Source organism: Rhinoderma darwinii, chromosome 1 (assembly GCF_050947455.1).
Source record: "Rhinoderma darwinii isolate aRhiDar2 chromosome 1, aRhiDar2.hap1, whole genome shotgun sequence".
NCBI classification, from domain to species: domain Eukaryota; kingdom Metazoa; phylum Chordata; class Amphibia; order Anura; family Rhinodermatidae; genus Rhinoderma; species Rhinoderma darwinii.
The window spans coordinates 234,719,135-234,863,313 of NC_134687.1; the positions used below are offsets into that span (position 1 = coordinate 234,719,135).

The 144,179-nt window shown below is 42.4% G+C and overlaps 3 protein-coding genes across 6 annotated transcripts; 1 reads left to right on the top strand and 2 right to left on the bottom strand.

Annotated features, from left to right (window-relative positions):
• Positions 1–22,512: 22,512 nt before the first annotated feature.
• Positions 22,513–29,159, bottom strand: LOC142741375 (uncharacterized). The gene is made up of 4 exons (XM_075850783.1): positions 28,837–29,159; positions 28,479–28,632; positions 27,877–28,363; positions 22,513–22,611 (listed from the first exon to the last, which is right to left on the bottom strand). The coding sequence occupies exons 1-4, from the start codon at positions 29,018–29,020 to the stop codon at positions 22,513–22,515; spliced, it is 924 nt and encodes a 307-aa protein (XP_075706898.1). The 5' UTR covers positions 29,021–29,159.
• A 15,191-nt stretch (positions 29,160–44,350) lies between these two features.
• On the bottom strand, positions 44,351–71,680 carry LOC142759917 (perilipin-3-like). Of its 4 annotated transcripts, none has more exons than XM_075862706.1 (8): positions 71,586–71,680; positions 54,487–54,574; positions 53,387–53,585; positions 50,131–50,213; positions 47,122–47,407; positions 45,601–45,800; positions 45,393–45,512; positions 44,351–44,880 (listed from the first exon to the last, which is right to left on the bottom strand). In XM_075862706.1, the coding sequence occupies exons 2-8, from the start codon at positions 54,541–54,543 to the stop codon at positions 44,521–44,523; spliced, it is 1,305 nt and encodes a 434-aa protein (XP_075718821.1). In that variant the 5' UTR covers positions 54,544–54,574; positions 71,586–71,680; the 3' UTR covers positions 44,351–44,520. The 4 variants fall into 4 exon arrangements, with proteins under 4 accessions (XP_075718821.1, XP_075718813.1, XP_075718830.1 ...); XM_075862698.1 differs by lacking the exon at positions 71,586–71,680 and adding an exon at positions 54,770–54,884; XM_075862715.1 differs by lacking the exon at positions 71,586–71,680 and adding an exon at positions 54,770–54,883 and having other exon boundaries at positions 53,387–53,582.
• A 64-nt stretch (positions 71,681–71,744) lies between these two features.
• Positions 71,745–116,206, top strand: POLR2B (RNA polymerase II subunit B). Its single transcript, XM_075862684.1, has 25 exons — positions 71,745–71,924; positions 72,035–72,107; positions 74,152–74,302; positions 75,265–75,377; positions 75,843–76,062; positions 76,405–76,563; positions 80,878–81,042; positions 82,412–82,608; positions 84,903–85,022; positions 85,114–85,300; positions 85,583–85,726; positions 87,167–87,306; positions 87,807–87,918; positions 89,642–89,796; positions 90,468–90,666; positions 104,713–104,881; positions 106,850–106,946; positions 110,380–110,474; positions 110,776–111,026; positions 111,291–111,380; positions 111,740–111,847; positions 111,930–112,043; positions 114,088–114,248; positions 114,500–114,695; positions 115,815–116,206. The coding sequence occupies exons 1-25, from the start codon at positions 71,906–71,908 to the stop codon at positions 115,902–115,904; spliced, it is 3,525 nt and encodes a 1,174-aa protein (XP_075718799.1). The 5' UTR covers positions 71,745–71,905; the 3' UTR covers positions 115,905–116,206.
• Positions 116,207–144,179: the final 27,973 nt, after the last annotated feature.

Here is a 144,179-nt window from a genome sequence, read left to right on the forward strand (position 1 = left end):
TTTTTTACAGCGTTCACGAAGCGGGTTAAATAACATAATAGCTTTATAGTTGGGGTCGTTACGGACGCGGCGATGCCAAGTATGTATAACTTTTTTACTTTTTTTTTACTTTACTATACGATCGTTTTATCACTTTTATAATACACTGCAATACTTCTGTATTGCAGTGTGTGAAAGTGATTAAAAAAATGTTTAAATTATTTCATTTTGTGCAGCAGGCCATCTTGTCTGGAGTCCTCATCTTGTTTCTTTTGTAATGAATAAAAAAGTCTTTACTCATTTAAGGCAGGTCTTTATGTTTCTAAGTTGAGCTATCTTTGACCTTGGTTCCCATACGAGGCTTGGAAGGAAAGAACAGGGAGTGAGATGAGAGGAGGGCAAATAAGAATGTGAGTATTTCCCCCCCATCTTAATAGAACAATTTATGGTATGTTTACCAGGAAAGATAAGGCACCTGCAAACCCTGATGTGTGACAAATTATAATAATGCATTTGGAATGTATCGTGTGTCTGTAATTGGCTGAATTTGAAATATTGTCACATTGCCTCTGATTGGTTAACTTCAAGCCTACACCCCTTTTGAATTATATTATTGTAATTGAGTTTGGCAATAAACCGCAGAGGAGTATTTTGAGCATGCCAGCAGCGTCTGTGGGTTATTCCTCCCTCGATATATCGATAAAACATGATTGGAAACTGGATAAATCACTGTAGGGCGCGGGTATCGGTTGACATACCCAATACAAACTTCAGTCTAATATATTTTGGCCCATGATTGTGTTAACACAGTGTATTATACCTCTCAGTGTAAGGGTATGTTAACACGCACTGTTTTCAGACGAAATTCAGGCATTTTACGCCTCGAATTACGCCTGAAAAAACGTCTCCATTACGCCTACAAACATCTGCCCATTGCTTTCAATGCATTTTACGGTGTTCTGTTCCCACGAGGTGTTATTTTACATGTCGCTATCAAAATACGGCGCGTAAAAATACGCCCGCGAAAAAGAAGTGCATGTCACTTCTTGGGACGTTTTTGGAGCCGTTTTTCATTGACTCCATTGAAAAACAGCTGAAATAACGTCCGTAAAATACGCCGCAAAAAACGTGAGTTGCTACAAAAACGTCTGAAAATCAGGAGCTGTTTTCGCCTGTCGTCAACTGGACCTCGTAGTCTCTTATCTGGTTTCAAATATGTGGGAGAGCTTGACGATGCATCGGAGAGAAACTACACACTTCACACATATTGTAAGTGCAATCAGATTCTCTAGTTTATTAGCAAATAATACGTAGATTATATATCATTAAAAGGGGTGTTGGCCATGTCTCCCTCTCCAATCACATAAGAGGGGCCATGGCCTTCAGTCTATCCAATCAATATTGACGATGTCTCCTCCTCCTCTAAATCACGAGGGAGTTTATCATAAAGGAACACGTATACATTATATTACATTGTATCAATTTATATCACATGTTTTGTAATATTGGTAATCAGCATATTTTTTAGCTACGTGCTCAGACATTATATATTTTAGCTATGCCAGCAGATTCATAGTCTGTCTAAGAAAGAGGAAGTATCATTTTAGCTCGCGGTGGGACATCTAAAAGGAAGAACAAAGGTTAAAGTATTACATTACTGTATTAGTAGTTTTAAAACTTGAGAATAATATACAAAATGGAGGATAGAAAGTCCAGGCTTCCATATCACCTGAAAACAGCTCCGTATTTTCAGATGTATTTTCCTAAGCTGTGTGAACATACCCTTAGGCCTCATTTACACGAGCGTGTGCGTTTTGCGCACGCAAAAAACGCTGCGTTTTTCGCGCGTTTGTATTGCGTATGGTCTGCGTATACGCAGGCTTGTTGCGTTTTTTACGCGCGCAGGACTAGCGTTTGCATCGCGCATAAAAAACGCAGAGGGGATTATTGGGACGCCTGCCTACAAATAGGCCAGCTGGCCCAACCCCTGCTTGCTGGTAGAACCCAGTTTTGAACCTTCTTTCCGCCTCTGCAGAAACAAGCGTGTGTTTTTCCCTTTACGTTGCAATTGCCTTGACATCCAACTATTATGGCTTCGCCATCGCTGGCACGTGTGCTTCTTCTCTGGATGATCTCACGTCGGTTTGGCGAGCGGCAACACATGCTGCAGCACCGGACGTCTGTAAGAACTCGCATTTGGGTTCATCCACTTGTGGCGCAACGTACTATAAAAGGCTTAGAAGGAAAGGAAGGTTGGATCCAGCATTCGTGGAAATAAAAGGAATCTTTTTCCAAGTTTTAATTATTCTTGTTAAAAAATAAGAGGTTCGATAGCATGTATAATATCTTGCAATGATAGGAGTAATGGTAGGTAGCCTACGCGTTTCAGACGGTATCTCCGTCCTTATTCATGGCTAAGATGAGAACTCTGACTGTGCATGCTGGGTTTAAATGTGTTTGACCACAGGTGTGTGTTTAATTAATTGCGTTTCAGGGGTGCCTGATGTTGGAACGCAGTCTTTGACCCGCCTCCCACATTGACCGGCTCCTGGGCTAATGAGCTGAATAATCCGAGAATGGTAAGTATCTTTTAAATTGTTTGTATATCTATCAAAACATTTGTGACATGTGTGTATCCACGTAGTATGTTGACATTCTTGGATAAGCAGATGTATAAGAAAGCCATGGTCTAAAAACGCATTGTTAGAATTTATAATGCATTGAGTCAGGTTGTGTGTGAATAGTGGTTGAGTGAGAAATGTAGAAAAAGAAGAACTAGGTTTTTTCTTCACAAATGTCGTGAAGATGAATTAATAAAGATTCATGGTTAGGCTGTTAAAAAGCTTATGTGTCCTGAGAGATACATATAGCTGGTTAAAATCGTATTAAATTGGGAATTTGAGGGTAGTGATGTATTTATGCTTGATAAATACAGTTTATCTTCTGCTTATATTTTTTTCTTTTCATTATAGAACGTTTTTTGTGAAAAAAAGGCAAATGAATATGGCATACTATCATAGAAATTGTAATGATATATTGTGATAGACATGGAATTGTCCATATAAAATGGACAGTATTTTTTGTCTGAATTTATTTCTTTTTTTCGTTCAGACCGGTTATTCTGTGGTTAATAATAATGCATGATCTCTCTTTTTAAATTAAGACCTTCTGGTACTCTGGTTTTTAAACGAAAAATCCAAAATGCTTCTCTTTGTAGCATTTTTTCTTTTCTATTTCCACCTCTTTTGGATTTATGAATTTTTTCGATTGCATAACATCGGAATGAGTTTATTGTTCTTTTATGATGGAGTATAAAGTGTCTTGCTGCATTTGATATATTTTGGATGTTAGAATTTCTTATGTAGCTTAAATGTTCAAGAATGCGGATTTTTAGTTTGCGGCTTGTGCAGCCTATGTACTTTAGGTTGCATTCTGTACATTCGATGATGTATACTACTAGTTCTGAATTACAATTAATGTAACTTTGTATAGAAAAAGTTTCAGAATTGTTGGAATTTGAGAAAATTTTTGTAACATGAGTGTGTGAACATATTTTGCACGGATGTTGGCCACACTTGTATGATCCTTTATTTTCCAACCATGTGGACATTGGTTTTGTGGGTTGAAAGGCTGATGGTGATAAAACACTACCTATTGATGGAGCTTTACGGGCTACTATTCTGCAACCGTCTTTTAATATTGATCTTAAAGTGTCATCTTCCATTAATATGGGTAGATAGTTATTGACAATTTTTTTAATTTGATGAAATTGGTTGCTTTGCTGTAGCACTAGAGTAGGTTTGTTTGGTTCCATTTCAACGTGTTTTTTGGTTTGATTAAGTAACTGGTTCCTGTCGATTTTTGATGTGATATTGTCTGCCCGTTCAAGAGACCATTTTGGATATCCTCTTTCTTGTAGCCTACTTTTGATTTGTTTTTTCTCCTCAGTATATTGGGTATGAGAGGTGCAGTTTCTTTTTGCACGGATCATTTCTCCTACCGGAATAGATTTTATCGTTTGTTTTAGATGATTACTATCAGCATGTAGTATTGTATTGCCACTGGTTGTTTTGCGGTGGGTTTGTGTTTGTATAATGTTGCCTGACTCTCCTGTCAGGTCTAAATCCAGGAAGGTAATTTTGTTTTGATTCTGTTGATAGGTAAAACGGAGATTGTAGTTATTGTTGTTTATGAATTCGATGAATAATGGAATTGTTTTTACATCATTTTTCCATATTAGTAGAAGGTCGTCGATATATCTACCGTACCATTCTATTTGTTTTTCATATGGATTATTTGAAAATATATATGATTCTTCCCACCAGGACATTGTTAAATTTGCGATGGATGGAGAAAATTTTGCCCCCATTGACACGCCTGATAATTGTAAGTAAAATTTATCATCGAATTGGAAGTAGTTATTTGTCATGAGGAATATGAGTATCTCTAAAATGTAGTTTTGAAAATCTTCAGTGTGGGTACTGTGTGTATTTAAGTGATATTTCAGTGCATCATGTGCGACTTGGTGAGGAATGGCAGTATATAGAGAGACTACATCACATGTTAACCATGTTAGATTTTTATTCCACTTTTTTTGTTGGAAAGCTGAGAGTACATCTCTAGTATCTTTTAAGAAACCTGGTGCTTGTTGTGCAAGTGGTTGCAATAGGCAATCTAGCCATTCTGATAATCTTTCGAGGACTGATCCTATTCCAGATACAATCGGTCTCATGGGAGGAGGGAGGGTGTTTTTATGGATTTTGGGTAAAGCATGTATTATTGGTATAGTAGGATATTCTAGGTATATATAATCCATTTGTTTTTGTGTAAGAAAACCGTTATTTACACCTTCTTTGAGTAGGTTTTTCATTTTAAGTTGTATTTTTTCGGTTGGATTTTTTTCCAATAATTTATATGTTTTTTGGTCTGCTAATAAATCTAATATTGATTTTTTGTAATTGTTTTTATCCATTATTACTATGCCTCCTCCTTTGTCAGAGTTTTTTATAATAATTTCTTTGTTGTCTTTTAAAGATTTTATTGCTTTTTTGAGACGTGTTGGAAGATTGGATTCATGCTTATTTTCTTGAATGCTTTCTGAAAGTTTTTGTAGTTCTTTTTCTATTGTCAATTGAAAATGGTCCATTGATTCGGTTCTGGACGCAATAGGATAAAATTTAGCATTACTTGTTGTGAAGTTGGTTGCCATATTTGTATGTGTTTCCGTTGTTTCTGTGTTCAAGCTTTCCAAGCACATCATAGTTTGCAGTTCTTGAAAGGAAAATTCTTTTCTATTTTCTCGTTCTATCAAATTGATATGTTCCAATTGTTGTACTTCAATATTTGTAAAAATTTCTGTTGTTATTGATTCAATAATTGATGTTTCCTTTGGAAGGAAGTGTTTCTTGACGGTAAGGTTTCTTATAAATTTATTGATATCGATAATGGTGTGGAAAAGATCGAAGTTATTGCTGGGAGCAAAATTGAGACCTAAAGTTAAAACTTCAGTTTGTGCTTCCGAAAGTGGGATAGAAGATAGGTTAATGACATTCAGGTTTGGTGCAGAGGTTTTCGTGAGCGGAGGCGACGGCTTAGATCCTGGTCCATATTTTCGGTGTTTTCTGCCGCCCCTCCTTCTGCGTTTTTTGAAAACCTATGAGTATTTTCGTGTCTGTAATTATTGTGATGTTGGTGTCTGGGATTTTCCTCTTCTGAAAAACCATCTGTAGAATCTTGTTCGGTTGAGCTGAAGCTGACTTTATTTTGTGAGTCATTTCTTCTTTTATATCGGTTTTGGTGTTTCAGTATGGGTCTAATGTTTCTGATATGTTCGTTGCGGTTCCAGTTGTAGACTGTGTTCTCATTGTAGTCTCTTGTGTCTCTTTGAAATTTCTTTTTCTTGGTCTCAGCTATCGATTTATTGAGTTTGTCAATAAATGAAGAGATCCGTGTCTCAAAAGTGTCAAATTCTGAGGAACTTGGAAAGGCATCTAATTTGATTTTGATTTCAGTTATGCTTAATTCTAGTTCTGTTAATTTGTTTTTTTCTTCCTTTGTAATTAGCTGCATCAATTTGATTGAACAATCGGTTAGTATTTGGTTCCAGGTGTCATTGAACTCTGTTGAATAGTTGAATGTCGGTGTTTTTTTTATTCTTAGACCTCTGGGTATCATCTTTTTTGATATATAGTTACTCAACGTTGTCATGTCCCACCATATTTTTGCTTCTTTTGTCATGAGTTTTTCGTATTCTTGAAATGTATCCTTCAATGTATGGTTATAGTTTGTTGACGTATAAGTATTATCAAACACTTTTGCTGCCATTTCACTCCTTGAAACTGAAAGATTTTGTTCCATGATTTGTCAGTGTGAATGGTTACGTTCAAGAATGCGACTTTTTTCTTTGAAATGGAAAACATTCAATAGTGCGATATTCTTTTTGGAAGTAATAGATAGATAGAGTTCTGTGGAGAACAATGATCACTAACAAGAATAATTGTAGAAAAGATCCGTGCACCGGAATGCGACTTTTTTTCTTGGAAATGAAAAAAACGTTCAATAGTGCAATGTTCCTTTTAGGAGTAATGAATAGATAAAGTTCTATGGAGAACAGTGATCACTAACCTCAGTGTAAAAACAATGCACCGTTCCTTAGAATGGTGAACAAACTGTGCCAGAAAAAACCTTGATAGTGGTTGTATTTAGTTGTTCTTTCATTAGAATATTATTTGTTCATAAACATTGCATATCATTGTTGGTTATATAGTAATGCTTAATACGTTCCAAAATTGACTTAGTATGGTGAGCACGTGAGAACAAATGCCAGCATGTAGAAACAAGTAATGTAGGGAGAATTTCTCCAGCTCACCTTGTAAAAGTTGATTTGGTTATTTGTGATGGGTAATCCTGGTGCTCGGATCCTCGTGGTGGCTCACGAAAAAAGGTATGCTTAGAAGGAAAGGAAGGTTGGATCCAGCATTCGTGGAAATAAAAGGAATCTTTTTCCAAGTTTTAATTATTCTTGTTAAAAAATAAGAGGTTCGATAGCATGTATAATATCTTGCAATGATAGGAGTAATGGTAGGTAGCCTACGCGTTTCAGACGGTATCTCCGTCCTTATTCATGGCTAAGATGAGAACTCTGACTGTGCATGCTGGGTTTAAATGTGTTTGACCACAGGTGTGTGTTTAATTAATTGCGTTTCAGGGGTGCCTGATGTTGGAACGCAGTCTTTGACCCGCCTCCCACATTGACCGGCTCCTGGGCTAATGAGCTGAATAATCCGAGAATGGTAAGTATCTTTTAAATTGTTTGTATATCTATCAAAACATTTGTGACATGTGTGTATCCACGTAGTATGTTGACATTCTTGGATAAGCAGATGTATAAGAAAGCCATGGTCTAAAAACGCATTGTTAGAATTTATAATGCATTGAGTCAGGTTGTGTGTGAATAGTGGTTGAGTGAGAAATGTAGAAAAAGAAGAACTAGGTTTTTTCTTCACAAATGTCGTGAAGATGAATTAATAAAGATTCATGGTTAGGCTGTTAAAAAGCTTATGTGTCCTGAGAGATACATATAGCTGGTTAAAATCGTATTAAATTGGGAATTTGAGGGTAGTGATGTATTTATGCTTGATAAATACAGTTTATCTTCTGCTTATATTTTTTTCTTTTCATTATAGAACGTTTTTTGTGAAAAAAAGGCAAATGAATATGGCATACTATCATAGAAATTGTAATGATATATTGTGATAGACATGGAATTGTCCATATAAAATGGACAGTATTTTTTGTCTGAATTTATTTCTTTTTTTCGTTCAGACCGGTTATTCTGTGGTTAATAATAATGCATGATCTCTCTTTTTAAATTAAGACCTTCTGGTACTCTGGTTTTTAAACGAAAAATCCAAAATGCTTCTCTTTGTAGCATTTTTTCTTTTCTATTTCCACCTCTTTTGGATTTATGAATTTTTTCGATTGCATAACATCGGAATGAGTTTATTGTTCTTTTATGATGGAGTATAAAGTGTCTTGCTGCATTTGATATATTTTGGATGTTAGAATTTCTTATGTAGCTTAAATGTTCAAGAATGCGGATTTTTAGTTTGCGGCTTGTGCAGCCTATGTACTTTAGGTTGCATTCTGTACATTCGATGATGTATACTACTAGTTCTGAATTACAATTAATGTAACTTTGTATAGAAAAAGTTTCAGAATTGTTGGAATTTGAGAAAATTTTTGTAACATGAGTGTGTGAACATATTTTGCACGGATGTTGGCCACACTTGTATGATCCTTTATTTTCCAACCATGTGGACATTGGTTTTGTGGGTTGAAAGGCTGAACCTATCTTCTATCCCACTTTCGGAAGCACAAACTGAAGTTTTAACTTTAGGTCTCAATTTTGCTCCCAGCAATAACTTCGATCTTTTCCACACCATTATCGATATCAATAAATTTATAAGAAACCTTACCGTCAAGAAACACTTCCTTCCAAAGGAAACATCAATTATTGAATCAATAACAACAGAAATTTTTACAAATATTGAAGTACAACAATTGGAACATATCAATTTGATAGAACGAGAAAATAGAAAAGAATTTTCCTTTCAAGAACTGCAAACTATGATGTGCTTGGAAAGCTTGAACACAGAAACAACGGAAACACATACAAATATGGCAACCAACTTCACAACAAGTAATGCTAAATTTTATCCTATTGCGTCCAGAACCGAATCAATGGACCATTTTCAATTGACAATAGAAAAAGAACTACAAAAACTTTCAGAAAGCATTCAAGAAAATAAGCATGAATCCAATCTTCCAACACGTCTCAAAAAAGCAATAAAATCTTTAAAAGACAACAAAGAAATTATTATAAAAAACTCTGACAAAGGAGGAGGCATAGTAATAATGGATAAAAACAATTACAAAAAATCAATATTAGATTTATTAGCAGACCAAAAAACATATAAATTATTGGAAAAAAATCCAACCGAAAAAATACAACTTAAAATGAAAAACCTACTCAAAGAAGGTGTAAATAACGGTTTTCTTACACAAAAACAAATGGATTATATATACCTAGAATATCCTACTATACCAATAATACATGCTTTACCCAAAATCCATAAAAACACCCTCCCTCCTCCCATGAGACCGATTGTATCTGGAATAGGATCAGTCCTCGAAAGATTATCAGAATGGCTAGATTGCCTATTGCAACCACTTGCACAACAAGCACCAGGTTTCTTAAAAGATACTAGAGATGTACTCTCAGCTTTCCAACAAAAAAAGTGGAATAAAAATCTAACATGGTTAACATGTGATGTAGTCTCTCTATATACTGCCATTCCTCACCAAGTCGCACATGATGCACTGAAATATCACTTAAATACACACAGTACCCACACTGAAGATTTTCAAAACTACATTTTAGAGATACTCATATTCCTCATGACAAATAACTACTTCCAATTCGATGATAAATTTTACTTACAATTATCAGGCGTGTCAATGGGGGCAAAATTTTCTCCATCCATCGCAAATTTAACAATGTCCTGGTGGGAAGAATCATATATATTTTCAAATAATCCATATGAAAAACAAATAGAATGGTACGGTAGATATATCGACGACCTTCTACTAATATGGAAAAATGATGTAAAAACAATTCCATTATTCATCGAATTCATAAACAACAATAACTACAATCTCCGTTTTACCTATCAACAGAATCAAAACAAAATTACCTTCCTGGATTTAGACCTGACAGGAGAGTCAGGCAACATTATACAAACACAAACCCACCGCAAAACAACCAGTGGCAATACAATACTACATGCTGATAGTAATCATCTAAAACAAACGATAAAATCTATTCCGGTAGGAGAAATGATCCGTGCAAAAAGAAACTGCACCTCTCATACCCAATATACTGAGGAGAAAAAACAAATCAAAAGTAGGCTACAAGAAAGAGGATATCCAAAATGGTCTCTTGAACGGGCAGACAATATCACATCAAAAATCGACAGGAACCAGTTACTTAATCAAACCAAAAAACACGTTGAAATGGAACCAAACAAACCTACTCTAGTGCTACAGCAAAGCAACCAATTTCATCAAATTAAAAAAATTGTCAATAACTATCTACCCATATTAATGGAAGATGACACTTTAAGATCAATATTAAAAGACGGTTGCAGAATAGTAGCCCGTAAAGCTCCATCAATAGGTAGTGTTTTATCACCATCAGCCTTTCAACCCACAAAACCAATGTCCACATGGTTGGAAAATAAAGGATCATACAAGTGTGGCCAACATCCGTGCAAAATATGTTCACACACTCATGTTACAAAAATTTTCTCAAATTCCAACAATTCTGAAACTTTTTCTATACAAAGTTACATTAATTGTAATTCAGAACTAGTAGTATACATCATCGAATGTACAGAATGCAACCTAAAGTACATAGGCTGCACAAGCCGCAAACTAAAAATCCGCATTCTTGAACATTTAAGCTACATAAGAAATTCTAACATCCAAAATATATCAAATGCAGCAAGACACTTTATACTCCATCATAAAAGAACAATAAACTCATTCCGATGTTATGCAATCGAAAAAATTCATAAATCCAAAAGAGGTGGAAATAGAAAAGAAAAAATGCTACAAAGAGAAGCATTTTGGATTTTTCGTTTAAAAACCAGAGTACCAGAAGGTCTTAATTTAAAAAGAGAGATCATGCATTATTATTAACCACAGAATAACCGGTCTGAACGAAAAAAAGAAATAAATTCAGACAAAAAATACTGTCCATTTTATATGGACAATTCCATGTCTATCACAATATATCATTACAATTTCTATGATAGTATGCCATATTCATTTGCCTTTTTTTCACAAAAAACGTTCTATAATGAAAAGAAAAAAATATAAGCAGAAGATAAACTGTATTTATCAAGCATAAATACATCACTACCCTCAAATTCCCAATTTAATACGATTTTAACCAGCTATATGTATCTCTCAGGACACATAAGCTTTTTAACAGCCTAACCATGAATCTTTATTAATTCATCTTCACGACATTTGTGAAGAAAAAACCTAGTTCTTCTTTTTCTACATTTCTCACTCAACCACTATTCACACACAACCTGACTCAATGCATTATAAATTCTAACAATGCGTTTTTAGACCATGGCTTTCTTATACATCTGCTTATCCAAGAATGTCAACATACTACGTGGATACACACATGTCACAAATGTTTTGATAGATATACAAACAATTTAAAAGATACTTACCATTCTCGGATTATTCAGCTCATTAGCCCAGGAGCCGGTCAATGTGGGAGGCGGGTCAAAGACTGCGTTCCAACATCAGGCACCCCTGAAACGCAATTAATTAAACACACACCTGTGGTCAAACACATTTAAACCCAGCATGCACAGTCAGAGTTCTCATCTTAGCCATGAATAAGGACGGAGATACCGTCTGAAACGCGTAGGCTACCTACCATTACTCCTATCATTGCAAGATATTATACATGCTATCGAACCTCTTATTTTTTAACAAGAATAATTAAAACTTGGAAAAAGATTCCTTTTATTTCCACGAATGCTGGATCCAACCTTCCTTTCCTTCTAAGCATACCTTTTTTCGTGAGCCACCACGAGGATCCGAGCACCAGGATTACCCATCACAAATAACCAAATCAACTTTTACAAGGTGAGCTGGAGAAATTCTCCCTACATTACTTGTTTCTACATGCTGGCATTTGTTCTCACGTGCTCACCATACTAAGTCAATTTTGGAACGTATTAAGCATTACTATATAACCAACAATGATATGCAATGTTTATGAACAAATAATATTCTAATGAAAGAACAACTAAATACAACCACTATCAAGGTTTTTTCTGGCACAGTTTGTTCACCATTCTAAGGAACGGTGCATTGTTTTTACACTGAGGTTAGTGATCACTGTTCTCCATAGAACTTTATCTATTCATTACTCCTAAAAGGAACATTGCACTATTGAACGTTTTTTTCATTTCCAAGAAAAAAAGTCGCATTCCGGTGCACGGATCTTTTCTACAATTATTCTTGTTAGTGATCATTGTTCTCCACAGAACTCTATCTATCTATTACTTCCAAAAAGAATATCGCACTATTGAATGTTTTCCATTTCAAAGAAAAAAGTCGCATTCTTGAACGTAACCATTCACACTGACAAATCATGGAACAAAATCTTTCAGTTTCAAGGAGTGAAATGGCAGCAAAAGTGTTTGATAATACTTATACGTCAACAAACTATAACCATACATTGAAGGATACATTTCAAGAATACGAAAAACTCATGACAAAAGAAGCAAAAATATGGTGGGACATGACAACGTTGAGTAACTATATATCAAAAAAGATGATACCCAGAGGTCTAAGAATAAAAAAAACACCGACATTCAACTATTCAACAGAGTTCAATGACACCTGGAACCAAATACTAACCGATTGTTCAATCAAATTGATGCAGCTAATTACAAAGGAAGAAAAAAACAAATTAACAGAACTAGAATTAAGCATAACTGAAATCAAAATCAAATTAGATGCCTTTCCAAGTTCCTCAGAATTTGACACTTTTGAGACACGGATCTCTTCATTTATTGACAAACTCAATAAATCGATAGCTGAGACCAAGAAAAAGAAATTTCAAAGAGACACAAGAGACTACAATGAGAACACAGTCTACAACTGGAACCGCAACGAACATATCAGAAACATTAGACCCATACTGAAACACCAAAACCGATATAAAAGAAGAAATGACTCACAAAATAAAGTCAGCTTCAGCTCAACCGAACAAGATTCTACAGATGGTTTTTCAGAAGAGGAAAATCCCAGACACCAACATCACAATAATTACAGACACGAAAATACTCATAGGTTTTCAAAAAACGCAGAAGGAGGGGCGGCAGAAAACACCGAAAATATGGACCAGGATCTAAGCCGTCGCCTCCGCTCACGAAAACCTCTGCACCAAACCTGAATGTCATTAACCTATCTTCTATCCCACTTTCGGAAGCACAAACTGAAGTTTTAACTTTAGGTCTCAATTTTGCTCCCAGCAATAACTTCGATCTTTTCCACACCATTATCGATATCAATAAATTTATAAGAAACCTTACCGTCAAGAAACACTTCCTTCCAAAGGAAACATCAATTATTGAATCAATAACAACAGAAATTTTTACAAATATTGAAGTACAACAATTGGAACATATCAATTTGATAGAACGAGAAAATAGAAAAGAATTTTCCTTTCAAGAACTGCAAACTATGATGTGCTTGGAAAGCTTGAACACAGAAACAACGGAAACACATACAAATATGGCAACCAACTTCACAACAAGTAATGCTAAATTTTATCCTATTGCGTCCAGAACCGAATCAATGGACCATTTTCAATTGACAATAGAAAAAGAACTACAAAAACTTTCAGAAAGCATTCAAGAAAATAAGCATGAATCCAATCTTCCAACACGTCTCAAAAAAGCAATAAAATCTTTAAAAGACAACAAAGAAATTATTATAAAAAACTCTGACAAAGGAGGAGGCATAGTAATAATGGATAAAAACAATTACAAAAAATCAATATTAGATTTATTAGCAGACCAAAAAACATATAAATTATTGGAAAAAAATCCAACCGAAAAAATACAACTTAAAATGAAAAACCTACTCAAAGAAGGTGTAAATAACGGTTTTCTTACACAAAAACAAATGGATTATATATACCTAGAATATCCTACTATACCAATAATACATGCTTTACCCAAAATCCATAAAAACACCCTCCCTCCTCCCATGAGACCGATTGTATCTGGAATAGGATCAGTCCTCGAAAGATTATCAGAATGGCTAGATTGCCTATTGCAACCACTTGCACAACAAGCACCAGGTTTCTTAAAAGATACTAGAGATGTACTCTCAGCTTTCCAACAAAAAAAGTGGAATAAAAATCTAACATGGTTAACATGTGATGTAGTCTCTCTATATACTGCCATTCCTCACCAAGTCGCACATGATGCACTGAAATATCACTTAAATACACACAGTACCCACACTGAAGATTTTCAAAACTACATTTTAGAGATACTCATATTCCTCATGACAAATAACTACTTCCAATTCGATGATAAATTTTACTTACAATTATCAGGCGTGTCAATGGGGGCAAAATTTTCTCCATCCATCGCAAATTTAACAATGTCCTGGTGGGAAGAATCATATATATTTTCAAATAATCCATATGAAAAACAAATAGAATGGTACGGTAGATATATCGACGACCTTCTACTAATATGGAAAAATGATGTAAAAACAATTCCATTATTCATCGAATTCATAAACAACAATAACTACAATCTCCGTTTTACCTATCAACAGAATCAAAACAAAATTACCTTCCTGGATTTAGACCTGACAGGAGAGTCAGGCAACATTATACAAACACAAACCCACCGCAAAACAACCAGTGGCAATACAATACTACATGCTGATAGTAATCATCTAAAACAAACGATAAAATCTATTCCGGTAGGAGAAATGATCCGTGCAAAAAGAAACTGCACCTCTCATACCCAATATACTGAGGAGAAAAAACAAATCAAAAGTAGGCTACAAGAAAGAGGATATCCAAAATGGTCTCTTGAACGGGCAGACAATATCACATCAAAAATCGACAGGAACCAGTTACTTAATCAAACCAAAAAACACGTTGAAATGGAACCAAACAAACCTACTCTAGTGCTACAGCAAAGCAACCAATTTCATCAAATTAAAAAAATTGTCAATAACTATCTACCCATATTAATGGAAGATGACACTTTAAGATCAATATTAAAAGACGGTTGCAGAATAGTAGCCCGTAAAGCTCCATCAATAGGTAGTGTTTTATCACCATCAGCCTTTCAACCCACAAAACCAATGTCCACATGGTTGGAAAATAAAGGATCATACAAGTGTGGCCAACATCCGTGCAAAATATGTTCACACACTCATGTTACAAAAATTTTCTCAAATTCCAACAATTCTGAAACTTTTTCTATACAAAGTTACATTAATTGTAATTCAGAACTAGTAGTATACATCATCGAATGTACAGAATGCAACCTAAAGTACATAGGCTGCACAAGCCGCAAACTAAAAATCCGCATTCTTGAACATTTAAGCTACATAAGAAATTCTAACATCCAAAATATATCAAATGCAGCAAGACACTTTATACTCCATCATAAAAGAACAATAAACTCATTCCGATGTTATGCAATCGAAAAAATTCATAAATCCAAAAGAGGTGGAAATAGAAAAGAAAAAATGCTACAAAGAGAAGCATTTTGGATTTTTCGTTTAAAAACCAGAGTACCAGAAGGTCTTAATTTAAAAAGAGAGATCATGCATTATTATTAACCACAGAATAACCGGTCTGAACGAAAAAAAGAAATAAATTCAGACAAAAAATACTGTCCATTTTATATGGACAATTCCATGTCTATCACAATATATCATTACAATTTCTATGATAGTATGCCATATTCATTTGCCTTTTTTTCACAAAAAACGTTCTATAATGAAAAGAAAAAAATATAAGCAGAAGATAAACTGTATTTATCAAGCATAAATACATCACTACCCTCAAATTCCCAATTTAATACGATTTTAACCAGCTATATGTATCTCTCAGGACACATAAGCTTTTTAACAGCCTAACCATGAATCTTTATTAATTCATCTTCACGACATTTGTGAAGAAAAAACCTAGTTCTTCTTTTTCTACATTTCTCACTCAACCACTATTCACACACAACCTGACTCAATGCATTATAAATTCTAACAATGCGTTTTTAGACCATGGCTTTCTTATACATCTGCTTATCCAAGAATGTCAACATACTACGTGGATACACACATGTCACAAATGTTTTGATAGATATACAAACAATTTAAAAGATACTTACCATTCTCGGATTATTCAGCTCATTAGCCCAGGAGCCGGTCAATGTGGGAGGCGGGTCAAAGACTGCGTTCCAACATCAGGCACCCCTGAAACGCAATTAATTAAACACACACCTGTGGTCAAACACATTTAAACCCAGCATGCACAGTCAGAGTTCTCATCTTAGCCATGAATAAGGACGGAGATACCGTCTGAAACGCGTAGGCTACCTACCATTACTCCTATCATTGCAAGATATTATACATGCTATCGAACCTCTTATTTTTTAACAAGAATAATTAAAACTTGGAAAAAGATTCCTTTTATTTCCACGAATGCTGGATCCAACCTTCCTTTCCTTCTAAGCATACCTTTTTTCGTGAGCCACCACGAGGATCCGAGCACCAGGATTACCCATCACAAATAACCAAATCAACTTTTACAAGGTGAGCTGGAGAAATTCTCCCTACATTACTTGTTTCTACATGCTGGCATTTGTTCTCACGTGCTCACCATACTAAGTCAATTTTGGAACGTATTAAGCATTACTATATAACCAACAATGATATGCAATGTTTATGAACAAATAATATTCTAATGAAAGAACAACTAAATACAACCACTATCAAGGTTTTTTCTGGCACAGTTTGTTCACCATTCTAAGGAACGGTGCATTGTTTTTACACTGAGGTTAGTGATCACTGTTCTCCATAGAACTTTATCTATTCATTACTCCTAAAAGGAACATTGCACTATTGAACGTTTTTTTCATTTCCAAGAAAAAAAGTCGCATTCCGGTGCACGGATCTTTTCTACAATTATTCTTGTTAGTGATCATTGTTCTCCACAGAACTCTATCTATCTATTACTTCCAAAAAGAATATCGCACTATTGAATGTTTTCCATTTCAAAGAAAAAAGTCGCATTCTTGAACGTAACCATTCACACTGACAAATCATGGAACAAAATCTTTCAGTTTCAAGGAGTGAAATGGCAGCAAAAGTGTTTGATAATACTTATACGTCAACAAACTATAACCATACATTGAAGGATACATTTCAAGAATACGAAAAACTCATGACAAAAGAAGCAAAAATATGGTGGGACATGACAACGTTGAGTAACTATATATCAAAAAAGATGATACCCAGAGGTCTAAGAATAAAAAAAACACCGACATTCAACTATTCAACAGAGTTCAATGACACCTGGAACCAAATACTAACCGATTGTTCAATCAAATTGATGCAGCTAATTACAAAGGAAGAAAAAAACAAATTAACAGAACTAGAATTAAGCATAACTGAAATCAAAATCAAATTAGATGCCTTTCCAAGTTCCTCAGAATTTGACACTTTTGAGACACGGATCTCTTCATTTATTGACAAACTCAATAAATCGATAGCTGAGACCAAGAAAAAGAAATTTCAAAGAGACACAAGAGACTACAATGAGAACACAGTCTACAACTGGAACCGCAACGAACATATCAGAAACATTAGACCCATACTGAAACACCAAAACCGATATAAAAGAAGAAATGACTCACAAAATAAAGTCAGCTTCAGCTCAACCGAACAAGATTCTACAGATGGTTTTTCAGAAGAGGAAAATCCCAGACACCAACATCACAATAATTACAGACACGAAAATACTCATAGGTTTTCAAAAAACGCAGAAGGAGGGGCGGCAGAAAACACCGAAAATATGGACCAGGATCTAAGCCGTCGCCTCCGCTCACGAAAACCTCTGCACCAAACCTGAATGTCATTAACCTATCTTCTATCCCACTTTCGGAAGCAGAAACTGAAGTTTTAACTTTAGGTCTCAATTTTGCTCCCAGCAATAACTTCGATCTTTTCCACACCATTATCGATATCAATAAATTTATAAGAAACCTTACCGTCAAGAAACACTTCCTTCCAAAGGAAACATCAATTATTGAATCAATAACAACAGAAATTTTTACAAATATTGAAGTACAACAATTGGAACATATCAATTTGATAGAACGAGAAAATAGAAAAGAATTTTCCTTTCAAGAACTGCAAACTATGATGTGCTTGGAAAGCTTGAACACAGAAACAACGGAAACACATACAAATATGGCAACCAACTTCACAACAAGTAATGCTAAATTTTATCCTATTGCGTCCAGAACCGAATCAATGGACCATTTTCAATTGACAATAGAAAAAGAACTACAAAAACTTTCAGAAAGCATTCAAGAAAATAAGCATGAATCCAATCTTCCAACACGTCTCAAAAAAGCAATAAAATCTTTAAAAGACAACAAAGAAATTATTATAAAAAACTCTGACAAAGGAGGAGGCATAGTAATAATGGATAAAAACAATTACAAAAAATCAATATTAGATTTATTAGCAGACCAAAAAACATATAAATTATTGGAAAAAAATCCAACCGAAAAAATACAACTTAAAATGAAAAACCTACTCAAAGAAGGTGTAAATAACGGTTTTCTTACACAAAAACAAATGGATTATATATACCTAGAATATCCTACTATACCAATAATACATGCTTTACCCAAAATCCATAAAAACACCCTCCCTCCTCCCATAAGACCGATTGTATCTGGAATAGGATCAGTCCTCGAAAGATTATCAGAATGGCTAGATTGCCTATTGCAACCACTTGCACAACAAGCACCAGGTTTCTTAAAAGATACTAGAGATGTACTCTCAGCTTTCCAACAAAAAAAGTGGAATAAAAATCTAACATGGTTAACATGTGATGTAGTCTCTCTATATACTGCCATTCCTCACCAAGTCGCACATGATGCACTGAAATATCACTTAAATACACACAGTACCCACACTGAAGATTTTCAAAACTACATTTTAGAGATACTCATATTCCTCATGACAAATAACTACTTCCAATTCGATGATAAATTTTACTTACAATTATCAGGCGTGTCAATGGGGGCAAAATTTTCTCCATCCATCGCAAATTTAACAATGTCCTGGTGGGAAGAATCATATATATTTTCAAATAATCCATATGAAAAACAAATAGAATGGTACGGTAGATATATCGACGACCTTCTACTAATATGGAAAAATGATGTAAAAACAATTCCATTATTCATCGAATTCATAAACAACAATAACTACAATCTCCGTTTTACCTATCAACAGAATCAAAACAAAATTACCTTCCTGGATTTAGACCTGACAGGAGAGTCAGGCAACATTATACAAACACAAACCCACCGCAAAACAACCAGTGGCAATACAATACTACATGCTGATAGTAATCATCTAAAACAAACGATAAAATCTATTCCGGTAGGAGAAATGATCCGTGCAAAAAGAAACTGCACCTCTCATACCCAATATACTGAGGAGAAAAAACAAATCAAAAGTAGGCTACAAGAAAGAGGATATCCAAAATGGTCTCTTGAACGGGCAGACAATATCACATCAAAAATCGACAGGAACCAGTTACTTAATCAAACCAAAAAACACGTTGAAATGGAACCAAACAAACCTACTCTAGTGCTACAGCAAAGCAACCAATTTCATCAAATTAAAAAAATTGTCAATAACTATCTACCCATATTAATGGAAGATGACACTTTAAGATCAACATTAAAAGACGGTTGCAGAATAGTAGCCCGTAAAGCTCCATCAATAGGTAGTGTTTTATCACCATCAGCCTTTCAACCCACAAAACCAATGTCCACATGGTTGGAAAATAAAGGATCATACAAGTGTGGCCAACATCCGTGCAAAATATGTTCACACACTCATGTTACAAAAATTTTCTCAAATTCCAACAATTCTGAAACTTTTTCTATACAAAGTTACATTAATTGTAATTCAGAACTAGTAGTATACATCATCGAATGTACAGAATGCAACCTAAAGTACATAGGCTGCACAAGCCGCAAACTAAAAATCCGCATTCTTGAACATTTAAGCTACATAAGAAATTCTAACATCCAAAATATATCAAATGCAGCAAGACACTTTATACTCCATCATAAAAGAACAATAAACTCATTCCGATGTTATGCAATCGAAAAAATTCATAAATCCAAAAGAGGTGGAAATAGAAAAGAAAAAATGCTACAAAGAGAAGCATTTTGGATTTTTCGTTTAAAAACCAGAGTACCAGAAGGTCTTAATTTAAAAAGAGAGATCATGCATTATTATTAACCACAGAATAACCGGTCTGAACGAAAAAAAGAAATAAATTCAGACAAAAAATACTGTCCATTTTATATGGACAATTCCATGTCTATCACAATATATCATTACAATTTCTATGATAGTATGCCATATTCATTTGCCTTTTTTTCACAAAAAACGTTCTATAATGAAAAGAAAAAAATATAAGCAGAAGATAAACTGTATTTATCAAGCATAAATACATCACTACCCTCAAATTCCCAATTTAATACGATTTTAACCAGCTATATGTATCTCTCAGGACACATAAGCTTTTTAACAGCCTAACCATGAATCTTTATTAATTCATCTTCACGACATTTGTGAAGAAAAAACCTAGTTCTTCTTTTTCTACATTTCTCACTCAACCACTATTCACACACAACCTGACTCAATGCATTATAAATTCTAACAATGCGTTTTTAGACCATGGCTTTCTTATACATCTGCTTATCCAAGAATGTCAACATACTACGTGGATACACACATGTCACAAATGTTTTGATAGATATACAAACAATTTAAAAGATACTTACCATTCTCGGATTATTCAGCTCATTAGCCCAGGAGCCGGTCAATGTGGGAGGCGGGTCAAAGACTGCGTTCCAACATCAGGCACCCCTGAAACGCAATTAATTAAACACACACCTGTGGTCAAACACATTTAAACCCAGCATGCACAGTCAGAGTTCTCATCTTAGCCATGAATAAGGACGGAGATACCGTCTGAAACGCGTAGGCTACCTACCATTACTCCTATCATTGCAAGATATTATACATGCTATCGAACCTCTTATTTTTTAACAAGAATAATTAAAACTTGGAAAAAGATTCCTTTTATTTCCACGAATGCTGGATCCAACCTTCCTTTCCTTCTAAGCATACCTTTTTTCGTGAGCCACCACGAGGATCCGAGCACCAGGATTACCCATCACAAATAACCAAATCAACTTTTACAAGGTGAGCTGGAGAAATTCTCCCTACATTACTTGTTTCTACATGCTGGCATTTGTTCTCACGTGCTCACCATACTAAGTCAATTTTGGAACGTATTAAGCATTACTATATAACCAACAATGATATGCAATGTTTATGAACAAATAATATTCTAATGAAAGAACAACTAAATACAACCACTATCAAGGTTTTTTCTGGCACAGTTTGTTCACCATTCTAAGGAACGGTGCATTGTTTTTACACTGAGGTTAGTGATCACTGTTCTCCATAGAACTTTATCTATTCATTACTCCTAAAAGGAACATTGCACTATTGAACGTTTTTTTCATTTCCAAGAAAAAAAGTCGCATTCCGGTGCACGGATCTTTTCTACAATTATTCTTGTTAGTGATCATTGTTCTCCACAGAACTCTATCTATCTATTACTTCCAAAAAGAATATCGCACTATTGAATGTTTTCCATTTCAAAGAAAAAAGTCGCATTCTTGAACGTAACCATTCACACTGACAAATCATGGAACAAAATCTTTCAGTTTCAAGGAGTGAAATGGCAGCAAAAGTGTTTGATAATACTTATACGTCAACAAACTATAACCATACATTGAAGGATACATTTCAAGAATACGAAAAACTCATGACAAAAGAAGCAAAAATATGGTGGGACATGACAACGTTGAGTAACTATATATCAAAAAAGATGATACCCAGAGGTCTAAGAATAAAAAAAACACCGACATTCAACTATTCAACAGAGTTCAATGACACCTGGAACCAAATACTAACCGATTGTTCAATCAAATTGATGCAGCTAATTACAAAGGAAGAAAAAAACAAATTAACAGAACTAGAATTAAGCATAACTGAAATCAAAATCAAATTAGATGCCTTTCCAAGTTCCTCAGAATTTGACACTTTTGAGACACGGATCTCTTCATTTATTGACAAACTCAATAAATCGATAGCTGAGACCAAGAAAAAGAAATTTCAAAGAGACACAAGAGACTACAATGAGAACACAGTCTACAACTGGAACCGCAACGAACATATCAGAAACATTAGACCCATACTGAAACACCAAAACCGATATAAAAGAAGAAATGACTCACAAAATAAAGTCAGCTTCAGCTCAACCGAACAAGATTCTACAGATGGTTTTTCAGAAGAGGAAAATCCCAGACACCAACATCACAATAATTACAGACACGAAAATACTCATAGGTTTTCAAAAAACGCAGAAGGAGGGGCGGCAGAAAACACCGAAAATATGGACCAGGATCTAAGCCGTCGCCTCCGCTCACGAAAACCTCTGCACCAAACCTGAATGTCATTAACCTATCTTCTATCCCACTTTCGGAAGCACAAACTGAAGTTTTAACTTTAGGTCTCAATTTTGCTCCCAGCAATAACTTCGATCTTTTCCACACCATTATCGATATCAATAAATTTATAAGAAACCTTACCGTCAAGAAACACTTCCTTCCAAAGGAAACATCAATTATTGAATCAATAACAACAGAAATTTTTACAAATATTGAAGTACAACAATTGGAACATATCAATTTGATAGAACGAGAAAATAGAAAAGAATTTTCCTTTCAAGAACTGCAAACTATGATGTGCTTGGAAAGCTTGAACACAGAAACAACGGAAACACATACAAATATGGCAACCAACTTCACAACAAGTAATGCTAAATTTTATCCTATTGCGTCCAGAACCGAATCAATGGACCATTTTCAATTGACAATAGAAAAAGAACTACAAAAACTTTCAGAAAGCATTCAAGAAAATAAGCATGAATCCAATCTTCCAACACGTCTCAAAAAAGCAATAAAATCTTTAAAAGACAACAAAGAAATTATTATAAAAAACTCTGACAAAGGAGGAGGCATAGTAATAATGGATAAAAACAATTACAAAAAATCAATATTAGATTTATTAGCAGACCAAAAAACATATAAATTATTGGAAAAAAATCCAACCGAAAAAATACAACTTAAAATGAAAAACCTACTCAAAGAAGGTGTAAATAACGGTTTTCTTACACAAAAACAAATGGATTATATATACCTAGAATATCCTACTATACCAATAATACATGCTTTACCCAAAATCCATAAAAACACCCTCCCTCCTCCCATGAGACCGATTGTATCTGGAATAGGATCAGTCCTCGAAAGATTATCAGAATGGCTAGATTGCCTATTGCAACCACTTGCACAACAAGCACCAGGTTTCTTAAAAGATACTAGAGATGTACTCTCAGCTTTCCAACAAAAAAAGTGGAATAAAAATCTAACATGGTTAACATGTGATGTAGTCTCTCTATATACTGCCATTCCTCACCAAGTCGCACATGATGCACTGAAATATCACTTAAATACACACAGTACCCACACTGAAGATTTTCAAAACTACATTTTAGAGATACTCATATTCCTCATGACAAATAACTACTTCCAATTCGATGATAAATTTTACTTACAATTATCAGGCGTGTCAATGGGGGCAAAATTTTCTCCATCCATCGCAAATTTAACAATGTCCTGGTGGGAAGAATCATATATATTTTCAAATAATCCATATGAAAAACAAATAGAATGGTACGGTAGATATATCGACGACCTTCTACTAATATGGAAAAATGATGTAAAAACAATTCCATTATTCATCGAATTCATAAACAACAATAACTACAATCTCCGTTTTACCTATCAACAGAATCAAAACAAAATTACCTTCCTGGATTTAGACCTGACAGGAGAGTCAGGCAACATTATACAAACACAAACCCACCGCAAAACAACCAGTGGCAATACAATACTACATGCTGATAGTAATCATCTAAAACAAACGATAAAATCTATTCCGGTAGGAGAAATGATCCGTGCAAAAAGAAACTGCACCTCTCATACCCAATATACTGAGGAGAAAAAACAAATCAAAAGTAGGCTACAAGAAAGAGGATATCCAAAATGGTCTCTTGAACGGGCAGACAATATCACATCAAAAATCGACAGGAACCAGTTACTTAATCAAACCAAAAAACACGTTGAAATGGAACCAAACAAACCTACTCTAGTGCTACAGCAAAGCAACCAATTTCATCAAATTAAAAAAATTGTCAATAACTATCTACCCATATTAATGGAAGATGACACTTTAAGATCAATATTAAAAGACGGTTGCAGAATAGTAGCCCGTAAAGCTCCATCAATAGGTAGTGTTTTATCACCATCAGCCTTTCAACCCACAAAACCAATGTCCACATGGTTGGAAAATAAAGGATCATACAAGTGTGGCCAACATCCGTGCAAAATATGTTCACACACTCATGTTACAAAAATTTTCTCAAATTCCAACAATTCTGAAACTTTTTCTATACAAAGTTACATTAATTGTAATTCAGAACTAGTAGTATACATCATCGAATGTACAGAATGCAACCTAAAGTACATAGGCTGCACAAGCCGCAAACTAAAAATCCGCATTCTTGAACATTTAAGCTACATAAGAAATTCTAACATCCAAAATATATCAAATGCAGCAAGACACTTTATACTCCATCATAAAAGAACAATAAACTCATTCCGATGTTATGCAATCGAAAAAATTCATAAATCCAAAAGAGGTGGAAATAGAAAAGAAAAAATGCTACAAAGAGAAGCATTTTGGATTTTTCGTTTAAAAACCAGAGTACCAGAAGGTCTTAATTTAAAAAGAGAGATCATGCATTATTATTAACCACAGAATAACCGGTCTGAACGAAAAAAAGAAATAAATTCAGACAAAAAATACTGTCCATTTTATATGGACAATTCCATGTCTATCACAATATATCATTACAATTTCTATGATAGTATGCCATATTCATTTGCCTTTTTTTCACAAAAAACGTTCTATAATGAAAAGAAAAAAATATAAGCAGAAGATAAACTGTATTTATCAAGCATAAATACATCACTACCCTCAAATTCCCAATTTAATACGATTTTAACCAGCTATATGTATCTCTCAGGACACATAAGCTTTTTAACAGCCTAACCATGAATCTTTATTAATTCATCTTCACGACATTTGTGAAGAAAAAACCTAGTTCTTCTTTTTCTACATTTCTCACTCAACCACTATTCACACACAACCTGACTCAATGCATTATAAATTCTAACAATGCGTTTTTAGACCATGGCTTTCTTATACATCTGCTTATCCAAGAATGTCAACATACTACGTGGATACACACATGTCACAAATGTTTTGATAGATATACAAACAATTTAAAAGATACTTACCATTCTCGGATTATTCAGCTCATTAGCCCAGGAGCCGGTCAATGTGGGAGGCGGGTCAAAGACTGCGTTCCAACATCAGGCACCCCTGAAACGCAATTAATTAAACACACACCTGTGGTCAAACACATTTAAACCCAGCATGCACAGTCAGAGTTCTCATCTTAGCCATGAATAAGGACGGAGATACCGTCTGAAACGCGTAGGCTACCTACCATTACTCCTATCATTGCAAGATATTATACATGCTATCGAACCTCTTATTTTTTAACAAGAATAATTAAAACTTGGAAAAAGATTCCTTTTATTTCCACGAATGCTGGATCCAACCTTCCTTTCCTTCTAAGCATACCTTTTTTCGTGAGCCACCACGAGGATCCGAGCACCAGGATTACCCATCACAAATAACCAAATCAACTTTTACAAGGTGAGCTGGAGAAATTCTCCCTACATTACTTGGTACTATAAAAGGCCATTTCCATACCCTGTATGAGGAGTTAAGACGGCATCCCGAAAAATTTCGTGCCTTCTGCCGCATGTCTGTGGCCGCGTTTGACCTTCTTCTTGCGCAAACTCGCTCTGGTCTCACCTACCAGAATACCAACATGAGACGCTGCATTTCGGCCGAAGAACGGCTGCTTGTGACCTTGAGGTATGTGTGAAACGGATTGCACTTAGACCATGCCGCTGTCTGCTTATCCAGCCCTCCACTAACATATGTTCTGCCTTTGTATTTCTTTCTCGTTTTTTCTTAGATTTCTGGCCACAGGCAATAGCTATCATTCGTTGCAATTTGAATTTTTTTTGGGAGTGACCACCATTTCGTTCATTATCACATCTACCTGTGTCGTGTTGTGGCAGAGGTTAAAGAGCACGGTCATGCCGCAGCCCATGACAGAACAGTGGCTAAGTATTTCGGAGGGATTTCTTAGAGCGACAGAATTTCCGAATTGCATTGGTGCCGTAGACGGCAAACACATTCGTGTGAGAAAGCCCCCACGCAGTGGCTCCCAATACTTTAACTACAAGCAGTTTTTTTCTATGGTCTTGTTAGCCTTGGCGGACACCAATTATAGTTTCACTATTGTTGACATTGGCTCGTATGGAAGCTCCGCTGATGCACGCATATTCCGTTCTTCAAGAATGGGAAAACGACTCCTCAATAGGCGACTGGCGGTGCCGGAACCTTCCATCCTCCCGGGCTCCAGTGGCCCCCCTATCCCGTATGTTATCGTTGCGGATGAGGGCTTTGCACTCACTAGGCAAGTCATGCGTCCCTTTGCAAGAAGGGGCTTGGATGACCGTCGGCGCATGTTCAATCTCCGCCTGGGACGAGCTTGGCGCTGTGTGGAATGTGCCTTTGGCATTATGTCAAACAGGTGGCGTGTATTTCTCTCAACCATGCAATTGTCCATGCCGAATGTCACACGTGTTATACAAGCGGGTGTAGTTCTGCATAACTTCTGCCGCATTAATGATGCTAACTTTGATGCAGAATATATCCTGACACATGCAGGCACCACTGACAATGTCCCGGTGAATCCTCAAGGGCGTTCTGTCTCTTCTGGCCTTCGCGTGCGTGATACGTTGGCAGCATATTTTGCGTGCCCATCTGGACCAGCACCGTGGGGGCCAGAAGACCTTTGAAGGGGTGTATGTTCTTTGGCGGCTTCACTACCCACGTGTCATGTGACCATGTAACTATTGTGTGTATTTGTGGGTTTGGGGTTGGGTTAGGGACGCGCAAAACCAGAGGACCCTTGACGCGCGTTGCGAGCTTACATCTCTCAGGGGTTCAGCAGGACTTTATACAGTTGCTGAGTTACTTTCCCCATATATCCTGTTGTGCCGACTACACTTTAGGACCGTCCAAGTGCAAGTGTAGTTCGTTTGCCTCGGGGCCCATGGCAGGACCTAAACTTTGCAATCGCTTTCAAGCTATGTCAAACCCCGACAGATGAACTAAAACCTTATATCACATGGCCATGCATTGGTCCAAAAGGCCAGAGGTGTGTGAGAGTGTAGGCAAAGGAACATTGTGGCAAACCTTGTGTTGTGTGGTGTGGTCTAAATGAATAATAACATGAAAGCAAACCATTAACCATGATTATTTTTCTTGATGGCTTTGGAGCCAACTAAAACGTTTTGCACCTGAACATACACACGAAGAACATGGTGTAACGAACAAAAAAACAACAGCGTGCGCACACAACAAACGTGGGCAGCCTTGCACCACACACAACATTGCCGTCCAAAGATATTCCCACCAACACACTCACAGGTGTTGGTATCTTTGTCCTGGGGAGGCATATTCCTGCATATCAGCACCACTATGCTGGACCTGGAGCTGGGTAGGTTGTCCCTCGCCAGCATAGTGGTGCTGATGTGGTGGGTGGAATGTGTGCCCTGGCAGCTGGTGAGCCATAGGGCGCATGTAGGGATACGGCCGTACCATCTGGGGAACAGGGTGGAATTGCCCAGGCACCTGGGCCGTGGTTGGCGGCATGTAATTATTTCGCCACTGCTCTATTGCCGTGAAACACATATGGGGATTGTGTGGCGGTCTGCAAGCGTCGATCAATGTGACGATCGACGCCTGCAGACGGCCCATAAGGTCCATCGGCACCAGGCGTAGGAGGGGGACAATGCTGCGGCCGAAGGCATCATTCCCATCCTCCTCTGCGGCTCGCCTGAGATAGTCCAGTACCCGCGTATCCACCTGGGCAGCTGTGGAGGGCTGTGGGGCACGAACACGCCGACTGCGGGCTCGCACGGGCCGCTCCTGGGCTGGAGAGGCAACCGGCCGTTCTGACTGGCCTGGTGCGGGCTCCTGGGGTGTCGGCTCGGGGCTGGGTGGCAGGATATTGGGAGCAGGGGGTTCGGCCACAGACTCCCCCACGTCAGTCTCCTCTGCTGTGTCCTCCAAATTGTCGGTGGTTCTACAAGGAGCAAAAAAAGTATGACTACAATATCTAACATTGCCCACAACAACACGTTGGCAGACAGGACCTTGGCAAACACACATTACACTCATGCAACGGCATAAACGCTTACGTGCGCATATCCATGATGTCCTTCAGGAACATCAGCTGCTTAGTATATATGTAGGGCCGTTTGCGAGATGCCCCATCTCCGCTGCGTCCCTTGTCACCCATCTCTCGCCTGAATTGATCACGGCAGCTCCGCCACCGTGTCTTGATATCTTGGACTGTTGGATGTAACAAAAACATAACACGCCATCAGAACTATCACCTCTCACTTCAAAATGAAGGGCCCTGCAATGGCAATGCGGTGGGACGTGGGGAAGCACCTGCTCCACCAAAGTTTCTCGTGCTAATGAGCGCAATACACATACAGGGCCCAGGTTTTCGATAGGCATGACAGGCATTGACAGAAAATGCCAGGTACTCACCCAACCGAGTGCGGTCCCGGGTTCGGCCAGTCTCCCACTCTTGCCCAAAGAGGTTTTTGGCCACCAACTCCCATGCGTCCTCCTTCACCGTCCTGTTATGATACTCCTCACATCTGGTATCCCATATCGCTGGATGCTCCTGGACAAAAAGGATGAGGCGCTCCACATCCATCCCGCGCGGCATGGCTGTAGTATGGCTGTGAAACGCTCAAAACTATCCGCACACAACTCTCCTGGCACTGGCTAGACTTGCCCCCTCGCACTTGAAAGGCAGGCACTTCCTGGTTTGGAGTAGCTTTGTGTAGCTTTATAGACTAATTAGAATGGACATAACAGCTCTTGCGTGTTTTTCGCGCATGCAACGCAGGACCGTCCGTGTCGCATGCGTTGTTTTCACGCACCCATTGAAGTCAATGGGTGCGTGTTGCGTGAAAAACGCAAGAATATAGAACATGTCGTGAGTTTTACGCAACGCACTCACGCAGCGCAAAATTCACGCATCGTCTAAACAGCCCCATAGACTATTATAGGTGCGTACGACACGCGTGAAAAGCACGCGCGTCGCACGCGCGTATAATACGCTCGTGTAAATGAGCCCTTAAACTGACAGGCATCTACTAGGTTTGTTAGGCCCCCAGCTGCCATAGAAAGCACCGACACCCTGAGATCGCATGCAGGGTGCCGGTGGGGTGAAAGAGGGGAAACCCCTCCCTCCAAAACGACTTAGATGGTGCACTCGCTATTGAGCGCCAGATCTAAGGGGTTAAACGGGTGGATTTCGATCCGCCCGCTCGAGCAGCGTTGCTCCAAGTCCTCAGCTACCAGACGCCCGGAAAGACTGTGGGTGCCAGGGTTGGTAATTGCGGAAATGTGTTCATTAATTTGTTTTTTAAGAGTGCGTGTGGTGCAACTCACATATTATAATTTACATGACTGGCATTCCATAATATACACCACATAAGTGGAATCATAGTTGACAAAAGCCCTTTTTAATCACTTTAAGGCTGGATTCCACATGAGCATGTTCGGTCCGTAAAGGACGGAACGTATTTCGGCCGCAAGTCCCGGACCGAACACACTGCAGGGAGCCGGGCTCCTAGCATAGTTATGTACAACATATTTATGTTGTTCTCTACGGCAGAAAATGGTGCGTAAATTTCTGCGTTTTTCCCAATGTTAGGAGATGGAGACATCTCCTCTGAAAAACGCAGCAATTCTGCACACTTTCCGTAACAGGAATAGACATACTGCGGTCTGAAAAATACGCACCGCAGGTCAATTTCGGCTCGGAAATTTTACGCAGCAGGTGAGTGAGATTTGTTAAATCTCATCCACTATGCTGCTACTGTAGTCTGCTACATTTTTTCAGGCTGAAATTCCATCCAGAAAAAATGCGGCAATTCCGCAGCGTGTGGTTGAGCACAAAAGAAAAAAAAAAGCACAGAATGGTGCAACATAGGGCACCATCTCATGATAAATACGAGAGGCAGGAAAGTGAGAGGTGAACACTCATCTGGAGGCACCTGCTAGTCAAAAAGATGTGTATATATATATAGTCCAAGTGCTGGTTTGGGAGACTGTTAGCCATGGGTCTTTCTGGATGAAGAGATTGTCACAGACAGAGTATAAACGATATGGAATGCTAAAATGCACTAGGATATTTTTAGTGCAAGATGGCGAAAAATTACCCTTTATGAAGGCGCTGTTCCGTTTGCGGTATTAAGCTCTTGGAGACACAGACAATTTTGGACTTGTAGACACAGCTAATTTTTTCAAATCTGACATGTCACTTTATGTGCTAACTTTGCAAATGGTTTTACTTATCCAAGCGATTCTAAGATTGTTTTCTCATGACATATTGTACTTTATGTTAGTGAAAAAATTTGGTCGATAGTTCAGTATTTATTTGTAAAAAGCAACCAAAATTTAGAGAGAATTGGCAAAAAAATTGCATTTGTATAAATTTAAAGAGGCTCTGTCACCAGATTATAAGCGCCCTATCTCCTACATAATGTGATCGGCGCTGTAATTTAGATAACAACAGTGGTTATTATTTTGAAAAACTATCATTTTTGAGCAAGTTATGAACAATTTTATATTTATGCTAATTCGTTTCTTAATGCCCAGCTGGTCGTTTTTTTTAGCTTTTGACCAAGTGGGCGTTGTAAAGAGAAGTGTATGACGCTGACCAATCAGCGTCATACACTTCTCTCCATTCATGTCCATCTGTACTCACAGCATAGCGTGATCTATTCAGTAAAGTTAATGTGGGTGTATGTGACAGCACAGCGTGATTTACAGGTGTAAATGAAAAGAGGAATAGTTCCTGATAGCTCCAACTCCAACAAATCTACTGCTTTTCCACGAGAATAATTGCTCATTATTCTAGAGGATTTTTTTTTGTAGAGCAGGAAACACTTCAAGAAGACTTATTCCCGCTGCATGTGAATGGGGTATAAAATAGCCCATTCACTTGTAATGGATGCAGAATGTTAGTGGATTTGGAAGGGATTTAGGTGTGGAATCAGGGACTTAGTCCTAATCAAATCCTGATTGTGTGATCATGGCCTAATACTGACGTATAAAGAATGCAAACTATACCAGTATACAATGCTAAAATACCACCATACTGTAACTAAATAGTATGATTTCAATTTTATATTCAGCCATATACACACACTCTCATGCTGGACATATGACACACAGATGGACACATGCTGCATTCGTGCCACTCGCACCTAGGACACATGTGCACGCACACCACTCACACCTAAGGACACATGTGCATGCACACCACTAGAACACATCCCCCACTCACACCTAGGACATATGTCGCACATGCACCACTCACACCTAGGACACATGCGCGCGCACGCACACCACTCCCACCTAGGATATATCCTCCACTCTTCCACTCACACCTAAGACATATGCCGCACAATGTCTACCCACACCAAGAACACATGTTGAACACGCATTACTCACACCTGGCACAGATGCTGCACACACCACTCACATACTAGACACATACCACTCACACACTAGACACTTACCACAAACTAGACACATACCGCACACACTACTTACACTAGACACATACTGCACACACCACACAAATGCTAAACACATAACTCACATAACACTTACACACTAGAGCTATACCACACATACCACTCACACTGAAAACAACACACACACAAATGCCACTAATACATTAGAAGACACAAAACTCACACAACTGTCATACACTGTTAACACTACATCAAATAGTCACACTACAAAAATCAATCCAACTCTTCACTCACATTGTTATATTTACTTGCTTTTTGTAGACTGCTGATTCTTGGGCACTTGCATGCAGGATGCTGGCAGTACATAGGTATATATACCTGAGATGCCCCCTCCACCACTAAGCCCCGTCCATGTGCCCACAAAACCACGCCCCTTTTACAAAGCTCCTCCTATCTGTGGCTCAAATTAACCATAACCTGATGCTCACCCTTTTAACCCTATAGCACCTCATTGCAGAGTACTCAGCAATTAATCTTGGAAAGATGTGGTTTTCAACACCAGGAGGCAGCAGTTGTTGTAATGTTGGTGCTTGTGTTCACCAATGTCCACAGGGCCGATTCTAGCTTTTCTGCTGCCTGAGGCAAAAATTGAAATGTCGCCCCCCAGATTTTGATTGACATCCCCCTGGCTGTTCTACATCACTAGCAGCCTCCCCCAACTCTTGCGGATGTCACAACGCGGGGTGTGGACCCACTGGGCCGTACCGCATAGCAGCTGGCCAACTAGGTACAAAACAATGTCTATAGTCCAGAAAGGGTACCTGAGGCAATGTAGACAGTAGCGATGACACGACTTGACTTTCACTGTAGATGGCACAGAGGCACGGTAGCCCGGGATACAGGCAGCAGGAACGGATAACAGTGGGAACTGGAAAACACTGGGAGACCATTTGCAAGACAAACTTTAGGTATACAACAACGCTCAGGCAAGGATCAAATGGGCAGAGCCCTTTTTTAGTCCAGCAGCATTCTGGGCCAATTACTGATTATTAACAACTGGACGCGTACAGGCCCTTTAAAGCCGGACGAGCACGCCCTGCGGGAAACAGTCTCAGAACCCGGAAGTGAGTGCCGGCGTCTCCCTCGAGGGAGATGCCGCCGAGAACACAGACGTACATGGCCGGAGCCGTCAGAGGGTAAGTCTGAACAACGGTCCGCGGCCATAGACATTACAGTATCCCCCCTCTTACGCCCCCTCTTCTTGGGGCCAGAGCGGGAGAGAAATCTCTTCACGAGGACAGGGGCATCTATGTTCTCCTCTGGCTCCCAAGACCTCTCCTCTGGACCAAATCCTCTCCAATCCACCAAATAAAACGTCCTTCCTCCCACTTTCTTGGTGGCCAGGATCTCCCTCACCTCGAAAGTCCCTGACGAACCACCAGGAGCCACTGCGGAGCTAGGAGTCCTGGAGTAGCAGTTCAGGACCACGGGTTTCAGCAAGGAGACATGGAAGGAGTTAGGGATCTTGAAGGTAGGAGGCAGCCAAAGCTTGTAAGACACAGGATTGACTTGTAGCAGAATCTCAAAGGGTCCAAGGAACCTGGGAGCAAACTTGAAAGATGGCACCCTCAGCCGGATGTTCCTGGAAAACAGCCAGACCTTCATACCTGAAAGAAACTGGGGAGGTTCTCGTCTTCTAGTGTCTGCCTTTCTCTTCATGCGGTACACCGCCAGCAGAAAAGAAGATCGTGTCCGTCGCCATATCTGCAGAAAGTCGTTGAAGGTAGAGTCAGCTGCAGGCACCTGGGACATAGTAGAGACAGGAAGAGGTATACGAGGATGACAAACCAGTGGATAGCGAATATTTTCCAACATCAGAGGAACAGCAGGCATTGAAAGCATTAGAGGATCTTTTAGATGAGCACAAGATTGATGATTTTGCAGGTAACATTCCAGCATGCATTCGCATCAAATCCAAGAATTTCCCTGCCCTTAGTTTATGTCCTGCGGTAGATTTATTCATTAAATCAGTGACCCAAGAATTCTGGAACATTCCAAGGAATATTAAACATGATAATCTAACCCCTTTAGAGAGAAACAGCCTGAAACAAGAACAAAAAATAAATGACGTGGTATTTAAGGCCGCGGATAAGGGGGCAACGTGGTAGTCTGGCCGAGCAATATGTATGAGGCAGAGGCGAATAGACAATTGAGGGATAAACAATGTTACAAGAAACTAACCTTCAACCCTCTGTCTTCTTTTAGATCTGAGTTACAGGTTAAACTTTTGCAAGCAGTAGAAGAAAACACAATTTCAAAAGAATTAAGCAAGGCACTTTCAATTGATGAATCCACCATACCAACCCTCTACTTACTACCCAAGATCCATAAAAATGAAAAAACTCCACCTGGAAGGCCCATCATTTCAGGTAGGGGCAGTCTGACTGAGGGCATTTGCAAATTTATCGATTTTCATCTTAAAAATTTGGTAATCAACTTACCTTCATATGTCCGTGACACGGCCGATCTGTTACAGAAGATCAGCGGGGTCAGCATTGACAACGATATGCTCCTCGTCACTATTGACGTAGAATCTCTCTACACGAGCATCAAGCATGAAGATGGGATCAGGGCAGTCAAATATTTTCTCTCTATGTCGGAATTGGAAAAACCGCTTTGCTCCTTTATTGTTCAGATGCTTGAGTACATCTTAACACACAATTTCTTTGTGTTCAATGGCTGCTTTTACCTACAGTTCCAGGGAACAGCCATGGGGGCAGCTTGCGCACCATCGTACGCTAACCTCTTCCTGGGGCTGTGGGAGAGGGCTCTCTTCTCGGATGACCAGGGCGACTCAATGGTGCGGGTCCTCTTCTGGGCCCGTTACATTGATGACATTCTGGTCATCTTGAAGGGTACACAGGCTGATTTGGATTCATTCATGATTAGGCTGAACACAAACGACTTAAATGTAAAATTTACTTATAAAGCACATCCTAGTCGTTTGGAGTTCCTGGATGTTAAAATCTTTACAGACGAACACGGCTTTCTTCATAGTGATGTTTTCCGCAAGGAAACTTCCGTAAATGCATTATTACATTCTTCCTCTTCCCATCCTCCGCAGACTATTCAAGCAGTCCCCATCGGACAATTTCTGTGGATAAAGAGGATATGCTCTTCTGATTTACTATTTGAAGAACAGGCAGACGATCTCAAAGATCGTTTTCTCGAACGGGGATATAGCATGAGATCCCATGCTATAGACTCCATGGCACAGCAGCTAGGTGCAGTAGTTAGTTCCGTCACCACTCCTACTCAAGCTCTTCCCATCGACCCTCCTGCTACACCCCCTGGCAGTCCCAGTTCGGACTCTCGGTTCTCGCTACCATTGCCACATCGGTTCCATGGAGACGCAAGTTCGTGCAGGGGCTTTCTGAATCTATGCCAAATCCACTTCACTCTGCACGCCCGAGCATTTCTTTCGGACGGAGCCAGGATCGCCTTCATTATATCTCTACTTTCCGGCAAGGCCCTGGCATGGGCGAATCCAATCTGGGAACGACAGGGACCCGAGACTTCCAGGGGTTCGTGCGGTTGTTCCATTGCGTATTTGAGGAGCCTGGACGAGCCTCGTCGGCAGCCACTGCCATCTTGAACCTACGTCAGGAGGACGCCTCCGTGGGCGAATACACCATCCAGTTTCGGACTCTCGCAGGAGAATTGTCCTGGAACAATGAGGCCTTGGTAGCATCCTTCTGGCATGGCCTATCGCTCGAGATCTCCCAGCTGCCCTGGATGACCTGATACTACTGGCTACCTGTGTGGACATAAGGCTCAGAGAGAGATCTCAAGAGATTCCACAGGAGAAATGGCTTCCTAGACTGGCGCCCAATTTCCAGCAACCCCTCTTGCCTTCTTCTTCTGCTGCGCCTGAGGTTCCGATGCAGATGGATCGGCTTAAACTGTCCATTCCAGAAAAACAGCGTAGGCGCACCTCTGGACTCTGTCTGTACTGCGGCCTTGCTGGCAAAGTCGTGCGTCTGTGTCCCCAGAGGCCTAAGAAACCCCAACGCCTGGGATTGGTTGGAGAGACAACCCTGGGCGCTACTACACTTAAAAGAGAACTTGCGTCCAAACTGTTTATTCCTGTGACCATCGTCGCTGGCGAGAGACCTTATCCAGTCTCTGCCTACCTGGACTCTGGCGCCGCAGCCAATTTTATCTGCCAAGACCTTGTGGATCTTCTTTAATTGCCTACTGTTTTGCTGGAGAGACCGTTGATCGTTGCCTCGGTAGATGGACTGCCTTTGCTTGACCCAGTATTGTCTGTGACCAAGCCATTAAGACTTCAAGTGGGAGCTCTTCATTCTGAGCTCATCTCCCTATATGTCCTGTCCAAGGCCGTGAACCCTGTGCTGCTGGGTTTGCCTTGGCTCCGTGTTCACGCCCCAGTCCTGGATTGGAACTCCGGAGAGGTTCTCTAGTGGGGCCCCAAGTGTCTCGACCGCTGTCTGGGGCATGTCCATCCATCCCAGCCTTCTCCGCATCAGTCATTGGCAGGGCTGCCTCCTTGTTACTCTCAGTTCGCTGATGTCTTCAACAAAAAGGAGGCAGAGACATTGCCACCACATCGGGAATACGATTGTCCTATCGACTTGGTTCCGGACTCATCCCCTCCTCGCGGTAGAGTATACCCTCTCTCCTTGCCAGAGACCCAGACTATGTCAGCCTACATTAAAGAGAATCTGGAGAGGGGCTTCATACAAAAGTCTTCATCCCCGGCCGGAGCCAGGTTTTTCTTTGTCAAAAAGAAGGATGGATCCCTTCGACCCTGCATTGACTACCGAGGCCTCAACCAGATCACGGTGAAGAACAGGTACCCTTTGCCGTTGATTTCAGAACTCTTTGATCTTATACGGGGGGGCAAAAACATTTTCCAAGCTTGACCTGCAGGGGGCTTACAATCTAATCCGGATCCGTCAGGGTGAAGAGGGGAAGACTGCATTTAACACACGTGATGGACACTACGAATATTTGGTCATGCCCTTCGGCCTGTTTAACGCTCCCGCAGAATTTCAGGAATTTGTGAATAACATTTTTCGTGATCTCCTCTATGTATGTGTTGTGGTGTATCTCGATGATATCTTGATTTTTTTCCCCAGATCTTGTGACTCATCAGGGCCATGTCCGCCAGGTGTTGCTTCGATTAAGGGAGAATCATCTTTACGGCAAGTTGGAGAAGTGCGTGTTCGAAGAGAAGTCTCTACCCTTCCTGGGCTATATCATCTCTGATCAGGGTCTCAAGATGGACCCTGAAAAGGTCAAGGCTGTCCTGGAGTGGCCTCGTCCCCAAGGCATAAGGACCATACAACGCTTCCTGGGTTTTGACAACTTCTACAGACTGTTCATTCCCAACTTCTCTTCTTTGACAGCCCCCATCTCCACCCTCACTAAAAAGGGTATTAATGCCAAGGTATGGACTCCAGAGGCGGAAGCCGCATTTAAAACCTTAAAAAAAGGCCTATACGTCAGCCTCTATTCTTCATCACTCTGATGTGTCTCTACAGTTTTCATTGGAGGTGGACGCCTCCTCTGTTGGTGCTGGTGCACTATTGTTCCAGAAAGGTTCGAGAGGCAAGACGGGGGTATGTGGTTACTACTCCAAGCTGTTTTCTTCCGCAGAGCGCAACTACTCGATTGGGGATCGGGAGTTACTGGCCATCAAGCTGGCCCTGCAGGAGTGGAGACACCTACTGGTAGGCGCAGCTCATCCTATCCTGGTCTTCACGGACCACAAGAACTTGTCCTACCTACACACGGCTCAACGCCTGAATCCTCGTCAAGCCAGGTGGTCATTGTTTTTTGCACGGTTCCGGTTCCGGTTCCAACTCCACTGCCAACAAGAATGTGAGGGCCGATGCCTTGTCTAGGTAATTTGAGACAGAGGACACTGTGGAGTCCCCACAGAATATTATCGATCCTTCCTGCATCTACTCCGTTAACCCTCTGCAGGTTAGAGACATTCCTCCAGGAAAAACTTTTGTACGTCTGGCAGACAGAGGAAGCATCCTTCGCTGGGGTCACAGTTCCAAGCTGGCAGGTCACGCGGGTGCCCGTAAGAACCGAGACCTAATTGCCCGTCAGTTCTGGTGGCCCACGCTGCTCAAAGACGTCATGGACTTTGCCTCCTCCTGTACGGTGAAAAGTTGCCTACTCCAGACCAGCCGGTCTGCTCCAACCACTGCCTGTGCCTAATGCCCCCTGGCGGCATATTGCTCTGCGGGATGCAGTGTGATCTGGGTGTTGGTGGATCGTTTTTCTAAAATGGCTCATTTTGTACCTCTGACTGGCCTGCCTTCTGCTGCTCGACGGGCTGATCTCATCTTCCGTCAAAGTTCTGGAGAGCACTCTGCGGCCTACTCAGTGTAAAGTTGGACTTTTCCTCAGCTTACCATCCTCAGTCCAATGGACAAGTTGAAAGGGTTAACCAAATTATGGAGAACTATCTGCGGCCCTTTGTCTCCAGACAACCATGACAGCTGCTCCCGTGGGCAGAGTTCTTATATTAACCATACCAGTGAGTCTACCACCTCCAGCCCATTCTTCATAGTTTACGGCCAACATCCTCGAATACCCCTGCCTGGCTCTACCTTAAGGAACTTTCTGCAGATATGGCAGCAGACACTATCTTCTATTCTGCTAGCGGTGGACCGCATGAAGAGAAAGGCAGACACTAGAAGACGAGAACCTCCCCAGTTTCTTCCAGGTACAAAAGTCTGGCTGTCTTCCAGGAATATCCGGCTGAGGGTGCCATCTTGCAAGTTTGCTCCCAGGTTCCTTGGACCCTTTGAGATTCTACTACAGATCAATCCTGTGTCGTACAAGCTTCGACTGCCTCCTACCCTCAAGTTCCCTAACTCCTTCCATGTCTCCTTGCTAAAGCCCATGGTCCTGAACCGCTACGCCAAGACTCCTAGTTCCGCAGTGGCTCCTGGTGGTTCATCCGGAACTTTCGAAGTGAGGGAGATCCTGGCCACCAAGAAAGTAGGAGGGAGGATGTTTTATTTGGTGGTTGGTGGATTGGAGGGGATTTGGTCCAGAGGAGAACATCGATGCTCCTGTCCCCGTGAAGAAATTTATTTCCCGCTCTGGTCTCAAGAAGAGGGGGGATACGATGGAATAGATATGCACCCCTCTGAATCCCCTGTAAGGCCACGTCTTGAATATAGCATTCAGTTTTGGGCTCCACATTGCAAAAGTGATATGGGAGAACGCTCAAAATCGAGCAACTACATTAAATGGGATGGGAGGTGTTGCTTACAATGAAAGGCTAGAAAAACTGGACTTGTTCAGCTTGGAAAAAAAAAAAGGCATCTTCGAGGTGATCTTATTTTTATAAATTCTTTTATTTTTGGTTTTGTAACATAAAGATAAACAGACAATCAGACAAAACCTTCAGAACACACCAATGTGGTATTGATATCGGCCTCAGGCCAGTTACTTACATAGCAAAAAAAATAAATTTCAGTGAGAACAAAAACAAGTGCAATATCTCTCAGAATGGTTTTGGAAGGCCTGCAGCTATGCACCCTGAACCCGCAGCGATGCATAAGACTCCATTGTAAAACAGAGATATAGTGAAGAAAGAAAGAATAATACAAGGACAGAGGGAAAGAAAGGGAAGGATAGACATGAGTCTGACATACTTGAGCCTAGGGAAGGGGACCCGGAGCCATGATGGCCTTGTATTCCTCAGAGGATTGATACCTGATCCATTCCCGCCATGTTTTGAGGAAGGATGAATGGGACCCTTTCATCGATGCTGTGAGGTCCTCCATTCTCATAATCTCCTGGATCTTGTGACACCACATGCCGAGCGACAGGTCTGTCTCCACAACGCAGGTACACATGCTCTCGCCGCGTTCACCAAGTGGCGGACGACTGAGCGCTTATACATGGACAAAGGCATCTCACACAGGTGGAGCATAAAAAGGTCCGGTGTTCTTGGAAGGGAAAAAATCCGTAAATTTAGAGGAAATGCGCCACACCTCGGACCAGAAATCAGCCAAGAGTAGACAGTCTCAAAAAATAGGTAAGATTGTACCCACATGGTCCCCACATCTCCAACACAGAGGTAAAACCGCTGGAATCATAGTGTGCAATCTGGAAGGCACCCTATACCAACAAGACAGAATCTTAAACCCTGCCTCTTGATATCTACTGGCCATTGAGGACTTGTGTCATGATAAACAGACGATCTCGCTGTTCAGGAGTGAATGAGAGCCCCAAATCACGTTCCCAGCTAAGCAGATATGAAGGGATGCGCTGGTTAGAGGGCGAAACCAAAAGCCTGTATAGTTTAGACAGGGAGTGTCACACCGTGCCCATACCTGTGCATAAAAGTTCGAATGGGGAGCTATCACGCGAATACGCCGCCGGATTAGTTAAGCTTGCCAGGAAATGTCGTAGCTGGGTGACCTGCCATGCAGAAAAGGAGACCGGATCTGACAAGGACTGTAACTGTGCGCCCGACATCCAACTCTCCTCCTGCAAGAAGTGCGTCACATATCCATGACCCGCCCTCAGCCATAGAAGGAAAGGACCTCCTTCCTGCCCCGGCGGAAAGGCAGGGTTACCCAAAATCGGGTACAGGGGAGAGGGGGGACAGAGAGATCTCTGCCCTAGGAAAAAGCCGTGCCGCAACTGCCAAGGTGGGCCCGATCGTCGGGTGTGTCAGTGCGGCCAGGGGAGTATGTTTACCTAACCACGGTAAAGTCTGCAAGGGGACCGTTAGAAATGCCTGTTCCATGGACACCCATTCCTTGATCTCATTATGTCTGAACCAGACTAGGATTCGTGCCAGGTGGGAGGTGTGATGGTAGGAGATAAAGTCCGGAAGACCCACACCCCCCTCCCACTTTGTACGAAAAAGCATGGAACGGGCAATACATGCAGGTTTCCCCACCCAGATAAATTTGTGTAGGAGAGACAGAGATTGAAAGAACGGGCGTGGGACATGTATCGGGAGGGCCTCAAAGAGATACAGAATCCGTGACAAAATATTCATTTTGAAAATTGCGCACCTCCCAAACCATGTGAAAGTTTCCAAAGTCCACGAGTCCAGATCACCTTTCACCCGTTGAAGCAGCAGAGGGAAGTTCACTGCGTAAAGGTCCCCAGGAAGCTGCACCCCCAGATATTTAAGGGAGTCTCTTGCCCATTTGAATGGAAAGGATTGACAAATCGTCGACCAGATTCTGCGGCAACGAAATATTGAGAGCCTCGGACTTCTGATAGTTGACCTTAAAGTTAGATAATTTCGAATATCTATTTAACTCCGCCATTAGGTTGGGCAAGGAAATCCTGGGAGCCGTGAGGCAGAAGAGTAGGTCGTCCACATAGGCGGCAACCTTATGGACCCGTTCGCCCAGGGTTATTCCCGCAATGTCAGGATTGGAGCAAATATGGCACAAGGGCTCCAAACATAAAATGAAAATTAATGAAGACAAAGGGCAGCCCTGTCTTGTGCCATTGGTGATTGTAAATGGGGAGTAATATCCGTTGACCTTGACCTGCGCCGACGGGGGAAGAGTAGAGACCCGAAATCCAGGCTATCATGTGTGCCCCTAAGCCCACGTGCCGCAAGGTAGCCTGCATAAAATCCCAGTTGACTGTCGAAGGCCTTTTCCGCATCCGTCGACAGAAAGCAAGTGGGAGGGGTAGCAATGGCTGCTTGGTACATGAAATTAATCGCTCGAGTGGTATTATCCCATGCCTCACGCGATGGCATAAAGCCCCCGAGGTGATCTTATTAACATGTATAAGTATGGGTGGTCAATAGAGAACTAGCACATGGCAGGAACAGATCAAAAAGGACAAGCGGACACCCACTGCATGTGGAAGAAAGGTTTCAGCCATCAATATAGGAAAGGGTTCTTTAGTTAGTGGTCAAGCTATGGAATACCTACCATCACTACCTATGGGGTATTGATGGCAGATACTAGGTCAACATTTAAAAAAAAAGGCTAGATGCTTATTTATAGGATGGCATTGAGGGTTAGAACCAAGCAAAGAATGATTGGTAATTTAAGAAAATGTTGACCTTTATGGACAGGTGCCTTTTCAACCCATGTAACTTAACACCAACTAGTCATATTTGTTTTTGGCTTTTTAGTACTAGAAGGGTATGTTCACAGCTTATTTTCAGCTGTTTTTCAGGCTGTAAACTCCCAGAAAAAAAAAAAATGGCTAAAAATAGAGGCTGAATGCCACCAACCGTCTGCCCATTGAAAATTGGTATTTCGTTCCCACGGGGCGTTTTTTACGTGGAAGTTTGTAAAAACACCCTGCAAGAAAGTGCAAGTCACTTGAGCAGTTTCAGCGTCTTAATAAACTAGGCCAAAAAAAAAAAAAAAACCTTGATGCATAAAACAAGTGGCTGAAAATCAGAAGCTTGTTATAGAGAACATCGAGGCACTCATGACTGCAGCGATTTTTTTTTATTCAGGTTCTTTGTCTAGGATGTGGAATAACTAACCCTAAAAAGCAACCTCACAACAGAAGAACAAGGGAGTCCCCACTAACGCATAGAACAACCAGTTATATATTCTCATATTCGGGTGCTATGTCCCCTATGTTTTTTGGTTGCTCTAGGATGTGGAATAAGCCTACAGCAGTTACGCATACACACGCTTTGTCAAGGCGCACGAGAGACGGCTGTAGGTTTATTCCACATTATAGACCAAGATCCGGATTATATATATATATGCTGCCTCGATGTTTTCCATTTCAAGTTATATGTGATGTACTAATTGGTGAGCACCTCCAGGGCATATTGACTGCTGTGATCCATCAATGTGAACCTACATTCATTTATTAATTACTGGTTCAACAGTGCTAGCCCTTTCCTTCTGTTTATGAAAATCCTAATCAAAATTCCCCTTAAAAACCAGCTCCGTATTTTACGGCTGCTTTTAGTTTACTGTGTGAACACACCCTTATATATTGCATATTGTGTTTGTCTCTGCTCATACAGATACGGTCATCTATTCTCACACAACATTCAATATATTCATACTGGGTGTTTTCCTCAAGTGCTCTGGCTCTACAGATGTAAGCAACAAGCACGTTTGCATTCATTCCTTAGTCACACTATATTGGCTTGAAACATATAAGATAGTTGTTTCTAGGATGTGCCAGTATATAAAAAAAATGTATGTAGTGAAAAATTTTGAATCACTGGATGCACTGCTGGAATTTAATGGACGTGTGAGAAAGCATCAGCCTATCAGAGCCAAGCAGGACCGCTGTCCTGCTTTGTCATTTGTGAAGGAGGTCCGCTATCCATATTAAGTAGAAGTAAATCCTACCACTCATAGGGCACATAAGTTAGTCCATGGAACACACAACCTTGTATAGTGGTGTATATTTATAGTGGGAAGTCTTGTCTGACAGTGCTGTACACGTACGGTAGTACGTTAAAGGGGTATTCCCAATCTGACATTTGTGGCATATCCACATGTCAAAAGTGTTCTAGAGAGGCGTGGGTCCCACACCTATAGAACAGGTGGGTTTTCCAAAAACAGCCGAGTGTTACTTGCTATGCAGTTTTCAGCACTACCATAGAAGTCTCTGGCTGACCTGGAGAGAGATGTGCATGCAGGGCACCCCAGAAATATTGATGAACCGAGATGCATTTGCAGAGCGGAATTGTCTAAAATCTCAGCCTTATGAGAATCTTCTATTGCAACTACAGGAAACATTTGGTGGAGATGACTGTGCTCGAGTGGCATAAAACACACCAGGGATGTGTTCTACGATTGATAAATCCCATTTCACTATCTGATGGGCAAATCTGTGTTAAGTGAATGCCAGGAGAATGCTACTACCAGAATGTATGGTGCCTACTTAAATATTTGGTGGAGGGTGCTTGGTTTGGGCTAGGCCCCTTTCATTCCAGTGAATAGTAATGTTAATGCTACAGCATACAAAGTCATTTTAGACAATTGTATGCTACCACCTCCGTAGCAGCAGTCTGGTGAAGAACCTTACACTTTTGATATGCAGTAATGCTAGAAAAGGAAAGTACATTGAAAGGTGTCTTCACTTGATCTAAAAATAAAAAGAAAGTCACTTTGCTGAGGATTGGAGAATAGAAATTCTATGGACTGATGACTTAATACACTACAGCAATTCCTGTGGCTCAGCCACAATATGCGAGGCCAAGAGACAGTTTACTGTGGTTTTACAGCTGGTACTGGTGTAGCACATCGTTCACCTGTACTCTACAGAAGCCATTTTTCTGCATACACCCATTAATGTATACCAAAATACTATTTAAGCGCTAACAATTAAAAACCACAACTGTACTATCCAAGTGTGGTGTGAACGGAACCATTCAGAAAGGCTTTGCGAGGAGTTTAGTTACTAGCTCAATGGTAGTGTAAGCCCTACCTGCAGAATAAGCCCAGTCACACTAGAAGAAACTACAGACAAATCCAAAATGACTGCAAAGTAAATTTTATAAATTGGCATAACAGTACAAGAACAATGTGGAGTCGATACCCAAGCACTAGTTCTAAAGCAGAGCGATCAGCCATACTGTAGAAGCCTCACAAAGACAAGTCCTACCTCAGACCAAGATTAATTGCATACATTTGGGGCAACAGATTACTTATTGCCGCCTCTCAGGATCTTCAGGCGTTTCTGGATGTTCAACCAGCTGAGGGGCAAAAGGGCCTACCAGCCACGTCAAGGGAGTATTTGCCACCACATAGCTTAAAAGCTCATTCACGTGGTCATGGACTTTTGCGGCTCGTTCTCTGCTTTGTGTCAGAATTCCTGCAGAAATATCTCCAAGTGAGTGAGCAGAGGAGAAGGAAGCATGAAGGTCCTGAGCAGTTTGCCGGAGTTGTTGCATTCGGTCCTGTATGTTGGCTGGAAGACCCTGTGCCCCGGAGACCAGACTAAAGCAAGTAGTTTGTATTTGCTTGGTCAGCATACGGGTCATGGATAACACTCGAGAATCCAAAGGCTGCAAAATAATAAAAAAAAGTCACCATTGTGTCTTGTAAGCAAACTCTGCATAAATCAGTAGTAAATGCGAAGACTACGTAATGTATCTACGTAATTATCTCTCCACTTACTAGGCTCCTCATCACTCACAATTTACTGCTTTTACCATCTCCTCAAGACAAGATGGACCATCAGCTCATTGGAGGATCATGCTGCCCATAGAGGGAGAAGATGGAGCAGGGTGAGAGCCAGAGGAACAGATGTGGCTGCAGCTTCTGGCAAGTACTACCCAACCCATTGCTGGATTCACAGCCACACACGTCCTCCATGTTGCTGCAGTTTGAGGGTGTTCTGTAACCTGCTCCCCAACGTATGGCAGACGTGATCGCTAGGCTCCATCCACTAGCTCAGCCAAAACATGATAATTAGCATGTGTTTTACCCATTGAACTCCATACACCACTATACAAGTGCAACAAACCGCAACAGAAACTGCTATTTTAACACACACAGTTCAAACTCCAGTCATCACCTGTTCAGGTTCAGTCTCCACATCTTCAGATGTGGTTCCCGATTGCTTGCGACTCCATTCCAGCCACAGCTGGTGCAGTTTCTCTTGGCCACCATGAACGCTCAGCTTGACTGTTTCCATCTTTGCAACCCAAAAAAAATGTCAATAAATCTTTTAAGATATTACAGTATAACATTTAGATTTTTCTTCTAACAGAACAGAATCCTACCAGGTCAATAGTTTGGTGAAGCTGTGCTAGAGTTGCCACAGTGGAGATCTGGGCACTCCTCACCTTGCCCAGAGAATGCTGGTATGCTCGATGACGCAGACGAGAAGACAAAGAACCCAAACGAACATAGTAACTCTGCTGTTCCCTTTGTTGTTGAAGTGGAGTTACTTCAAACCCCTCTACAGTGGAGGCAAGTTGAGCTGTGGATAAATCATTCAATAGTCAGGACCTCGTGTAAAATAGGAGACTTTCCCATAGCAACAACTCTACAACGTGAGCAGTGACGAGAGGGAGAGCGGCAATCTAATTCATTAGCATGGGCTACTGATACTTTCCATAGCCTTAGTCTTGATTGTGGTGGTTTATATCGCATTGTTAGAACTACAGCTGCCTGGAGCAGACCTGTTTGTAACAGGGTTGTCCAGATACCAGAATTTGGACTTACATACCAATACTGTGTGTAGTATTGAGATTAGGGACCAAAACGATACTTGTCAATAATGAAACAAAAAGCTCTATTTTCTGATGCGAGGCAGATGGTGTGATGAATTTTGAACCTCCATGCACCTCACATATATAGAAATGAACCCCATCATGTTTCTCACTGTCATATTGGACAGTATTGGGTTAAAGAGGCTCTGTCACCAGAATATAAGTGCCCTATCTTCTACATAATCTGATCGGCGCTGTAATGTAGAGGTTTTTAAGTAGAAAGATTTTAGCAATTTTAGATTTTTGCCAATTTGTTTAATGACCAACTGGGCGTGTTTTTACTTCTGACCAAGTGGGCGTAGTACAGAGGAGTGTATGACGCTGACCAATCAGCATCATATACTTCATTGGTCCAGCCCCTTTCACTGCACAATCACACTAACAGTGGGCTGGACCAATGAGAAGTGTATGATGCCGATTGGTCAGCGTCATACACTCCTCTGTACAACACTAGGTCAAAAGTAAAAAAAAAAAAAAAACATGCCCAGTTGGTCATTAAGAAACTTATTAGCAAAAATCTAAAATTGATCATAAATGATCGTTTTTCAAAATATAAACCACTTCTCTACATTACATCGCCAATCAGATTATGTAGAAGATATATAATCTGGTGACTGGTGGAGGTACATGGGGGGGGGGGGGTCAATGACTATTAATGAGGAACTAAATTCATAACACCATGTGCCTCACATTAAGAAAATAAAGTGAACTGCTTTCTTTCAAAGTGTACACATCATAAATGCTATAAGTTTGTGGTTAGTCACAATGCCAAATATGTATTGAGCCTTTTATTTTGATGTTCATTGTAAAAATCATCCTGTGTACTGATTACACAGGCAGTTAGGGCATACACAAGTATGCCCTAACAGGAAATATGGTCAGACAGCCCTGGGGTCCTTTTGGTGAAAGAAAATTCTCAAACTAGTCTCCCATTTCCCTGCTAACAGACACTGCATACAAACGTTACACTGCAAGCAAATAACAGAAATGGAACAAGTACGTTACACGGGAAAACCTCCAGTTACTCACACAGCTCTTCATCTGTCATAGGAAGGTAGTGATCGGCCCACTCCTCAGACTTCCCCAAGACTGTATCCAGGCTGCTGGTTACAAACTGCCCTACATGCGTGTCCATCACTGATGAGACTACAGACCGAGTCATGTCCATGCTTCCCTGTACTGCACCAGCTGCCATGCCCATTATACCAGACACTGCACTTGTGACAGTATCACGGGCACCAGTCACTGTATTTGTCACTGCACCAACTACAGTATCACGAGCTCCAGTCACCAGCTCCTTTGTGTCAGACACAACCTGAACAAAGACAAAGTTTCATTTAGCATATCTAGACCACTGTTGCTGAAGTTATTATGTCGAGCGCATTGCAAGTTTAGCACATTACATTAGGGGACAGTGTCTTCTCTATGGCTCCTGTATCAATAACAGAGTTATGATTAGATGGCAGCATAGATAGTAAGTGCTGTATTTAGAGGCACAATTACCAATACAAGTCATTCAGAAAGATTGTGCACACTACTGCACTATAGTAGTTTTTCTATATAATTGGTGGTATGGTTTAAGAAGGGCCTTTAAAAAGCGTGTGCACGTGAAACAGCCGTAGGCTTGCTCCACATCTAACACACCAAGATCTTGAATAAGAGACGTTTATTGCTACAGACGGTGAGTGCCTCAATTTTTGGAAGTTTCAAGTTAACGTGTTGGGCTAATCGAGGAGCACCCTGTGGGCATGCACATCATCTGACTCCCTAGATGAAAACACCATTGGAAAAAGTCCATGCAGAAGTAGTACTGCATCTGAATTTGCCAGTGCCCCCCATCTCTTTAAATATTAGTTAACCCTTACCGGTCACCATTTCTTGGATTTTAGTTCTCATTTCTTTCCTCCCTACCTTCCAAGAGGCATAGCTTTTTTTAATTTTCCATCGATTGAGTGGTAAGAGGGCTTATTCTTGATGGGGTGAGCTGTAGTTTATTGGTACCATTTTGGGCTACATGGGGACTTATTGATCACTCTTTTTCGTGGGATATGAAGTGACCAAAACAGATTCTGGAGGTTATTTTTTCACAGCGTTTGTTGTGCGGGTTAAATGGTATATTGTAATAGTTTGGACTCTTACGGATGTGATACCAATTGTTTATTTTTTCCGTTAAAGGAAAATATAGGGGTTTGATTTTTTTTTTTACACTACTAAAAACCTATTACATTTTTCAATTTATTTTTTTTAAACACATTTTATTAGTCCCCCCAGGGGACTAATAAAATCAGTAGATTGCTGGTATAATACACTGCAATACTAATGTATTGCTGTATATTGTAATTTTTATAGGCTCCTATTAAGCCCTGTTTAGCAGCCAGTTAGTCACAGGTATAATACACATATGACACCCGCTGCATACAGAACAGGCTACATAGCTGAGCTCACCCCAGACAAAAAAAAAAAAGTCTGAAAATCAGGAGCGGTTTTCCCTTGAAACCAGCTCCATATTTTCAGACGTTTGTGTGCGCACATACCCAAAGTCTTCTCCGCAAGTCTGGATCGCTTGTGAGGGGAGAGTGAAGAGTGCTATAAGGCTGTAGTCACACGATGTGAATAAAAGGCAGTTTAAAGAGGCTCTGTCACCAGATTCTCAAATCCCTATCTCCTATTGCATGTGATCGGCGCTGCAATGTAAATGGTAACGTTTTTTTTTTAAAACGTTCATTTTTGGCCAAGTTATGAGCTATTTTATATATATATGCAAATGAGCTTTGAAATGGACAATTGGGTGTTTTTTTTTTTGTTATGTCCAACTGGGCGTGTATTGTGTTTTTAACTGGGCATGTTTACGTGTTTGACGGTGACCAATCAATGACCAGTCCACATCATACACTCATCTCCATTGATTTACACAGCAGCGATATGCAGCCGCATACACAGAGATTATTGTTAATCAAGTGTCCTGATCATGAATACACATGAAATCCAGCCTGGATGTCATGTGTATTCAGAATCCTGACTCTTTTCTGTGAGATTCCAGCAAGCCACGCATAATCTCACGAGATTACGGAGGTAAACGAGATTTTGTTTCCCTTGCTGGAAATCTCAAAGAAAAGAGTCAGGATTCTGAATACACATGACGTCCAGGCTGGATTTCATGTGTATTCATTAGGACACTTGATTAATGTTAATCTCTGTTTATGTGGCTGCACATCGCTGCTGTGTAAATCAATGGAGATGTGTATGACGCTGACTGGTTACCGATTGGTCAGCGTCTCACGTAAAAACGCCCAATTGTCCATTTCAAAGCTCATTTGCGCATATATATATATATATATATATATATATATAAATAAAATAGCTCATAACTTGGCCAAAAATGAACGTTTTTAAAAAACAAAACGTTACTGTTATCTACATTGCAGTGCCGATCACATGCAATAGGAGATAGGGATTTGAGAATCTGGTGACAGAGCCTCTTTAATACTGATCAGTCAGTTTTTCATGGCTGTTTTGCATCAGTGTTTCTCAATGTGAAGCGATTCCCTGGTTGTCAGACCGTTTAACTGCCATTTGTTTTTCACAGCTGTAACAGATGCATTTTGTTAGGGTTTTTGTCCTAACCCCCTGAGAACACCAGTGCTTTGTAGATGGTGCCCACATAGATAGCACCAGTGTCCTCTGTTAGTACCCATATAGAGATAGAACCATTCCCCATAGGTGCCATCTACAGGCTGGTTTGCATGTGGCGCTAGCTACAGGGAGGGGTGTATCCCCATCATTTTAAAGCACTGCACATCCTGTTCCAGGCTGCCAAAGATTAAATGCATGACAACCAGACAGGGCTTCGACAGCTGGAACAGAGCTGTATGGCGGTCTTGAAGAGGTTACAGGAGACCAGCTATTCCCAATTTAACCCATTAATGCTGATGTAAATAGAGCAAGTGCAATGGTGCGGGTCCCAGGTTTCAGCAGTTACTTTGTAACAGAAAACCTATAACCCTGAGGGCATAAGAGAATTGAGCAGTTCGCACTTACCTTGTCAGTTGGCTGGTGAAGTATAGGCAGTGTTGATTCCAGTTTGTCTAAACCTTTGCAGGCAAGTTCATTTGCAGTTGCAACTAAGAAGAAAGGCAGAGGTTTTGGCTTTATTTTACTTATATTAATGGGGTTCTGAAGCTCAACTTCACTCTGAGAGGAGGTGTAGGAAGGGGTTGTCTGATAGGACAATCCCATGGCCTTATGGGGGGGAAAAAAAAAAAAAAAAAGTCACTAAAGGGGAAATTAAGATTAACATGGTGTCCGTTGAAATTCATCAGCTGTCAGTGCAGAAGCATGCCAGGTCCACCAGTGATTCTCTTTGAAGGTGTTCTCCACTCCAACTAACTGATGGAGGATATGACACTAAATCGGCTGTAAGACTGGGTAAGAGACAGCTTTTATTTAATGTGGATTAAAGCAATTGGTCTGTGGTTAGTGGATACTGCCACCAGCTATAGGGGCAGACTATCGGTTCAGCCTCTTGCAGGGGGTAATGATTGGGCATGTGGGGGTTTCAACCTGCCCTGATCCTTACTTTCCAGGAGATAAGTGGCTGCGAGAAACCTAATGAAGCAAGCATCCCTCTATATAAAAAGGATACCTACATAGCAGATCACAGAAAGTATCTTTATGGGAGAGATTGTTTGGCCAACTGTTGACCGACACTGCACAATCTACTTAAAGTGGTATTACCATCAGTTTTTCCCTGCACAGAGGTGCACTAGCCACCCGTGTGTAGGGAAAGTGTAGAAGGAGATGCAGTTCTAAATCAGTGCTGCAGCCCCTTCATTCTCAGAATCAGTGGTGCCCCCAGAGGTCAGCCACCATAATCAAGTAATGACATATCCTAGAAATATGCCATAACTTTGAAAGATGGGAATAGCCCTTTAGCCATCAGGGTACAGTAGTCATTCCTATTCAGACCCCCTGATATGGTTTCCAACCTGATCCTAGTTTGACTTCGCATTAACACGTCTGTCCCAGTAAGGGTGTGTACACGGCCTTTTTCCAGACGCAATTTGGGCGTTTTACGCCTGAAAAGATGGCTCCATTACGCCTGCAAACATCTGCCCATTGCTTGCAACGGGTTTTACGATGTTCTGTTCAGACGAGGTGAAATTTTACGCGTCGCTGTCAAAAGACGGCACGTAAAAAGACGCCCGCGTCAAAGTGCATGTCCCTTCTTTGGAGCAGTTTTTCATTGCCTCCATTGAAAAAAAAAACAGCTCCAATTATGTCCGTAATGGACACCGCAAAAAACGTGAGTACTTGCAAAAACTTCTGAAATTCAGGAGCTGTTTTCACATGAAAACAGCTCTGTCATTTCAGATGTAATTTGTTAAGACGTGTGAATATACCCTAACACACGCTGGATGAGAGTTCTGTGGCGCCAGGATGCCACGGTCTTAACTAGTTCTCATGTATTAGCACAGCTTCATGCCTGTGCGGCTATCCCTTCTACAGCCCATAAAGAAATCTCTTGTCCCTTATCCAAACACGTGAAGTTTGATTTCCTGCCCCACTCTCCCTGCACTGTTGTGGGTTCGCTCCAATTTATTTACACTGAGCAGGGATACCCCCTCCCTATCGTCACTGACAGATCTGCGCTTCCTGAACATTGATGCTTTCCTCCCTTACTATGATCTGCCATGCACATTCTCCCCCTACTGGCTTCTCTCCAAGGCTAAAAATAAGTTTTGACTGACAGGGAGTGTCAGAGGAGACCCAGTCAGGAGTAGTTACTGTTGGATTTACGCCAGAATTTGCAGGACAACCAGCTAGGTGAAAGAGTTACCCTACAGCAGCAAAACAGTAGAACAATTTCAATGAAGGCTATTTAAAGAGGCTCTGTCACCAGATTTTCAAACCCTTCTCGTATTGCAGCAGATCGGCGCTGCAATGTAGATTACAGTAACATGTTTTTTTTTCAAAAACGAGCATTTTTGGCCAAGTTATGACCATTTTTATATTTATGCAAATGAGCCTTTCTTAAGTACAACTGGGCGTGTTTAAAGTTATGTCCAAGTGGGCGTGTATTGTGTGTGTACATATGGGCGTTTTTACTTTTTACTAGCTGGGCGTTGTGAATAGAAGTGTATGATGCTGAATCAGCATCATCCACTTCTCTTCGTTACCACCCAGCTTCTGGCAGTGCACAGACACAGCGTGTTCGAGAGATCACGCTGTGATGTCACTTCCTGCCCCAGGTCCTGCATCGTGTCGGACGAGCGAGGACACATCGGCACCAGAGGCTACAGTTGATTCTGCATCAGCATTTGCAGGTAAGTCGATGTAGCCTCTGTCGCCTGGTGCCGATGTGTCCGCGCTCGTCCGACACGATACAGGAAGTGATGTCACAGCGTGATCTCTCGAGAACACGCTGTGTGTCTGCACTGCCAGAAGCTGGGTGTTAACGAAGAGAAGTGGATGATGCTGATTCGTCAGCATCATACACTTTTACTAGCTGGGCGTTGTGAATAGAAGTAAAAACGCCCATATGTACACACACAATACACGCCCACTTGGACATAACTTTAAACACGCCCAGTTGTACTTAAGAAAGGCTCATTTGCATAAATATAAAAATGGTCATAACTTGGCCAAAAATGCTCGTTTTTGAAAAAAAAAAAAACACGTTACTCTTATCTACATTGCAGCGCCGATCTGCTGCAATACGAGATAGGGGTTTGAAAATCTGGTGACAGAGCCTCTTTAAGAGTTGCTTCATTTTACATCTAGGGAGCAAGTTTAAAAAAAATAAAATTTGTGCAAAAGGGGTCCATAGCCCTTCAGATCAGGCACACACTTAAGGTATGTTCACACGCAGTGACCAGAAACATCTGAAAACATGGAGCAGTTTTCAATAGAAAACAGCTCCTGATTTCGTCGTTTTTTGTGCCACTCATGATTTTGGCAACATTTTTCGCAGCGTTTTTTTTTACAGCCGTTTTTGGAGCTTTTTTCAATAGAGTCTATGGAAAACTGCTCCAAAAACGTCCCAAGAAGTGTCCTGCACTTTTTCGCAGCAGGTTTGTTTTTTTTTTTTACGCGTAAAAACGCCACGAAATACGCTCCGTCAGAACAAAACGCAGTTTTCCCATTGAAAATCAATGGGCAGATTTTTTCAGCCGTTTTTTGGCCCAAAAGAGGGCCGAAAATAGGCCGTGTGAACGTACCCTTAACAGGAAGGGAAAAAATAAATAAAAGGTTTGCTAGAAGGGCATAAACAGAAGGTATCGTTAAATATACTCACTTTGCGGCTCCAGTCGGCTTAGAAGAGGCTTTGATCCAGTTACTGCAGCATCAGTTAAGGTCTTTGCTCCTTTCTCAGCAACATCACAAACGTTGCGGATGTACGGGTGACTATCCTTAGTAGAATTGTAGGCCGCACTCACCACACTGCATGCAGAGCTGACAAGAGGTAGATGTGTAACACGTCCCACCACATTCTGCTGTAGACAAGTAGATCGTGAACACTTCTGACTAAAGGGGAAACAACCATTCCCTAGAACGCATCTCACTTATTTTATTAGAGGGAATGGCCACTGCAGACGACCCCACTTGTTAGAAGGGTCCTTGACAATAAGCGGATCATAGAATGTCCACGTGTGGGCACCCCCAGAAATACAGTAATCTGAGTAGAAGCGTTAAATGTGCCTGCAGTGCCAAAGGGAAAACTAAGCATTATACAGCATCTATCAGTGGGTTGTCTAATGTAGAACCCATAGCAAGAGACCCCTAGACCACGGTGTCCAACAGACAGGGATTCTGAACAGAGGACACAGATCACCCCAATATCTGGAAAGGGACCTAAACTGGACAGTCCTTAACCGTAACCAGAGAGTTATATTAAAACAGGGGTCCGAATAGTTGCAAGAGGGGCATCTCACCAACACTTGTTTCCAATGGATCTTCATGCTCTGAGGGGGGGGGGGGGGCAGTTCATGCAAGAGATACTGGAATGTGGAGTCTTGCAGTGACACAGAGGACCCCTCTCCTCAGATCAGTAAGTAATTTTATCCCCCCCCCCCCCTGAAGATTTTCTTTGAACTCCTGGAGGTGGATGAATAAGTAAACTGGGTGGTCTCATTCCCCTTGCCAATAGGGTGTGTGTAAAATCACTGCCCCACCGACAAGGTGAACAGCAGCTGCCACATTAGTCACATTTCCAGAAGGAATAAGAAGGCAGAGCACGATTCAGAGTAACCGGTTCTCCATCAATGACCTAATGTACACACCACAGTCTTACATAGCCCTAAGACGCAAAGGGCACGCGGTTATCGGCACAGAACAGATCGCTAGTAGCTGCCAGCGGAGATAATAGAACGTCAAAGTCCAGTCACCACATGTCACCTGTTGCTCGGGAGTCTCATCCACCTGGGCAGAGGGTTCCGTTCCGTTTGTTGACATGATGCCAGGAGATTTGCAGCTGGTATTTAACCTGAGGACAGAGAGCAAGAACACGCAGAAAGTGAACGCAAGACATCAAAGCAAAGGCGCCGCTACACAGAAAACCGAACACAACGCTATATCCACCGCCATGACAGAGACACGGGAAAAACCTTCTCCACCCAGAGGCAACAAACGGAGCGGCCGCACAGGTGACCCCGTGCCCCTCAGCCCGCCCTTCACTCACCGAACAAGTGGTCCGCCTCAGTGCGCTTCACCTCCCTGCACTTGGCCGCTATTTAAAGAGGCGGTGACGTCGCGCCAGCCCCATGAGGGCGGGGTTATCAGGGGGACGGACTGGGCAAACTACCACGTGCTCGGCTATGGAAAGTTTCAGTCATGAATATTTGGGAAGATTTATAAAATGTAGTTCAAGGAAAAACGCCAATCAGGTCGCACCTTATACATTGCACCAATGAGAACTGGGATTGGATTGGTTACTATTAGCAACTACTCCACTTTAGCGCCAGTTTTTATGTTACAGTTCGTCTATGACCTCCAGTCATGTTCTCCACATGAGCCCTATTTACACCAACAGATTCCACCGCACGATAATCGCTTACTGTGAATAGGTGTAGCGACTGAACGACTAGCGATAGAACGCTCCTTGAGCGTACAAATAATCGTTTATACGCACAGAAAAATAATTGTTGGTCGTTCTGACATTGTGGTTTATAAACATGAATCGTTTATTGATAGCAGATGTGTGACAGTGTTAAATAGGCGACCAAACGATACATATTAATATATATTGAGATGATAAACTGTGTAAATACGTGTCCGTAATCGCTATTTCATCGCTTCCGAGCAGTTTTTGTGCAAAGAAAAAAACATCATGCCCTATTTTGGAGGGGTTGTAACCTGCATTGAAATCAATGGGAGGCAGGAAAAAAAACACGCCATACATTTGGAGCGTTACATTTGCTAAATTAAAAAAAAACGTCAAAAAAAGAGTGCATTTCAAAATGTGCTTAAAAAAACATAAAGATTTTTTTTTCCATGACTAAAAAACGCAGTGTGAACATACCCTTATGCTCCCTTCTGATTTCCCAGTAGAAGCAGCAAAAAAAAAAAAACGGAAAATGACTGATAGGTCTAAATACACCCTAAGGGTACGTCCACACGTCGAAATGTGTTACATGTGGATTGCTCTGAATTCACAGCAGATTTCACCCTTTAACATTGAAGGAGTGAAACCCGCGGTGAAAATCGGAGACATTTCCGCAACATAATAAGCATGCTGCGGATTTGCAAAGCACGCTCATTTTTATCATGCATATTATTTCCACTACATGTGGATGGGGTTCCAGCGGCCCCCTCTCCATTCATTCTACACCTGGATGCAGCAGCCACCTCACCAGGTCGGAAAGGTGTCGAGTGGACCCCCCTTTCTGAAGACCTGCATCTATCACACATTTATCAAACATCCAATGGATATGCCATAAATGTTTCACCTGGGAATTTCCCTTTAACCCCTTCCCTCCGCATCCATTTTTAGGATTTAAATTTTCGCTTTTTCCTCCCCAGCTTCCAAAAGCCATAAGTTTTTTTTCCGGTCGATATAGCCGCATGATTGCTTGTTTTTCATGGACCGAGTTGTTGTTTTTCACGGCACCATTTATTATACCATATAATGTACTGGGAAACTGGAAAAAAAAATATTTGTGGGGTGGAATGGTGGCATCCCATGACAGTGCCAAGTTTAAAGTCACTGAGCTTGTTTAACGTATTGACCCAATTTGAAGCCTAGGATACGTATCGCGTCTATGGTGCACCCATGGTCAGATAAAGGAATGGGGGTTCCAGACATCAGAAAATACTACGTTCCTACCATACGCTCAACTAAAACACTGGTGGAACAACAACCTGGATCTCAGATGGGTTGCTATAGAAAGAGATGTAGCCGGTGCCCCTCTAATCTCTCTACTCGGACCAAAAGACCAACGACCCATATGCCCGTTAAAGCGCTCATCTACGATCCCAGCCTCTTTAGCGACATGGCAGTTCTTAACTAAGAATTCACAACATGGGGAATGTAAAGCGCTAAAACATTTACCGCTTCGATACTTATCATCTCTTCTCCCGGATGTATCTTTCCGAAATTGGGAAGCGGTATCTCGAATATAAATCTCCTGCTGGACTCTACTACAACAATTCTGATTCCAGAAAAGTACGACATACCATATTCTAATGGCAGCCAGACTTCTGATCGCAACATCATGGAAATCCTCAACCCCCCTTATAATACAGGATCTCATAGCTAAGGTGCGCCAATATTGGCTCATGGAAAAAATGTTGGCTTCATGGAACAACCAATGCTCTGGCTTTGTCTCTCGCTGGAAAATCTGGACAGACTTTGTGGATAATCCTAGCCCCACATGATCTTAGTTCAACAGTTTATTTAGTAGTCTGGGACCATATCGGGACTTTCTCTCCTTCAATTTCTGAACCGTATTATTAGATCTTTGCTTAGTTGTCTATTGTGGGATATTCCTATCACAAAATATGGGCAAGATAACCAGTATAATGCAAAATATAACATCTTATTAGATACAAGATAAAATACAGAATATAAAATGGAACGACAAACCCATGATACAAGGATCCCCACACAAGTACTAAAAACCTCTTATAGAAAAAAATATATGAATAAATACAGTAAAGTGCAAGTGCCTGAACAATAAATGCAGCAGCCCTATAGTGACAAGTGTCAAGTCAGGGAAAAGAATTAGACTAGACAGGCACAAAAAGGAGGTCAGAAAACACACCAAAAGAGAGGGGGGGGGGGAGTATTGACCCAATTTTGCAGAAAACACTTCATTTTGAGATAATCGCGGCAATAAACCACGATGTGACTGCACCATGTAAATAAGCCTGTACTATTTTTTCAGTGCAGCCCGGATGTTACATAGATTTGTTAAGCTATCCAAGTAAACTATGCATGTATAGTACCAAGTCGCCATTAACTATGTTATGGTTCTGTATATATGTCCATGTTGTTAGGGCCTGTTCACATCAGTGTTTGCCTTCCGTTTGAGCTGCCTGTTCATCTGTTCCGTCAGAGGAGCAGATGAAAGGAAAGACAAACGGAGAGTATAGTTTCCGTTTGCAATTCCATTGATTTCAATGGTATTTTTTGGGTTTCCGTTTGCGTCCGTTCCGCTAGGCCCCTTTCAAAACACATATTAGTGATACAATTACATTTTGGTTTTTTCGTTTTTCTTTGGCAAGAAAAATATGTACACTATCCTGTGTACAAAAAACAAATGGGATTGTGGGGCATGCAGTTGAATACGTCTGCCATTCATGTCTGTAAATAACATATAATGTGGTGTACATGTCTTTATTCCTGTATACATGTGTTTTTTCCTGTAATCAATAAGATAGCAGCCTACATTATTCAATTCAGCACAAAAAAAAGAATCCAGCTGTTTACCTGTCAAACATGCCAAAGGGACATTTACCCCATAGAAAGCCATGAATACCCTAAATTATACTTTTGGATACTTTCTTGCTAATCATGATGGAATTCTAATCAGAAAACACTGGGAGAGATTTATTATTACTGGCATACCGTATAAACGGTATGCCAGTCTCTCCTCCAAGACAGCTGGCACCTTGTTAATTAATCTGTCGTAGGGAAAAAAAACAATGCCGGGTCACACCGGACATTGTTTTTCAACACTTCTTGAGTTAGAAAAATGTCAAGTTGCATGACCGAGATTTAGTGCCCCCGTTATTTAATGCCTCCTGCTGACAGATTTAATTTAAATAACTCTGAACCCCTTCCCAATTTTTACAACACATTCATATATGGCGTTTGGACCGAACACCATATTTTTTAAATGTACTTACAGCATAAAACTAGTATCAATAGATTTATAAATCTACCCCACTGTTTCAATTCCACAAGATATTAAGGGAAATTTATCAATACTGTTGTGGGATGCATCGATTAATGAGACAGCAAGAATGGCACAAATTGCTTGCTATGCTACATTTCTGCAGAAGGCATGTTAGACACACTTCTCTTCTTTACGCCACCTCATGGTGCAAGTCTTTAAATCTGCTGTATCTTAAAGAAGCTCTGTCACCAGATTAGAAGTGCCCTATCTCCTACATAATCTGATCGGCGCTGTAATGTAGAGAACAGCAGTGGTTTTAATTTGGAAAACAATCAATTTTGAGCAAGTTATGAACAATTTTAGATTTATGCTATTTACTTTCTTAATAGACAACTGGGCATTTCTTTTACTTTTTACCAACTGGGCGTTGTACAGAGGAGTGTACGACGCTGACCAATCAGTGACCAATAAGCGTCATACACTTCTCATTGTTCCAGCCCAGCTTCCTTCACTGCACATACAGCGTGATCTCGCTGTGAATAACAGCACAGCGTGATCTCGTGAGATCATGCTGTGTTGTCACTTACTCACACATTAACTTTACCGAAGTGTCTTGAGAGTGAATAGACATTGCCTCCAGCCGGGATGCAATGTCTATTCACACTCGCGACACTTTGGTAAAGTTTCTGTGGGACTTACTCACAAAGCACAGCGTGATCTCGCTGTGAATGACAGCACAGCGTGATCTCGCAAGATCACGCTGTGTGTGCAGTGACTGAAGCTGGGCTGGAACGATGAGAAGTGTATGACGCTGATTGGTCAGCATCATACACTTCTGTTTACAACACCCAGTTGGTAAAAAGTAAAAAAACGCCCAGTTGTCTATTAACCTCTTCACGCGCTGCGCCGAAACTGTACGTCCCGTAGAGGGCTTGCTTCCCGCACCAGGACGTACAGTTGCAGTGTAATGACAAGGTAGGGAGACAGACAGGTGAGCCCTAATCTACCCGCCACTCAGTCCCTGCCTACTTGCAACGACCCGTCCTAAGCGACGGGGTACAACTGGGCGACAGACAAACAGACAAGGGTACACAGAAGCTAGGGAAAACGGGGCAGCTGCCCACGGAGACACCGTGAGCAACAAGAGTAGTGAACGAGCCAAACCAGGAGAGAACGAGGTACAAAAACGCTGAGCAAGAGAGTGGTCAGAAAGCCAAGGTCAATAACAAGCAGATGATGAGTAGTACAAGCAGCAGCAGCAAGCCAGGAAACAAGCATAGAAGAATCACAGGCAAAGGAGGAACAGGAAAGGCAGTTATAAATAGACAGTGGGCGGGAGCTAGCTCCGTCTGGCCAGGCTGTGATAGGCTCTCCCGCTCCTAAGCCTGCCATCCTGAGTGGTGGAAGATGGAGTCAGTCTCACAGACATAGGAGCAGGTGCAGACTGATTGCCCACGGGCGTCGACACACAAGCTGTGTCTGGCAAATCCTTTACAGTACCCCCCCCCCCCTTTTATGAGGGGCTACCGAACTCTTTCTAGGTGGACCTGGTTTATTGGGGAAACGAAGGTGGAACCTCCTGAGCAATACCCCAGCGTGAACATCCCGGGCGGGTACCCAAGTCCTCTCCTCAGGCCCGTATTTCCTCCAAGGGACCAGGTACTGGAGGGAGCCTTGGATCATCCTGCTGTCCACAATCTTGGCCACCTCGAATTCTACACCCTCAGGGGTGAGAACAGGAACCGGAGGTTTCCTCGAGGGAGCCAAGGACGGGGAGCAGCATTTAAGGAGGGAGGCATGAAAGACATCGTGCACTCGAAAATACGGGGGCAACTCCAGTCGGAAGGAGACAGGGTTAAGGACTTCAATGACCTTGTACGGCCCTATAAAAGGGAAACTTCAGCAAACTTCTTGGACGGGACTTTAAGGTGCAAATTTTTAGAAGATAGCCACACCAGATCCCCGACCACAAACAAGGGGTTAGAAGAACGTCTTCTATCTGCTTGAGTCTTTTGTATGCTCTGGGACGCCTCTAGGTTCTTCTGAACCTGGTCCCAGACTGTGCACAGGTCCTGATGAACGACATCTACCTCGGGATTGTTGGAACTACCAGGTGAAACGGAGGAGAACCGTGGATTAAACCCAAAATTACAGAAAAAGGGGGAGACCCCTGACGAGTTACTAACCCGGTTATTAAGGGAAAATTCGGCAAGGGGAATGAATGAGACCCAATCATGTTGACAGTCAGAGATAAAACACCTTAAATATTGTTGTAGAGACTGATTAGTCCTCCCCGTTTGGCCATTAGTTTCAGGATGGAAAGCCGAGGAGAAGGACAGATCAATCTCCAACTTTTTACAGAAGGCTCTCCAAAACAATGAAACAAATTGTACCCCTCTGTCAGAAACAATAGTGACAGGAACCCCATGGAGACGCAGGATGTGTTTGACAAACAAGGTAGCTAACGTCTTAGCATTGGGTACTTTCTTGAGGGGAACAAAGTTGCACATCTTACTGAAGCGGTCTACTACAACCCACACCACCGACTTGCCTTGAGATGGAGGCAAATCGGTGATAAAATCCATGGAGATATGGATCCAAGGTCTCTGGGGAATGGGCAAAGAACATAGTAAGCCCGCTGGTCGGGACCTGGGAGTCTTGGACCTAGCACAAACCTCACAAGCGGCGACGTAGGCCTTAACGTCTTTAAGCAACCCAGGCCACCAGTAGTTTCTGGCAATGAGGTGCTTGGTACCCAGGATGCCTGGATGGCCAGATAGTGCAGAGTCATGACTTTCCCTAAGTACCCTTAGCCGGAGTTGCAGGGGAACAAACAGCTTGTTCTCAGGAAGGTTCCCGGGAGCTGAACCTTGATCAGCCGCAATTTTTGGAGACTAAATCACAATCAATAGAGGAAATTATTATACCTGGAAGCATCAGAGGGGAATGAATGAGACCCAATCATGTTGACAGTCAGAGATAAAACACCATAAATATTGTTGTAGAGACTGATTAGTCCTCCCCGTCGATGTAGCTACTTACCTGCAAACGCTGATGCTGCTGCAGAATCAACTGTAGCCTCTGGTGCCGATGTGTCCTCGCTCGTCTGACACGATGCAGGACCTGGGGAAGTGACGTCACAGCATGATCTGCCAGAAGCTGGGCGTTCTGAAGAGAAGTGGATGATACTTCTCGTCAGAACGCCCAGCTAGTAAAAGAAGTAAAAACGCCCCGATGTACGCACATAATACACGCCCAGTTGTACTTTTACTTTTCAACACGCCCAGTTGTACTTTTGCAAGCCTCATTTGCATAAATACAAAAATGGTCATAACTTGGCCAAAAATGCTCGTTTTTTAAAAATAAAAACGTTACTGTTATCTACATTGCAGCGCTTATCTGCTGCAATAGCAGATAGGGGTTGCAAAATCTGGTGACAGAGCCTCTTTAAATCAAAAGATACTTTTGCCGGTCCTATCAGTAGACTCAGCCTCTAATACCCCTATTGATTCTCAATGCTTAGATGTAAGGAGGTCCCTACTTGCCTATCTAGAAATAACGGCCCCCTTTAGACAATCCGAAGGGCTGTTTCTCCAATTTCAGGGGCCAAATAAGGGGAAAAAAGCCAGCAAAGCCTCACTAGCTAGATGACTCAAAGAAATCATCAGGGACTGCTAGTCCTTGGAAGGCCTAGAGGCACACACACACACACACACACACACACACACACACACACACACACACACACACACACACACACACACACACACACACACACACACACACACACTCTTACATATTACTCAGCAGTAATCAATTAAACAATTAGGAGGTCCCAAGTAACCTTAAAGAGGCTCTGTCACCAGATTTTGCAACCCCTATCTGTTATTGCAGCAGATAGGCGATGCAATGTAGATTACAGTAACGTTTTTATTTTTAAAAAACGAGCATTTTTGGCCAAGTTATGACCATTTTCGTATTTATGCAAATGAGGCTTGCAAAAGTACAACTGGGCGTGTTGAAAAGTAAAAGTACAACTGGGTGTGTATTATGTGCGTACATCGGGGCGTGTTTACTACTTTTACTAGCTGGGCGTTCTGATGAGAAGTATCATCCACTTCTCTTCAGAACGCCCAGCTTCTGGCAGTGCAGATCTGTGACGTCACTCACAGGTCCTGCATCGTGTCGGCACCAGAGGCTACAGTTGATTCTGCAGCAGCATCAGCATTTGCAGGTAAGTAGCTACATCGACTTACCTGCAAACGCCGATGCTGCTGCAGAATCATCTGTAGCCTCTGATGCCGATGTGTCCTCGCTCGTCTGACACGATGCAGGACCTGTGAGTGACGACACAGCGTGATCTCTGGAGAACACGGCTGTGTCTGCACTGCCAGAAGCTGGGCGTTGTGAAGAGAAGTGGATGATACTTCTTTACACAATGCCCAGCTAGTAAAAGTAGTAAACACGCCCCGATGTACGCACATAATACACGCCCAGTTGTACTTTTACTTTTCAACACGCCCAGTTGTACTTTTGCAAGCCTCATTTGCATAAATACGAAAATGGTCATAACTTGGCCAAAAATGCTCGTTTTTTAAAAATAAAAACGTTACTGTAATCTACATTGCAGCGCCTATCTGCTGCAATAGCAGATAGGGGTTGCAAAATCTGGTGACAGAGCCTCTTTAAATAGAACCCAAATCCGTTCAGAAAGCGAATTTCTGTTCCCTACCATGCCATCCCTCTTCTCTCTTCGGCCCTCAGCTGGAAGACATCCTTAAATTAATTAATGATGAAAAAGGGGTTTCCTTCCCACGTCCTCCAATGAGGCCGCCATTTAAAACCTTTCAAAACTGTTCTAAAAAGTCCCCTAAGGGTCAAAAATATTTTCGGGGCGGGGGTAACAGGCAGAGGCAGTACCCTGGGCACGGGCACACATCCGAATATTGCAATCGAACATACTAAAAAGCTGGGACAACAGAATAGTGTCACTTGACACCTTAATATCAGTGCCTCCGGATGTGAATCGGGACCTCCAGTGGTGGCTGGTACCCTACCATCTCGATCGAGGCAGATCTCTGAAACCAGTTCATCGGATACTCCTCACTACGGATGCTTCAGGCTCAGGCTGGGGTGCACATGTGGGAACATCATGGGTGCAAAAGAAATGGTCCAAACACGACAACTGCCTTTCTTCCAACATGAAAGAGCTCAGGGCGCTCAAACTAGACCTATTACACTTTCAGGCTGTACTCCATCATCACGATGTACAAATTCAGTCGGACAACCTCCCCGCAGTGTTTTATGTAAACAAGCAGGGGGGCACCAGAAGCAATTCCTTCAGAAAGGAATGCATTCAGATTATGCGGTGGGCAGAACGCAATCTGAGATCAGTCTCCGCAGTCCACATTCGAGGAGTTTTGACTCTGAAAGCGGATTGGCTGAGCAGGAAACGGATTCACCCAGGAGAGTGGAGCTTGAATCCGGAAGTCTTCCACCAAATCACCAGGAAGATGGGCAAACCATCTTTAGACGTCATGGCGACCGCAAAGAATGCCAAATTAAGGAAGTTTTGCTCCCTCAAAAGGTCGGATCACCCATATGCCATAAACAGTCTATCGTTGAGTTGGCAAAAGACCTTCATATATGTCTTTCCCCCATCCCTCTAATATCCTTGGGTGTTGAGGAAAATAAGGGACGAGAAAGTGAAGGCCATAGCGATCATTCCTCATTGACCCAGAAGGGCATGGTTTCCGCTTGTGTTGAAACTCTCGAACGGCAACTTCTGGAAACTCCCATTACGTCCAGATGCTACAGGAGGATTGGTTTCATCCCACGTTAGACAGGTTACAGTTAACAACATGGAAACTGAACGACAGTCTCTAAAAAATAAGGGCTTCTCTGATGAAGTAGTTAATACGCTATTAGTATCCAGGAAAAACAGTACGACGAAAATATATTCTCGAATATGGCTTATATTTTCAAAATGGTGTCAGGACAAGGACAGGTCACCAAATACAGTGTCCACAGTATTGCAGTTTCTGCAAGGAGGGATGCCAGAAAGGCCTCAAGCCCAATACATTAAAAGTGCATTTGACGGCCATTAATGCCAATTCAGAGGGGAGGCTCTCCAACCATCCACTGATAACCAGATTCCTGAAACCAGTTCAAAAAATTAAGGCCATACTATCACAATCCTCTGCCCACTTGGGAATTGCCCATTGTTTTGAAGCACGTCAGCCGTGCCCCATTTGAGCCGCTTCATAGTATATAAGCCTTAAGCTTCTCTCATATAAAACCCTATTCTTGATAGCTATTACCTCCGCAAGGCGAGTTGGCGAGTTGCAAGCTCTGTCCTGTAAAGAGCCTTATCTTAGGATCTTACCCGAGTGTGTTATCCTTAGAACAATGCCAGGTTTCTTACCAAAGGTACCATCCAGCTCCAACTTAAAGAGGCTCTGTCACCAGATTTTGCAACCCCTATCTGCTATTGCAGCAGATAGGCGCTGCAATGTAGATTACAGTAACGTTTTTATTTTTAAAAAACGAGCATTTTTGGCCAAGTTATGACCATTTTTGTATTTATGCAAATGAGGCTTGCAAAAGTACAACTGGGCGTGTTGAAAAGTAAAAGTACAACTGGGCGTGTATTATGTGCGTACATCGGGGCGTTTTTACTTCTTTTACTAGCTGGGCGTTCTGACGAGAAGTATCATCCACTTCTCTTCAGAACGCCCAGCTTCTGGCAGATCACGCTGTGACGTCACTTCCCCAGGTCCTGCATCGTGTCAGACGAGCGAGGACACATCGGCACCAGAGGCTACAGATGATTCTGCAGCAGCATCGGCGTTTGCAGGTAAGTCGAACGCCGATGCTGCTGCAGAATCAACTGTAGCCTCTGGTGCCGATGTGTCCTCGCTCGTCTGACACGATGCAGGACCTGGGGAAGTGACGTCACAGCGTGATCTGCCAGAAGCTGGGCGTTCTGAAGAGAAGTGGATGATACTTCTCGTCAGAACGCCCAGCTAGTAAAAGAAGTAAAAACGCCCCGATGTACGCACATAATACACGCCCAGTTGTACTTTTACTTTTCAACACGCCCAGTTGTACTTTTGCAAGCCTCATTTGCATAAATACAAAAATGGTCATAACTTGGCCAAAAATGCTCGTTTTTTAAAAATAAAAACGTTACTGTTATCTACATTGCAGCGCTTATCTGCTGCAATAGCAGATAGGGGTTGCAAAATCTGGTGACAGAGCCTCTTTAAATCAAAAGATACTTTTGCCGGTCCTATCAGTAGACTCAGCCTCTAATACCCCTATTGATTCTCAATGCTTAGATGTAAGGAGGTCCCTACTTGCCTATCTAGAAATAACGGCCCCCTTTAGACAATCCGAAGGGCTGTTTCTCCAATTTCAGGGGCCAAATAAGGGGAAAAAAGCCAGCAAAGCCTCACTAGCTAGATGACTCAAAGAAATCATCAGGGACTGCTAGTCCTTGGAAGGCCTAGAGGCACACACACACACACACACACACACACACACACACACACACATTCTGTAATATATACATACATAAAGGTAAATATATAGACATACAGACACATATGCACACGCTCATAAATACAGACAGGAACAGATACAAATACATAAAAGGAACATATATACAAGCACAAAGACACATTCACATACAGACCCTTATATACCCAGGCACACAGATAATGCAGTAGATGTTACCTGCAGTCCTATGTAACACCATAAATAACACAGTAATAACTCTCTGAGTACAGATAATGTAGTAGATGTTCCTGTAGTCCTACGTAAAACCACAGACAATACACATAGTGATAACTCTCTGAGTACAGATAATGTAGTAGTGTTAAATGCAGTACTACGTAAAACCACAGACAATACACATAGTGATAACTCTCTGAGTACAGGTAATGTAGTAGATGTTACCTGCAGTCCTATGTAATACCACATATAACACACAGGGATAACTCTCTGAGTACAGATCATGTAGTAGATGTAGATGTTACCTGCAGCCCTATGTAACACCACAGATAAGAGTGATAACTCTCTGATTACAGATAATGTAGTAGGTATTACCTGCAGTACTGTGTAACACCACAGATAACACACAGTGATAACCCTCTGAGTACAGATAATGTAGTAATGTTGTTACATGCAGTCCTATGTAACACCACAGATAGCACACTGTGATAACTCTCTGAGTACAGATAATGTAGTAGTGTTACCTGCAGTCCTATGTAACACCACAGATAACACACAGTGATAACTCTCTGAGTACAGATAATGTAGTAGATGTTGTTACCTGCAGTCCTATGTAACACCACAGATAGCACACTGTGATAACTCTCTGAGTACAGATAATGTAGTAGTGTTACCTGCAGTCCTATGTAAAACCACAGATAACACACAGTGATAACTCTCTGAGTACAGATAATGTAGTAGATGTTGTTACCTGCAGTCCTATGTAACACCACAGATAACACACAGTGATAACTCTCTGAGTACAGATAATTTAGTAGTGTTACCTGCAGTCCTATGTGACACAACAGATAACAAACTCTGATAACTATACCCACACAGGCACATATAAACACACAGAGAGGCATATACACACATACACACACACACAGAAACATATACACACTAACAAAGAGACATATATACACATGCAAACACATATATAGAAACACAGGCACACATAACAGACACATACATAGACACATACAAATACAGACACATATACACACACATAGGCACTTACCATCTCTCCTTGCTGACAGGCTTCTTGCAGGGACGGGCTGTGGGCTGAGCTTCCTCCTCTTCTCTTGCTGCCTTCTGCTCTTATTTCCTCTGTGTGTGTAACCAAGAACAAAGGATAGAGCAAAGGCAGAGCCCAGTGGCGCCCCCTACATGCTGGGAGGGAGCAGCGCCCTGTGCACTCCAAAAAGGTTGTGCACCCCTAAGGCCGACCCTGCCACCTTGTACAGGCACAGTTTGTGACCTAAACAGAGTTGCTTCTCTTTTATATAAAACAAGACATTTTTCTCATAGTAGTTCTTAACCCCTTCGCGCTCAGCGACGTACTATTCCGTAGCGCTAAGTGCATAGTTCACGATCAGCGCCGGAATAGCATGTCCAGGGGAAATTGCATCGCCATTTTCCCCCGCCATTTCATCGAGCTGTGATGCCTGCTATTTCCGACAGCAGGCTATCACAGCTCAGTGTGCAGGGACCAATCGTAGTGGTGCCGCCTCCGCGATCGCTGCTATTGGTTAGTTAGCGATGATGGACCAATAGCAGCAATCGTATACATAATTTCCTGCTCTGACATCAGATCCTGCCGCACCTGCTCTCTGTTGGAGTTTGATAGTCGTTGAGAGAGGTTGTGGCGTGAGGCAGTGCCGTTTAGTTTAGAAAAAAAAACATTCTAGCAGTAGTTTCAAAACTTTTCCCACCTTCTATACACTTCCACTTCCCACTCCTGTCCTTGTGTTCCCCTTGTGTTCTTCTTGTGTTCCCCTTGTCACCCACGTTTTTGGTCAGTGATCTCTATCACTGACCACTTTTGAGTCTTCAGGGACACATTTTGGTCCCTGGGGATTATTATTTTTTTAAAATTTTCTTTATAGAATATAATAATAAAAAAAAAAAGTCAGTTTAGAAAGTCAGAAGATAGTTTAGTATTAGGGTTAGTTAGTGTCAGGGAACCGTCATAGAGCGTAGTTAGGTATAGCGTCAGGGAATTTAGCGTCAGGAATCCATCACTGTAGTTAGGTTTAGCATTAGGGATCTATCACTGTAGTTAGATATAGCGTCAGGGAAGTTCACATAAAATCAGTTGTTAGCGTCAGGAAAGCTCGGAATAATCTAGATAGGTTTAGTGTCAGGGACCCGTCACCATAGTTAGGTTTAGTGTCAGGGAAGTTCACATAAAATCTAGTTAGGTTTAGTGTTAGCAACCCTTTTCCTAGTTAGGTTTAGTGTCAGGGAAGTCCACTTGTTCTATAAAAAAAAATATATATATATATAAAAATATATATATATATTAAAAAAAAAGTTTAGATACTTAGTTATCTGCAGCATCTCAGCTAGTATTAGGGTTTGTTAGTGTCAGGGAATTGTTCTATAAAAACAAAACAAAAGGTAGTTTTAGGTAGCAAGTTTATTGCTTCTACTACCGTAGTACTAATAAAATGACTAATAAAAGTATACTTTTATTTTGTTCTTGACAAGCTCACACGCTCTGCCTGTGCAAGAGAACACATTTTGCTGTATACATAATACTTGTGTCTAAGCACACAATTTACACGTGTGACACAAATAATAAATTTTTGAATTTCTATTCATAAAGTTTGAAAATAATAGTAGAAAAATAAGCTTTTTTACGTTTCAGCTATTTTTTTTGGTAATAACATAGTTTTACCCTAAAGTAGACCTTTTATTTGTAATCGTCATTGTTTACCGTAAATTTTGATATATTACATGTCTATATTAGGGTAATTGAGTCAGCGCTAGCGTTACAACAATGATTGGCGTGTTGGAACGTTTTTTTTTGGGGTGGGTATTTTATGTGTATTTATTATTTAATATTTTTTTTGCACTTTACTTTACTATTTTTTTATTACTATGGTCTGTCCCTCAAAGGTCAAAAAAGACCTTTGGGGAACTTTAGATATTTTTTTTCTTTCTTTTACACCATGTTATTCCACTGTAACTGGGGCTGCACAGCAGCCCCAGTTACAGGCGAAATCAGCCCTCTCATAGTGACGATTGTCACTAATAGGGCTGTGCTGGGTCTAGTAAGACCCAGCAGCAGTCTGTCAGTAACGGCACCCGGCGATCATGTGACCAGTCATGACATGAACACCGGGAGGAATAGAGACAGTGGCACGGCTGCTGCCTCTATTTCTGTACACAGTGTTCATTGAGCGCTGTGTAAAAAGACATCGGAGAAGAAGACAGAAGCAGCGAAAGCTGCTTCTATCCTCTCCTCAGGGTCCCCGGCAGTCACTGACAGCCGGAGACCCGACATTCAGCTGCCTGATCGCGTGGGCAGCAAGTTAAAACCCGAGCCGTAAAAAGTCTATGGCTCGGGTTTTAAGGACCCTGACCGCTGGCCGTAAAAATACAGCCAGCGGTCGGGAACCAGTTAATGTTAGTTGGGCAGGAGGATAAACCGGCAGCCAGTACTAACCTCAGCGACAGTGACCGCCCGCCCGGCTCTTCTCTTCCAGCTTTGGAGTAACAGAACAGCCGTCCGTCGCTGTTCTGTTACTCAATGGCGGCACCCGCAGTGTTAGAGAGGCGTGTCCTAAGCACTAGCAGACGTGCTTAACGCCTGCTACCTATCCCGGCCAATTCCCTGCTCCTTCTCCACATCTCCGTAGCGGCAGTTAGCAGCGCTAGCGTGCTGAAGAGTTTTATAAGACTATGTGCGGTTCGGGCTGCCATGGGCCCCCTGGGAGCCTCGGGCCCCGGGCGGCCGCCCGAACCGCCCATATGATAATCCGCCACTGTGCTCCTTCCCTTCTGAGCACTCCCACGGGCCCAAACTGCAGTTTATCACCACAAATGGGGTATTGCCACACTCAGGAGAAATTGGGCAACAAAATGTGGTACTTTATTCCTTGTAAAAATAAGAAATTTTGAGCAAAAACTACATTATTGGAAAATATTTAGTTTTTTTAATTCACAGCCCAATTCAAATAAGTTCTGTGGAACAACTGTGGGGTCTAAATGGTCACAACACCCATAAATGAATTCCTTGAGGGGTTTAGTTTCCAATATGGGATCACTTCTGGTGGGTTTCCATTGCTTTGATACCTCTGGGGCTCTGCAAATGCGACATGGCACCCGAAAACCAATCCAGCAAAATCTGGACTCCAAAGAGCACATAACGCTCGTTCCCTTCAGAGCTCTCCCACGGACCAAAATGGCAGTTTATCACCACAAATGGGGTATTGCCGCATTCAGAAGAAATTGGGCAACAAAACGTGGTATTTTATTCCTTGGAAAAATAAGAAATTTTGAGCAAAAACTACATATTATTGGAAAATGTTTTTGTTTTTTTTTTAATTCACAGCCCAATTCAAATAAGTTCTGTGGAACAACTGTGGGGTCTAAATGGTCACAACACCCATAAATGAATTCCTTGAGGGAAATTCCCATTGCCTGCTCTGGCCGGGGATTCCGCTCCCGGAGGAGCCCCTGACGTCAATGTCCATATATGGACAGTGACCACCAGGGTTTCCTCTAGGAGCAGGATCCCCGGCCAGATAATCGGCATTGGGGATTCCGCTCAAGGACTAGCCACTGACATCACTGTCCATATATGGACAGTGATGTCAAGGTCTTCCCTGAGCACAGCGCTTAAAGTAGCGCTGTGTCTGGGGAGTCCTCGGTGAGCGGATGAGCTTACTTTGCTCATCCGCTCTGAACTAATTCTGAAGCAGGGAACTGATGGTTACGTGCTTCAAAATTGGGTTCAACTGTATGTGCATCCTGAGGATGCATACAGTTGACAGCGGAACATACCCCTGGCCGCCCGGGACAGTGGGATACTCTGTGGGGGGCCACTATGGGGGCATTATACTCTGTGGAGAGGCACTGGGGGCCTTATACTATATGGGAAGGTATTATTGGGGCATTATACTGTGTGGGGTGCACTATAGGGGCATGATATTGTGGGGAGGCACTATAGGGACATGATACTGTGTGGGGACCACTATGCAGGCATTACACTCTATGGGGGCTACTATGGGGACATTATACTATGTGGGCTAAAATGAGTGTGTATGGACAGGCATTGGGGGGCATTAGAGGCGTGGCGTAATGTGGGGAGAAATTAGCATTTTATGTAAAGCACACTGTTATGGGGCCACCAGAGGCTGGCATATTGTTATGGGGTATGTGTTACGTGGAAACCATGTGTCTACTCAAAAAGGGGCATGTCAAAAATTTGCCACAGCACGCTGCACACATCCTTTTTTTTATGTCACCTAATGAAGGCGAGGAGTGGATGCAACCATTTTTTGAGTTCTGAATATTGAGGTTAAGAAACAGAAACTGGTTATCCGTCGGGAAGAAACTCAAAGGGTTGTTTTTTTTTGGTCTACAGGTACATACTCTATTTGACCACTAGGGTGCACTTATACGATACTATCCGATTGAGAACTGGATGGCCTTTGACAGGCTAGGAACGATAGAGTCAGATCGCGTTGTCGTGACGTCATCGTTCTTACTGGATGCGACGCTGCATTCTTTTTGGCTTCCGGGTTAAACTCATTACACAGCTGGGCGGCGTTTCGTTGACCCGGAGGCGGAAACCAATCTATGGTTCACGCAGCGTTGGATGCTGTGTTGTTTTCAGTGTTGTCTGGTAGTTCGCTGTCTTTGGATTTCTTCAATTATTCTGATCCCGTGGTAAACCACTGTAAACAGCCATCATGTACGACGCGGATGAAGGTAAGAATCTGCTAGGGGCTGAGTGTATATTGGTAAAGTTGGGCTTCTAATGCTTTATGGGATGTGTTTAATAGTATGTGGTAATAGTGAAACATAATTTTCCTTGGTAGAAATGCAATATGAAGAGGATGATGATGAGATCACCCCCGATTTATGGCAGGAAGCATGCTGGATTGTTATAAGGTAAGCCGGCTGTACATATTCTATAAGGAAGTGGTAATCTACTGAGGTTTTGTATTAAAAAGCTGTATAGTATAATTCCATTTTCTAAAGATCACCAATAAATCTAGACATTGAGTTCTCTGTTAAAGGGGTTATCCGGGGACCAAAAATTGCTTTGCATTCATATTTTTATGTTAAAAGAAGTCACTTACTAATATACTTTAATTAAAAATTCGGTAGTAAATGGTGCCGTTCAAACCCGGTGAACTGTTCCCGGAAGTCCTGGAGCTTTTCTAATATCGATGACACGGCCCCACGTGACTGAAGGCTCGCTTCCTGTGCTGTTCGTGTCGGCGTGTTATCAATGGCATGACCACAAGGGGCTGTCACATTGCCTATTGCTGGAGTCCCCAAGCAGAGCAGCAGCTGGCACTTTGCTCGGTACTAAAGCCCCGCTCCTGACATTTGGTCTGTGACTTCTGGGGTTTTCTATAGCTGGAGTTGCAGAGCATCAGCTGATGCTCTGCCAAGGGACTGCTGCCAACGTCACTGTCACCGTCCATATATGAGCAGTGACGTCGGCAGCAGTACTGGAGTCCCCGAGCAGAGCATCAGCTGATTCTCTGCCCGGGGACTCCAGCATTGCTGTCACTGTTACTATATGGACAATGACATCGGCAGCAGTACGGGGGTCCCCAGGGACTCCAGCAATAGGAAACCCCTGAAGTCACTGTCACCGTCCATATATGAGCAGTGACGTCGGCAGCAGTACTGGAGTCCCCAAGCAGAGCATCAGCTGATGCTCTACCCGGGTACTACAGCACTGCTGCCAACGTCACTGTCACTATATGGACAATGACATCGGCAGCAGTACGGGGGTCCCCAGGGACTCCAGCAATAGGAAACCCCTGAAGTCACTGTCCATATATGGACAGTGACGTCGGCAGCAGTAGTGGAGTCCCCAAGCAGAGTATCAGCTGATGCTCTGCTTGGGGACCCCCGTACTGCTGCCGATGTCATTGTCCATATAGTGACAGTGACGTTGGCAGCAGTGCTGTAGTACCCGGGTAGAGCATCAGCTGGTTGCTCTGCTCGGGGACTCCAGTACTGCTGCCAATGTCACTGCTCATATATGGACAGTGACGTTGGCAGCAGTCCCTTGGCAGAGCATCTGCTGCCGACGTCACTGTCTGTATATGGACAGTGACGTCGGCAGCAGTAGTGGAGTCCCCAAGAAGAGCATCAGCTGATGCTCTGCCCGGGAACTCCAGCTATAGAAAACCCCTGAAGTCGCTGACCAAATGTCGAGAGCAGGGCTTTAGATCCGAGCAAAGCGCCAGCTGCTGCTCTGCTCGGGGACTCCAGCAATAGGCAATGTGACAGCCCCTTTCAGTCGTGCTATTGATAACACACCGACACGAACAGCACAGGAAGCAAGCCTTCAGTCACGCGGGACCATGTTGGCGCGTCATCATTAGAAAAGCTCCAGGACTTCCGGGAACAGTTCACCGGGTTTGAACGGCACCATTTAGTACCGAATTTTTAATTAAAGTATGTTAGTAGGTGACTTCTTTTTATATAGAAATATGAATGTAAAGCAATTTTTGGTCCCCGGATAACCCCTTTAACATCCTTTATTCAGCAGTTTGTTAGGTTGAGATGACTACTTGAGCAAGTGCTGACTATGGGCTCCAAAGTTTTACAGCAGCTTTGTAGCAAACACATCCGTAGGGATATATTGAGATGCTGTCAAGTTTTTTGTTTTTTTTTCTCCTGGTTTTATTTAAATAAACCTTAATCTGCATATAACAAATGATGCAGCTTTCTAAAGTGCTTCAGCAAATCTTTGCCATTCACTAGATCTCCACTTGCTTTCAGTGAATGGTAATGTTTACATCCATCTCCGATTGGCACATCTGTAGGGTTGGTTAAAAGAGAGCTCTGATACACTGTACCAAGCTGTGCACCTGTGTCAGTCCACATGATCAGGACATGGTTTTATCCTCTGGATGTAAACCATTATCTAGTCCATTTTTTTAAATGCATTATTTTTATTTTTTTATAGCTCTTATTTTGATGAGAAGGGTTTGGTACGTCAGCAACTTGATTCGTTTGATGAGTTTATTCAGATGTCCGTGCAGAGAATTGTGGAGGATGCCCCACCGATAGATCTACAAGCTGAAGCTCAACACGCCACAGGAGAAGTAGAAGAACCGGTAGGTTTCAGTAAAGTAAACTCGGGAAGAAAGAATGAAATAATATTCTAGAAATAACTATATTAATGTTATAATTATAGACTCCAGTCCTGTGCAATAGCGAACAGTAGGCTTTGCAAAATGTTTGGTCACGTGCCAAAGACATTGACCGCTTATAGACTCTCTAAGGGTATGTTCACACGCTTAATAAAAAACATGAAAATATGGAGCTGTTTTCAAGGGAAAACAGCTCCAGGTTTTCAGCTTTTTTTTTTAAGCAACTCGCATTTTTCGCGTCGTTTTTTCCGGCCGTCAAGAAGTGACATGCACTTTTCCGCGGCCCACGTAAAAAAAAACGCCCCGTCGGAACAGAACGCTGTTTTTCCCACTGAATTAAATGGGTAGATGTTTGGAGGCGTTCTGCTTCCTATTTTTCAGCCGTTTACGGCCGAAAATAAGCCGTGTGAACATACCCTGAATGTCTGGGTTGTTTCCACTTAACCCTTAACCCTGCAAGGATGTTCCAGAACGTCCTGCAGAGCTAGCTGGCAGCATTTAGCTCCGTGATACGGCTGTATCACGGAGCTTTGACCTGTAGACCACTCCGTGTGGTCTCGGGTAATGTGTTTGCTGTTACAGCCTGTCTCAGCCATCACAAAAGTTTTTCCAGTAACATTAGTTGTATTTAGCTGTGGATTTGCACTGGTAAAGTCTGCAGTGGATTACAGTACAAGGCAAGTAGATAACGGGCACGGCCTTGCTCTCCTATCGGATTTTTAACTGGAGATATACAATCTATAGTTTAAACACCCCAAATGGTGGCATATTATACAAGACTGCTGTTCAGAGGATATTTATTTTAGTGTCTGTACTATTCTATGTTGTAGCCTTGCCGTAATTGCTTGATTTAAATGGCATCTTATTTGCCTCATTTGTTTTTCATCTACTTCATTTTTATATGGACTTTTGTAACAATTTTACAGCCAAGATTCCTACTGAAGTTTGAACAAATCTATCTGTCTAAACCTACACACTGGGAAAGAGATGGCGCTCCTTCACCAATGATGCCAAATGAAGCACGACTTAGAAATCTAACGTAAGCATATGCAGGTTTCTTTTAATTTGTTACGTGCAATAAAGATAGATATATATATATATATATATATCTATGTGTGTGTGATGAAAGAGAGGAGATGTGGGTTTCCTCTGGGTACTCCGTTTTTTTTTTTCCCACTATAAAAATAATACATGATAAATCACTTCTATTGAATTTGTTCGAAACCGTTTGGAATTTTGAGGCAGATTTTCCTCTCCCTGCACGCCGATTTTCGTGGCGTTTTTCGCCCGCAGCCATTGAGCGCCGCGGGCTTAAAACGCAGCGAAATACGCTTTCTCTGCCTCCCATTGATGTCCATGGGAGGTCAGAGGCGTAAACGCCCGAAGATGGGGCATGTCCCTTCTTTCTCCCGTGAGCCGGTTTTTCCGACGCTGTTTCCGCATCAAAAAAAACTCAGTGTGAACTGGCCCTTATAGTTTTTCGTTTTCTCATTGTGTCTTTAAGGTATTCTGCCCCACTTTATGTTGATATTACAAAAACCGTTGTAAAAGAAGGGGAAGAACAGATTCAAACTCAGCATCAAAAAACATTCATTGGAAAGATCCCTATAATGTTGCGCTCAACGTACTGTCTTTTGAATGGCCTCACTGATCGTGATCTTTGTGAGTTAAATGAATGCCCACTGGATCCTGGAGGTTACTTTATTATCAATGGATCTGAGAAGGTATTTTTTTTAATCTTTTTGTATACTATTGCTGTAATTTTATTGTACACTCTTACATTATGTATATATCTATCTGTTTTATTGTGCAAGTTACCATAGAATCTGCCGCTATATTGGTTGTCGCTTTTTAATTGGGTTCCCAGCAGCTGACCACCAGCTGTCCATTTTCAGTATCCTTTATCGGTAAGTTTGTTTTATGCTGCATAGACCGTAATTAGAATGCGTCAACCAATACAACTGCAGCACCTGTGGTCACGTGGCAAAATTGCTGCAGCAACTAAAGTGTTGCTTATGTTACCTGTTTATAGGCTAACCCAATTAACTCCTTTCTCCCTAATTTAGGTCTTAATTGCACAAGAAAAGATGGCAACAAACACAGTATATGTGTTTGCAAAGAAAGATTCAAAGTATGCATACACTGCAGAATGTAGGTCTTGTCTGGAAAACTCATCAAGGCCAACAAGTTCCATATGGGTCAGCATGCTGGCAAGAGGAGGCCAGGTATGGAATATCTTATTGCTCTTTGTAATTTTAAGTTTTGTGTAAAGCTTTGTAATAACCCTAATAACTTGGGAAATGAAAACCTTAAATATATTGTAGTGTAGCCTTATAAATCCAAACATTGGCATTGTTGCATGTTTGGGGTATATGTTCTGTGTTTCTGCCCTGAAGTGTACTATGTGGAGTGAGCTTTATATCCCCTAATTGATTTACATGGTGTGACGACTACTGCTCCGCAATTATCATTTCCATTCCCACATGGATCAGTGGAGGGTAACTTCCTCTCAGGTTATGTTCACATGGTATTAAGTTGAGGCTAAAAAAAATGATACGCTGAATCTGCCTCCAAAATCTGCACATTTTCCACACTGATTTTGGATGATTTTAAAATGCATGCAGATTTTGAGGCTGATTTTTATGCAGTTTTTCAATTGTTTTTTTAATAAACCGCCTACTGAAGGTTGGCATAGCCCACAGGACCAAGAAAGCTCCACCCTTCCTCCGAGATCACATTTATACATACTAGTGCAGTGGCAACAACTGAGATCTGCTTTTTCTCTGGAAAAAAACTTCCAAAAACCTAAACCTGAGCAACACTCTGCTCCCCTTGCCACAGTCTGCCACCAGTAATAAAATCTAAAAATGGCAGCTTTCCAGGATGTGCACGCCCCTTTCTGGGTGTGTAGAAACATTTTCAGCAGTAAAATCAGTGCATTGTTTTTGGCAATAATATATTTTTTAATTGATTATGTGGATTACTGCTATAATTTAAATGCATAAGATGTTGTACATGAAAATTTTGTATATGATCGGGTGTCTGAGTGGCGCTGACACCCGGATTGTGCTGTTAACACCTGCCTCTGGTCGTGGAGACATGATCGGGACCTGATTGGTTCAGGTCCTGATCATGTAGCGACAAACTTTCCCGGGGAACGATTGTGTTGTTGGTTGTCATGGCAACTGGAGGCCATACAACAGTCTGCCATGTACGGAAGCCTATGAGGACCGGCCACAGGCAGATACTCATAGACTTCCTGTCAGTGTGGCTCTAAGTGTCACACTGACAGCTTATAATACATTACACTACCTAGTTGGTGTAATGTACTATAGCAGCTATCAGTGCTGCAGGTCTTCAAGTCCCCTAGTGGGACAAAATAATAAAAATGTTTTTTTTTAAATTACAAAAACAAAAAAAAAACAACCTTTTTTTCCCTATAATAAGACTTATTATAGGAAAAAAATGAACACGTTAATAAAAAGTACACGTTTTTGGTATCACCGCGTTCATAACGACCCAATCTATAAAACGATAGTATTTCTTTTTCCCGCACGGTGAAAGCCGCAAAGAAAATAAGTAAAGAACAATGCCAGAATCACTTTTTTTTTTGGTCCCCACCCCTCGCAAAATATAGAATAAAAAGTGCTCAAAAAGTCGCCCCCACATTATAAAGTGAAATACCCGTGAAACCCCAAACACAACTCCTACCAAGCAAAATTTGCACTCCGAAAGCCAAATGGCGCTCCCTCCCTTCTGAGCTTTACAGCGTGCCCAAACAGCAGTTTATTTCCACATATATATGGCATCGCCATACCCAGGAGAACCCGCTTAACATTTTATGAGGTATTTGTCTTCAGTGGCACAAACTGGGCACAACATATTGTGCATTAAAATGTCAGATCAGTTGAAAATTTAAATTTTCACTTAGCACCATCCGCTGTGCATTCACCCCTTCGCGCACCACGACTTAATAGCTTGTCGTGGTGCGGGGGGTTATGTATGGAGCGGGCTCATGCACTGTGCCCACGCCATACCCTGCGGGTGTCAGCTGTGTATGTATTACAGCTGACACCCAGGACTAACGGACAGGAACAGCGATCGTGCTGTTACAGAAGCCTGTAAAAATTACAATATACTGCAATATACTTAGTATTTCAGTGTATTGTACCAGCGATCTGATGATCGCTGGTTCAAATCCCTTAGGGGGGCTAATAAAATGTGTAAAAAAAAATAAAGAAGAAAATTAAAGTTACTGGTGAAAAAAAACTAAACCAGCATATTTAAAGTTAAAAAAATAAAAAAAACCCTTTCTCATTTTTCCTCTAAAGTAATGTAAAAAATAAACAAATTTGGTATCGCTGTGTCACTAAAAGTCCAAACTATTGCACTATACCATTATTTAACTCGCACGGTAAACGCCATAAAAAATAAAGGCTTTAAAACGCCTAAATCGCTGTGTTTTGGTCACCTTTTAGGTTTTAAATTATTTTTTATTTTTTTATTTTTTTTAATCAAAAGTGATCTAAAAGTTGTATATACCCAAAAATGGTACCAATAAAAACGACAGCTTGTCCCGCAATAAATGAGCCCTCACACCGATCAATCAACCAAAAATGAGAAAAGTAGTAAAATACCAAATTTATACAGTTTTTTTTATTTTATATCACCGTAATCGTATTTTAAGTTGCCGTTTTACCGCACGGTGAAAGCCGTAAAAACGAGCCCCAAAAGATAATGGAGGAATCGCAGCTTTTTCCAAATTCGGCCTGCATTGGATTTTATTTTTAGTTTCCCAGCACATTATATGGTAATTTAAATGGTGTCATTAGAAACTACAACTCCTCCCGCAAGAAATAAGCCCTCACACCGCTCTATTGATGGAAAAATAAAAAAGTTATGGCTCTGAACGCAGGGAGGCAAAAACTAAAATGAAAAAGCAAAAAATTGATTAGTCCTGAAAGGGTTAATTAATTTCTAATGAGATTAACATATATGACCACGTGTGTTGGGTATTGCCGTACTAGGAAGAAATTATTGTACAAATGTTTTGGTGCTTTTTCCACCATTATCCTTTGTAAATAAAAAAAATGCAACACTTTAATGGAAAAAATTTTGATATTCATTTTCACGGCCTAATTCTAATAAATTCTGGAAAAGACCTGTGGGGTCTAAATGCTCACTATACACCCTTGAAAGATTCCTTAAGGGGTTTAGTTTCCCAAATGGGGTCACTTTTGAGGTGTTTCAACTGTTTTGGTACCTCAGGGGCTTTGCTAATGCGACATGTCACCCGAAAACCATTGCAGCTAAATTTGAGCTCCAAAAACCAAATAGTGCTCCTTCCCTTCTAAGCCCCGCTGTGGGTCTAAACAGCAGTTTATTACCACAAATTGTGTATTGCCATAATCGGGAGAAATTGCTTTACAAATGTTGGGGTTCTTTTTATTCTTCTTGTAAAAATTTCTGTTTTTTTTCAGGAATAAAGTAGATTTTCATTTTCACAGACTAACTCCAATAAATATAGCAAAAGGGCTGTGGGGTCAAAATGCTAACTGTACCGCTGGAAAAATTCCTTGAGGGGATGTAGTTTCCAAAACAGTGTCACTTTTAGGAAGTTTCCTCTTCAAACCAGACATGGTGCCTAAAATATATTCTAATAAAAAGGAGGCCTGAAAATCCTCTAGGTGCTCCTTTGCTTCGGAGGCCTGTGTTTCAGTCCAGTATCACACTAGGGCCACGTGGGATAATCTGGACAATAAATATTGAGTTGCGTTTCTCTGGTAAAACTTTCTGTGTTACAGAATAAAATGTATTACGAATATATTTTGGCGAACATTTTTTGTAAATTTCCCCTCTACTTTGCTATAATTCTTGTGACATGCCTAAAGGGTTAAGAAATTTTCTGAATGCTGTTTTGAATACTTCGAGGGTGCAGTTTTTCAAATGTGGTGATTTATGTGGTCTATTTAATATATAAGGCCGTCAAAATCACTTGAACTAAACTGGTCCTTAAAAAAAAAAAAAAAAAAAAAAAGCCTTTTGAAATTTTATTGAAAATGGGAGAAATTGCTGCTAAAGTTCTAAGCCTTGTGATGTTCAAAAAATGATGTAGACATATGGGAAATGTTAACTAGTAAGTATTTTGTGTGGTATTACTGTCTGTTTTACAAGCAGATACATTTAAATTTAGAAAAATGCTAATTTTCTCAATTTTGGTCTTTTTCACAAATTTAATACTGGATTTACATTTTTTCCACAAACAAAGTACTGTATTGTCACGAGAAAATGGTCTCCGAATCGCTTGGATAGGTAAAAACATTCCAAAGTTATTACCACGTAAAATAACGCGTGTCAGATTTGAAAAAATTGGGCTGGTCCTCCATGACCAAACAGGCTCAGCCCTGGAGGGATTAAATGGCATTTCAGAAAGCCCATCCATCACGATTGTAATTTGTCTGAAGCACTAGAGGTAAACCTGGTCTACTACTACATTTGTTAAAAGTGAATTCACTTTTCCTGTGGCTTTGTTTCAACAGGGTGCAAAAAAAAGCGCCATTGGCCAACGTATCGTTGCAACATTGCCTTACATCAAGCAAGAAGTGCCCATCATCATTGTGTTTCGAGCTTTGGGGTTTGTGTCTGATAGAGACATTCTGGAACATATCATTTATGACTTTGAAGATCCCGAAATGATGGAAATGGTATGTGGAATATACGAAATTTTAGGACTATAGATTGTTTTGATTTTATTTTATATTCTTGATTATAAATTGGCAGCAACTACTTATTCTGAGAGTTAAAAGAGATCGTGCTATTCTGATAGGAAACCAAAATAAATACTTAGTAAGCGCGATCTGCAAAATAAATAATTTCACATAGGTTCATTTAGGTATTTTTTTATTCTTTTCCTGCTATCACCACCCAATAACCCATGACGTGTTTTTGTTTTCACCTGGTCTCAAGTGGTTACGACTTTTTTGAGGACCAGCATGCGCAGTGAGATCCGCTTTGTTTTTATAATGAATCTCTAGCTTTCCATGCGCTTGCCCGGTCAGTGTGTTTGCATAGTACTGCGCTAGGAAAGGGGCCACCCCTCCCCATACTGCCTGGTCAGGGAATCCGGTTTGGGATATTTGACATAGTTTCGGCTTGCCGACACTGTGGCTGTGTGGGCCCGTGCTGGGAGGTAACTATGATTGAATGGAGACCGTGTTAGTGGGACCTACATGAGACTGTGAAGGAGAGGATGTGAGAGTCACAACGCACACATGTTACACTTGCCACTGTGCATTTGTGCAAGTATAGGTTTTACTTTTTGAGCATTCTATTTTGTATACTTGTCTGCTGCAATCAAGTTCACCCCTATAACTAGACATATTTAGGAGGAGCCGGGAAGGGACACTGGGAGTTTCTGGGAAATGTAGGTTCCCAGTTCCCCACTATACACCGTACCGATTATTAGGGGAACAGAGCAACCGAAGGAAGATGACAGAGAAGAAAAACAAGTAGTATGTTTCTTTGGACATGTTAGACCATGTTTTCTATATTGAGGAAGGTACGGGGCTTTTTGAAAGAAGTTAGGTTCTAGGAAAGCCTCTTTTAATTTCATCAGTTATGTGGCTTAAAATCTACAACTTGTGCCGGTTTGGTTGGTAGATAATAAACCGTTCAACTTGACGACACTATAAAGTTTGACTTTATTTAAAGTGCTTTAGGTGTCAATAAGTAGTTGTTGCAATTTTGGTTAGTTAAAGTGTTGCTAGAAGACTATTACTGTGTGGTAAGAGTGTCTTTACATGGAATTCTTTCCAACATTGACCGAAATGGTGTGTGTAATGTTGGTTATTTGTGGTTTTTAAATAGCAAATGCAATCCTAAGTGGTGTCTCTGGGTATTTTGTGAATTTCCAAAACTTTTTCCTGCGCTCCATATGAGTTTCAATTCATGTAACCTTTACCCACAATGCCTGTAAGGCATGAACTTTACATGAGAAATGTCAATAAGCTATTGCAAGACCTTAGTCTAATGACGGGTGTTGTGTGGGTTTTTTTTTTTTTTTTCTTCCTCTAGGTCAAGCCTTCCCTTGATGAAGCCTTTGTCATCCAAGAGCAGAACGTTGCTCTGAACTTCATTGGTTCTAGAGGAGCAAAGCCTGGTGTCACCAAAGAAAAAAGAATCAAATACGCCAAGGAAGTTCTTCAGAAAGAAATGCTTCCACATGTTGGTGTCAGTGACTTCTGTGAGACCAAAAAAGCCTATTTTTTAGGGTAAGATTTGTATGAGATTTATTTAAACTTTGTTGATATTAGTTATATAGCAATGTTACATCCAACGTGACTGTATCTCGTCTATGAAACTGATGTGAAAGCGCCCTTTAACCCCTTCCAGCATTCTCACGTACATTCACGTGATGGGAAGGGTCACCTACCCGCATTATGACGTGCAGGTACGTGATGGTGATCGTGTTATATCAAGTCCAGAGTCAGCGCAGCCGTCTAGCAGGAAATTTTCGAGCACTTCTTGCTTCCCTTCTTACAATCTTTATGGAGATGCTGATTTCATTTTCCAGCAGGATTTTGGCACCTGTCCACACTGCCAAAAGTACCAATACCTGGTTTAATAACCACAGTATCACTGGACATGATTGGCCAGCAAACTCGTCTGACCTAAACCCCATGGAGAATCTATGGGGTATTGTCGAAAAGAAGATGAGACACCAGACCCAACAATGCAGACGAGCTGAAGGCCGCTATCAAAGCAACCTGGGCTTCCATAACACCTCAGCAGTGCCACAGGCTGATCACCTCCATGCCACGCCACATTGATGCAGTAATTCATGCAAAAGGAGCTCCCACCAAGTATTGACTGCATATACTGTACATACTTTTCAGTAGGCCAACATTTCAGTTTAAAATCGTTTTTGATATTGGGCTTATAATAATCAAATTTTTTGAGACACTAAATTTTGGGTTTTCATTAATGGTTAGCCATAATCAACATTAACCCCTTCCCGCCACAGCCCTTTTTCAGATTTTCATTTTAGTTTTTTCCTCCCCACATTCCAAAAGCCATAACGTCTTTATTTTTCCGTCGATATAGTCCTATGAGGGCTTGATTTTTGCGGGACGAGTTGTAGTTTTTCGTAGCACCATTTATTGTGCCATATAATGTACTAGGAAATGGGGAAAAAATTATTTGTGGGGTAGAAAATGAAAAAAAACTCTATTCCTCCATTGTTTTTTGCGCGTCATTTTTACGGCATTCACTGCAACTAAAACAACATGTTAACTTTATTCTCTGGGTTAATACGATTACGGCGATATCAAATATATATCGTTTTTTCTATATTTTACTACTTTTACAAGTAAAAACCTAAGTGTAAAAAAAAAATTTATTTTGTGTTGCCAAATTCCGAGAGCCATAACTTTTTTTTATTTTTCCATCGATTAAGTGGTATATGGGCTTATTTTTTGCGGGGCGAGCTGTAGTTTTTAATAATACCATTTTGGGGTACATGCAACGTTCTGATCACTTTTATTTCGTTTTCTTATTTCATTTTTTGTAGGAGATTAGGTGACCAAAAAAGAAAGATTCTGGCGTTTTAAATGTGTTTTTTTTTTTTTTAAGGCGTTCACTGTGCGGGTTAAATATTGATATATTATATAAGTTCAGACGTTTATGGACGCGGTGATACCAATTATGTTAATTTTTTCACTATGCGCTAGGGGGAAAATGGGAAAAGGGGGGTTTTTTTGAACTTTTTTTAATAATTTTTTTTTTAATTTTTTTTTACATAAAAAAAACCAAACCTTTTATTTTACTCCTTTTTATTAGTCCACAATCGTTCGATTGCTTGCACGATAAACTGCAATACTAATGCATTGCAGTATATCGTGATTCTGACAAGCTTCTATTAAGCCCTGCTGGAGGCTATTGACCGCAGCATTTAACAAGTAAAATGAGCGGGATCGTGCTCGAGCGCGTTGCCGCTCGTTACTCTGCAGTGTCGGCTGGAACACACAGCTGGCATCGTATGGAGCGGGTTCACTCCGTGAGCCCGTTCCATACTTCCCCTACCCGACCTTGGCGTATGGATATGTCAAATGTCGGGAAGGGGTTAAAAGAAAAAATGCTGGAAATAATGAATCTATATATTATAGGAGTTTTCACTTTTTGGATTGAATTACTGAAATAAACTTTTGGATATTCTAATTAATTGAGGAGGACTAGTGTGTATGTATATATGTGTGTATATGTATGAATATATATATGTGTGTGTGATTTTATATATATATATATATATATATATATATAATATCCATCCTTGCGTACAAAAAAAAGCTTGTCAGTCTGTATGTTTGTAGACTGAAGAAGACTTACACCAGAATATAGATTAATATGAGAACATAATAAGTCTGAGCTCAACAGCTATCACCCCCCCCCCCCATCGTATACCGCAGTCAGATAAGTTTATTTTACTAGCGCGAGTGTGTCGTCTTATGAATTATTTTCTTAAAAAAAATTTTTACAATTTTTTTTTTTCCCCTTGTGTGTATTTAAGGTACATGGTTCATAGGCTGCTGCTTTCAGCTCTTGGAAGGAGAGAGCTAGATGACAGAGATCATTATGGAAATAAAAGGCTGGATCTTGCAGGGCCGTTGCTTGCATTCCTTTTCAGGGGGTAATTATTTAGTAGTTGTCAAATAAATACATTTTTTAGGGTTTCCTGATCTTTCATAATGATATTATTTTTTTTTTGGTTTTCCTTGTAGAATGTTTAAGAACTTGTTGAAAGAAGTAAGGATCTACGCGCAGAAATTCATTGACAGAGGAAAAGATTTTAACTTGGAGTTGGCTATTAAGACTCGTATTATTTCAGATGGTTTAAAATATTCTCTAGCTACTGGGAATTGGGGTGACCAAAAAAAAGCTCATCAAGCTAGAGCTGGAGTGTCTCAGGTAAGTCAGCGTTTAGGTTGTATTCGTTATGGAACCTCTTACATTCACTACCATCTACACATTTAATCTTAAAACTCTTAAACCTTTTAGTTTTCATATGATGGGGCAAAATTGGCTATAACTACTCCACATAAATGTAAGTGCGGTTTAAATGCAACAAGATTTTCCTTTGGGGTGTTGACTTGTAATCCTGCAAAAGTATGTATTTGTTTTTTCTCATTCCGCTTATTCTTTCTGAAAGCTTAAAATGAAACTTCATCGAACTTTGCTTTAACTTTACAGGTATTGAATCGATTGACTTTTGCATCAACGCTTTCTCATTTGCGGAGGTTGAACTCCCCTATTGGTAGAGATGGTAAACTTGCCAAACCCAGACAGCTGCATAACACTCTGTGGGGCATGGTGTGCCCTGCTGAGACTCCTGAGGTAATGTTTAAATCACAAGTTAAAATCGTTTGATATTGTGTTGATTTTGTGTTTTGTGACGCCGAGAAACCAAAACAGCATGGAGGAAGTGCGGGGATCCGCCGGATGGTGAGCCCAATATCAATGATTAAAAGTTTTTAATATTTCTAATTTTGCACACCTGCACTTTACTTATTGGCACTTACCCAATCTGATCATATTTAGGTCATTTTATACAGTGTGGGCGATATGCCCTCCTAATAATTTTTGCATAAAGTGATTATCAGATCCTGTTTAACACATTGGAGGTTTTTTACTGTACACTGTATTTGAATCGGAGAACCATGCAATATTGTATTTTGTATTGCTCTATTATGTATTTTGGTAAATTATGTATTTATATGTGCACCGTTCACTGAGATGTATTGCTTGAGAAAGGCCCCATGGAGTAGGGCTGAAATGTCGCAAGTGCTGATTAAAGTGATCCGATTTTTTCACTGAATTTGGAGTGCTGTCTTGTATCTTGGATTTTGCTGGTTATTTGGGACACTGGTCGTGTGTCTGAACGGGAACTTTTGCACCCTACACTGACGGAACGGTGCTGCTCTTTGTCCGTTTATATATATATATATATATATCGCTCGCGCTCTCTCTCTCTAGCTTGCTCTATCTATCTCTCTCTCTATCTATCTCTCTCTATCTCTTTCTCTCCCCTCTCTGTTCCCTCTCTGTTCCCTCTCTCTTTCTCTCTTTGTTAAAATTGCATACCATTCACATTAAAAAACACATGATCCCCTTTGATGGTTTTAAAAGCAAAAGAGGTCCTCCGCTCACATTCCACTAATACACTGAAACGATTCACCTTAGGGACTGTCCTCCCTTCAACTCCAGCTTGTAGTAAAGGTGTACTTGGGGATTGTCCTCCCTTCATCTCCAGCTTGTAGTAAAGGTGTACTCCTTTACTACAAGCTGGAGTTGAAGGGAGGACCGTCAATAAGGTGGATAGTTTCGCTATGTATTCGTGGAATGTGAGCGGAGGACCTCCTTTTGATTTAGACATTTTTTGGGGAACTTTTTCTTTGGACCTCCATTTTGCTTTTTTGTGATGTCCCGTGGGTACTAGTTACGTCATATTTTATGTTCTGCATTTACCCTTTGATAGTTTGACAACTTTTCAGCCACATTCTGTTTCTATGTGACTTACCAATGACCGTTCTCAGTAGCAAGTAAATAAGTAGATAATTGTGCAACATACTGGCGATTGTGTATATTAATCATGGTATTGATGACTGTATTTGGAGACCTGAAAATCTTGCTAAGTGCTAAAAAAAAAAAAAAAAAAGAGGTTATTGTAAAGTTGCTTACCGTAATGTCATGGCTAAATGCTTTATATATGTATTAAAAATAGAATCAAGATTCGTAAGCACACGTTTAATGATTGTAGTGCTTGTGATTTTGCAGGGTCATGCTGTAGGACTTGTGAAAAACCTGGCTCTGATGGCCTATATTTCTGTTGGCTCCCAGCCTTCTCCAATTTTGGAGTTCTTGGAAGAGTGGAGTATGGAAAACCTTGAAGAAATATCCCCAGCAGCAATTGCAGAGTAAGTTTGCTGCAACAGGTCACTTTGTGTACTCTTGGACAGTTTCTGTTTTTTCTCCCTTTACTACTATAAAATGGTCAGCAGTTTTCACCGTGTTAGAGGTCGCGCATGCGGCCCCTTTATGTTCAGTGCTCTGGGCTATTTGCACTGAACGCTTCCCAGCATCTCCACTCTGCTATAAGTGACGGCAGCAGACCATTGAACAGTTAGCTGTGCACTTATTACTAGTCTCTGAATCTGCTGCATAGAATGGAAAAAAATAAAAATAAGCACCCTATGGCCCCTAAAATGAGTGCTTGACGGCTTAATTACTACAGAATACTTTACAAAGTGTGAGCATACACAGTCAAAGTATTTTTACATTCTTTTAGAGAATTACCCTCCTTATTTCTAAAGGAAAGAAAGTTTTCCTGGGACTTGAAATCCTTTATTTTTATTTTTAAATGTATAGAAGATATATTGTATTTAAATTCTGATGTTTTTTTTCCTTTTAAATCTAGTGCCACAAAAATATTTGTTAATGGATGCTGGGTTGGCATACATAAGGATCCAGAGCAGTTGATGAATACACTTCGAAAACTGCGTCGTCAAATGGACATCATTGTCTCTGAGGTATTGAAATATTACATTTACAGTCTTTCCTTTATTGCTTCACTGTTGTAAGGTTATGTTGCATGTCTTTCGGTCTCTGTAGACACCTTGTTGGTTTCAGTCACGTTAAAGGGGTTTTCCAGGCAGTAAAAATTTTTTTTTTTAGTTAAACAGTTAGTGTATAAGTGATTAAACATTGTTCTAATTTTTTTCACCAGTCAGGAAATATTATAAATTAGATTCTAATTTATAACATTTCCCAGTGCTGGTCACTAGATGGAGCAATTCCCAAAATTGCAGCATTGGCATGTGGTAAAGCAACCACATTGCTTTATGCTGCAAAATTTGAGAATACACACTCGCTCTAGTGAGCTCAGAGAATCCCCCCTCCTTTATCCTGGCTAGTGCCTGGAGAAAGGAGGGGATTGAACGGTCAAACCTCCTACACTGTGTCGCCATTTTTTGAGCTAACACACAGTGTAGTAGGTTAACATACAGTAGTAATCACCGTAAAACACGTACATACACAGATCTAACTTACCTGCTCCTGCCGCCGCCGCTGCCTCCGGTCCGTCCGCTCCGTCTGCTCCCTGCGCTCCAAGTGCACAAGTCCGGAAGCCACGACCGGAAGTAGTAATCTTACTGTCTGGCCACGACTTCCGGTCCACAAGAAAATGGCGCCGGACGTCGCTCGGCCGAAGACCTTCAATTTGGACTGTGTGGGAGCGGTGCATGCGCCGTTCCCACACAGACGGCGTACAGCATAGTGGATGGAACGGGCCCCATTCGCATTCACTATTGGGCTGTATGTGCCGTATTCCATGTCTGTATGTGTCGTAATCGACACATACAGAGATGGAAAAAAAAAATGCCAGCCCCCATAGACAAGAAAAAGTTAAAAAATAAAAAAAAGTAAAACACAAACACACAAATAAATAAAAGATTTTTTAATAAAACACTAAAAGCCAATTGATATATAAAAAAATTTTTTTTCGTGACACTCGTCCTTTAATACCGTAGCGACATCCACCGTACATGTACCCAATGTGCAGGGAACTACAGCTCCGCCCCATTCCCTTAAATGCCACATTCAGGCACAGATTTGTTGTGGTATTTCGACACGGATTCCGCTCTGAAAATTCTCTAAAAAGAACACTAAAACACACACCAATGCAGATTTTCAGGGCCTGCTGCGGGTTTTTCTAACACATGCTGTGTATTTGAAAAACCCCAGCAGGCCCTTAATTCTGTGCATTTTTTTCCCCCAGCTACATGTTGATGTGAGGGGGATGTTTAAAAAAAACCAAAAAAAAACGCATTGGCATGTGGTTTAGTGTTCTTTTTATAGTGTCGAAATACCACAACAAATCTATGCCTGAATTATGTTGCAGAATTGCCGCACGTTTTCACAGTGTGGAGGTGAAAACTTTGGTGCCCGAAGTCTGACCCCCTCCCCCCCCAATAATCATAATGTCTTGGCATATCCTAGCAATATGGTATCGTCAGACGAGAATACCCCTTTTAAATGTCAGACTGACTGACTATTTGATATGTATGCTTTTTAAAGCAATATAAGGTATTATAAAGGGCTTTAAATTATAAATGCTGTTTTTTAAGTAGGTTGTTTTTGTCCCCCATTTATGAACTTCCTTTTTTTTTTTTTTGATAATGCTTTGATGTTTATACGCTTGGAGAGTTTAACTTAACATTTGCCCAAATTTGCTTGTAACTTGACAATTTTCAGGTGTCTATGATTAGAGACATAAGAGAGCGAGAGATAAGGATCTACACAGATGCTGGCAGGATCTGCAGGCCATTGCTGATAGTGGAAAAGCAGAAGTTATTGCTAAAAAGAAGACATATTGACCAGCTAAAAGAGAGGGAATACAATAATTACAGGTCAGAGCGTTTGTTTCTATTTGGAGAGAAATAATTATCTTTGGTAAAATGGCTCTTTTGTCTACAAATCATTGTGTGCATTGTTTCAAAAAGATATACAGTTAAAGAGGTTTTCCCATCAGGGACATTTATGATATAGCCACAGGATATGCCATAAATGTCAGATGCAGGTCCCACCTCTGGGACCCGCACCGATTTCTAGAACCAGGGCCCCAAAACCCCGTTCTACCTTTCTGTGTTCCCGCTGACACCTGTGATTTCCAACCATGTAAGAAGAAAACAGCGTAGCTCGCTGCGCTATGCTGTTTCCGTAAGTATCATGGAAGTGAATGGAAAGTTACGGATGCAGCGTAGCATGCAAGCTACGCTGTTTCCATAACTGCCATTCACTTCTATGGGAGTTACGGAAACCATGTAGCTCAGCGAGCTACGCTGTTTTCTTCTTAAATGGTTCTAAATCATAGGTGTCAGCGGGAACACAGAAAGGTAGAACGGGGTTTAGGGGCCCTGGTTCTAGAGATCGGTGCGGGTCCCAGAGGTGGGACCTGCATCTGACATTTATGGCATATCCTGTGGCTATATCATAAATGTCCCTGATGGGAAAACCTCTTTAATTTAAAATCTATTTTGAACAACTGTGCTTTAACACTTATTTTACTCTTCTTGTGTAGTTGGCAGGACCTTGTAGCAAGTGGTGTTGTGGAATATATTGATACCCTTGAAGAGGAGACTGTTATGCTTGCGATGACACCAGATGACTTGCAAGAAAAGGGTGTGGCATATTGTTCAACCTATACCCACTGTGAAATTCACCCTTCTATGATCCTAGGAGTCTGTGCATCAATTATACCATTCCCTGATCATAACCAGGTATTTTAATGTTTAAAATCCTCTATTAGTGTTTACAGCAAGATTCAGACAGTACTATGACCCATTCACCCCATAAACAAGCCTTCTATATTCATATCCGTGTAGGTACATAGAAATAAGCTATTGTCACTTTTGATGTACACAATGCTGTTTAACAGGATTTGTAGAGGACATCAGTCTCTTGTTAATATCATTCGGGGACACCGCACCATGAGTCACTAGTTAGGAGAAGTCTTGGCTCTGCACAGGCAGGCCATACCCTATCCACAGACACTGGTTAACTCTGTTTTAGCCTAGTGTCCGTAAGAGGCAGACATGATTCTCAGGCCTGTTGCTATTTTGTTATTTTAGTTTTGCCTTTCCTTCTAACCTGCAGGTGCTGTGAAACCATGTAGTTCTCTGCACTGATTTTCTCTCTCCGCTGGTCCCAAGTGACATTAAAGGCCTTTTTACATGGGCCAATTATCGGGCAAACGAGAGTTCGCAGAACTCATGTTCCCAATCATTGCCCTGTATAAACAGCTGGCAAGCGTTTTTATGCTATGACCTTTCCGAGTCTATTACCCGGTTCAGGATCGGGCTATTTTGAGACTTCAGGACTAGACGCCGTTTAGCCATTTTTAGCACGCACTTTTTTATTTATTGGGGTAGAGACGTGATTTTTGCGATTGTTTTTTCTGTAGACAATGCAGGTGTTCGTTTTTTTTTTTTTTTTTTTATAATTTTTAAACACATCCTTTTTGCTATTTTAGAATTTTTATTCTTAAAGTTTGAAAATAATAGTAAAAAAATAAGCTTTTTTACATTTCAGCAAAATTTTTTTGGTAACCTAGTTTTACCCTAAAATAGACCTTTTATTTGTGATAGTCATTGTCTACCGTAAATTTTAATATATTATGTCTATATTAGGGTAATTGGGTCTGGGCTAGCGTTACGACATTGATTGGTAGGGGGGGGGGAATGTTTTGTTTTTTTGGGGTGGGTATTTTATCTGTATTTATTATTAAATTATTTTTTTTGCACTTTACTTTACTTTTTCTTTTTTTATTATGTTGTATCCCTCAAAGGTCAAAAAAGACCTTTGGGGAACTTTTATATATATTTTTTTCTTTCTTTTACACCATCTTTTTCCACTGTAACTGGGGCTGCACAGCAGCCCCAGTTATAGGGGAAATCAGCCCTCTCATAGTGACGATTGTAAGTCCCAGCAGCAGTCTGTCACTAACTGCACCTGGCGATCATGTGACCAGTCACATGAACACCGGCATGAATAGAGACCGCAGCACGCCCGCTGCCTCTATTCCTATACACAGCGATCATTAAGCGCTGTGTAAAAGAAATCTGAAAAGACAGAAGCAGCGAAAGCTGCTTCTATCTCCTCCTCAGTGTCCCCCGCAGTCACTGACAGCCGGAGACCCGACATTCGCTCGGGCAGCACATTAAAACGCGCGCCGTAAAAAGTCTATGGCGCAGGTTTTAAGGACCCTGTCCGCTGGCCGTAAAAACAGAGCCAGCGGTCGGGAACCAGTTAAATGATTTGTTCTGCTATATTGGCTGCCAGGTGGTCATGGCTGCATACTATGCCTTTGGACGATGTAATAAAAAGTTCATATGCGGACAGCCTGCCCCCCATGAATGGGCGAAGTCAGGCCTTGGGGGATATTTCGAGATTCTCCTCCCAGACCATAGTTGGATCATTGGACCAAATGCCGTCGTGAATAGCGGCCCAGATCCGTGCACCTCCAACCTCTCCCTTGTATAACACGCAGTTTGTGTTTCGTTATAGGTCACACAAGAGGCTCACAAGTGCCAGGGACAAGTCCCGCACCTTATTAGGTTCTTTCCAAACCGATCGCAGAGATCATTCTCTTCACAGATGTCAGTCGAGAGACTTAGCTGCCCGAGCGACTCCAGACGTCCATCTTTCAAGCCTAAACCTGCTTGGCACCAGAGTCCCAGGCCTCAAAAGCTCTCCTCTTCCAAACTATCTTTAACCTGAAGATGTCTCCCCATTTGTCAGCTGTCTGAGTGAGGGACTACTTCTTTCCTTTCAGGATATATGGCTGTCGTGTGGATGATGCCTGAGTGGTGGTGTCAACCAGAATTCGACAGAACAAGATAGAATTCTCGACCCTTCCCTCAGTGTTGTGTTTTGGTTTGGGTTTTTTCTGACTATTTTTATTGTCCCTTTTCTACTTTTGGAAGGGTTTCAAGGGTTCTACTGGAATTTCTTCAGTCCCTAAAAAAAAAAAAAAAAAGCACAATTAATCAGACACATCCTGGATCTAAAGAAGTTAAAGTGCTTTGTTCGCATATGGAGGATTCGCATGGAATCCACTGCGGATGAAATTCCTCTATCGACAATCGTAAATACCTCTGTATCCCTGTCGCTTGCAATGGCTCCAAGGGTATTTACCATAGTACGGTCGACCCTTATGGCCCTCTTAAGCACCAGGGAAGTCATGGTCATCTCTTACTTGTAAAACCTTTTGGTGAACGTCCCCTTCAGGGAGTACAACCTTTCCAATCTCAACGTCACCCTGGACACATTGAAGAGATTTGGGTGGATCATTAACAGGGAGAAGTCCTCCTTGGTCCCAGCTTAGCGCATGGAGTTTCTGGGAATGCTCTTTAACACCGGGACATCTAAAGTCCATCTCCCGACAGACAAGATCAAGGTCATACGGTACAGGGTGGCTCTCCTTCGTCGGAATACTCCCTCTTCCATCCACTTGGCTTGTGCATGTTGGACAGGATGGTATTGATCTTCGAGGCAGGATGGTGTTGATCTTCGAGGCAGTTCTAGATGCGCGATACCACATAAGGGTCCTTCCTCTTGTCTTGGGACATGTTCAAGGACACCCTGAACAAGTTGATTCTCCTGCCCTCTCAGATTCGTCAAGAGTTGCTCTGGTGGGAGATGTTGCCGTGCATCCGGCAGGGATGGTCTTTCCTTCCATTCCAGTGTCGTCATCTTGACGGATTCTAGCCTATACTGTGGGAGCAGATTTTGAACTGCACACAGTCCAGCGGAGAAGACCTTTACAAATCAACTTTCTGGAATTGAGTTCAATATTCCTGGCCCTCTCCCATTGGACTCTTCTACAAGGTCGCCTGGTCAGAGTCCAGTCCGATAACTCCACTGCAGTCACCTATCGGAAGAATCAATCTGGCACCAGCATCTGGGCGGAACTTAGGGAATCCTCTCGGATCCTCCTCTGGGCAGAGAGTCATGCGCCAGCTCTGTCCCTTGGGAGTGGACAATTGGGCTGCAGACTTTCTCAGTTGGGAAAGACTTGTTCTGGGGGAAATGGTCTTTTCAACCAGACCTCTTCCTTCAGATTTATTAGTAGGGCGCCCCAGATGTAAATCTTGTCACGTTTTATCTCCACTAAAATGTTCCAGCCTACGTGGCCAGGGCGTGGGAACCCAGGACAATTGTAGTTGACGCCCTGTTCACCCCTTAGGGGGGTTTCACTCCTCCATATCTCTTCCTTCCCATTCCATCTCTACCCAGTGTCCTCAAGAGGACCAAAATGGAGAATGTTCCTGCGATCCGTGTTAGTTCCACACTGGCCTTACCGGGCTTGGTATGCCGGCCTGGCCAACCTGCTTGTGGACGCACTTTGACGTCTCCCACTACGACCTGACCTCCCTTCCCAAGGTCCGCTATTTCACCCCACTTGACCTCAGATGCGTCTAGCTGCATGGCTGTTGAAGCCATGGTTTTTAGAGCCCGTGGTCTCTAAACCAGCAATTCAAACTATGCTGAAGGCCAGGAAACCTTAGTCAGCCAAAGTGTACCACCATACGTGGAAAGCTAATTTCCGATGGTGCGAACGCAGTTTCCAATGCATGCCATGTCCTACACCTAGAACTCTGTCCTTGCTGCAATCAGGTCTTGAGCAGGGACTTACTTTATCTGCCCTTACATGTCTGGTCTCTGCTCTCTCTACCATAAAGCGAAAAGCCAAGGTTCGCTCAAAAAGACTTTTGTTGCATTGTGTAGCTCATGCTGTCCCCCCCCTGCTTACTTCAGACATCTCTGTGCACCTTGGGATCTTAGTTTGGTCTTGGGAGGGCGGGGGAGGGGGCTCTTAAGTTAGCTCCCTTGAGAGCAATTTTGCTGTGTCTGGACCTGCATGGCAACAGAGTTTTTTCCTTTTTTATTTTTTATTTTTTTTAATTTTTTTTTCTCCCTCCTCTTTGGTGGCTGTTCTGTTTATCAGAGTATTTCAGTAGCCTATCAGTCCAAGGATAAAGTTCTTCGCTTTTGGGTCACTGCTTATCCCACGAGGGCTGTTGGTGCCTTCTGGGCGGTAAGGCACCAGACTTCAGTCGCTAAGGGTTTGCACAGCTGCTACCTGGGCATCGGCGCACGCTTTTTAGCAATGTTCATCTAGATCTACTCTTTGATTCATCCGATGCTAGTCTGGGTCAAAGGTGCTGCAGTCTTCTTCCCACCCGCTGGGACTTCTTTCGTACGTCTCAAAGTGACTCCTACAGGAAAAATATACCCTGCCCACAGACACTGAGCTATTCAGTCTTAGGAGGCAGACACTTTTTTTCTTTTAAAAAAAATGAATAAAATAAAAATGTTAAATTTCATGAAAAACTAGGGTCACAGGGTATCCGTGTTTCCATTTTGGTGGGCGCACCGTGTTGTATTCTCATGCACGGTTGTCCAAATTGCCTATCAAGACAAGTGCCACAAGATCACAAGCTCTTCTGTCACCCACCAGCCTAAGGAAAACCTCTCCCACCATTGTCCCCTTAGTAAAGGCAGTAACACTTAGGGGGTGCTCCTGCTGGTCAATACATCTGGGAGATGGAGAGTTGGGTGAGTGTTACTAAACCCCCCTCCCCAAACTGGGACACCGCTTGTGCACTGTAGCGGTCTGCTGGACCAGCCTATTCCCTGTTTTGTTTTGTATTTCCCCCTGGTCTGTCTTAGCTCTCTGAACACTTTAGTTAGCTCTATTTTTATCGTATGGCCTGCACCATTACGTCGGCGGTGCCATTTGGCGCTTTACTGCACGGGCCGAGGTGGGACCTTTTACTGTAGTACGCACCAATAGCGCTCTAGCACCCCCCCCCCCTCCTATTCCCATGGGAAATCCTGTCTCTCCTGATTGTCCGGTCTCCACACGACTGTCAGCGGCCAATCGTGGTGCTAGGTGGGCGGGGCTTCAGCGTTCCCCTCTGCTATCTTTCATTTGGACGGACGCTGCTGGCGACACAGGACCTCCTGAACAGAGCTGCTGCTTATTGCCTCAGGAGGACTTCTGACATCTTGAAAGCGAGTAGGATCAGCCTTTGATATTCCCCTACAGGTTCCTTAGCCTACAGGCGCTGACTCAGTTTCCTAAAGGAGCATATCTTACGGTGCTAGTTTTCAGTTTAAACTTCTCTAGCAGCGCTAAGTTAAGCAGCCATCATTCCCTAAATAGGAGTACTTCTTGCTACGCAGTTTGAGTGATGATCTTCCTTTTCACTACTTTAGTGGGAAGTTAAGTAACACTCTACTGCCATGTCTGACCCTAAAGGGAAACCTTCACGCCAGACTACCTTTGCGATTTATTATGCCTCCTCAAAGTGCAATACTAAATTTCCTTGTAGTCATTCTACTTCCTTATGTGGTGCATGCTGACCTAGTCAAATGCCTGTGGCCTCTGCACTCCTGCCACTCCCCGGTGATGCTCACTCCTGGTGTGATGGGTGTGTATCCAGAATAGGCTAACTCCCTTTTCCGGATGGTTGATAACCTGGCAAACATTACTCAGTCCATCTTAGGTGGCATGTCTGCCTGTCCGCCGGACTCTTTTTGTCCTCATATGGACTTCCCCTCGTGGTTGACCTCGCAGAGAACTAGAGCTTCTCGCCATCATTTTCACCATCCTCTTCTGTTTCACCTCCCTCATGTGGATCAGGTGTTTCTGGCCCTGAAGTCTGGTCTGGTGCTCAGGTCTTCTCTTAGAAAGGTTTTTGTTTTTTTTTCTAACGCTGAATTATCTGATTGGAATTCAGTTGGTAAGGGTTCTACATCTCTTCCCACCTCAGTGGATATCTGTGACACATCAGGTCACTGATTCTGCACCTTTCACTGACTCAGTTTCTTTCCTTCAGCCCCAACCTTCTCGGGCTGTTTTTCCACCTAACTCGGAACTAGAGGATTGTCTTTAGGAATGGAAGCACCCGGATGAGAAGTTTTCCCGCTCTAGCCATCTGGATGTGTTCTACTGCTTCAAGAGGGCAATTCTTCCACATGGATGCGGACTCTGGCGATAGATCCTGCGGTCTCTCGCCTAGCCAAGGCTATTACCTTGCCGATGGCTGGTTCCACTTTCTTCAAGAGTCCCTTGATCGCTGCGTGGACTCCTTTTGCTAAAACTACCTTTTGAGTAATCGGGCTATGCCATTCGCCCAATTTTTTTATGTTTCCATATGTCTGGGTTAGCAGACCGTCACTGAATGGGCTCATAAACTCAGTTTTATGGCCTGCTCGAGTCCTCAAAAGGAATTAGTCAATCTATCTCACCTGGTCTCGAATGCATCCAAGTATATATGCGAAGCTGCTCTTGATGCGACCCACCTGGTGGCGAAAGCTTCCGCTTCATCTCTCGCTATTCGCAAAACTACCTGGCTCAAGATGTCGTCTGATTCAGCCTCAAAGCACTTCTTGACTGTTCTACCCTTTTCAGGGTCTCGTCTCTTTGGGCCAAGGTTAGACGAGGTTATCTTGGAAGCCACAGGTGGTAAAAGCACCCATCTCCCTCAGAATAGACCTAAGCGCACTACCCCAGCCAAAAAGGCAGGTCTCTGTTTTCGTTCCTTTCGTGACTTTTCTAACAACACTGCTTCCAGGTTGCAGACTCACCAGGATCAGAAGGCCAAACCTTCCTTCAAGACCCGACCCTACTGGCGTCCCCGACCTCCACCTGCAAAGGTTAGAACTGGCAAGGCCACTTCCACATGAAAGTGCGGCCCCACTGGACTTGCCTCGGTTTGGTAGCAGGCTTCTGCACTTCAAGGACGTCTGGATCTCTCACATTTCAGACACCTGGGTTCAGGAGGTGGTATCTTCAGAATACAAAACTGAACTTGCCAGCCTCCCTCCAGAGTGCTTCTTTCTGTCTGTAGTTCTACAGTCCCCATCCAGGGTGGAACCCTTTTTCGAGCAATCAACTCTTCTTCAGGGTCACCCCGTACATGGATTACGTCCTAATCAAATTTCCCTCCAAGGGAGGGAAACTAGATGGCCCTCCAGATCACTCTGGACACTGTGTCGGTTTGGTTGGATCATTAACCGGTCCAAGTCTTGCCTATCTTCAAAGCAAATAGTTTTTTGTTTTTTTTGGGGGTCGCCTTCAACACTCACTCGGCTAAGGTCCATTCCTCCGGAACGTCATCTTATTCTTCGGCATGGGATTCGTTCCCTACAGCTGGTTGTGCCAACCTCACTTTGCCTCTGCGTATGGGTGCTTGGAACCATCGTGACCTCTATTGAGACTATTCCATTTGCGCAGTACTACTCGTGTCCTCTGCAGCGGGCGGTCTTCTCCTGGTGGCACAAATCCTTTCAATCACTGGATCTGAAATTCCTCCTTCTCTTATCGGTCCGTTGCTCGATTCGGTGGTGGATCACTTATCTGGCTGTTCCCCAGGGTCACTCCTTCCTCCCGCTGAATTGGCCGATTCTCTCTACGGATGCCAGCCTCCAGGGAAGGAGGGCACCTTTCGGTACCGCACTGCTTAGCGGCTGTGGTCTCCACAGGAATCTTATCTTCCCATCAACATTCTGGAGTTGAGAGCCATCTATCTGTGTCTCCATCACTGGAGTCAGTAGAGGGTTCAGATGGACAATGCCAGATGGACAAGGTCGTGGCTTATCTGAATCACCAGGGCGGCATTCGCAGCACCGCAGTGATGGCCGAGGTTTCCAGGGTCCTTGTCTGGGCGGAAGCTCATGTTCTGCCTCTCACAGCGGTTCCCGGGGTCGACAACTGGGTTGCGTACTTCCCCAGTCGTCAAACGGTGGATACTGGGTAGTGGTCTCTTCACCAAGATGTCTTCGACAAGATTTTCTCAGGTGGGGTCATCTGGACATGGCCTCCAGGCTCAATCGCCAGGTTCCCTGCTTCATCTCCCAAGCTCGGGATCCAGAGGCCTGCGCCGTGGATGCTCTCAAGGCGTCATGGTCTTTCTTCAGTCTCCTCTACGTCTTCCGTCCCATGCCTCTCCTGCCGCGGCTCTCCCAACGGCTCAAAGAGGGGATTCCTGCCATTCTGGTGGTCCCAGATTGGCCGCGCTGCTGTTGGTATGCGGGCCTTGTGTCCCTGTTGGCACGACGTTCGTGGCCCTTGCTTACTACCCGACGTTTTCTCTCAGGAACCTTTAACCCGTTAGTGACCGGCCCATCGTGTTTTTACGTCGGTCACTAACGGGCCTTATTCCGATGCCATAGACTTTTTAGGTCGCGGCATCGGAATAAGTAAACAGAGCAGCGAGCTGTCAAATCTCCCTGCTCTCAGCTGCCAGAGGCAGCTGAGGGCTGGGAGCGTCCCTGCTCTGCCGGGTGAGATCGATATTGGTATCGATCTCACCCGTTTAACCCCTCAGATGCGGTGCACAATAGCGAGCACCGTATCTGAGCGGTTTTGGAGAGAGGGAGGGAGCTCCCTCTCTCTCCCACCGACACCCGGCGATACTATCGCCGAGTGTCTGTCTCCAATGGCAGCCGGGGGCCTAATAAAGGCCCCCAGGTCTGCCTTGAGCGAATACCTGCTAGATCATGCCGGAGGCATGACCTAGCAGATGTCTGTCCGTGTTAAACGGACAGGCATAATACACTGCAATACAGGAGTATTGCAGTGTATTATAAATGCGATCACAGAATCGCATATTATAGTCCCCTAGTGGGACTAGTAAAAAAGTGAAAAAAAAGTTTAATAAAGTTAATTTGAAAAAAAATGAAAAACCCAGCTTTTCCCCTTACAAAATGCTTTACTATTAAAAAAACAAAATAAAGTTAAAAAGTTACACATATTTGGTATCGCCGCGTCCGTAACGACCCTGACTATAAATCTATTACATTATTTAACCCGCACGGTGAACGCCGTAAAAAATGTAATAAAAAACTATGGAAAAATTGCTGTTTTCTGTGAATACTGACTTTAAAAAAATGTGATAAAAAGTGATCAAAAAGTCGCATCTACTCCAAAATGGTACCAATAAAAACTACAAGTCTTCCCGCAAAAAAAAAGCCCTCATACAACCGCATCGGCGAAAAAATAAAACCGTTACGGCTCTTCAAATATGGAGACACCAAAACAAATAATTTTGAAAAAAAAGCATTTTTACTGTGTAAAAGTAGTAAAACATACAAAAACGATACAAATTTGGTATCGTTGCAATCGTAACAACCCGCTGAATAAAGTTATTGTGTTATTTATATCACACGGTAAACGGCGTAGATTTAAGACGCGAAAAGAGTTGCGAAATTTCAGTTTTTTTTCTATTTCCCCCCATATAAAAGTTAATAAAAGTTAATCAATAAATAATATGTCTCCCAAAATGGTGCTATTAAAAAATACAACTTGTCCCGCAAAAAACAAGACCTTATACAGCTATGTCGACGCAAAAATAAAAAGGTTATAGCTCTTGGAATGCGACGATGGAAAATTCGTAAAAAATGGCTTGGTCATTAAAGGGAATGTGTTGCCAGCAAAACATTTTTTTTATTTTTTTTAATTAAACATTTAGTGTGTAGGTGTTTAAACATTTGTTCAAATTTTTTTTATTTTTTTCACGAGTCAGGAAATATTATAAATTAGATTCTAATTTATAATATTTCCCATTGCTGGTCACTAGATGGAGCTATTCCCAAAATTGCGACATTGCATGTGGTAAAGCAACCACATTGCTTTTTGCTGCAAAATTTGGAAAAAAGCACTCGCTCTGAGAATCCCCCCCTCCTTTATCCTGGCTAGTGCCGGGATAAACGAGGGGATTGAACGGTCTAACCTCCTACACTGTGTGTCGCCATTTTTTGAGCTAACACACAGTGTAGTAGGTTTACATACAGTAGTAAACACACACGAACATACATAGAAATCTCTTACCTGCTCCTGCCGCCGCGGCTCCCTCCGGCCCGTCCGCTCAGTCTGCTGCCGCTGGTCCAAGTGCACAAGTCCGGAAGCCGCGGCCGGAAGTAGTAATCTTACTGTCCGGCCGCGAATTCCGGTCCACAGGAAAATGGCACCGGACGGCGCGCATTTCAAATTGGACTGTGTGGGAGCGGCGCATGCGCAGTTCCCACACAGACGGCGTACACAGAAGTGGATGGGACGGGACCCGTTCGCAGTCCCTATGGGACTGTGGCTGCCGTATTCCATGTCTGTATGTGTCGTTAATCGACACATACAGAAATGGAAAAAAAAATGGCAGCCCCCATAGGGAAGAAAAAGTGAAAAAATAGAAAAAAGTAACACACAAACACACAAATAAAAACGTTTTTAATAAAACACTAACATTAAACTGACATGAAATTTTTTTTTGTGGTGACACTGTTCCTTTAAGGTTTAAAATAGGCTGGTCATTAAGGGGTTAATCAGAATTGAAGGTCTCTACGTTTAACGACATTGCTGTTGAAGTCACTGTTCTGAGGGCTCGTGTTTTTTCGGAGAGTCTTATCCTCGCGATGCTTAAAGCCAGAAAGTCCTCTTCAGCATGCATCTATCATCTACCATCTACATGGAAGGCTTACCTTGAATGGTGTGATGAGTGCAAGCTTTCCAAAGCGTTTTTTTTTTTTTTTTCTTGTCCAGGATTCTATCCCATTTACAGTGGGGCTTGGATCATGGTTCAGCTCTCCGCTCCCTGAAGGGGCAGGTATCTGCCTTTTTCATTTTGTTTGGTCGCCCGTTGGCGTCTAAAGCTGATATTAAAACATTTTTAATGGGTGCGGCTAATGCTGTTTCCCCTTATCGTCCCCCAATTTCCCTCGTGGGATCTGAATTTGGTCTTAGAAGTCTTAGTCGACTTCATTTGAACCTTTGCGAGAGATCTTTGTTTTCTGTCCTGGAAGGTGTTTTTTCTGGTTACGGTGACCTCCATCTGGAGGGTCTGAGTTGGCAGGCTTCTCGTCATTCTCAGTTTCTGACTCTTCACCAAGACAAGGTGGTGCTCCGTACAGTCCTCTCCTTTTTGCGTAAAATGGCATCGGCCTTTCACATGAATGAGGATATTGTCTTGCCATCTTTTTGTCCTTCTCCCAGTCATTCATGGGATCGTTCCCTCCACAACCTGGATGGTGTCCGTGCTCTGTGGATTTACCTTCACCGATCACTGCTTCCTACTGGCGGCCTGATCCCCTCTTCATCCTCCCAGATGGTCCCAGGAAGGGTTTGGCGGCCTTTAAGGCCACCATTGCTCGGTGGATTAGACTGATTGTTTGCGAGGCTTATTGCATCCGTGGTAGGATTCCCCCTTTTCGGGTCACGGTCCACTCTACCAGAGCGTTTGGGGCTTCCTGGGCTGTGTGCGCCATCAGTACTTTTGCCCTTCATATTGTGTAAGGCAGCCATGTGGTCTGCTGCACACCTTTTGTCAAGTTCTTCCCAGTGCATACCTTTGACAATGCAGACGCTACTCTGGGTCGTAAAGTGTTGCAGGCAACTGTGAAAAGCTGACTGTGTCCTGTGTTCGGCTCCCGCCCCTGGGCACTGCTCTAGGACGTTCCACGGTCTGTGACCCCCAATGTAACAAACAAGAAAACAGGATTTTTTTGAATACTCACCGTAAAATCATTTTCTTATCAAGTTAATTAGGGGGACAGAGCTTCCACCCAATTGTTTTCAAGTCGTCTTTTTTGCATTTATTGTTTGTCAGTTTCCCCTCTCGTGTTTGACATACTTATCTTACCTTGTATCTGCTTCTCCTACTGCTTGTGGACAGACTAAATATCTCATTGTCTGTGGACATTGTGTCGAGCCTCCTAGTGGCAACAGCATATACCCACGTTCTTTGTCGCCCAATGAACTGGACAAGAAAAGGCTTTTACGGTCAGTACGCAAAAAATCCTATTTTTACATACTCCATAAAATCCCTTTCTCATTTTATTAATTTGGGGACACAGATCCAACACTCTTGCGGGGTTTTTTTTTTTCTGTTTTTTTTTTTCCAAGGCCCGGGACCTGTTGTTTTGGCGGTTTTGTTTTCTCCTAGGACAGTGGACGTTTTTTGGTTTTTGTCTTCTACGGTTCTTGTACAAACTGATTTAGCCAGTGTCTGTGGGAGGGGTATGGCCTGCTTGGGCCGAGTGAGGACTTTCCTTATTAAGTGTCAGACAGGGGCGTATAGCTATGGTGCTATGTGCCTCCCAACAGTGCTCTACCCCCTTATGAATTCAGCTAGAAAAAGATTTTACTGTTCGTATGAAATCCATTTTTTTTTAATGCTTAGGTTATGAATTTTTAAATGGTTTAAAGAGGCTTTGTCACCAGATTATAAGTGCCCTATCTCCTACATAATCTGATCGGCGCTGGAATGTAGATAACAGCAGTGGTTTTTATTTTGAAAAACAATCATTTTTGAGCAAGTTATGAGCAATTTTATATTTAGTTTCTTAATGTCCAACTGGGCGTGTTTTTAATTTTGACCAAGTGGGTGTTGTAAAGAAGTGTATGAGGCTGACCAATCCGTGTCCTGCACTTCTCATTGTTCCAGCCCAGCTTCTTTCACTGCACAATCTCACTGTGCTGTGGATCATGCTGGGCTGGAACAATGAGAAGTGCAGGACACTGATTGGTCAGCCTCATACACTTCTTTACAACACCCACTTGGTCAAAAGTAAAAACACGCCCAGTTGGGCATTAAGAAACTAAATCTAAAATTGCTCATAACTTGCTCAAAAATGATTGTTTTTCAAAATAAAAACCACTGCTGTTATCTACATTCCAGCGCCGATCAGATTATGTAGGAGATAGGGCACTTATAATCTGGTGACAGAGCCTCTTTAAAGAGGCTCTGTCACCAGATTTTGCAACCCCTATCTGCTATTGCAGCAGATAGGCGCTGCAATGTAGATTACAGTAACGTTTTTATTTTCAAAAAACGAGCATTTTTGGCCAAGTTATGACCATTTTTGTAGTTATGCAAATGAGGCTTGCAAAAGTCCAAGTGGGTGTGTTTAAAAGTAAAAGTCCAAGTGGGCGTGTATTATGTGCGTACATCGGGGCGTTTTTACTACTTTTACTAGCTGGGCGTTCTGACGAGAAGTATCATCCACTTCTCTTCAGAACGCCCAGCTTCTGCCAGATCACGCTGTGACGTCACTCACAGGTCCTGCATCGTGTCAGACGAGCGAGGACACATCGGCACCAGAGGCTACAGTTGATTCTGCAGCAGCATCAGCGTTAGCAGGTAAGTCGATGTAGCTACTTACCTGCAAACGCCGATGCTGCTGCAGAATCAACTGAAGCCTCTGGTGCCGATGTGTCCTCGCTCGTCTGACACGATGCAGGACCTGTGAGTGACGTCACAGCGTGATCTGCCAGAAGCTGGGCGTTCTGAAGAGAAGTGGATGATACTTCTCGTCAGAACGCCCAGCTAGTAAAAGTAGTAAAAACGCCCCGATGTACGCACATAATACACGCCCACTTGGACTTTTACTTTTAAACACACCCACTTGGACTTTTGCAAGCCTCATTTGCATAACTACAAAAATGGTCATAACTTGGCCAAAAATGCTCGTTTTTTTAAAAATAAAAACGTTACTGTAATCTACATTGCAGCGCCTATCTGCTGCAATAGCAGATAGGGGTTGCAAAATCTGGTGACAGCCTCTTTAAACTTGTTTTGTCAGCACAATTTACCAGTTCTATATCAGCCTATGGGTTTTCAGCAGAGCAGTTATTTAACATTGGAGTTATTTTGTTTTAGTAAACCCTCCATGGATCTGCATTGTATTCTTACATTTGGCTAGGTAATTGACTTTTTGGCTCAATACTGGCACAATACTCAATATTTATCCTGTATTTCTTTTAGTCACCTAGGAACACATATCAGTCTGCTATGGGTAAACAAGCCATGGGTGTCTACATTACAAATTTCCATGTAAGAATGGATACACTGGCTCATGTATTATATTATCCTCAAAAACCACTGGTAACTACACGATCAATGGAGTACTTGAGATTCAGAGAATTACCTGCTGGTAAGCTTTTAGATACAATTTTAAGTACTACTAAAGAAATATATTGCATATGATTGGAAAAGATTATTATTGATGTACCTGAAATACGTGATGAACAATTGCCTGGTTACAAAAGAACAAAATTGCTTTTAGAATAGAGTTGATCTACACCATGGGTCTCAAGCACGCGGCACTTGGGGCTGTCCTCTGCGGCCCGCGGGACACAGAGCCGCTAGTGCAGGCTCTGCTCCGGGACTGTGGAATTCCCTGACATCGCTGTCCATATGTGGACAGTGTTGTCAGGGTCTTCCCCCAGGGCGGAGTCCCAGGCAGAGCGCTAGTATAGGCTCTGCTCCGGGACTCTGTGGAATTCCCTGACATCGCTGTCCATATGTGGACAGTGTTGTCAGGGTCTTCCCCCAGAGCTGGAGTCCTGGTGTGTGGTGTGTGTGTGTGTGGTGTGTGTGTGGTGTGTGTGTGTGTGTGTGTGTGTGTGTGTGTTATATATATATATATATATATATATATATATATATATTTTTATGGAGTTCACCATGCGGGAAAAATATTAGTAGTTATGGATGCGGCGATATCAAGCATGCGTTTTTATTAAGGTGGCGTTTTTGTTTATTTTTTGGGTTTTTTCTTACTCCCTTCTTTATTTTTATTTTTTTTGTCCCAGTAGGGGACTTGAAGGCCTGCACCTCTGATCGCTTTTCTAATACTCTGCACTACATACATAGTGCAATGTATTACAGCTGTCAGTCATACACTGACCGCAAGCCTATTAGGCCCCGCCTCCGGTACTTGGCAGACCAGGAGGCCATTCTTAGGCCTCCGGTTGCCATGATCAGGAGGCCATTGTTAGGCCTCCGGTAGCCATGGCAACCCCGCGACTCTATTGTAGGGGTGTCGACAGGCTAGAAACCACCTAGATGCAGCGATCGCTTTTGATCGCTGCATCTAAGGGGTTAATCGGCCGGACCGCAGGCTAGGTCCGGTCTTGGCTGTTACAGCAGGGTGTCAGCTGTAATATACAGCTGACACGTGATGGTGCTGGCTCAGCTTCTGAGCCCGCTCCATCGTGTACAGTAATGTGGGAAAGCGCTAAGACACTAGCGCCCACGACGTAACTGTATATGATTTGCGCGGGAAGGGGTTAGTGAATGTAATAAATTGCTAGTCCTCAACAGTGGAATCAGAAATAAAATTTAGACTGCTATCCAGACTTTAAAGGGAGTCTTACCAGAATTGCAAATGATCACCTATTCACACTGTAAGTGATGATTGTCTGATCGCTGGGACACCCATTGATTGTTAAAATGGAGGTCCCGAACCCCCTCATTCCTCCTCACTGCACCCCTCGCAGTGAGAAGAAGCTTGAATGGAGCAGCGGCTAAGCATGCGTCCACCGCTCCATTCAATGTTTATGGGACTGACAGAAGCAGCTGAACATTGTACTCTGCTGTTTCCATCATTCCCATTGACTTTAAATGGAGCGACCGCATGCATGCTCGACTGCCGCTCCATTCAATGTTACCTTCACTGCGGTCGACCAGTGAGGAGGAACAGGGAGTCCTGGGCTGGTTTGGATTGGTGGGGGTTCTAGTGATCAGACAATTATCACCTATCTTGCCGATAGGTGATTAACGTAATTGTTGATTCTGGGAATACCCGTTAATGAGTGGCTACTTATGACTCTCAGTGAGGTGATAAAAAGCACTCTAGAACTGTGATGGTTAACATTCCTATTGTACTTAGAGGCATTTTCACCAATCTATTGTTTTATCAATGCTCCATGGCCGCGGCCGAAAAACGCCAAGAAAAACATGGCAAAGACCGTGCAGGCAGGCCAAAATCTGCCTCAATGTTTTGAGGCAGAATTTTTCTGCAAGCGGGAAAAAACTGTGTGAACAGGGCCTTAATGTTATAGATCAGTGTAATGCATCCATGATAGACTTATTTAATATTGTCTAATTCAAACTCTAGGCATTAATTCTATTGTGGCTATTGCCTCATATACTGGATACAACCAGGAAGATTCTGTCATCATGAACCGCTCAGCTGTGGATAGAGGCTTTTTCAGGTATATTCTATATGTATTTGTGGGTTGGCACATAGTCGGTGGGGGCCTTGTAACAGATTTTTCTTTTGGGCCCAAATAAGTTGTGCCTCTGAATGCTGTTGCTACCGTGGTTTTCCAGGGATTCCCTGACCAGTTTCTGGGGACCCCAGAGTTCCTGGGAAACCTGGTTTGGAAATGGTCATCTAAGGCCTTATTCACACGGCAGGGTCCGAGTGTCGGACGATAAAAACGTCCAGTTTTCCCGGCCGTTTTGCATACGTTCCGATTCTGTTCCGGGCAGAGTTGCTGTTTTTAACGGCCGATTTTGACTCTCTTTGCATCCGTTTTTTTTTCCCTGTCCGTTTTAAAATCGGATGAATTTTATTTGTACATTTTTTTTTTTGCCACACACTTCCCTCTGTAGATAATGCCACACACTTCCCTCTGTAGATAATGCCACACACTTCCCTCTGTAGATAATGCCACACACTTCCCTCTGTAGATAATGCCACACACTTCCCTCTGTAGATAATGCCACACACTTCCCTCTGTAGATAATGCCACACACTTCCCTCTGTAGATAATGCCACACACTTCCCTCTGTAGATAATGCCACACACTTCCCTCTGTAGATAATGCCACACACTTCCCTCTGTAGATAATGCCACACACTTCCCTCTGTAGATAATGCCACACACTTCCCTCTGTAGATAATGCCACACACTTCCCTCTGTAGATAATGCCACACACTTCCCTCTGTAGATAATGCCACACACTTCCCTCTGTAGATAATGCCACACACTTCCCTCTGTAGATAATGCCACACACTTCCCTCTGTAGATAATGCCACACACTTCCCTCTGTAGATAATGCCACACACTTCCCTCTGTAGATAATGCCACACACTTCCCTCTGTAGATAATGCCACACACTTCCCTCTGTAGATAGTGCCACAAACTGCCCTCTGTAGATAGTGCCACAAACTGCCCTCTGTAGATAGTGCCACGCAGACCCCCCCCCTGTAGGTAGTGCCACGCAGACCCCCCCCCTGTAGGTAGTGCCACGCAGACCCCCCCCTGTAGGTAGTGCCACGCAGACCCCCCCCTGTAGGTAGTGCCACGCAGACCCCCCCCCCCTGTAGGTAGTGCCACGCAGACCCCCCCCCTGTAGGTAGTGCCACGCAGACCCCCCCCCGTAGGTAGTGCCACGCAGACCCCCCCTGTAGGTAGTGCCACGCAGACCCCCCCCTGTAGGTAGTGCCACGCAGACCCCCCCCTGTAGGTAGTGCCACGCAGACCCCCCCTGTAGGTAGTGCCACGCAGACCCCCCCTGTAGGTAGTGCCACGCAGACCCCCCCTGTAGGTAGTGCCACGCAGACCCCCCCTGTAGGTAGTGCCACGCAGACCCCCCCTGTAGGTAGTGCCACGCAGACCCCCCCTGTAGGTAGTGCCACGCAGACCCCCCCTGTAGGTAGTGCCACGCAGACCCCCCCTGTAGGTAGTGCCACGCAGACCCCCCCTGTAGGTAGTGCCACGCAGACCCCCCCTGTAGGTAGTGCCACGCAGAACCCCCCCTGTAGGTAGTGCCACGCAGACCCCCCCTGTAGGTAGTGCCACGCAGACCCCCCTGTAGGTAGTGCCACGCAGACCCCCCCTGTAGGTAGTGCCACGCAGACCCCCCCTGTAGGTAGTGCCACGCAGACCCCCCCTGTAGGTAGTGCCACGCAGACCCCCCCCCTGTAGGTAGTGCCACGCAGACCCCCCCCCTGTAGGTAGTGCCACGCAGACCCCCCCCCCTGTAGGTAGTGCCACGCAGACCCCCCCCCTGTAGGTAGTGCCACGCAGACCCCCCCCCCCTGTAGGTAGTGCCACGCAGACCCCCCCCCTGTAGGTAGTGCCACGCAGACCCCCCCCCTGTAGGTAGTGCCACGCAGACCCCCCCCCCTGTAGGTAGTGCCACGCAGACCCCCCCCCCTGTAGGTAGTGCCACGCAGACCCCCCCCCCTGTAGGTAGTGCCACGCAGACCCCCCCCCTGTAGGTAGTGCCACGCAGACCCCCCCCCCTGTAGGTAGTGCCACGCAGACCCCCCCCCCCCCTGTAGGTAGTGCCACGCAGACCCCCCCCCTGTAGGTAGTGCCACGCAGACCCCCCCCCCTGTAGGTAGTGCCACGCAGACCCCCCCCCTGTAGGTAGTGCCACGCAGACCCCCCCCCGTAGGTAGTGCCACGCAGACCCCCCCGTAGGTAGTGCCACACAGACCCCCCCGTAGGTAGTGCCACGCAGACCCCCCCGTAGGTAGTGCCACGCAGACCCCCCCCGTAGGTAGTGCCACGCAGACCCCCCCCCCCCCGTAGGTAGTGCCACGCAGACCCCCCCCGTAGGTAGTGCCACGCAGACCCCCCCCCCCCCCGTAGGTAGTGCCACGCAGACCCCCCCCCCCCGTAGGTAGTGCCACGCAGACCCCCCCCCCGTAGGTAGTGCCACGCAGACCCCCCCCCCCGTAGGTAGTGCCACGCAGACCCCCCCCCCGTAGGTAGTGCCACGCAGACCCCCCCCCCCGTAGGTAGTGCCACGCAGACCCCCCCCCCGTAGGTAGTGCCACGCAGACCCCCCCCCCCGGAGGTAGTGCCACGCAGAAGCCCCCCCCCGTAGGTAGTGCCACGCAGACCCCCCCCCCCCCCGTAGGTGGTGCCACGCAGACCCCCCCCCCCCCCGTAGGTAGTGCCACGCAGACCCCCCTTGTAGCTTGTCACCCCCCATAGATGGCACCCCCCCCTACTTTCCTGTAGGTGATGGCTCCAGGAGAAGTCCCTCACTTCACTGTCCATATATGGACAGTGACGGCAGGCACTTCTGGAGTGAAATCCCCGGCCACATCGCCAGGGATTCCGCTTTAGAAGTCCCTGATGTCACTGTGTCCATATATGGGCAGTGAAGGCAGGGACTTCTGGAGCGGAATCCAAAATCCCCGGCCACAGCGCTGCCGAAGCTGTGGCCGGGATTGGGGATTCCGTTCTTACAGGGAGCAAAAAAATACCCTCCTCCTCTTCACATGCACTTCGCACTGCGAGGAGGAGAGAGCGAGCGTCGGAAGACACGGCCCCGTAGACTTCTATGGGACCCGGGCGGCCGGGAGAACAGCCGAAAATAGGGCATGCCCCATTTTTTGACAGCCCAGTTTCCCGGGCTGTCAAAAAAAGGGTCGTGCGAATAGCCCCATTTGGGGTCTATTGTTCCTACTGCGGCCGTGTGACCCTGTCGTGTGCATGAGGCCTAAGAAAAATGATTACCTTTTTATAATTGTTGTACCACTCGCTGATCCGGACTCCACCTCTTTCATTGGGTATAGAAAAGATAGTTTGTAAATATGTGCACATTGGTTAGTTCATTATTTCTTTGTTTAAAAGGTTTAGTGATCTTATAACGTTCAATATGAAAAAAACTTTTTTTGCAGGTCTGTATTCTATCGCTCTTACAAAGAACAGGAGTCCAAAAAAGGATTTGACCAAGAGGAAGTTTTTGAGAAACCTACCCGTGAGACATGCCAGGGTAAGGAGACCAGAAGTCCCTTTCTTCTTACTAATGTACATTGGGGAGGGTATAGATTACTGTAGGATCAGATTTTCTTGTGTCTATGACAATGGAGACGCATGGTTCTAAAGAGAGCTGTTTTACAAAAAACTGTGATATTTTTAAACGAGACTATTTGCAAAACTACAACATTTGGATTATATAATGTATAATCTATTACAGATGGCCATTTTTATTTTTTATGGTGCCTAAAATGTATAAAACGGTTTGCTAGATTTGCTTTGGCAACGGTTTGAAATCCTGATTTGATTGCTTATAGGCATGAGACACGCAATCTATGACAAGTTGGATGATGATGGTTTGATTGCGCCTGGTGTTAGAGTTTCAGGAGATGATGTAATCATTGGTAAAACGGTGACACTGCCCGAAAATGATGATGAGCTGGATAGCACAAATCGACGTTACACAAAGAGAGACTGTAGCACTTTTCTGCGTACAAGTGAAACTGGCATTGTGGATCAAGTAATGGTTACTCTGAATCAGGAAGGGTACAAGTTTTGCAAAATCAGGGTAAGATCAGTATTATAAAATCTTTTCTTTTTTTTTTTTATGCTGGGAACACTAGGTTGAGGAATTATTTGAGGCGGTTTTTGGGCGATAATGTTGTGTTTGCAAAATTATCAATAAATCTGTGGCCAACTACAAACTGGTCCCAGTTTGTTTTGTATTCCGAGAATATACATTTTTAAGTAATTAAGACAAATGTAGTTTTAAACGACTGATTTTATTTTATTTTTTTTAATATTTTTTAACTATGTTTAATCCTCGCCCTAGGTGCGGTCAGTTCGAATTCCTCAAATTGGAGACAAGTTTGCTAGTCGACATGGGCAGAAAGGAACCTGTGGAATTCAGTACAGGCAGGAGGTATTTGTAGTTTAAAGTTGCGTCGTTTTTTTTTCTTTAATTATTGTAAGGACGAAGTGTGTCTTTGTATGTAAAAAAAAAAGTAATGACTCTAGCAGCAGTTGTGTGTTTTTACCTTGATGTCTTTTGTGATTTCGATCCATAAAATGTTACGGTGATGAGGCCTAACAAGTCCAACATTTAGGCAGGATCTGTTGTCGTGATGAAAAAGGTAGCTGCAGCCTTTGGATTTCGGTCCTTTTTCCCTTTTAAACTAAAGTCTATTTTATATAACATGTCTGCAGTTAAAATATACCTATTTCTAGTCTTAGTCTCATTAATGTGTTGTCTTTTTTTATTTTATTTTTTTTATATAAAAGGACATGCCCTTTACGTGTGAAGGTATTACACCAGACATCATTATCAATCCTCATGCCATCCCTTCCCGTATGACTATTGGTCACTTGATTGAATGTCTTCAAGGGAAGGTAAAGCACTAACATTTTCCATTGTCCAATATAAAATGTTCCTTTTTTTTTTTGCTTTTTATAAATGTACTTTTAATTGTAGGTATCGGCAAACAAGGGAGAAATTGGTGATGCAACTCCATTCAATGATGCAGTCAATGTGCAGAAGATCTCAAATTTATTATCGGATTACGGATATCACCTTCGAGGAAATGAGGTCCACGTATTATGATTTTACATAGTTTTTTCACATTTTGTTAAGACAAAACAGTAAAGTTTTTATACCTGGCTTAATATTTAGGGTTTTAGAATATCACTGCAATCATCTTGAATAAAATGAGGGGGTATATATTTAGGATATTGCATTCTGTGGCAGAATCTTGCTTTGACACTTAACACCTTAGTGACCACTAATACATTTTTGTTTCATGGCGGTCACTAAGGGGCCTTAAGCTAGACCGTCTCCTTTTCACAGCGGCCCAATCTAAGCCCTGCACGACTGTCGCGTGCAAGCTGGAGAGAGTGCTCGGCTGTCTGATGACAGCCAGGCTCCTGCTACAACGGCCGTGATCAAAGTTTACTTAGATCGCGGCCGTTTAACCCGATAATGCCGTGGTCAATAGCGACCGCGGCATTTAACTTCTTTGCAGAGGGAGGGAGCTCCCTTTCTCACCCATCGGTGGCCTGCCAATGCAATCGTTGGCTTCCGATGGGGTGCCATGGCAGCCGGGGGCCTGATAAAAGCCCCCAGGCCTGCCCTGGGCATATGCCTATTAGGACGCGCCAGAGGCATGTCCTAATAGATTGACTGTCAGATTAACCCTGACAGGCAATAATGCTTTGGTATACCAAAGCATTATAGCAGCGATCTAAAGATCGCATAGTAAAGTCCCCTAGTTGGACTAAAAAAAAATAAGTAATGTGAACTAAAATATTAATAAGTTACAGTAAAAAATATTTTTTCCCCCATAACATTTTTTTATTTGGTAAGTGTATAAATAAATCTACACATATATGGTATCGCAGCGACCGTAATGACCCAAACAATAAAGTTAATGTAATTTAAACCGCAAGGTGAACACCGTAAAAAAAACGCAAAAAACAATGTCGAAATTGCTATTTTTTTCCATTGCCCCCCAAAAAAAGTCATAATAAAAGTTAATCAATAAGTCCCATGTGTCAACGGGAACTCACTGCAGTGACTGGGTTTAGGGGGTCTCGTTCTAGAGATAGATGCTGGCAGCATCTATCTGATATTTATGACCTATCCTGTGGGTATGTCATAAATGTCTCTGATCGGAAAACTCCTTTAAGGGATTAGTTTGATGCATTTTTCTAGAAACGTTGGACACTTTTCTCATCCTTATCCACCATTCCCAAATCTGGTGCAATTTAAGACTTTTAGACACACATCTTTTTCTAGACCCTATTCGAAGCTCTCTAGAAAGGTGCAAAAATGTGTAAAGCACAAAACTTTTTGGCCACAATTTATGTTAGAATCCTGGCGCATTTTACTTAGTAAATTTCCACCATAGTTAATTAACATAAAATAAACACATGACTGTATTTTGCGTCCGCGTTTGTAAGTCCAAACTCAGGACTGCAAAAAAGCGAGAACGTATAAATGGAAAGATTTGCACCTCTTTTGTGTTTTGGCTTTCAAATACTGATGCAAAATACTGACCAAACTACATCCATGTGAAAGTGGCCTAAGTGAGATCTATCCGCAGTTACAGGACATCCCAGTGGTGCTTCAGTTTGATTTCCTTATACAATAGTGTCACTGGGTCTAGCAAGACCCTGGCATCTGTTATAGCCCCCCTTAGTGGTAAACTTTAGGCATATACTGACTACCAATAGACATGGGTCTACATCTGACATTCTTGTCTGATCATATAGCGTGCATATGGAGTTAAGAAAAACTAAATGCTACATTAATTCTAGACATTAGTTTTTGTATTAACCCATCAAAATGACTAATCGTTCTGTAATTTTATTTGGTATCTACGTAAACATTATGAACATGTGAGGGAAAAAAAAAGTGCAGATTTTATGTGGTAAGTGCATGTATTCAAACCTAAATCTACATACGTACTGGGAAAAAATACCGCAAAATATGGCAGGGACCAGGTTAATATTGGGGTATGCTTCATAGTTTTTATTATTTAACCAAAGCCAAATAATAGATGTTAATTAATTTAAACAAAAATCTACTTTTATGTCTTCAATTTTTTAAATGGCTTACTTTATCGTAAACCTAGGTTCTGTACAATGGATTCACAGGACGTAAAATCACATCACAAATCTTCATTGGGCCTACTTATTATCAGCGATTAAAGCACATGGTCGATGATAAAATTCACTCCCGTGCTAGAGGTCCAATTCAGATTCTGAACAGGCAGCCTATGGAAGGTAGATCACGGTAAGTAATGCGTTTGAATAAACCCAGGAAACCGTAACTTGATTTACAAGTAAGCGTCAGCACGCCCCGCGTGCAGTGTAAAATCTGAACCGATATTCGGACGATAGATGATGCACAACTGTGTTCTGGTAAATGAGTATTCTCTCTGCGTATGGCCATAGGGCTTCACACTCCGCTACCTCCACCCTGTCACTGTTTGTGTAGTTGTGAACTGCAAATGTTATACTGACTGTTGAACAATTGTTTAATAGTGATGGAGGTCTTCGATTTGGAGAAATGGAGCGCGATTGTCAGATTGCACATGGTGCTGCCCAGTTTCTTCGAGAGAGATTATTTGAAGCTTCTGATCCTTACCAAGTACATGTCTGCAATCTCTGTGGTTTGATGGCAATTGCAAATACCAGGACTCACACATATGAATGTAGAGGATGTCGAAACAAAACACAGGTAAATAACATTTGGCATATCTAGATTATTCTGCACTAGTTACTTAGGGTCACCAATCCCACTTAGATGCTTTAGGTAAACCTCTAAAGTAACTGAGCTTTAAGGTTTAAAGGGGTTGTACTGAATTAGACAAACCTATCTGCTTTCCTTCAAAAACAGTCCAAGGTTTGTCTCTGGTATTGCAGCTAAGCTCCGTTGAAGTGAATGGAATGAAGGGTGCAGCACTGTTTTTGGAAGAACTTTGCCATACATTTCTAATCCTGTACAATCCTTTAATACATGTTAACTCTTGCAGCCAAAAGTAATTTAAAGGTTCGTACTAATTGCTGGTGGGCTGAGTCTTGATCAGACTGAGCGCTAAGAACCTCACATTTTATTAATGTAATAAATATTGCAGTAATGCAATAAACGTGCATAATAAACAATAAGTATGTCTATCTATCTAATCTGCATTCTTACTGGTAATACATTAGTCACGGCAGATTAGCACCTTAATATCTATTTCATGTTTTAGGAGGAGCTGACCAACCCTCTTTGTTTTTGGTCTAGGTTAATACCTATCTCTCGACTTTGATTTAATTCGTATTAGGCTTAGATGAGTTGTCAGGGCCACACAGTATTAAATGTGTTGGAGGCACACAGGAGCCACTGCCAGTCAAGCCGTCAGACCAACTCACTCACTGATTCGGCTGACTGCGTTATTCTGCAGATTCTATGTGCAGAGGATACACAGAAGCTGAAACAGAGCAAGGTTTTCAATTACAGTATATAAGTGATTAGTATCCAAAAATGTATACGTTTCCCCAAAGGGTTTCATAGCCTTTAAAAGGGTTTTCCAGCCAGTAAAAATGAGTGGCCTATCCTCAAGATAGGCCATCAATCGCTGATGGGTCGGGGCCTAACTCCCAGGACCTCCCTGTATGAGCGCTGCGGCCCCTTCAAAACAGCTGATCCGACTCAGCAGCTATTGATTGCCTATCCTGAGGATAGGCCACCAATTGTTAGTGGCTAGACAACCCCTTTAAATATTTTATTTTTTATTTTTCATTAATAAAATGGTTCATAAAATACAATGGATTACTCTTATAATCTTTTTTTTTTTTTTTTCCTCCCCCATAGATATCCTTGGTAAGGATGCCTTATGCCTGTAAACTTCTTTTCCAAGAGTTGATGTCAATGAGCATTGCTCCACGGATGATGACAACATAGTTATATGTGTGTGACTCTTGCGTTAAGTGTAAAAAATAAAAATAAATGCTATTTTTTAATGTACACTTAAATTAAACTTTGGGTGTCGTTAAAGTATTAAAACAGTTTGCTCTCAGCTTACTGTGCAAGCTTTGTACCTGCAAAGCAACATCTAGATTTCGTTTTCTAGTTCTTTTAACATTTTGGTTCTTGAGGAAGTTTAATTACGTATGATTATTACATATGACTCAGTCTTCCTCTCTAGGGTTAAACACTGTAATGATGTTTTGTCTTTGCTTTAAATAAATGTTTTTTTGAAATAACGTTTGCATGTATTTTATTGGTTTTAATGTTTTTTTAAAGTTGATTTATTAACCCCTTGCCGCACCAGGACGCACTGGTACGTCCTGTATTGCAGTTCTTTAAGGCACTCGGACGTACCGGTGCATCCTGGGTGACAGGGTGACACAACTGTGCCATCAACTGTTAATGACAGTTGATCAGCACAGTAAGATGCCAGGGGACCAATCACAGCGGTCCCCGGCCGGCGATCGCTGTGATTGATCAGTCACAGCAGACTGACCAATTACAGCTCCTTGAGAATGTGTATGAGATGTAGCTGGCTCAGAAGCTGAGCCAGCGCCATCACATCCAGGTATCGGCTGCCTGACACCCCGCTGTAACAGCCAGGACCGGAGCTAGGTTCCGATCCGGCTGATTAACCCCTTCTGCATCTAGGTGGCTTCTAGCCTGTCGGCAACCGCGGACATCCTGCTCTAACGGCCAGGACCGGAGCTAGGCTCCGATCCAGCCGATTAACCCCCGTAGATGCAGCGATCGCTGCATCTAGGTGGTTAGATCGCACCCTATGGTTGCTAATGGCAACCATCGGCACCCCTGGGGGTGCCGATGGTTGCTATGGCAACTGTAACATAATAGTCTTGCTGTCAGTGAATAGCTGACAGCTCTAATACACCGAACTAGGTAGGTAGTGCAGTGTATTAGAATAGCGATCAGGGCTTAACCCCTTAATGACCGCCGATAAGCCTTTACACGGCGGTCATTAGTGGGCTTTATTCTACAGCGCCGCCATTCCACGGCGCTGCATCAGAATAAAGTAAACAGAGCAGGGAGCTGTCAAATCTCCCTGCTCTCAGCTGCCAGAGGTAGCTGAGGGCTGGGGGCATCCCTGCTCGAACAGGTGAGATCGATATTAGTATCGATCTCACACGTTTAATCCCTCAGATGCGGTGCTCAATAGCGTGCACCGCATCTGAGTGGTTTTGGAGAGAGGGAGGGAGCTCCCTCACATCCCACTGAATCGCCGACTGTCTGTGTCTCCGATGGCAGCCGGGGGCCTAATAAAGGTAATGCCAAAGGCATGTCCTAGCAGATGCCTGTCCGTTTTAAACGGACAGGCAGTAATACACTGCAATACGAAGTATTGCAGTGTATTATAATAGCGATCGGAGGATCGCATAGTGAAGTCCCCTAGTGGGACCTAGTATAAAAGTTAAAAAAAGTTGAATAAAGTTAATTTAAAAAAAATGTGGAAAAAGAAAAAATGAAAAACCCACTTTTTCCCCTTACAAAATGCTTTCCTATTAAAAAAAAAAACACAATAAAGCAAAAAAGTTACACATATTTGGTATCGCCACGTCCGTAACAACCCCGACTATAAAGCTGTTGCATTATTTAACCTGCACGGGGTACGCCGTAAAAAATAATGGAAAAATTGCTGTTTTCTGTTAATCCTGACTTTAAAAAAATGTGATAAAAAGTGATCAAAAAGTCGCATCTACTCTCAAATGGTACCAATAAAAACTACAAGTCTACCCGCAAAAAAAAAACCCTCATACAACTGCATCGGCGGAACAATAAAATAGTTATGACTCTTCAAATGTGGAGATACAAGAACAAATAATTTTGAAAAAAAAGTGTTTTTACTGTGTAAGTAGTAAAACAAACAAAATCTATACAAATTTGGTATCTTTTGCAATCGTAACAACCCGTTGAATAAAGTTATTGTGTTATTTATACCACACGGTAAACGACGTAGATTTAGGGCGCAAAAAAAGAGTGGTGAAATTTCATGTTTTCTTCTATCCCCCCTCAAAAAAAGTTAATAAAAGATCATGAATAAATTATATGTACCCCAAAATGGTGCTATTAAAAAGTACAACTTGTCCTGCAAAAAACAAGACCTTCTACAGCTATGTCGACGCAAAAATAAAAAAGTTATAGCTCTTCGAATGTGACAATGGAAAAATTTAAAAAAACGGCTTGGTCATTAGGGCCCAGAATGCAAGCAGGGGGAAGGGGTTAAAGTCCGCTAATGGGACAAAAAAAAAGTTGACAACTTAAAAAAAATGTTGTTTTTAAAAAAAAATTAACTGTTTCACGTTAAACTAGAACAGCCTTTTTTCCCATAATAAGTTTATTATAGGAAAAAACTGAAAAAAAGTACGCATATGTGGTATCGCTACGTCCGGAACTACCTGGACTTTAAAAAAAATTCACGCTATTTTTAGTTACTACCCCTCCCAAAACAGAAAAAAAAATGATACCATTAAAAATTACAGCCCGTCCCACAAAAAACAAGCCCTCCCACAGCTTTTTTGACGGAAAAATAAAAAAGTTATGGCTCTCAGAATATGGTGAAACAAAAAATAAATTATTTAAAACAAAAGTTATTTTATTGTGCAGATGCTGCAAAACACAAAAAAAACTATATACATATGGTATCGCCGTAATCGTATCGACCCGCAGAATAAAGTAAAATTGTCATTTATAGCGCATGGCGAGCGCCGTAAAAAAAGAATAGAACACATCAGAATTGCTTGTTTTTGGTCACCTTGCTTGCCAAAAATGAAATAAAATGTGATCAAAAAAATCGCATGTACCCCAAAATGGTACCAATGAAAACTACAGATTGTCCTGCAACATATAAGCCCTCACCCAGCTCCGGTGGAGAAAAAAATAAAAAAGTTCTGGCTCTCCGAATATAGTGAAGCAAAATGTGCAGATTGTTCCAAAAGCGGATAAGATTGGGCACCATTTATCAGTGCGACACCGGCCACATATCTATAAAATATTATTTATTTACCCCATTATTATACCCTCTTATTATGCCCTGATGTACTCTGCCCAGCTTAGATATGCCCCCACATCATGACCTGAAATACCAGCAAAACCCCAAACAAAACTACCACCAAGCAAAATCTGCGCTCCAAAAGCCAAATGTTGCGCCCTCCCTTCTGAGCCCTGTAGCGTGCCCAAGCAGCAGTTTACATCCACATATATGGCATCGCCATACCCGGCAGAACCCGCTTAACAGTTGAGGTATTTGTCTTCAGTGGCACGAACTGGGCACAACATATTGTGCACTAAATGGCATATACCTGTGGAAAATTGCAATTTTCACTTTGCACCATCCACTGAGCGTTCATTTCTAATAAAAAAAAAAACCTGTGTGGTCAAAATGCTCACTACGCCCCTTAAAAAAAATACCTTGAGAGGTGCAGTTTCCAAAATGGGGGCCACTACTTGGGGGTTTGTTTTACTATTTCACCCCAGAGCCCTGCCGTTGTGGGCCAATGCTGTGAAAATCACCAAAATATGCCTCACATGCGCATTTGCTCTTCCACTCCTAAGGCCCCATGCCCACGACCGTATTTTTTTCGTCCTGTAAATATGCGTCCTTTGTCACACGTTTTTAACCCGTATTTACGGACCTGTGCCCGTAAATACGGGTCCGTTGTCATCCGTATTCCACCCGTATTTACGGACCCGTAAAAAAGGGTCTGGAAATGTCACATGATCGCTCAGGCGCCATTTTCTCTGCTTCTCTTTATACAAAACTTAAAATCCCCTGACGTCGCCTAGCAACGCCCCCATAATTACGGGGTCACACACATGTAGCCATCCGTAATTACGGGAGACCTATAGACTTCTATGGGCCTTCCCTTGCCGTAATTACGGCCTGAAATAGGACATGTTCTATATTTTTCAACGGCCTGGGCACTTTCCCGTATGCAAACGTGAAGGTACCCGTGGCCAATAGAAGTCTATGGGCCCGTAATTACGGGCGTTTTTACGGTCGTGTGCATGGGGCCTAAGCCCTGTCAAATGTCCAGGCAAATGATAAATGCCTTGAGGGGTGTAGTTTACAAAATGGGGTAATTTCTCAGGGTTTTACACTCTACTCTGGTACCTAAGGGAGCTCTGCAAATGCGTAAATGTGTCTGTAGACCAGTCCAGCAAAATCTGAGCTCTAAAAGCCAAATGGCGGTCCTTCCATTTTTAGCTCTACCATGTGCCCAAACGGCAGTTTAGGGCCAGTCATGGGGTATTGCCGTACTCGGGAGAAATTGGGTAAGAAATGGTGTGTTTTGTTTTTTTTTCCTATTACCCCTTGTGAAAAAAAAAATTGGGCGCAAAGCTACATATTTTTGGGGGAAATTTTTTTTTTTTTCATTTTCACTGCCTCATTCTAATACATTCTATGAAACACCTGTGGGATCAAAATGCTCACTACACCCCTAGATAATTACCCTGAGGGGTATAGTTTCCAAAATGGAGTCACTTCTCAGGGGTTTCTACTGTAAAAATATGAGCTAAAACTACATTTTATTAGAAGAAATTTAGATTTTCAATTTCACGGCATAATTCCCATAACTTCTGCAAAAAACGTGTGGGGTCAAAATGCTAACTATACCCCACTAAATATTTCTTGAGGGGTGTAGTTTCCAAAATGGGAAATCCACATTTTTGGGGGGTTTCCGCTGTTTTGGTCCCTCCAGGGCGTTGCAAATGCGACATGGCACTGAAAACTATTCCAGCAAAATCTGCTCTCCTAAATCAAAATGGTGCTCCTTCCCTTGTGAGCCCTGCCGTGGGTCCAAACAGCACTTTATTAACACATGTGGAGCATTGCCGTAATCGGGGGAACATGCTTAAAAATGTTGGGGTGCTTTTTCTTTTTGCTTTTTATTTATTCCCTGTAAAAATTAAAAATGTATACGTTTCTTCAGAAAAAAGCAGATTTTCATTTTTACAGACGAATTCCAATAAGATTAGTAAAGAAACTGTGTGGTCAAAATGCTAACTATACCCCTAGATACATTTCTTGAGGGTGTAGTTTCCAAAATGGGGTCTCTTTTGGGGGGTTTTCACTGTTTTGGCACCACAAGACCACTTCAAACCTGACATGGTGCCTAAAATATAGTCTAAAAAAAGGCAGCCCCAAAATCCACTAGGTGATCCTTTACTTCTGAGGTCGGTGCTTCAGTCCATAAGCACACTAGGGCCACATGTGGGATATTTCTAAAAACTGCAGAATCTGGGCAATAAATATTGAGTTGCATTTCTCTGGTAAAACTTTCTGTGTTAAAGAAAAAAAATGTATTACATATTAATTTTGACAAAAAAAAGTGCTTTAATTCCTGTGAAACGCCTAAAGCGTAAAGAAACTTTTTGAATGCTTTGAGCGGTCTAGTTTTTAAAATTGGGGTGATTAATAGGGACTTTCTAATATATAAGGCCCTCAAAGCCACTTCAGAACTAAACTGGTCTCTGGGAAAAAATAGCCTTTTGAAATTTTCTTGAAAATGTGAGAAATTGCTGCTAAAGTTCTAAGCCTTGTAACGTCCTAGAAAAATAAAAGGACTTTTAAAAAAAAACAAAACAATGCAAACATACAGTAGACATACGGGAAATGTTAACTAGTAACTATTTTGTGTGGTATTACTATCTGTCTTACAAGCAAATACATTAAAATTCAGAAAAACACAAATTTTTGCAAATTTTCTCTGAATTTTGGGGTTTTTCACAAATAAACACTGAATATATTGACCAAATTTTACCACGAACATAAAGTACATTGTGTCACGAGAAAACAGTCTCAGAATCGCTTGGATACATAAAAGCATTCCAGAGTTATTACCACATAAAGTGACACATGTCAGATTTGAAAGAATTGGCTGTGTCCTTAAGGCCAAAACAGGCTCTGTCCTTAAGGGGTTAAATGTTTATTGTACTCTGAGTACAGTATAGTCTTGTTCTTAAAGGGAACCTGTCACCAGCATGTCAGCTATTGAACTCTCCTCCTCCCTCGCTGCTGTCAAAAGTTCATTCTGTGTTATCCGCTCTCCTAAACTGCTCCTCCAACCGTAAATAATGGTTTGGAAACATTTTTACAATTTTTATGGTAATAATCCGGCTGTCTTGTTCGTTCGTCTTATGCCCGCCCACCGTCGAGAACTGGCCTGCCCTGAATGCCAAAATATTGTCTGAGATGTAGGGTCCGATTCCCCTCCCTGCTTCGTCCGGGCCTCAAATAGTGTTACTGCGCATGTGCCACTATGGTCTCCCGTTGTGCGTACACACCAGAACAGGACATTGATGCGCAATCATGGGATTTGTGCGTGCTGGGGTGGGTGGCGATGAGCTGTCAATCAAAAGTAAGGAGGCGGGGTTATCGCTGAAAGGTTTGAGGAACGTAGATATGACTCTTATGCTCCTTAGCATATGGCGCAGGAACACTAACAAACTGAATACTAAAGGTACGGAGCCTCCTTAGAAGATAACTATTGGTTACATAAAAAAAAAAATGTTTTTACCCACTTCCACCAGGTATTGCTGGTTTAATAGGTGAAATGCCGGTGACATGTTCCTTTTAAACCCTTCACGACTGCCATACGGCTATATACGTACCAACTGCCGATGCCCTGTGCAGTTGCAACATGTATAAACGTTGGCAGCCTTGAAGGGGTTTAATGAGTGCAGTGCTGCTTCAATGTGAGCAGCGCTGCACACTCATGTCTGCCGGGGCTTCAAGACACACAACCCCCTGTAGATAGCGCAAAACCTCCTGCAGATAGTGCAACCTAAGCTCCCTCTCTAGGAGCAGAATCACCGGCCAGCTCCCTGGTCGGAGATTCCCCTCCTAGAGGGAGCCCCCGACATTTCTCCAATCCCCGCTGTAAATAGTGCTCTCCCTGTAGATAGCAACGTCTGAATTTCCTGTCAAATATGCAAATGTTGCTGCAGATTCGTTGCGTAATTGCCCCAAATCTGCACCAGCATTTGCAGCGGAAAAATTCTGCCACGTCTGAACGTGCCCTTAGGATAAGCTCCATGATCTCCTCAGAGTGGTTAAGGATACATTGGAGACGGGGAAGGAGGTTGAGCATAAGCCTTAAAAGGACAGACTGTTTTATTATCCCATTACCAAGGCGAAAAATTTTCCCGGCCATGCTGTCCTAACGGAATGGATGAAACGGGATTGAGATAAGCCTGAGAGGAAATCAGAACTGGGCTCTCGGTTCAAAAACCTCTACAGACTGGATAAAACTTGCTCCAAAGATTGGGAGAATATTCCAAAACTGGATTTGCCAGTGGTTAAATTGGCAAAGAAAGCAGTTTTTCCACCCCATGAATCAGCCCTGCTGGAAGAGCCCATGGATCGCAAGGCGGATTCCCTTCTGAAGAAAGTGTGTACTTCAGCAGTGGGCTCGTGCAAAGCCTCCTTGTCTTCAGTACCGGTGGCTAGAGCACTCCGGGTCTGGCTAAGCCACCTGTCAAGGGATCTAGAAGATGGAGCCCCAAGGGCAGAAATTCTCCAGTCCCTCCCAGTAATGAAGTCAGCTTCGGAGTTCCACTGTGAGTCCCAGCTGGATAACATCAAGTATGCATCCAGGGCCTTGTCCCTATCGAATGCGGCCAGAAGGGCTCATTGGCTTAAGTTATGTTCTGGGGATAATCTCTCCAAAAATAATTTTTGTAGCCTACCTTTTCGGACAGAATCTCTGTTTGGTCCCCAATTAACGGATATTTAGAATTCCTTAGGGGAAGGCAAAGGGGCTAGGTTTCCTGAACCTAAAAGGAAGGATAACAGGCGTTACTTTTGGGATCAGAGAAGAAAATCCCCGAACTTCAAAAGAAGGTTTCCAGACCGTCAGCGCACGTTTAAAATGAAGCGGGAAAACCCTTCCTCCTTTCGAAAAAGAAAAGCCCGCTCAAAATCCAAACAGTTTATGACGCCCAGCCATTCCTACAAGTAGGAGCAAGGCTTCAGAGATTCTCCTCTCGGTGGTCGGTGACATCATTTGACGACTGGGTGACGGCAACCATCAGGAGAGGATACTCTTTGGAGTTCAGAACTCTCCCCCCAGACCACTTTTTCCTCAATAGGCATCACAACCCGATAGTCCAACAGCTTCTGCAGGTCTTTCTCCAGAAAGCAGCCCTGGAAGATGTCCCAGTCTCAGAAAAAGGGCAAGGAGTTTACTCCAGAGTGTTCCCAAATCAAACGGCAGTTGGAGGCTGGTAATAGACCTGACAATCCTCAATCAATATCTGGTGAGGAAAACCTTCAAGATGGAGACTATCCGGTCAGTGATGAACCTTCTGGAAAGGAACGACGTGCTGGCAACAATCGACCTCATGGACGCATACTTGCATGTCCCGATTCTGGCCGCGCACAAAAGGTTCCTCCGATTGGCGGTCCAGACGCAAGGCGGAGTACAGCACTTCCAATTTACCTGCCTACCCTTCGGGATTTCGTCGGCACCCCGTGTGTTCACGAAAATCGTGGTGGTCCTAACAGCAGCACTGAGGCTGAAAGGGATATGTGTGGTCCCTTACTTGGACGATTGGCTAATAAAAGCATCATCAGAGTCCCTTCTACAAGAACATCTCCAAACCACATTGGAGTTTCTTCACTTTCACGGGTTCCTGGTGAACTTCATAAAGTCACAGTTCTCACCATCACAGAATCTGAAATTTTTAGGGTTCATGGTGAATTCCCAGTCGATGACAGTCAAATTGTCTCCAGAGAGGATTGCTGCAATCCGGGGTTCAATAGAACGCCTTATTTGCCATCCGACTATATCGATTCGAGGAGCTATGAAAATCTATAGATGTGGTCCCCTGGGCCAAAGCCAACATGAGATCATTACAGCTCGACATCCTCAGAGCCTGGGACAAAAAGATCAGAAATCTGAACGCTCTCTTCAAAGTCTCCAACTTCACCCTTCAAGACTTCAGCTGGTGGTTAATCCCGGACACTCTCCGGTCCGGCAAGTCTCTGGTTCCCCCACCACAGAAAGTCCTCACAACGGATGCCTCCTCCTGGAGCTGGGGTGCCCATGTAGATCACCTATGGGTTCAGAACAGATGGAGTCAGAGGGAAGTGTCACTACCCTCCAGCATGAAGGAACTCAGAGCAGTGAGATTGTCGCTAATGTCCTTTCAATCCCATCTGAGAAATACCCAAATCCTGATCCAGTCAGACAACCTTGCAACTGTGTTCTATGTAAACAAACAGGGAGGAACGAGGAGTGCCTCAATGTCAACCGAGTGAAGACGACTTAGGGTATGTGCACACACACTAATTACGTCCGTAATTGACGGACGTATTTCGGCCGCAAGTAGTGGACCGAACTCAGTGCAGGGAGCAGGGCTCCTAGCATCATAGTTATGTACGATGCTAGGAGTCCCTGCCTCTCTGCAGGACAACTGTCCCGTACTGTAATCATGTTTTCAGTACGGGACAGTAGTTCCACGGAGAGGCAGGGACTCCTAGCATCGTACATAAGTATGATGCTAGGAGCCCGGCTCCCTGCACTGTGTTCGGTCCGGTACTTGCGGCCGAAATACGTCCGTCAATTACGGACGTAATTAGTGTGTGTGCACATACCCTTATGAGTTGGGCAGAACGACATTCAATGGGAATTTCAGCAGTTCAAATCAAGGGCTCCTTGAACCACACTGCAGACTTCCTCAGCTGCAATATCCTCCATCCAGGGGAGTGGAGTCTCAACCCTCAGGTTTTCAGCAGCTTAGCTGCCATGTGGGGAATGCCAGACGTGGATGTGATGGCATCAGAAGAGAACAACAAAGTCCTCAGCTTCTGTTCTCTGTACCACACCCGCCATGCAGTAGCATTAGATGGCCGTTATGTCAGTTGGGGATGAAAATGAATCTACATTTTTCCTCCCCTCCCCTTAATACCCAGAGTATTGAAAAAAGTTTGGGACGAAAAAGCGGAAGCTATCGCAATCCTGCCATTTTGGCCCCGCAGGGCCTGGTTCTCCCTAGCATTGTCTCTCTCGAAGGGCAAGTTTCTGAAACTACCAGTATCACCGGACCTCCTGTCCCAGAAAGGGGTGTATCAGCGGAACCCTCGCAGTCTACATCTCACGGCCTGGAGACTGACCAGGAGAACCTGACAGAAATGGGACTTTCATCAGAAGTTATTAATACCTTGCTGTCAGCTAGACGACCTTCAACGGTCAAAGTATACAACAGAGTTTGGACCCTGTTTACCTCCTGGTGCTCTAAAAATTCAGCAAACGTAGTCTCTCTGAATACTATCCTAGAATTTCTTCAGGAGGGCTTCCATAAAGGTTTGAAGCTAAATACCCTTAAGGTGCAGTTCACGCCAATTAATTCCCAATTGCAAAATCGTTTCTCCAACCAGCATTTGCTGAAGACCTTCTTCAAGGCTTTAAGAAACCTTAGCCCAGTCTCTCAGGTACCCTCTCCTTCCTGGGACCTTTCAATAGTGGTGTCGGCTCTAACAAAGTAGCAAGGTTCGGATAGAACTAGGTTTAAGCGTGGGTGCATGTGTAGGGGCCTAACCCGATCCAATAGAGAGAAAGTACTATGCACACCAGAGGGGAAATTATTTTCCAAATTAATGATTTATTTATAGCCAGTGACAGTGCGACGTTTCAATGCTGGATCCTGTTTGATGGTGCATTCGTATGGCGGCTGACCGCTAGAGTGAGAGCAGTGTATGTGTGTATATATGTATGTGTGTATATATGTATATATATATATGTATGTGTGTGTGTATATATGTATGAATACATGTATGTGTGTATATATATATATATATATATACAGTGAAGAAAATAAGTATTTGATCCCTTGCTGATTTTGTAAGTTTGCCCACTGTCAAAGACATGAACAGTCTAGAATTTTTAGTCTAGGTTAATTTTACCAGTGAGAGATAGATTATATAAAAAAAAACAAAAAACAGAAGATCACATAGTCAAAATTATATATATTTATTTGCATTGTGCACAGAGAAATAAGTATTTGATCCCATACCAACCATTAAGAGTTCAGCCTCCTCCAGACCACTTACACGCTCCAAATCAACTTGGTGCCTGCATTAAAGACAGCTGTCTTAAATGGTCACCTGTATAAAAGACTCCTGTCCACAGACTCAATTAATCAGTCTGACTCTAACCTCTACAACATGGGCAAGACCAAAGAGCTTTCTAAGGATGTCAGGGACAAGATCATAGACCTGCACAAGGCTGGAATGGGCTACAAAACCATAAGTAAGACGCTTGGTGAGAAGGAGACAACTGTTGGTGCAATAGTAAGAAAATGGAAGACATACAAAATGACTGTCAATCGACATCGATCTGGGGCTCCATGCAAAATCTCACCTCGTGGGGTATCCTTGATCCTGAGGAAGGTGAGAGCTCAGCCGAAAACTACACGGGGGGAACTTGTTAATGATCTCAAGGCAGCTGGGACCACAGTCACCAAGAAAACCATTGGTAAAACATTACGCCGTAATGGATTAAAATCCTGCAGTGCCCGCAAGGTCCCCCTGCTCAAGAAGGCACATGTACAGGCCCATCTGAAGTTTGCAAATGAACATCTGGATGATTCTGAGAGTGATTGGGAGAAGGTGCTGTGGTCAGATGAGACTAAAATTGAGCTCTTTGGCATTAACTCAACTCGCCGTGTTTGGAGGAAGAGAAATGCTGCCTATGACCCAAAGAACACTGTCCCCACTGTCAAGCATGGAGGTGGAAACATTAAGTTTTGGGGGTGTTTCTCTGCTAAGAGCACAGGACTACTTCACCGCATCAATGGGAGAATGGATGGAGCCATGTACCGTCAAATCCTGAGTGACAACCTCCTTCCCTCCACCAGGACATTAAAAATGGCTCGTGGCTGGGTCTTCCAGCACGATAATGACCCGAAACATACAGCCAAGGCAACAAAGGAGTGGCTCAAAAAGAAGCACATTAAGGTCACGGAGTGGCCTAGCCAGTCTCCAGACCTTAATCCCATCGAAAACTTATGGAGGGAGCTGAAGATCCGAGTTGCCAAGCGACAGCCTCGAAATCTTAATGATTTACAGATGATCTGCAAAGAGGAGTGGGCCAAAATTCCATCTAACATGTGTGCAAAGCTCATCATCAACTACAAAAAACATCTGACTGCTGTGCTTGCCAACAAGGGTTTTGCCACCAAGTATTAAGTCTGGTTTGCCAAAGGGATCAAATACTTATTTCTCTGTGCACAATGCAAATAAATATATATAATTTTGACAATGTGATTTTATTATTTTTTTTTATATAATCTATCTCTCACTGGTAAAATTAACCTAGCCTAAAAATTCTAGACTGTTCATGTGTGTGTGTGTGTGTGTGTGTGTGTATATATGTATATATATATGTGTGTGTGTATATATATATATATGTATAACCAGCAAAATCCAAAACACAAGACAGCACTCCAAATTCAGTGAAGAATCGGATCACTTTAATCACCACTTGCGACGTTTCAGCCCTACTCCATGGGGCCTTTCTCAAGCCACACACACACACATATTGGCAAAGATAGGGAAACATAAGAAATTTAGGAAAACACACACACTTGTTTTCTAAAACAAAACCAGACTTTATGTTGATGCCACACAAAATCAGTACATACAACATATGTAAACGTATTATAAAACATCGCACCAACATGATGCAAATTCGCAAACAATTAACCCAAAGAGCCCTAAATGAGAACATAAACTATTATAAAGTCACAGCACTACAACTCGTGATATAGATGAGGCGGAGAGGTGTAGCTGGCCATTTCAGCACCACTATGCTGTCCATGGGCCTGCAGAGGATGTTCCTCAACAGCATAGTGGTGCTGATGCTGCGTCTGATAGCCATGATGTGGGGCCTGAGGAAAGCTTTCCACCGGTCGGCTGTAGCCAGGGAAATATCGCTCACGCCCCGGCACAGGACCAGGAGAAATGCGTGACGCCATTGGCCGATAATAATGTTGGCGTGCCAAGGGGGTGGCAGGCTGGGATGGGCCAGATGCATTGAAGGACACTGACGACTCCGACAATCCACGCGAATGCTCAATTGCATTGAAGCACTGGCGTGGATTATTTGGAGGTGTGGCACTGTCAATGAGGGAGATAATGGAGGACTGGAGCCGCGCCATCCTATGGTCAGGTACCTTCCGCAGTAACGGGGCTATGGTGCGACCAAAGGCATCACAGGCGTCTTCGTCAGCACAGCGCCGCAGGTACTCCAGTACCCTTGTGTCCACTTGTGCACCTACGGAAGCCATGTGGGTGCGCCTGCCTGCTGCGGTGGTTTGACCAAGGTCGTCCGGTGGCACGTGTGGTTGGCTGGTTGTTTGTCTGGCTGGTTCGGGAGCTGTCGGCTCGAGTGTTAAGGCCAGCAGGGGATTTGCGTCTTCTTCATGGGCAGGCTCCTCTTCTGTATCTTGGAGATTGTCACTGCTTCTATAATACAAATGTAGAGTGATTAGTAACATTGCCACAAGGGACAAACCTCCTCTTTTGATTACATGACATGTGAACACAGACATTTCTTAATGTAAGGTACAGTATCATCTCTATGATGTCCTTGAGGAACATGAGCTGCTGGGTGTACATGTACTTCCTTTTTTTGCTCGCCCCATCACCACTTCGGCCTCTGGCCCCATATTCCCAGCAGAATTGATCCCGGGTGCTCCTCCACCGAGTCTTCACATCATCTACTGTACAAAGGATGGTACAAAAAAATGGTCAGTCATGATGTTACAGCACACTTGTTGGAAACTTTTTCACAAGCTCAATGATGCTGTGACACACACGCTACGTTGGGCATTTGGAAAATGTTAACACAGGGACACACTATAGCATGTGGCTTTTACATGACATCTAGAAATAAATGTACTTACCAATTATCTTTCGGTCGCGTGTGCTGCCTTTAGCCCACTCCTGGCTGGAGAGCATCTGCGCTATGTGATCCCATGCAACTTCTTTGCCCATGCGGTCGTGGTATGCCTCTGCACGCGTGTCCCACAACTCTGGCCTCTCCTGGACAAGGCAGATCAGTTTCTCAATGTCACAACCCCTAGGCATGGCTGCAGTTGTCTGTGTCCAGCTCAGCATGTGCCAAACAAATGCAAAGCAACTTCCTGGTTTGTGCTTGTTTGGACAAGATTGCAAACTCATTTACATACACTTAACAAGTCTTGCGTGAAAAACGCATGTCCCACGGAAGTGCTTCCGTGTGGCATGCAAGGTTTTCACGCACCCATTGACTTCAATGGGTGCGTGATGCGCGAAATACGCACAAAGAACGGACATATTGTGAGTTTTACGCTGCGGACACACGCTGCATGAAAATCATGGACTGTCTGAACGGACCCATTGACTCACATAGGTCCGTGCGAGACGCGTGAAAATCACGCGTGTTGCACGGACGTATATCACGTTCGTCTGAATAAGCCCTAAGACGCATAGTGTCTAAAGGAAATTCTAAAAGAAACTCAGCAGCTAATTTCATTTTGGGGAGTAACTGTAACAACTCGCTTCTGGAGTCACCTTTCTGTAACCTTTTAGACAAATCACTTAGCCAAATCCTTAGTACTCTAGCCACAGGGACTGAGGCAAAGGATGCTTTACATACATCTGCTAACGATGAATAAGCTCTTGAGTAGAGACTCTGCCTTTCTATCCATAGATTCAATAAGCAAAGACGACTCATCAGAGGGAAAAAAAAAGCTTTTTTAGATAGCCTGGCAGCTGCCAGATCGACTTTAGGGGGGTTCACCCACTGGTCTGAATAAGACGGATCTATTCTATATAAATACTTAAATCTGTGGCCCATATCTATCTTTTACTCTGGTCTCTGCCAGTCTAGTTTAAAAAACTCTTTCAGTAAATTATGCTCTGGAAAAAAATTTGCCTTGTTTTTCTTGAAAATGAAATAACTGCTGTTTTTTGAACATTCTCCTTTCAAAACCTCTGATTCTACAGAATCTTTGACCGACTTCAAAAGAGATGAGATATTCTCTTTCCTGAACAGATAATAATCATCAGGACTGCCTATATCAGAGTCTGCATCAGAAGGCACCTCGCCTTCAGACCAAGATTGGGGGGACTGATCTGCTGAGGATACGTTTTCATCAGCAGTTTTCCTACGTTTAGTAGGAATACTGCATTCCCCTTTAGCCTCTTTAAAAGCTTCCACAAGATGGCCTTTAAACCAGTCAAAAAACTTTTTAGCCTGTTGCCGTACAGGAAAAACATCCCCATCATCATCATCATCATTATCCTCTTGCTGTAAACAAGTATTGCATATGTCAGCTTCACAATCGTCAGATAGAGGCTTGTCCACTAGGGTGGCCACAAGGTATAGGGGGAAATTTTATTTTCAGTCTATCTTCCGGGGGATCCCTCTAAAAGTTGTCAATTGGCTAGAAAATTTTCAGCTCAACTTGATAACGTTAACCCGTGGCTCATTGAGGTTAAAGTTTAGAAAAACTGCGATTTTTAGCAAACAATCACAGTTTTTCCTCCTTAAATTGGAAACCATTCGTCCTAGAAACCGGATTCTTGTCTCATTTCATAGAAAATTTTGTTGTCTTGACTTTCTTGTTATAACTTATAGATTTAGTGGTATTTAGCATTTTTCGGGTCCGGTCGTGGCTTTTATACTCAAAAGTGACTTTTCACGCAAAGGCCTAAAAACATTACAACATTCAATTACATCTGCTTTCCAGATTTAGCTTTTTGTATTTTTCATTTTGTACATTAAACATAGTTTAGTTGAAGGTGTTTTCAAAAGTAAATGCAACAAAATCCAAATAGTGTTCAAATGCATTTTATTAATTATATTATATTATTATACATATTACTACATTATTATTAAACATTTTCAGATTAAGGTGGATATGGTGGCTTTTGAAGAGTCAGGAAAAATTTGTTTACATTCAGATTTTTACATTTGATCTACAGATCTACATTTGTCTACATTATCAGCAGTTGAACATTGGGGGGCAGTTGGGAAAATCCAGGCAATGTGTTTTGATACCACGGCAGTAAATACTGGTCGCCTTAGGGGAACCTGCGTTTTGCTAGAGCAATTATTAGAGAAAAACCTTCTGTATTTAGCATGTCGCCACCATATTTTTGAAGTTATTCTAAAAGACGTTTTTCATTGCAAAATGGGCACATCCACTGGTCCTCAGCCAGATATTTTTGGAAAATTCAAGACTGGGTGGTCTAAGCTAGACAAGACGAAATACAAAAACAGGAATAGAAGATGAAAATAATAGACATAAAATAATTAATCACGACCAAATTTCAAGTTTTCTTTTTGAACAATTAAAAAACCAACAGCCCAGGCATGATTATAAAGAGTTCATCCAACTTTGCTTAATTCTTTTAGGACGTCTCCCTCCAAAAGACATTTCTTTTAGAGTACCTGGCGCTATTCATCACGCCAGATGGATGGCAAAGGCCATTTATTCTCTCAAAATATATATTTTCAGGGATCAATATTCGTTGACTGATTTAGAGAAAAAAGGCATTGAAGATATTTGTTTATTTATAATCAATATTTATGTAAAAGCGTGGTTCAACGCCCCCAAACCCACTTTGGCCCCCAACCAAGACCTACTATTATTGAAATCTTTAGTTAAATACAGGAAAATTGATAAAGAGGTTGCAGACAAGGCACTGTCTAAAATGATAAACCATCTGTGGTATCTCAACTCGGAGCAAGTTGCATTTTCATTTTTCGATGATACATTGGGAAAAAATTTCAAAACAAGCATGGTTGGAAATTTAAAGGGAATGTGTCGCTAGAAAAAATATTTTTTTTTTTTTAGTTAAACAGTTAGTGTATAGGTGATTAAATACAGTTCTAATTTTTTTAATTTTTTCACGAGTCAGGAAATATTATAAATTAGATTCTAATTTATAACATTTCCCAGCGCTGGTCACTAGATGGAGCAATTCCCAAAATTACAGCATTGCATGTGGTAAAGCAACCACATTGCTTTATGCTGCAAAATTTGAGAAAACTCACTCGCTCTAGTGAGCTCTCAGAATACCCCCTCCTTTACCCTGGCTAGTGCCGGGAGAAACGAGGGAATTGAACGGTCAAACCTCCTACACTGTGTGTCGCCATTTTTTGAGCTAACACACAGTGTAGTAGGTTAACATACAGTAGTAAACACACAGTAAAACACGTACATACACAGACCTAACTTACCTGCTCCTGCCGCCGCCGCTCCCTCCGGTCCGTCCGCTCCGTCTGCTACCTCCGCTCCAAGTGCACAAGTCCGGAAGCCGCGACCGGAAGTAGTAATCTTACTGTCCGGCCGCGACTTCCGGTCCACAAGAAAATGGCGCCGGACGTCGCACAGTTCAAGTCGGACTGTGTGGGAGAAGCGCATGCGCCGTTCCCACACAGACGGCGTACAGTATAGTGGATGGAACGGGCCCCGTTCGCATTCACTATGGGACTGTATGTGCCGTATTCCATGTCTGTATGTGTCGTTAATCGACACATACAGAGATGGAAAAAAAATGGCAGCCCCCATGGACAAGAAAAAGTGAAAAAATAAAAAAAAGTAAAACACAAACACTAATAAATATTTTTTTTTTTTATAAAACACTAAAAGCAAATTCATATAAAAACATTTTTTTTCGTGACACTGGTCCTTTAAGGTCCGAAGTAGAAAATTATGAAGATGATTGTGATGACAGGGATGTAAAAGCAACACTCAGTCTCAAACAGGTTAAGTAATGTCGGGGTAGGGAGACAGACAGGTGAGCCCTAATCTACCCGCCACTCAGTCCCTGCCTACTTGCACGGCCCGTCCTAGGCGACGGCATACAACTGGGCGACGGTCCCTACGCTCAATAAGTGCACGACAGACAAACAGACAAGGGTACACAGAAGCTAAGGGAAATGGGGCAGTTGCCCACGGCAACACCGTGAGCAACAAGAGTAGTGAACGAGCCGAGTCAAACCAGGAGTGTACGAGGTACCAAACGCAGAGCAGGAGCGTAGTCAGTAAAGCCAGGGTCAATTTGAAGCAGAGGTCAATAGTACTAGCAGGAACAGCAGAGCCAGGAAACCAGACAGAATCACAGGCAAAGGAAGAGCAGGAAATGAAGGTATAAATAGACCGAGGGCGAGAGCTAGCTCCGTCTGGCCAGGCTGTGAGTGGTAGCAGATCGAGTCACTCTATCAGACCTAGGAGCAAATGTAGACGGATTAACCACGGGCGTCGACACAGAAGCTGTGTCTGGCAGATCCTTTACAGTACCCCCCCCTTTTATGAGGGGCCACTGGACCCTTCCTAGGTGGACCTGGCTTATTGGGGAACCGAAGATGGAACCTCCTGAGCAATACCCCAGCGTGAACATCCCGGGCGGGTACCCAAGTCCTCTCCTCAGGCCCGTATCCTCTCCAATGCACCAGGTACTGGAGGGAGCCTTGGACCATCCTGCTATCCACAATCTTGGCCACCTCGAATTCTACCCCTTCAGGAGTGAGAACAGGGACCGGAGGTTTCCTCGAGGTAGCCAACGACGGGGAGCAGCGTTTCAGGAGGAAGGCATGAAACACGTCGTGTATTTGAAAAGACGGGGGTAACTCCAGCCGGAAGGAGACAGGGTTAAGGACCTCAAATGACCTTGTACGGCCCTATATACCGGGGAGCTAATTTTTTTTACTTTAAGACGCTAATTTTTAGAAGATAGCCACACCAGATCCCCGACCACAAACAAGGGGTTAGCAGAACGTCTTCTATCTGCCTGAGTCTTTTGTATGCTCTGGGAGGCCTCTAGGTTCTTCTGAACCTGGGCCCAGACTGTGCACAGTTCCCGATGAACTACATCTACCTCGGGATTGTTGGAACCACCAGGTGAAACGGAGGAGAACCGTGGATTAAACCCAAAATTACAGAAGGGGGAGACCCCTGACGAGTTACTGACCCGGTTATTAAGGGAAAATTATATTGACAGTCGGAGATAAAACACCTTAAATATTGTTCTAGAGACTGATTAGTCCTCTCAGTTTGGCCATTAGTTTCAGGATGGAAGGCCGAGGAGAAGGACAGATCAATCTCCAACTTTTTACAGAAAGCTCTCCAAAACAATGAAACAAATTGTACCCCTCTGTCAGAAACAATATCGACAGGAACCCCATGGAGACGCAGGATGTGTTTGACAAACAAGGTAGCTAACGTCTTGGCATTGGGTAGTTTCTTGAGGGGCACAAAGTGGCACATCTTACTGAAGCGGTCTACTACTACCCACACCACCGACTTGCCTTGAGATGGAGGCAGATCGGTGATAAAATCCATGGAGATATGGGTCCAGGGTCTCTGGGGAATGGGTAAAGAACATAGTAAGCCCGCTGGTCGGGACCTGGGATTCTTGGACCTAGCACAAATTTCACAAGCGGCGACGTAGGCCTTAACGTCTTTAGGCAACCCAGGCCACCAATAGTTTATAGCAATGAGGTGCTTGGTACCCAGGATGCCTGGGTGGCCAGATAGTGCAGAGTCATGATTTTCCCTGAGTACCCTTAGCCGGAATTGCAGGGGAACAAACATCTTGTTCTCAGGAAGGTTCCCGGGAGCTGAACCTTGATCAGCCGCAATTTCGGAGACTAAGTCAGAATCAACAGAGGATATGATTATACCTGGGGGCAAAACACAAGCAGGATCTTCCTCCGAAGGAGGGCTGGCCATGAAGCTACGCGACAGTGCATCAGCTTTAATATTTTTAGACCCAGCCCTATAGGTGAGTTGAATCTAGTAAAAAACAACGCCCATCGAGCTTGTCTCGGGTTTAGCCTCCGGGCAGATTCTAGGAAAACCAGATTCTTGTGGTCGGTAAGGACCGTTACCTGGTGCCTAGCCCCCTCCAAGAAGTGGCACCACTCTTCAAATGCCCATTTAATGGCTAAGAGTTTGCGGTTGCCCACGTAATAGTTACTCTCAGTGGGCGAGAACTTCCTGAAGAAGTAGGCACAGGGACGGAGATGGGTGAGGGACCTGGTACCCTGGGACAAGACAGCACCCACTCCCACCTCGGAGGCGTCAACCTCCACGATGAATGGCTCCATTTGGTTAGGCTGAATCAGCACTGGGGCAGAGATAAAGCACTTCTTTTTTTTTTTTTTTTCAACATTGAATTTTTATTAAAGTTTTCGTGTAATACAAAGATAATCAATACGGCAATATATCTCCAATCCGGTCAACAGTGCAAAGATATATACATAACATACACGCCAAGTATAATGTACAATTCGTGTCACGAGATTTACATTTGAGATATAAAGCCAGGTAGTTGCAGTTCACATCAGTGGGTTACACAACGAGAAAGTAAAATAATAGGGAAAAGAAAACATAAAGAAGAATCAAAAAGAACAACAAACATCGTCCATCCAGAGCTAAATATATGTTAGACTTGTTGCACGCCTGTGGAGGAGGCAAAAGAAAACGGGATCAGACTATGGGGCATATAAGAGTCCCTGAGGGAGAGCTCGGGGTTGAGGAGGTCAGATAAGTCTGCCAGGGTTCCCAAAATGTTAGAATTTTAGGCAAACAGTGTGTCCGCAACGCGTACATGCGTTCCATTGTAAAAGAGACACTCACCAGATTGATAAGTTCAGGAATAGGAATAGTATCATTGCGTTTCCACGACCTAGCAATCAGCAAACGGGCCGCTATAATAATGTGACTAGACACCACTCTAGCTAGCGCCGGGATCTCTGACATTTCTAGAAAGCACAGAGCCATGGCCGGATTCGGATTAACAATACAGGAGGACACCTGGGATATCATATCGAATACCTTTACCCAAAAAGAGTGAACCTCGGGGCATTGCCACCACATATGAAAATAAGAACCCTTACATCCACATCCCCTCCAGCACGCCTCCGAGCAAGTAGGGTCAGATCTCGCAATCTGCGAAGGGGTCATATACCAACGTAGTAATAGTTCTTTTAGACGATTCCCAGTGCTTCACCCCTTTAGAGATTTTCCTAGTACAAGTAAAGGCCGAACCCCAATCCTTCACAGTGAAGGAAGAGCGTAATTCTCCCTCCCATTTTTCACAGTGAGGAGGCCTGCTGGAGAGAAGGCGAGCGCACAGATCTTCATAAAACATAGAAATGCCCTTTTTTTTATTTACAGGACCAAAATAATACTTTTGAGCTACAGAGGGAAATAATGGCACGTTAACATTCAGAGAGGTGAAGAGATGCCTAATGCATAAGTACTTATAGAAGTCCCTATTCGGGATAGAGTACGTCGACATTAGGTCAGAAAATGCCAACAAAGAGTCACCGGTAAACAGCTTATGTATATGAGATATTCCAGAGGATATCCAATCGTCCAGATACACCCCCGGCAACTCAGATATCAGAAACCTCAACGGTAAATTTTTTATGGGCGTAAGAGCCGTTGGGGGGAGATATGTTGAATAATGCTTCCAAACTTTAATCGAAGCAGTAATAGGGGGAGACATCACCCCAGAAGGTTTAATGTTGGTCTTGGGGTTTGCCCTCATGAGTGATAGGAGAGGTTGGTCTACTGTGGCCTGTTCTATATGGGCCCATTGTTTTGAGGGCGGGGAAGTGCACCAGAACTGTAGCTGATCAAGGACAGCTGCTCGGTAGTATCTCTGGACATCCGGCACCCCCATCCCACCCTTCCTCCAGTGTCTGTACATCGTATGTATCCTGATTCTGGGCTTTTTGTGTGCCCAAATGAAGTTGTTCAATAACCTTTGGAGGTCTCGCAAATACGAGTTGGGGAGAGGTATTATCACCGTGCGAAATTGGTACAAAATTAAGGGTAAAAATCATCATTTTAATGCCCGCTATCCTGCCTGCCCAGGATGTACTAGCATGGGAGTATGCTGCCAACAGTTGTGGAATGGTGTGCAATAGTGGGCTAAAGTTATGTTTAAAAAGGACATTAGTGGACGTAGTAAGAGAAATACCTAGATACAAAATTTTAAGGGGATTCCATTGAAAGGGGAAGGAGCTCTGTATAACAATCTGGACATGCAAGGGAAGACCCACATTCAACAAGTGCAGTTTACCTTGTAATATGACACCTCCCCGAATTTTTCCAGAGTCTTCTGAGCTTCTGCCAGAGAAGCTAAGGGGTTCGTTAAGGAGAGGATCACATCGTCAGCGTATAGCCCTATTTTGTGAAGGGCATGACCAACTTGAATACGCTGTATCGCAGAATTCTGTCGGATTGCCTCCGCCAGTGGCTCCATTACCATAGCAAATATTAGAGGGGAGAGTGGGCAGCCCTGTCGAGTCCCATTGTGATGGGGAATGGAGTGGAAAGAAAACCAGAGGCTAGGACTCGGGCGGAAGGGTTAGAGTACAACGCGAGGATCGCAGATTTAATCCATCCTGTAAACCCAAATTTGGTGATGAACCCCCAATGAACCCTAACGAATGCCTTCTCCGCGTCCAGGGCAAGGAGCGCAGAAGGTACTCGCCGTTTTTTAGCCCAATCAGATTAATATACCGCCTTGTGCACTCAGGCGCCTGTCTACCTGCAATAAATCCCACTTTATCTTCACGTATAATGGTGGGGAGTAAGTTAACCAGTCTATTGGATAATACCTTGGCATAGAGTTTAATATCCACATTCAAGAGTGAAATGGGGCGGAAGTTTGCCGGGGAGTCTGGGGATTTCCCGGGTTTTGGGAGCGTGACTATAGTAGCAGACAACATCTCCCTTGGGAAAGAGCCAGTCGCTGCTGCTGTATTGAACACACTCACCAAGTATAGAGACAGCACATTCGAATATTTTTTATAATAGTAATTAGTGAACCCGTCAGGGCCTGGGGCCTTATGCTGCGGCAAACTTTTAATGGCGCGAGATAGCTCTATTTCCGTAAAGGGTGCTTGTAGGGCAGAACCATCCGTTTCTGAGAGGGAAGGGAGATTCAGGCCGCCCAAGAAGTTGTTTATTTCCTCCGTGGAAGGTTGATGAGTCCATTGATCATCTTTCAGATTATATAAACTATAATAATAGTTCCTGAATTGTTCACTTATCTCCTGAGGGTGAGTGATGCGACCCCCCTGGCGATCTAATAAAAACGCAGTTCTCTGTTTGGCATTACGCTTTTTCATCATTTTGGCTAGTAAGGCTCCAGGTCTATTACCCTGGGTATAAAACCCCAACTGCATAGATTTGGACATATTCAAATATCGTGACATAAGCACACTTTGGAGTTGGCCTCTAAGATCTTTGATCAGAAGGGAAGCCAAATATTGTTCCTTCCCTTCTGAGTCCTGCCGTGGTTCCAAACAGCAGTTTATTACCACATATGGCGTATTGCTGTAATCAGTTCAAATTGCTTTACAAATTTTGGGGTGATTTTTCTCCTTTATTCATTGTAAAAATTAAACATTTCTATGTTTTTTCAGAAAAAAGTAGATTTTCATTTTCACGGCCTAATTCCACTAAATTCAGCAAAAAATATGTGGGGTCAAAATGCTAACTATACCACTAGAAAAATTCATTGAGGGGTGTAGTCTTCAAAATTGAGTCACTTTTGGGGGGTTTACACTGTTTTGCTCCCTCCAGGACGTTGCAAACGCGACATGGCACTGCAACACAATTCAGCAAAATCTGCGCTTCAAAATCCAAATGGCGCTCCTTCTTTTCTGAGCTCTGCCGTGGGTCCAAACAGCAGTTTAGTACCACATATGGGGTATTGCCGTAATGGGTAGAATTAGCTTTACAAGTTTTGGGGTGCTGTTTATTCTTTATTCCTTGCAAATATAATTTTTTTTATATTTTTTCAGAAAAAAAGTAGATTTTCACTTTCACAGACTAACTCCAATAAATATAGCAAAAGATCTGTGGGGTCAAGATGCTAACTGTGCCCCTAGATAAATTCCTTGAGGTGTGTAGTTTCCAAAACCGTGTCACTTTTGGGGAATTTCCAGTGTTTTGGCAGTAAAAGACCTCTTCAAACCTGACATGGTGACTAAAATATATTCTAAGGAAAGGAGGCCCCAAAATCCACTAGGTGCTCCTTTGCTTCTGAGGCCTGTGTTTCAGTCCATTATCACACTAGAGCCACATGTGGGATATTTCTAAAAACGGCAGAATCTGGGCAATAAATATTGGGTTTGCGTTTCTCTGGTAACACCTTCTGTGTTACAAAAAAAAATGTATTACAAATGAATTTCAGCAAAAAAAATAAAATTTGTCAATTTCCCCTCTACTTTGCTTTAATTCCTCTGAAGCGCCTAAAGGGTTAAGAAACTTTGTGAATGCTGTATTGAATACTTTGAGGGGTGCAGTTTTTAATATGGGTGATTTATGGGGTCTATCTAGTACATAAGGCCCTCAAAGTCGCTTCAGAACTGAACTGGTCCCTGTAAAAATAGCCTTTTGAAATTTTCTTGAAAATGTGAGAAATTGCTGCTAAAGTTCTAAGCCTTGTAACATCCTAGAAAAATAAAATAATGTTCAAAAAACGATGCAAATATAAAGTAGACATATGGAATATGTAAAATAGTAACTATTTTGTGTGGTAATACTATCTGTTTTACAAGCAGATACATTTAAAATTAGAAAAATCATAATTTTTGCATATTTTCTCAAAATTTTGGTGTTTTCCACAAATAAGCAATGAATTTATTGACCAAATTTTTCTACTAACATAAAGTACAATATGTCACGAGAAAACAATCTCAGAATCGCTTGGATAGGCAAAAGCATTCCAGAGTTATTAACACATAAATTGAAACGTCAGATTTGAAAAAATGGGGCTGGTCCTGAAGGCCAAAATGAGCTCGGTCCTGAAAGGGTTAATGACACAGCTGAAAGGGGTATAAAATTAATCCAAGACTTCAATTCCTCTTTGCCGAAAGACGAAGAACAACGACAGTTTGGGTATGTGCACACGATAACTGCAATTACGTCTGAAAATACGGAGCTGTTTTCAAGGGAAAACAGCCCCTGATTTTCAGAAGTTTTTTGAGCAACTCGCGTTTTTCGCAGCGTTTTCGCAGCGTTTTTTACGGCCGTCTATGCGAAAACGGCTCCAAAAACGTCCCAAGAAGTGTCCTGCACTTCTTTTGACGAGGCTGTAATTTTACGCGCCGTCTTTTGACAGCGACGCGTAAAATGACAGGTCGTCGGCACAGTACATCGGCAAACCCATTGAAAGTAATGGGGAGATGTTTGCCGACGTATTGGAGGCGTTTTTTCAGACGTAATTCGAGGCGTAAAACGCCTCCATTACGTCTGAAAATAGGTCGTGTGAACCCAGCCTTTCTGTTACAAGTTGTATCTGAATGTATACTAATTTTTCCTGACTCCTCGAAAGCCACCATATCTAAGCCATTACCACCTTAATCTGAAAATGTTAAATAATAATGTAATAATCTAATAATATAATTAATAAAATGCATTTGAACACTATTTGTTATCATTTTCACACCTTCCTTGCTCTTCTTTTCCCCTAATTCCTTCATTTTCAATTTGGATTTTGTTGCATTTACTTTTGAAAACACCTCCAACTAAACCATGTTTATCCCCTTCCCCCTGCTTGCATTCTGGGCCCTAATGACCAAGCTATTTTTTACATTTTTCCATTGTCACATTTCAAGAGCTCTAACTTTTTTTATTTTTGCATCGACATAGCTGTATAAGGTCTTGTTTTTTGTGGGACAAGTTGTACTTTTTAATAGCACCATTTTGGGGTACATATAATTTATTCATTAACTTTTATTAACTTTTTTTGGGGGGGGGATAGAAGAAAATCTGAAATTTCGCCACTTTTTTTTGCGTCCTAAATCTACGTAGTTTACCGTGTGGTATAAATAACACAATAACTTTATTCAACGGGTTGTTACGATTTCAATTATACCAAATTTGTATCGATTTTGTATGTTTTACTACTTACACAGTAAAAACACTTTTTTTTCAAAATTATTTGTTTTTGTGTCTCCATATTTGAAGAGTCATAACTATTTTTATTGTTCCGCCGATGCAGTTGTATGAGGGCTTTTTTTTTTGCGGGACGACTTGTAGTTTTTATTGGTACCATTTGAGGGTAGATGCGACTTTTTCTTTTTTTAAATATATTTTTATTATTCAAAGCCAGAACAGTTACAAGTATGCAGTGTGTGTCATACATACAATAATACGTACATCAAATAACAATGTGTTCCAGCTTCAAAATTATTTTCCATTTTACTTGTCATCATTAAGTTACAAAGCAATTAATAAGGCAAAACAAAGCCAACAATTCCCTTCCCTCCCCCCAACTCTCCTCCATCTCGGTGAACATTTTCTTAACTAGCTATCAGCATGCCTAACGTGCCCTGGATACTCTGTGAACTATACCATGATGTGTGTCGAAATGTGCGCATGAACACCCCTATCTCTGCTGTGGGATAATGTTGTTCAATGAATGTACGCCAAGTTTTAAACAATTGTTCTGTAGACCTTTCTTTGTGTCTTTCAAGGTCCGTTTTATCATATCCCAATAAAGTCTTGAGAGTAGTCACGACCTCCGCAATTTCCGGGACCGATGCCTGTAGCCAGTGGCGCAAGATGCACTTCTTGATAGCCAATAATGCCATATGTATTCCTTTCCAGGCCACTATAGGTGGTCCCCCCCCCCCCCGGGATATAGTGAAACAACACTGCCTGTGGGTTTGCGTGCACCTCTTCCCCCCAGGTGTCTTTAATAAATTGTAGAGCAAGATCCCAAAACGTCCGAATTTGTGGACACAACCACATCCCGTGAAGTAAATTAGCTTTGTGTAAGTCGCATTTAGGACAACTACGCAGATAGTGTGCTGGAGCGTCCCTATAGGATAAATTAAAGGCGTATGTCGCTCTGTGCATAAGCCGGAAGTGCATCTCACGCCACTGTTCATTTACCATGACCTTCCTCACCCTCTCACATCCATCTCGAATTTTGCTGGAGATTTCTGGATCCTCCAGCTCCACCTCCCACGTTCTAAAGCAAGAAGTACTAAAGGAATCAAGATGAGCATTCCGAAGTTTACCATACAAACTTGCAAGACTTCTTCCCGTACCACCCTGCGGCACCATCCCATCAAATGCTCCCCGCATCTCCACTACATCAATATTGCAGACTTTGGTTTTACATAGCTCTGTTACTTGAGCATATTGCAGATACTGATTTCCCCTCAGATTATATTTGCTAGAGACCTCCTGCCACGTAAGCCATCTTCCCTCCTCAACATTCATGAGTTGGCCCAGGACATTGACCCCTTCATCTCTCCACTGCGAAAACAATTTATTCTGACTCCCCTGTGGGAACATGGGGTTATCCCACAACGGCCAGAATTTAGAAAGACCATACGGAAGGCCAAAAAGCTTCCGCACCGCCTTCCAGGCGCCGATTGTATCTTTCAGCAACAGACTTGACTTAACATTAGTAGGCAGTTGAGCATATGGCAGATGTAACAGGGCCTGCAGCGGAACTGATCCCGCCAAATCCTGCTCCAGCTGAACATTGGAGTACAAGTTAGTGTTATGTATCCAATCCCCTATATGCCTGCAGATGGCCGCTAAATTGTAATATCGTATAAGTGGTAGCTGAATGCCTCCATCCACTTTGGGCAGTGCCAATTTTTTATATGCAATCCTAGGTCTCTTCTTTTGCCACAAGAATTGTAGAAATGCTGTCTGTAATTTCTGGTTATCTAGATGCTTGATCAATATGGGTATGGTTTGCATTGGATATAACAGACGAGCAAAGCTTATCATTTTTAAAAGAGCCGCTCTCCCAAACAATGACAACGGCAGTGACGCCCATCGATTTAGTTCCTTGTGAATTTTTTCAAACAAGGGTGAATAATTTAGCTTATAGAGGGAAGAGGGAAATTTGCCTATTTTAATCCCCAGGTATGTGATATAAGATCTGGCTATTTCCACCGTACCCTGCAAGGGTGGTCTTGCCCCTGATTCCTTCAATCAAAGTAATTGACTCTTTTGCGCATTGACTTTATAGCCTGAGAATGACTCAAAGTATCTTAACTTCTCCAGCACCCCCCCCCCCCCAAAATGATCCCCAGGCGATTTTAGAAACAACAGAAGATCGTCAGCAAAGCATGTCAGTTTGATCTCCTGACTGCCAACCATTATCCCTTCAAAATCCCAGGAGGACAAAAGATGTCTCGCTAG

Excerpts from the sequence above, each read along its gene's own strand:
- LOC142741375 (XM_075850783.1), bottom strand. The coding sequence starts at position 29,020 with ATGCCGCGCGGGATGGATGTGGAGCGCCTCATCCTTTTTGTCCAGGAG. Across the intron at positions 28,364-28,478 it reads GACATCATGGATATGCGCAC|AACCACCGACAATTTGGAGG; the intron begins GTAAGCGTTTAT and ends TGCTCCTTGTAG. Across the intron at positions 22,612-27,876 it reads TCCACCCTGTTCCCCAGATG|GAAGTGTTTCTTGACGGTAA; the intron begins GTACGGCCGTAT and ends TTCCTTTGGAAG.
- LOC142759917 (XM_075862706.1), bottom strand. The coding sequence starts at position 54,543 with ATGTCAACAAACGGAACGGAACCCTCTGCCCAGGTGGATGAGACTCCC. Across the intron at positions 45,801-47,121 it reads TATGACAGATGAAGAGCTGT|CTCAACTTGCCTCCACTGTA; the intron begins GTGAGTAACTGG and ends ATTTATCCACAG. Across the intron at positions 44,881-45,392 it reads TGGAGACTGAACCTGAACAG|CCTTTGGATTCTCGAGTGTT; the intron begins GTGATGACTGGA and ends ATTATTTTGCAG.
- POLR2B (XM_075862684.1), top strand. Across the intron at positions 87,307-87,806 it reads TCCCCAGCAGCAATTGCAGA|TGCCACAAAAATATTTGTTA; the intron begins GTAAGTTTGCTG and ends TTTTAAATCTAG. Across the intron at positions 90,667-104,712 it reads CATTCCCTGATCATAACCAG|TCACCTAGGAACACATATCA; the intron begins GTATTTTAATGT and ends TATTTCTTTTAG.